At 47.6% G+C, this 141,465-nt stretch overlaps 8 protein-coding genes across 9 annotated transcripts; 6 read left to right on the top strand and 2 right to left on the bottom strand.

Annotated features, from left to right (window-relative positions):
* The first annotated feature begins 8,492 nt into the window (after nucleotides 1-8,492).
* Nucleotides 8,493-20,248, top strand: LOC142821337 (olfactory receptor 10A7-like). The gene is made up of 3 exons (XM_075912219.1): nucleotides 8,493-9,292; nucleotides 12,744-13,728; nucleotides 19,680-20,248. Exons 1-2 carry the CDS (start codon nucleotides 9,266-9,268, stop codon nucleotides 13,725-13,727), a joined length of 1,011 nt encoding a protein of 336 aa, XP_075768334.1. The 5' UTR covers nucleotides 8,493-9,265; the 3' UTR covers nucleotide 13,728; nucleotides 19,680-20,248.
* A 4,835-nt stretch (nucleotides 20,249-25,083) lies between these two features.
* LOC106732455 (cytosolic phospholipase A2 gamma-like) lies at nucleotides 25,084-57,966 on the top strand. Its single transcript, XM_075912040.1, has 15 exons — nucleotides 25,084-25,278; nucleotides 28,289-28,445; nucleotides 28,790-28,906; nucleotides 30,604-30,746; nucleotides 31,549-31,747; nucleotides 35,822-35,939; nucleotides 37,561-37,701; nucleotides 39,491-39,544; nucleotides 42,997-43,062; nucleotides 46,649-46,772; nucleotides 47,445-47,587; nucleotides 50,180-50,272; nucleotides 51,994-52,154; nucleotides 52,806-52,974; nucleotides 55,429-57,966. The coding sequence occupies exons 2-15, from the start codon at nucleotides 28,428-28,430 to the stop codon at nucleotides 55,578-55,580; spliced, it is 1,698 nt and encodes a 565-aa protein (XP_075768155.1). The 5' UTR covers nucleotides 25,084-25,278; nucleotides 28,289-28,427; the 3' UTR covers nucleotides 55,581-57,966.
* A 2,774-nt stretch (nucleotides 57,967-60,740) lies between these two features.
* On the bottom strand, nucleotides 60,741-61,697 carry LOC102447687 (olfactory receptor 1f45-like). Its single transcript, XM_006129557.1, has one exon. It carries the CDS (start codon nucleotides 61,695-61,697, stop codon nucleotides 60,741-60,743), a length of 957 nt encoding a protein of 318 aa, XP_006129619.1.
* A 13,322-nt stretch (nucleotides 61,698-75,019) lies between these two features.
* LOC102447942 (olfactory receptor 11L1-like) lies at nucleotides 75,020-75,964 on the top strand. The gene has a single exon (XM_006129558.2). The coding sequence runs from the start codon at nucleotides 75,020-75,022 to the stop codon at nucleotides 75,962-75,964; it is 945 nt and encodes a 314-aa protein (XP_006129620.2).
* Nucleotides 75,965-88,010: 12,046 nt separating this feature from the next.
* LOC102448192 (olfactory receptor 6B1-like) lies at nucleotides 88,011-89,065 on the top strand. Its single transcript, XM_006129559.2, has one exon. It carries the CDS (start codon nucleotides 88,103-88,105, stop codon nucleotides 89,063-89,065), a length of 963 nt encoding a protein of 320 aa, XP_006129621.2. The 5' UTR covers nucleotides 88,011-88,102.
* A 1,690-nt stretch (nucleotides 89,066-90,755) lies between these two features.
* On the bottom strand, nucleotides 90,756-116,882 carry LOC106732453 (cytosolic phospholipase A2 gamma-like). Of its 2 annotated transcripts, none has more exons than XM_075911979.1 (17): nucleotides 116,728-116,882; nucleotides 114,212-114,342; nucleotides 113,548-113,661; nucleotides 111,263-111,402; nucleotides 109,593-109,791; nucleotides 107,512-107,629; nucleotides 106,185-106,325; nucleotides 105,093-105,146; nucleotides 104,506-104,568; nucleotides 102,990-103,109; nucleotides 102,437-102,562; nucleotides 100,944-101,063; nucleotides 100,414-100,539; nucleotides 99,120-99,215; nucleotides 96,128-96,282; nucleotides 94,933-95,101; nucleotides 90,756-91,541 (listed from the first exon to the last, which is right to left on the bottom strand). In XM_075911979.1, the coding sequence occupies exons 2-17, from the start codon at nucleotides 114,227-114,229 to the stop codon at nucleotides 91,372-91,374; spliced, it is 1,929 nt and encodes a 642-aa protein (XP_075768094.1). In that variant the 5' UTR covers nucleotides 114,230-114,342; nucleotides 116,728-116,882; the 3' UTR covers nucleotides 90,756-91,371. The 2 variants fall into 2 exon arrangements, with proteins under 2 accessions (XP_075768094.1, XP_014432244.2); XM_014576758.3 differs by having other exon boundaries at nucleotides 111,263-111,405.
* A 14,196-nt stretch (nucleotides 116,883-131,078) lies between these two features.
* On the top strand, nucleotides 131,079-132,050 carry LOC102448423 (olfactory receptor 11A1-like). Its single transcript, XM_006129560.2, has one exon. The coding sequence runs from the start codon at nucleotides 131,082-131,084 to the stop codon at nucleotides 132,048-132,050; it is 969 nt and encodes a 322-aa protein (XP_006129622.2). The 5' UTR covers nucleotides 131,079-131,081.
* Nucleotides 132,051-139,825: 7,775 nt separating this feature from the next.
* Nucleotides 139,826-140,773, top strand: LOC102448664 (olfactory receptor 11A1-like). Its single transcript, XM_006129561.2, has one exon. It carries the CDS (start codon nucleotides 139,826-139,828, stop codon nucleotides 140,771-140,773), a length of 948 nt encoding a protein of 315 aa, XP_006129623.2.
* The last annotated feature ends 692 nt before the right edge of the window (nucleotides 140,774-141,465 follow it).

The raw sequence follows: 141,465 nt of genomic DNA on the forward strand, positions 1-141,465 counted from the left end.
AGTCTATAAGGTGCCACAGGACTCCTCGTCGCTTTTGCAGATTCAGACTAACACGGCTACCCCTCTGATACTTATCACAAGACAGGATACTTGGCTGGAAGGACCACAGGTCTAGGCCCTATGGCTGTTCTTATTAGGAGCACAAGTCACAGTCTCATGGGGAAGAACATGATCCTTCTGAACGGGGGGGAGGGGTAGCTGCCCGAAGACCTGGTGTTTCCCAGAGGTCTGGGACCAGGCAGCGGTCACCCCCGATGTATGATGGGGGCTAATTTGGCTACGACAAATCAGGAAAGAGATCTTGGAGTTATCGTGGACAGTTCTCTGAAAACTTCCACGCAGTGTGCAGCAGCAGTCAAAAAAGCAAATAGAATGCTAGGAATTATTAAGAAAGGGATAGAAAATAAGACCCAGAATATCTTACTGCCCCTGTATAAAACTATGGTACGCCCACATCTTGAATACTGTGTACAGATGTGGTCTCCTCACCTCAAAAAAGATATTTTGGCCTTAGAAAGGGTTCAGAAAAGGGCAACTAGAATGCTTAGGGGTCTGGAACGTGTCCCATATAAGGAGAGGCTAAAGAGACTGGGACTTTTCAGTTTAGAAAAGAGGAGACGGAGGGGGGATATGATATAGGTCTATAAAATCATGAGTGGTGTGGAGAGGGTGAATAAAGAAAAGTTACTTATTAGTTCCCATAATAGAAGAACTAGAGGACATCAAATGAAGTTCATGGGTAGCAGGTTTAAAATGACTTACTTGAAACAGACCGGCTTCTATCGAGGGCATTCCTGGGCTGGGCTGAAATTGTGAAATATGGTCTGAGTACAAGTCAGGGCCTGGCTGAACAATTACTTGGCTGGAAGATCAGTGTCCGGGATGTGAACTTGGCCTGGGTGGTGCTGGCATTGCTCAACCGCCCTGACTGTGTAAACACCTCCCAGCTGGCCAGCAAAAGAACCTCCAGCCAACCACACAGTGACATCGTTTGACAGGTGTGATGAACGGCCTCTGCAACACAATCACTGGAATGACGCCCACTTCCTCGAAGACACAGTTGCCAAGAAACAAGGGCGAATGCGGCCTTCACTCCAAACCACTGACTGTTTTAACGACAGGGCTTTTCCTCCAGGGAACGGCTATTTTATGAAACAAAACTGTGTCTTGGAAGTCTTCACAGTCATCCTGTGTGGTTTTTTTGCAACACAAGTCCGTTGTTTTCCTGCTTTACCATGTAAGAGGCACCACAGTCTTGTAATATTATATCTAATATAGTCCAGAGATGTAATATTTAATGGAGTCTAGGTAACCACCTTAATACCAATCATTTTGCAAACTTCACAAAGCCCTCGTTTATACAGCAGGGCTACATCTAGACTGGCATGATTTTCCGGAAATGCTTTTAACGGAAAAGTTTTCCGTTAAAAGCATTTTCGAAACAGAGCGTCTAGATTGGCATGGACACTTTTCCACAAAAGCACTTTTTGTGGAAAAGCATCCATGCCAATCTAGACGCGCTTTTCCGCAAAAAAGCCCCGATCGCCATTTTCACAATTGGGGCTTTTGTGTGGAAAACAAAGCTGAGCTGTCTACACTGGCCCTTTTGCACAAAAGTTTTGTGCAAAAGGACTTTTGCCCAAACAGGAGCAGCACAGTATTTCCACAAGAACACTGACAATCTTACATGAGATCGTCAGTGCTTTTGCGGAAATTCAAGTGGCCAGTGTAGACAGCTGGCAAGTTTTTCCAGAAAAGCGGCTGATTTTCCGGAAAAACTGGCCAGTCTAGACACAGCCCAGCTGTATATCTGAGACAGTTTGTACGTGACAGAGCTTGTCTGTCTGTCTGTCTGTCTGTCTGTTCAAGAACTCCTAAGCGGTAAGAGCTAAGATCGTCCAATTTGGAAGGCAGCTTCCTCTGGTCCTAATGGAAAGCAAGGTCCGGGTTGGGTTGTGCGGGGACGAGGGAAAGGTTGAAACCCCCCCTTCCTTCTGACTACTGGGATGCACAAAACCATAGAGAAAAGAGACAGTCACCAGGCCCAGCCAGGACTGAGCAATTCCTGAATCTCCCAACTCCAAGGTCCCTATTAGGAAGAAGGTAGAGACTGCGGCACCGGGATGAGTCTCTAGGGAGGGGGTGGAATCTCCATCCCTAGAGGTTTATTAATCTCGGCCTGAAAAAGCCCTGGCTGGGATGATTGAGTCGGGATTGGTCCTGCTTTGGGCAGGGGGCTGGACTCGATGACTCCTGAGATCTCTGCCCGCTCTGGGATTCTGTGGCTGTACCCCCTGGAGCCGTAGCATTCCCCAGAGCAATGATTTAAATGAAGAAAAACAAAAAAATAATTGAGTTAAAGACCCGAGCGATGCTGGGCCAATCTCCTAGTATATGCATGCGTCTTACTAAATCTTTTATTCATCATCTAGCTGGAGTGATCCGGCCTTGCTCGGGAAACCGGAGGAACACAATGTAGAAAAACAGTTGTCCATTATCTTTTTTGGAATGGCAGAAAAGTTGCACTGATTTCTATAGGGATCAAAATATAGGTCCGCGTCGTCCCCGGGGGTGAGGGGATGCGACCCCGGGTGGAAGGGAGGTTACACGCGGGAGGGGCGCCCCAGATTGTGCCCGGGGCTGCAGGTGCTGCGGGGTGCAGGGCGGGTGCCCAAGCTGTTGTGCGAGTGGGAGTCGGAGCATTGCGTGCCGGCACGGGAGCGGAGGGACGAGGGTCGCTTTTGTAACCTAGTAGGTGGGAGGGGCCAAGGGCAGCGGGTGGGTTACTTTTTGAGTTTTACAGCTTGAGCTCGGGCCCGATGGGGTCCAAAAGAACCGTAAAACCTTCTCCTGGATGAAAGGTTTTACCATGCAAAGTTGGGTTGCGGTAGCTCTTAAAGTGTCCAAGTTATTAGCTCCCAAACTTACAAAGATTCTCCGTTCTATATCAGGATTATGTGTACGCCACGGAGGAAATGTCTGTGTCACCCCCTGCATTAATGTAAAGGTAATGTTAGCAAACTATCCGTTTCTTATCTGCGTTTTCAATGTATTTGCATCTGTATTAAAGACTGAAATAGGGTTCTAGGCGCGCTATAGGAAAACGATCGGAACCGGAACCGTCTGCTTAGGTGGCACAAAGTGAGCGCTGACGGAGCAGCGTTCAGTGTCTGTCTCCCTGTGACGGGCTACAGGCCCCTCGAAGAGACAGGAGGGGTTAAAACCCTTATGGCAGAGGAAGTCCCGCCCCCTTCCCAGACTGGGCATGCTCCAAGTGCTGGGGTAGGATAAAAGGGACAGGCACAGTCTGGGCCGGACGCAGGGGAGGAAGGACGTGGTGCCGGAGACCCGGGAGGTGGCGTCGAGCCTCCGGAGCGGGTGGATCTTCGGGGGGAGAATGGTGCGGTGGAACCGGAGGACCTAGGAACGGCAGGGATCACCCCATGGCGGTATCTGGCAGCATGTGACCCAGGGAGGATACCCCAGGGGTATCGCCCACCCAGTGAGCTCACTGGGATTCCCTGCTGATCACTCCCCCACGGCCAGGGCCCTGGTGGAGTAGGGTGGAGCAGACGCTAACCATTGGACCATGCTGCCCTGCACTCCAGAGCTGTGCTACTGACTCTAGCCATTGGACCATGCTGCCCTGCACCCCAGAGCTGTGCTACTGACTCTAGCCATTGGACCATGCTGCCCTGCACCCCAGAGCTGTGCTACTGACTCTAGCCATTGGACCATGCTGCCCTGCACCCCAGAGCTGTGCTACTGACTATAACCATTGGACCATGCTGCCCTGCACCCCAGAGCTGTGCTACTGACTATAGCCATTGGACCATGCTGCCCTGCACCCCAGAGCTGTGCTACTGACTCTAGCCATTGGACCATGCTGCTCTGCACCCCAGAGCTGTGCTACTGACTATAACCATTGGCCCATGCTGCCCTGCACCCCAGGGCTGTGCTACTGACTCTAGCCATTGGCCCATGCTGCCCTGCACCCCAGAGCTGTGCTACTGACTCTAGCCATTGGACCGTGCTGCCCTGCACCCCAGGGCTCTGCTACCGACTCTAGCCATTGGGCCGTGCTGCCCTGCACCCCAGGGCTGTGCTACTGACTCTAGCCATTGGGCCATGCTGCCCTGCACCCCAGGGCTGTGCTACTGACTCTAGCCATTGGACCATGCTGCCCTGCACCCCAGGGCTCTGCTACTGACTCTAGCCATTGGGCCGTGCTGCCCTGCACCCCAGGGCTGTGCTACTGACTCTAGCCATTGGGCCGTGCTGCCCTGCACCCCAGGGCTGTGCTACTGACTCTAGCCATTGAACCGTGCTGCCCTGCACCCCAGGGCTGTGCTACTGACTCTAGCCATTGGACCGTGCTGCCCTGCATTCCAGGGCTATACTACCAACTCTAGCCATTGGACCATGCTGCCCTGCACCCCAGGGCTGTGCTACTGACTCTAGCCATTGGACCATGCTGCCCTGCACCCCAGGGCTGTGCTACTGACTCTAGCCATTGGACCGTGCTGCCCTGCATTCCAGGGCTATACTACCAACTCTAGCCATTGGACCATGCTGCCCTGCACCCCAGGGCTGTGCTACTGACTCTAGCCATTGAACCGTGCTGCCCTGCACCCCAGGGCTGTGCTACTGACTCTAGCCATTGGACCATGCTGCCCTGCATCCCAGGGCTCTGCTACTGACTCTAGCCATTGGACGTTGCTGCTCTGTGACCAAAAGGCTACACTACTGGTGCAGGCCAATAGCCCCAATCCTCGGAGCGCTGGACTGACGTAGGTTGCCGACATTCTGAAAGCCGAGGAGGTGGCATTCACACCACCGTGGTACCCACAGCCCCTGGGATGATATGCCTGACGTGTGTATAGCAACTTGCCTTAAAGGTTCCATTCGGTTTCATTTGTATCCTTTTTATTTTATGCTATCTTTGGGGAAAACAGTGCTTGCTAGAACATCTGCTTGCAAGTCGTTAACAAAATAGAGTCGCACCCACAAGCAAGTTAACTCGAAAATGCCTGGGCGAGGACTCTGCTAGGAACCCTATTGCTCATATGCAGGGCTGGGCGTGGGAGCATAATGCACAGGCTCACAGACGATTGTGTGCCTCTCACTCAGCCATTACACACTACACTTACTGTGGAACAACGAGTCATGCATCTGTTCTGTGACAGAGTGTGTGCTACAACCGCAAACATCCGTGGGACAGGTCAGGATCTGCCACCGATTCAGGGGACTCCGAACATAATTAAACCATTAAATATGGTACGCCCAATGTCTGTGACTCTGTAAGGGTATGTCTACACTACCCTCCTAGTTCGAACTAGGAGGGTAATGTATGCATACCGCACTTGCTAATGAAGCCCGGGATTTGAATTTCCCGGGCTTCATTAGCATAAGCGGGGAGCCGCCATTTTTAAATCCCCGCTGCTTCGAACCCCGTGTAGCGCGGCTACACGGGGCTCGAACTAGGTAGTTCGGACTAGGGTCCTATTCCGAACTACCGGTACTCCTCGTGAAACGAGGTGTACCGGTAGTTCGGAATAGGCACCCTAGTCCGAACTACCTAGTTCGAGCCCCGTGTAGCCGCGCTACACGGGGTTCGAAGCAGCGGGGATTTAAAAATGGCGGCTCCCCGCTTATGCTAATGAAGCCCGGGAAATTCAAATCCCGGGCTTCATTAGCAAGTGCGGTATGCATACATTACCCTCCTAGTTCGAACTAGGAGGGTAGTGTAGACATACCCTAATACTGAAACGCTGGCTGTTCCCTCTGGGCAACTCTGTTGCCTGAGTCATGTTCTTCGTCTCCCGCCGTGGCGCTCGGCTGACTTCTGCCCCACTCTGCTGGGCTGTCGCAGGGGAGCAAGCGGTACATGTGACCGTTTGGGTGCTGCGGTCCCCATGCAGCACCCCCACTTGTGCTGTTTGCTCCCCCGCGGCGGCCCGGCTGAGCAATGCAGAAGTCAGCCGAGCGCCATGGTGGGAGGGGAAGGCGGCAGGGCGGTGACTGTACATGGCCAGGGAGCAGGGCCTGGGCATGTATGTCACTGCCCCATCTCCCTTTGTACCCCCCTTGACCTCCTGCCTTGGCACTCGGCTGACTTCTGCGCCACTCAGCCGGGCCGCCGCGGGGGAGCACAAATGGCCGCTTGCTCTGCATGCTCCCCTGCGGCGGCCTGGCTGAGCGGTGCAGAAGTCAGCCGAGCGCCATGGCAGGAGGAGAAGGGGGGCGGGGCAATGAGGTACACGGCCAGGGGGCGGGGCCTGGATGAGCCAGAGACAGAAGAGAGCGGAGAGAGAGTGAGAGGCAGGAGGGGGAGAAGAGAGATGGAGAGAGGCAGAAGGCAGAGGAGAGCTGAGAAAGAGAGAGGGAGGCAGTAGGAGGAGGAGAGAGAGAGAGAGAGAAAGAGACACAGGACGAGAGACCATGGGCTCAGGAGAGAAGACCAACAGGAGAGAGACGGAGCTTGGTCCTGCCTTGAGGGCGGGGGGCTGGACTCGATGACCTCTTGAGGTCCCTTCCAGTCCTATTATTCTATGATTCTATGAACATGGAGGAGAGACCTGAAAATCCCGTCTTATGATGGGCTAATTGGCTAGTCATATAGATAGTAGCCCAATGTCTGCGACTCTGTAACCTTGAAATGGTTGGTGTTGCCTCTGGGCGGCGCTGTTGCCTCTGTAACGTCCTTCACCTCCTACCGTGGTGCTTGGCTGACTTCTGCACCGCTCAGCCAGGCCACCGCATGGGAGGAAGTGGTGTAAGCGACCGTTTGGGCTCCACACTCCCCATGCAGCATGGGGAGCACGGAGTCCAAATGGCCATTTGGGCTCCGTGGTCCCCCGAGTGAGAGGAAGGAGGGGGAGGAGAAGAGAAAGAGAGAGACGGAGAGAGAGGCAGGAGGCAGAGGAGAGCTGAGAGAGAGAGGGGGGGAGTAGGAGGATGAGAGAGATGGAGCGAGAGACCGGAGGCTCAGGAGAGAAGACCAACATGGAGGAGAGACCTGAAAATCCCGTTTTATGATGGGCTAATTGGCTAGTATTGTTATAAAAGACTTGGTTCCTATAACCTTGTGCACCAATTAAGTTAATCAATGTACTAAATGTGAGTGAGGCAAAACAAAAGAAACGTAAAACAAGCAAGCAAAAACATTATGGGTATGTCTACACTTGCACCCTCTTTTGAGAGAGGCATGCAAATGAAGATATTCAAAATTGCAAATGAAGCTGGGATTTAAATATCCCGTGCTTCATTTACATATTCACATTCATATTCTTTCGAAATAACTGGTACACCTCATTGAATGAGGAATAGTTTGCAATTTCGAATATTTTCATATCCTCCCTCTCTCGAAAGAGGGTGCAAGTCTAGACGTACCTTTTATGATGGTGCATTAGAATGGCCAAGTTGGATCAGACCAATGGTCCATTTAGCCCAATCCCTGTCTTCTGACAGTGGTCAATGCCTCAGTGGGAGTGAACAGAACAGGGAATCCCTCCCCTGTCATCCATTTCCAGACAAACAGAGGCTAGGAACACCTTTTCTACCCTTCCTGGCTAATAAACATTGATGGACTGATCCTCCATGAATCCATCTAGCTTTTTTTAAAAATCCTCTTCTCAACATCCCCTGGCAAGGAGTTCCACAAGTTGAGTGGGCACTGTATGAAGAAAAACTTCTTTTGTTTGTTTTAAACCTCCTGCCTAGTCATTATATTTGGTGACCCCCCTAGTTCTTATGTTAAAGGAACAGGTAAATAACTTTTCCTTATTTTTCCACACCAGTCATGATTTTACAGAACTCTATCAGATGTCCCTTAGGCTCCTCTTTGCTAAGATGAAAAATCCCACTCTTTTTAATCTCTCTGCATATGGCAGCTATTCCAACCCCATCATCATTTTTGGTGACCTTTTTAGAACCTTAGGGTGTGTCTAGATTACATGCCTCTGCCAACTGAGGCATGTAGAAAATAGGCTACCCGACATAGTCAGTGAAGTGGGGATTTAAATATCCCCAGCATCATTACAATAAAAATGGCCACCGTGCTGTGATCATCGGCACAGTGGGGCAATCTACACACGGAGCGGTCAACAAGGGAACCCTTTGTCGACCGCTACGTTATGCCCGGCTAGCTCCCCACTGAATCTGGCCCTGGCCAGACGGCTACCCCCCTTTTTTCTGAGCTGTGATTTTATCCTCTTCAGCCACACACCAATGAAATATTTTTAAAACCATTGTAAGGGAAGTTCCTGCCGACTAACACTGTAAATTCAGAAAGGGACAGGATGTCCTTGGGGCTGTCCAATGCCTGCAAAATGACTTTGTGGCCACTTGTGCGGCTCTTTCCCAGGGTCTGCTAATAGGCCTGGCACAGGCTTTGTCACTGACGTGAACTAGATCCTCACCAGCGGAAGAAGAGCTACAGACCAGGGATAGGAAGAGGCAGATGCATTGGAGAGGTTCGGGTGGATGGCTACACAAATGACGAAGGGGCTGGAGCACATGACCTACAAGGACACACTTAGGGATTTAGGCTTATTTAGTCTGCAGAAGATTGAGGGGGGATTTGAGAGCAGCCTTCAGCTACCTGACCGGGGTGGGAGGCTGGAGAGAGGCTGTTCTGAGCGGTGACTGATGACAGAATAAGGAGCAATGGTCTTGAATTACAGTGGGGGAGGTCTAGGTTGGATATTAGGAAAAACGATTTCCCTAGGTGGGTGGGGAAGCACTGGGCTGGGTTCCCTAGGGAGGGGATGGAATCTCCATCCCTAGAGGTGTTTAAGTCCCGGCTTCACCAAGCCCTGGCTGAGATGATTAAGTTGGGTTGGTCCTGCTTTGGGCAGGGGGCTGGACTCCATGACTCCTGAGGTCTCTGACAGCCCTGGGATTCTATGCATTTCCCTGGAGGTTGGTTGAGTCTCTTTCCACTGATGTTGATTTGTCTAAAAATAAAACCCACTGTTCTACACACTCTCTTCTAGCTAGTTGAAGATGCTCGTTAGCAGAGGTGCCACGGGAAAATTCCTTCCTTGCATGTTGGATACATAATGAACCCAGAAAGAGATTCATCCTCCGCTAAGCGAGAAAAGGCGACGTGCACCCAGAATGTCAGTGACCCAGAGCGTCAACAAGGAACAGGCAGGTCTCGTTACGGAGACTCTTGGAAGCCCATGAAGTAGGTGGGAATAGAAGATTGCAGGCCCTGAATCTTTGGCTTTGTATCAATGGATGGAGCCATCACAACTGAGATATGGATTTATTTTGCACCGGTGAGAAGGTAAACCTGCTTTCCCACTCTTGTAGCTCATCATAAAATTATGCCATATAGAAAAATATTTTCGACCGCACCTCCCTACCTGCTCTGTAGCCCAATGTAAGCCGTAGGGTTGTGTAAAGATTGAATTAGTTTGGTCATGTTTTACCTCTTATGTATGTAAGTCCTGTTGAAATCAACAGGACATAGACAAATGAAAAAAAATGTGTCATGCGTCTTGTGAAGACAAACTATGCCAACAAGTCAGTGTTCTCCCATCAGCATAATTACTCCACGTAAATGAGAGGCGGAAGTTATGTTAGTGGGACACCAAATTCCAGGGTGGCGAGCATGGTGTAGACACCTCTCTAAGCTGATGTAACTCGCATTGCTAGGGAATTTTTTTTCTCAACTCTCAGCAACGTGAATTGATTAAGTTTAAGTGGTAACAGACAAACTGCAGGGTTAACCATTGTGCGGGAAAAGGTTCATTACGTTTTCAATATATCCTTCTCAAAGGCAAGGTTTCTATAGTAAGGACTGTTAATATTTTATCATGATTTATTCATAATAAGCCAACTGGGAAATATCACGTAGTGTTTGACAGGAAATTTCAATTCCTTCCCCTACATTTTTTCCTAAATTTCCAAAGCATGTTTTTGGAAACCAGTTTTAGTTAGAAATAATCAGGTTTTGGTATATCTGGTTTCCAAAACATAATTTTTTCACTGAAAACTGACCTGAGAAATTGCATTTTACTGACAAGAGAAATAATTAGCCCGGCAAAATTTTTTTTCCAGCAAAACGATTTTTAACAAAAATGAACATTTTCCATTGCAAGAGTTCCTTTAAAAATTATTATTTATATGGTTTAGTATATAAAAAATATTGATCAATAAAGGAATAGACTTTGTGAAGATTCTTTATATGGAACATTTATTATTATTATTATTATCACAAACCCAGATAATTGTAATGCAGTTGAAGCTCGATATTTGTCTTCTAGATCTTCTAGTGGTGACTAGAAGCCTCAGCTGTGATGAACACGTTATATCTTCACTTGGCAGGAGATATCCTACTGTCTAGCCCCTGAATTTCACACATTTCTGTGCTCTACTTCATATCAGGGATGTGAGCAATTAGACTATGTAGCCATGAACACCAGCATTCATGGTATCCCCTATAATAGCTCATAAATCCATAAGAAAAGCCACTCTGGGCCAGAACAATGGTCCATATACCTCAGTTTTTTGTCTTTCGCCAGTGACTAGACCCAGAGCTTCAGAGAGCTGGAGCACATGACCTACGAGGAGAGGCTGAGGGATTTGGGCTTGTGTAGTCTGCAGAAAAGAAGAGTGAGGGGGGATTTGAGAGCAGCCTTCAACTACCTCAAAGGGGGTTCCAAAGACAATGGAGAGAGGCTGTTCTCAGTAGTGACGGATGCAGAACAAGGAGCAATAGTCTCACATTGCAGTGAGGGAGGTCTAGGTTGGAGATTAAGAAACACTGTTTCCCTAGGAGGTTGGAGAAGCACTGGGACGGGTTCCCTAGGGATGTGGTGGAATCTCCCTCCCTAGAAGTTTTGAAATCCCGGGTTGACACAGCTCTGGCTGGGTTGATTGAGTTTGGTCTGGTCCTGCTTTGGGCAGGGGGCTGGGTTTGGTGACTCCTGAGGTCTCTGCCAGCCCTGGGGTTCTGTGATTATAACAGGAGCATAAGAACATAAGAACATAAGAACGGCCGTACTGGGTCAGACCAAAGGTCCATCTAGCCCAGTATCCTGTCTGCTGACAGTGGCCAGCACCAGGTGCCCCAGAGAGGGTGGACCGAAGACAATGATCAAGCGATTTGTCTCCTGCCATCCCTCTCCCGCCTCTGACAAACAGAGGCCAGGGACACCATTTCTATCATTCTTAGGGAGTGAACAAAAAAAAATGTCTTGGTTACATAATGAAACCAGAGAGAGATTCATCCTTTGCTAGGCGAGAGAAGACAATGCTCACCCAGGATGTCAGTGATGCAGAGCCTCCAGCGAGGAGCAGGTGGGTCTCATTACGGGGAGACTGGAAGCCCGTGAAGTCGTGCGGGAAAGGGAAGTGAACAAACCTCCCACTTTCTGGCACTCTGAGGGGTAGAGTCACCCAGGGTATGTCTACACTACCCCGCTAGTTCAAACTAGCGGGGTAATGTATGCATACCGCACTTGCTAATGAAGCCCGGGATTTGAATTTCCCGGGCTTCATTAGCATAAGCGGGGAGCCGCCATTTTTAAATCCCCGCTGCTTCGAACCCCGTGTAGCGCGGCTACACGGGGCTCGAACTAGGTAGTTCGGACTAGGGTCCTATTCCGAACTACCGTTACTCCCCGTTTCACGAGGAGTAACGGTAGTTCGGAATAGGACCCTAGTCCGAACTACCTAGTTCGAGCCCCGTGTAGCCGCGCTACACGGGGTTCGAAGCAGCGGGGATTTAAAAATGGCGGCTCCCCGCTTATGCTAATGAAGCCCGGGAAATTCAAATCCCGGGCTTCATTAGCAAGTGCGGTATGCATACATTACCCCGCTAGTTCGAACTAGTGGGGTAGTGTAGACATACCCCCAGAGTGTAGCGCAGAACCCTGAATAATCTTGCCTTACAGACTTCACTTCCTTTTATTCATGGAACCTTCTGGACTCTCCTCACACTAGATAAATTCAAAGCAGAAAGTGTAAATATAACAGAATAATTCTTCATTCAAGCAACTAACCAAGGGTTGTGGTAGAGTCTCCCAACACTGGCCATTCTGAAATCAAGTCTCAATTTCCCTATCTACCCCCCCATGAGATCTAGTTCAAACAGGAGTTATTTTATAACACTCCCATGTTGCACATCAGGTCAGACTAGATGATCATAATGGTCTCTTTGGATAAAGAATCTCAGGAGCTATAAAATCCATCAGGACCACTGGCGCTGACGGGGATGCCCTCTGAGTTCAACTAAACCTGCTAAATTGAATGCTAGAAGATCGGCCTCTGGACAAATCGATCTTCTCCATAGTCTAGACAAGTCCTTAAGGTTTCTTCTACTTTTACAATTCAATGAGTTCATATTAGGTAAACTCAAGATTGGAATCTGTATGAAAATCACATTTCTTCCCCCATTTGTCAGGGAGGGCTTCAGGAGAGCATACAAAGATGTCTCTCATTTGTTAAGTTTCGGGATGGATTTTTTAACTTATTTTTAAGAGTGATTATTTTCTAAGGAGTGGAAGAAAGTATGATACATAAACACCATTTAAAGGCAACGGTCGTTGTATGTTTAACAACCTTAGATGCCTTTAAAAATTCCAGCCCACGATTCTAGAAACATTTGCACGCAAACACAAATCTTCTGACCCTGAATCTGACTTAGAGCCAACTGACATGAATTATTTATGTTTACATGAAAATGTAAGATAATCATGAAATAATATCAGAGTGTCATTTAATTCTCCTAGATACCGTTCATGGCAAAAGCAGAAGTGGGAAATCAAACAGCCATCATGGAATTCCTTCTCCTGGGCTTTGGAAATGGACACAAAATGCAAATTCTCCTCTTCCTGCTGTTCCTGGTGATCTACATGGCAACCATGGCTGGGAACCTCCTCATCGTTGTGCTGGTGGTGACCGATCGGCACCTTCACACCCCCATGTACTTCTTCTTGGGCAACTTGGCCTGCTTGGAGACCTGCTACAGCTCCATCATCCTGCCCCGGCTGCTGGCCGGGCTCCTAACAAGTCGATATGTAGTGTCACTTAATGGCTGTTTCTTGCAATATTATTTCTTTACCTGGCTAGCGGGATCTGAGTGTTGCCTCTTGTCCGTCATGTCTTACGACAGATACGTTGCAATATGCAAGCCACTGCATTACACCACTCTTATGAATGGCAGGTTTTGCCTCCAACTAGCAGCAGGGTCTTGGATTAATGGGATGGTTGCTAGTGCTATAGTAACATCTTTGATGTCCCATCTAAGCTTCTGCGGCCCCCATGCAGTTGACCATTTCTTCTGCGATTTCACCCCTGTGACTAAACTCTCCTGCAGTGACACCCGCCCAATTGAACTCGTCACTTTCGCCCTGGCCTCCGTATTCACCCTGCCTCCCTTTCTACTCACCCTCATCTCCTACGTCTGCATCATCCTCACAGTTCCGCGGATCCCGTCCACCACCGGGAGGCAAAAGGTCTTCTCCACCTGCTCCTCCCACCTCCTCGTGGTGACTATTTTCTATGGGGCCCTGATCGTTGTATACTTGTCTCCAAAAACCCACACCCTGAGAGATCTGAACAAAATTTTCTCCATCTTCTACACCGTGCTGACTCCCCTGGTCAACCCCCTCATCTACAGCCTGAGAAACAAACATGTCAAGGAGGCCGTGGGGCACTTCAGGATTAAGTGTGCAGCCTTTGCAAGAGATCGGAGAATTCAAGTGAATTTTTAAGGTAAACTGAAACTGGAAATGTGCGTAGCTGGAGGAATACGCCAGCTCAGGGGATCTCTCTGGCCTGAGAGACACAGAATCCCAGAGCTGGAGGAGACCTCAGGAAATCCTCGAGTCCAACCCCCTGCCCAAAGCAGGGCCAGTGATCTGTGGTACACACCTCACCTATCATCTGACACGTCAGTGTTGGTTACCTCCCCTTGTACTTCCCTCCTGATATTTCAGACGCAGCATGCCTATTCCCCACCCGTTATTGTGCTTTCGTTTTTTCTGTTTATGTCAAACTAATTGTGTGCTGGGTGGGGTGTCCTTGTCCTGGAATGGATTTACGTCGTCCGTGTGTTTTAGCAGGGCTGTACTAGTGGCCAACTTCATGTCCCAGACACTGACTGGCAAGCAAACATCTGCTTTTGGCAGTAACTCTTGCTCACTTATAGCAGGCTGTGGCTTAAGGCTCATTCTTTCTCCTACAAGCCTTCCAGCTCATAGAATCTCAGGGCTGGCAGAGACCGCAGGAGTCATAGGGTATGTCTACACTACAGCACTAATTCGAACTACTTAATTCGAACTAGGCGTTAGTCCTCGTAGAATGAGGTTTACCTAGTTTGAATTAAGCGCTCCGCTAGTTCGAATTAAGTTCGAACTCGTGGTTTGTATATGTAGCGCCTATCAAAGTTAATTCGAACTAACGTTTGTTAGTTTGAATTAACTTTGTAGTGTAGACATACCCATAGGGACCAACCCCCTGCCCAAAGCAGGACCAACCCCAACTCAATCATCCCATCTGGGACTTAAAAAACTCTAGGGATGGAGATTCCATCATCTTCCTGGGATGGCTATTCCACCACCACCCATTGCAGTGCTTCACCGCCCTTCTAGAGAAAGTGTTTTTCCTAATATCCAACCTAGACCCCCCCCCCCACTGCAACTTGAGCCCATTGCTCCTTGTTCTGCCATCTGCCCCCAGTGAGAACAGCCTCTCTCCAGCCTCTTAGGAACCTCCCTTCAGGTAGCTGAAGGCTGCTCTCAACTCCCCCCTCACTCTTCTCTTCTGCCGACTATGTTGATACTTACAGGATGCAGTTCCATTGTTGTGTTGATTATATGGAGACGCTGGGCAGGTGGCCAGGGTGTGACATGAAGCCTGCACAGCTTGCCAGGAGAAATTTCCAAGAACTGTGAGTGAAAATGAATCTTCTCTCCAATGGGTGGGGAGTGGAGACCGGCCAGAAATGCTGGCCAAGCAGTTCTTAGGAACTGGAACTTTCCCATTGTATGAATCAGCAACTCAAAGTGTACAAGCCCCAGAACACATGAACACTTGGCTTCAGAGTTTTGTAGACAGATCCATTCCTCAAAGAGCTTGCAAATGAGGTCTTCATCCTACAAAACACCAATAATCACACCTAGTGCTTGCTATTCCTGACTACTGGTCCTTTCCAAGGCCAGAAAGACAAGCGTATTTTCTCTTGGACTCCCCTTAGGGTAGGCCAGAATCTTGGCTACCAGTTTAGATCAATTGGAAAATAAGATTTAAAAATAAAAAAAAATAAAAGCATTATTTTAGATTGCATCATTGGTATAATTGAACCTAAAACTTATGGTAACCACAGAAGTGGGAGACTTCTAATTTGTATCTCAAATTGCCCCAATGAAACCCAAGCAGGTCTGAGATGAAAGAATGAAGAGTTCATAGAATCACAGAATAATAGAATATTAGAACTGGAAGGGACCTCTAAAGGTCATCGATTCCAGTCCCCTGCCCTCACAACAGGACCAATCACCATCTAGATCATCCCTGAGAGGTGTCTGTCCAACCTGCTCTTAAATATCTCCAGTGATGGAGATTCCACAACATCCCTAAGCAATTTATTCCAGTGTTTAACCACCCTGACAGGACATTTTTATTAATGTCCAACCTAACCCTCCCTTGCTGCAGTTTAAGCCCATTGCTTCTTGTCCTGTCTTCAGAGGCCAAAGAGAACAATTTTTCTCCCCCCTCCTTGTGACACCCTTTTGGATACCTGAAAACCGCTCTCATGTCCCCTCTCAGTCTTCTCTTTTCTAAACCAAACAAGCCCAATTCTTTCAGTCTTTCCTTATAGCTCATATTCTCTAGACCTTTAATCTTATCGGGGGCTCTTCTCTGGACCTTTTCCAGTTTTCCGATATCTTTCCTGCAATGTGGCAACCAGAACTGGACTCAATACTCCAACTGAGGCCTAATACGTGCAGAGTAGAGCAGAAGAATGACTTCTCATATCTTGCTCACCACACACCTCATGCAGCCTGGAATCATGCTTGCTTTTTTTTTTGCAACGGTGTCCCAGTGTGGATTCCTATTTAGCTTGTTTATGTATTTATAGTCATACTTGCATATGTAACATATTTTGTTCTGTTTATAGTCCTCTGGCAGGTGATTGAGAGGCGCTTGACAGCAGGTTTTCCTTGGCTGAGACAGATGATTATTATAGCTACCAAGTAAAACCTTCAGTTGCCTAAGTAATGCCAATAATTAGCAGCATGGAGGAGTACAGGTCGAACAGACACAACATTACAACATTCATGGTTCATCTCACTGTTAACATCTCTTTTGGATCCCTTCATTAACGCAGTTCAGTGAGGTTGTGTCTAGACTACAGGGTTTTGTTGACAAAACTGTACCTGTGTCTACACTGCCTCTGAGTTTTGTCGACATAATGTCGACAGAACTCGGCAGTTCTGCGGATGGCAGTAAACCTCATTCTATGAAGAATAACGCCTTTTGTCGACAGAGTTCTGTCGACAGAAGGCGTTATTGCATCTACAATGTCCTTTGCATCTACACTTTCATGTCGACAGTGGCTTGCTTTGTCGACAGAACTGGATGTCGTCTAGATGCTCTTTGTCGACAGAAGCTTTGTCGATAGATTCTGTCAACAAAACTTCTGTCGACAAAAGCCTGTAGTTTAGACGTACCCTGAGAGACAGGAACCTTTCTACATGTCAACCTCTAAGGCGCACAAAACATAATCTTTAACGTTTGAAACTGTGTCAGGTGTATAGTCCCTTCTGGCTCAGCATCCCAAACACGTCTTTGCATTTTATTTTGTTATTTAAAAGCTCCTCTCTGATAAGGATTTTGTATCATTTTCCATTCCCGAGGAACGTGTTTCTTCACAGTTTGCATTCCTGTAAGCAGGGGCTTTCTGACTGGGCACATCCTTTCGATGGAAACATTTGAGTCTCAGAGAGGGTAATTTGTTAAGGATGGAAATTCAGTACCTGTGGCAAATTTTCAGGCTTGCATGATTCAGTTTGAAGTCTCTGCACTCGCTGGAGCTGTTAAAAAGCTTGTGGCTTCAAACAGATCTCGCTGCATATGAAACACTCGTAAAAGGACCTTTGTTATGTTACAGCCCCGATGGCCAGTTTCGTTATCGGGGCTTTTTCTCGGAAAACAGTACTGTGCTGTTTTCACTGGCCCTTTTGCGCAAACGTCTTTTGGAAAAAGACTTTTGCCTGAACGGGAGCAGCATAGTATTTCCGGAAAAGCACTGATGATTTTACATGAGATCGTCAGTGCTTTTCCAGAAATTCAAGCGGACAGTGTAGACAGCTGGCAAGTTTTTCCGCAAAAGCAGATGATTTTGCGGAAAAACTTGCCAGTCTAGACACAGCCTGTGCGTTTAGCAAAAGCACTAAAGGCAGAGGAAAAAAATCAGGGGTGGTTTATTTGAATAACAAGAATGAAGGGTCAGTTTTTATCCATTTCCTTCACATCCTTTTCTGCTAGGAAAAATGAAGGGACATCCTTGTGGGTTAGACGTCACCGGTGTGGTGTCCTAACAAGTATCTTGCTCTGTCCAGTGATGAGAACTGTTCGGCTGGGGACACAGGCTCCCCTGGGCTTTGTGAAGGTTGACAGCACAGCAGAGTCTGAGAGAAGCCCCAAAGACCACAAAATCAGAGAAGGGGAGAAGGCTACAGGCTAGGTTTCTGTAGACAAAGAACAGTAATTACACTTGGTTCGGCTCGGGGGACAAGGGACAGCCCCTCAAAGGGTATGTCTACACTAAGCACTAATTCGAACTAACTTAATTCGAATTAGTTAATTCGAACTAAGCTAATTCGAACTAGTGCATCTAGACCTAAAAACTAGTTTGAATTAGCTAATTCGAACTAGCATGTCCACATTGAGTGGACCCTGAACCGAAGTTGAGGATGGCTGGACGTAGTGCCGGCAGAGCATCAGGTCAGGACTTAGAGCGTGGAGCTGCTGTCTCAGGCTAGCCGAGGGCTGTGCTTAAAGGGACCCGACTCCCACCCCGGACAGACAGTTCTCAGGATTTCCTGCTTGCTTGTCTACCTCAATGAGGGACAGCATAGCAGTCCTGGCTTGGAGTGCCCTGAGTGCCCACACTCGGCACATCACAGCACTCAGCCATCAGCCCGGCTGCACTTGCCGCAGGCTGCCATCTGGGGGGGTCAATCGGGGGGCTGCAGGAGAGCTTCCACCCCGAGGAGCCCGCAGAGCCACCCCAGTCCTGCCCAGCAGGGCTTGTACCCCATTCCTCCCTCACCTCCTTCCACTTACCCCTCCCTAGCCCCCTTCCTGATGTATAAAAAAAGGACACGTGTGTTCAAAAATAGAAACTCTCTTTATTTAACAATAAAGAGACGCCAGCCTGGTCCCAGGAAGAGGGGGAGGGCAGGGTGGCAGTGGGTGGCTGGCTCGTGCCGTGCCAGGTGCAGGGTCTGCTGGCTGGGTGCTGGCAGGCTTGCACCTGGCACGGGCACCGTAGCCAGCCTGTGCCCCTTTAAGGGCTCCGGGGCCGGGAGGGGGGCAGACGAGTTTCCCTGGTGGTGCCCAGAGTGGCCCACTAGTTCGAATTAAGTGTCTACACAGCCCTTAATTCGAACTTGTTAATTCGAACTAGGCTTAGTCTTTGTAGAATGAGGTTTACCTAGTTTGAATGAAGAGCTCTGCTAGTTCGAATTAAATTCAAACTAGCGGTTTGTATGTGTAGCGCCTATTAAAGTTAATTCAAACTAACGGCTGTTAGTTTGAATTAACTTTGTAGTGTAGACATACCCTAAGATACATCAGTATTATGCACATCTGTGCTGAGGTAGAAGGTTGCCATTCTCTCATGTTACCCATTACCTCGTACACAATGGTTTGGTCCAAACGACTATAGCCATCAAGGTGTTCTCCTGACCCTCTCCTGAGCCTGGGTCATTAGGTCCCTGCTATCTGTGGGGAGTCTTGAGATGTTTCCTAACGAGGTGTTACCACTCTCAAAACTGTGCTTACAGCTGGTACCTAGTATTTATTAATACTAATTAGTACTTCTCTACTTTCAGGGGCTTGCCTCTTGCGCATTGCTTATATTAGCGAAGTCTTGACCCTTGTGGCCTAGGCCTTAGGCCTCATCCTGGGTCTGTGATACATGCGTTTATGCTTCAGGCCCTTGTCCTACTACAGAGCCATGGCTACCTCATTCCTCGCCTTTAAACTGAGTGAAAAATAGAATGTTTTCAACACATTACAAAGAGTTATGTGGTTCTTTCTTGACAAGGGATGTTCTTATGCACAAGGCCTGCCCGCTAAGTCTTTGTGTCACAGAGCTGATAATTCTGTAATGGTGGAAGCTGGGAGGGAAGATAGAACAAACACTACAAGCCAATTATATGCTTGGCCTTGGCCAGTACAGCTGCTACCCTCACTCCCTACCCTTCCCATGAGGTGGGAGTGAAAACTTGTTACCGTCCAAAGCACAGCATGACCATAAGTTGTAAGGGGTGGGACCAGAAACCTTCACCACAGGCGAAATTGAGCCTGAATAACAAAGAGAAGGGGAGGAAAAGCTCTCCTGGTGTACAGAGCTGTGAACGATGCTTGTTCCATAATGCCGAGGAACTTCACACTGCCTGCTCTAGTGACCCCGGTCTTCTGCTTTCTGTCTGCAGAGCAAGAACCAAGAGACAGTGAGGGGAATGCCGTAACCATAAGAAAGTCACCAAACATGAACCAAAGCTACAAGGTTCCAGGAAAAGCTCTACCGATGAGTGAAACTGCAAAAAATCAAACAGAAAGTCATTTTTGCCAGCCAGATTCCCAGTAATCACATTGTGCAAATACATCCCCTAATCGCGCAGCGAATACTAATGAGAATCACATTGTAAAAAGAGGGTGCCTGGATCAATAAAATTGAGCTCCCTTTGGAAGCTGAAAACATCCCTCTACCGATGATCAATCCATGAGAGACCCATCAGCCATCTGAAGAAGTGGGTTGCGCCCACGAAAGCTCATGATCCCATCTACATGTTTTGTTAGTCTTTAAGATGCTACTAGACTATTTGTTGTTTTTGAAGCACCACCTGGGAGGACGTGAGTATAACTGTGTGTGTAATTTGTGCATAGGTCTGCATGGAATTTCTATATGCTTAGGTAACTAAGATCAATTGTAACTTTGCTAAAGTATCAGAGGGGTAGTCGTGTTAGTCTGAATCTGCAAAAGCGGTGAGGAGCCCTGTGGCACCTTATAGACTAACCGAAGTGTTGGAGCATAAGCTTTCGTGGGCAAAGACCCACTTCGTCAGACACATGTCAAAGTGGGTGCATGCATGCATCTGACAGTGGGTCTTTGCCCATGAAAGCTTATGCTCCAACACTTCGGTTAGTCTATAAGGTGCCACAGGACTCCTCGCAACTTTACTAAAGCTTGTAAAGCAGATAGAACTTGTACTTGAAAATAGGGGTGTGGTCTCTACCCTGGGTCTTTATCTGTTCCTAGAGACTCTAACCATGAAGCAAGTAGCCAAGGTGACTTGCACTCCGCTAAGGCCGTGTCTACACTCTGGGGAAGATTGATGCTGCTGTGATTAATCTTCCAGAGTTTGATTTAGGGGGTCTAGTTAAGACCCACTAAATCAAATTTGGAGGTTGCTCCAATCAGCAGCCAGTACTCTTGCTCCTGCGAGGGGGTAAGGGAAGCCGATGGGAGTGTTTTCTCCGGATGGCCTCCCATTGTGGGGACGAAAATCAAATCAAAATACATCAATTCCAGGTACATAAGTAACATAGCTGGACTTGCGTATCTTGATTCGACCTTCCCCTTTCGTGTTGACCTGATCTCGGATTGAAACCGAAGCCACAGCAGAGCCAAACCCAAGAGGAGAAACACCCCATTACAAAATTCACTTTAAATAAAATAAAAGGCTACAGATGGCATTTAGCAGGTGGCTCTAGAGAACATACAAAGGACGACAGAAAGGACGAAGCCTTTAGACCTTACGGGTGGAAGGAAATGAAGATCAAGTACCTCATGTAGGTAACAAGGACTGTGGGATGCGTGCTGTGACTGAGAAATTCCTGCGTTCAGTTATGCTTGCTAATGAGTTTTTGTGTGGTTTTGCTTGTCTGTGTATGTGATGTTGTAATCACCCAGCTGAGAAAGAAAAATAAAGGGGAAGTGTCTTCCCATTCATGCTGAGGGGGTTGAAAATAAGGAAGGTGTCTTCTTGGTGGGTAAAATGGAAAGGGAAGCATCTCGTACAGTGGGATCAAATATAGAAATAGCTGCTGTGGGAAAAGAACTCAGCAGTATGGGAGGAAGGAGTCACACCATTACCTATCATTAATAAACTCCAGAGCTACGTCTACACTGGCATGATTTTCCAGAAATACTTTTAATGGAAAGTTTTCCGTTAAAAGCGTTTTCGGAAAAACGCGTCTAGTTTGGCAGGATGCTTTTCTGCAAAAGCACTTTTTGCCGCAAAGCGTCCGTGCCAATCTAGACGCGCTTTTGCGCAAAAAAGCCCCGATCACCATTTTCGCCATCAGGGCTTTTTTGCGCAAAACAGTCCTGGGCTGTCTACACTGGCCCTCTTGTGCAAATGATTTGTGCAAGAGGGCTTTTGCCCAAACGGGAGCAGCACAGTATTTCCGCAAGAACACTGATAATCTTACATGAGATCGTCAGTGTTCTTGTAGAAATTCAAGCGGCCAGTGTAGACAGCTGGCAAGTTTTTCCGGAAAAGCAGATGATTTTGCGGAAAAACTTCCCAGTCTAGACACAGCCCAGAAGCTTTATTCCTAAGTCCCTGCCCCCAAACGTTGACCTCTTCAGGACTGCACCACTGAAGGAAAACTGTGCGGGGTCATTGCCCTGGTTTTCGGTGATGGGAAGGAAGCCCCATAGAGAAGTGGATTCCAAACTAGGGGTCGTGACCCAGCGCTGGGTGTCAGGATGTCGGGTGCTGGAGCTCGGTGCTGCAGGTAGATCAGGTGAGCAGAAAGGGGGCTAAGGGAGCTCCCTAGCTGTCCTGGCACCACAGGCTGCATTGCGCCCCAGAAGTGGTCGGCACCAGGCCCGGCTCATTGGTGGGAGGGGTGAGCACTCAAGTCTCCATGCACTGCCCCACTAGCTCCGCACTCCCATTGGCTGGGAACCTGCTGCTGGCTGCCTCTGGGGGGGGGGGGAGGCAGCATGGTCTGTGGGGCTGGGAGAGGCAGGAAGCTGCCTTAGGCTCCCCTCCCTTCCCCCTTCCCCCGCTGCACCGTTGACCATTAGCTGCTCAAGATCAGCCCTCCTCTGTCCCAACCCTGATCCCCCTAAAGCCGGAGCCCCCTCTGCACCCCAAAGCTCCCCTCCTCAGCCCTGCCCCAGAGCCCACACTCTTGTCAAACTATGTTGGGTTGCGTCATCAATGATTTTCAATTGGGTCATGAGACAAAGCATTTGAAAATGGCTGGCCTGGACTATTTGTTGACATTAAGGGTGTGTCTAGACTACGGAGTTTTTTCTTAAATGGGTCGGGTCTGGGGTATGTAGACAGCTGTCGCAGTCTTTCAAAATTAAATCGAAAGAACACGGTGGTTTTTTCAATATTGGTAAACCTACTTTTACAAGAAAGAATGGCTTTTTTCAAAAGAGCTCTCCCGAAAAATGGCGTTCTTGAACGCAAACAGGGCTTTTTCGAAAGAGAGCATCCAGATTGCCTGGGTGCGCTCTTTTGAAAAAGCGGATCGCTTTTTCGAAAGTCTTGTGGCTGTCTAGACGATCTCTTTTGAAAGAGGCTTGTAGTCTAGACGTACCCTAAGAGGCAGTAGGTTGAAGGCCACCTCCAAAGAGAGAGCTCCTAGCATAGGCATCGAACAAGGCAAGGCCATTCAGGTAGTGGACAAAAGGTCCCTCCAGAGATTTGTGGGGGGCCAGCAGAGATGCTGAACAGTCCCACCAGCCATGGCCCTCCAGGTGGATCTGGTTTCGAGAAAGACACATTAGAGCAGCGACCTTGGCAGGTGAAGGGAGCTGATAGATGGCCTGCCGCCCTTCGGAGAGCCCGTTGAGAAGGAAAACGGAGCCGCTGAATCAGGCCAGGCCTTCCCTCAGGGATGAGGGAGAAGCTAAGACGCCTGCGTGTTCCGACACCGGCAACGGTCTCTGTGCCTATTTCCCGGTCCTCGAATCGCAGCCACCGGCTCTTGGCCAATGTCAAGACATCGAACGACACCGGGGCAAGGACCACTCATTTGGGGGAGAAGAAGGAGCAGCAGGACTCCAGAGGGCTCCGGGGTGAGCTCAAATGTGTGACGTTTCAGAAAACATGAATTGCCAGGAAGGAGATTGAGACTGGGCAGAAGACTTCGCCAGGCCTTGGGAAAACGTGAGGGAGGGTCCACTGGTTCCTGAAAGGGGCAGCACTTCAGGTAGAAGGAGCCACCTAGCACGTGCCATCTGAGGCTGTCTGGTCCCTGGTGTCTCCGCCTCTCACCCCCCATTTCTCCCTCTCTGTCAGCATGACTGTTCAGCAGCAGAGCCCTGGCTGGGAGGATTGAGTTGGGTTGGTCCTGCTTTGGGCAGGGGTCTGGACTCGATGACTCCTGAGGTCGCAGCCAGCCCTGAGATTCTATGACATCCAAATCCCGAAGAGAGTGCGGGAGAAAGATGCACGTAGAGATGCAACTTCACCTGCAAATGTTCTTTACTATAATTTCACTTCTCATATCCCATGGGAACAAACAGGCAGAATGGGACAACATGGGCCCTCAGCCCCACTTCCCTGGTGGAGAGGTAGATACATTGGAGGGCAGGGATAGGGCCCAGAGTGACTTAGACAGCTTAGAAGATTGGGCCGAAAGAAATCTGATGAGGTTCAGTAAGGACAAGTGCAGAGTCCTGCACTTGGGACAGAAGAATCCCAAGTATGGTTACAGGCTGGGGGCCGACTGGCTAAGTAGCAGTTCTGCAGAAAAGGACCTGGGGATACAGTGGATGAGCAGCTGGAGATGAGTCAACAGGGCGCCCTCGTAGCCAAGAAGGCAAATGGCATCTTAGGTTGTATTAAGAGGAGCATTTCCAGTATGTCTAGATAAGTGATTACTCCCCTTTATTTGGCACGGGTGAGGCAACATCTGGAGTATTGTGTCCAGTTCTGGGCCCCCCACTACAGAAAGGACGTGGACACATTGGAGAGGGTCCAGTAGAGAGCAACACAAATGATGAGGGGGCTGGAGCACATGACCTATGAGGAGAGGCTGAGGGATTTGGACTTGGGGTAAGTCTACACTAGCCACCCTAGTTCAAACTAGAGTGGCTAATGTAATCATTTGCATGTTCCCAGGCACTGCCATTTTTAAATGCCCATAGTTCAAACTACTTGCCTGCCTGCGGCTACACGCAGCACGGGCTAGGTAGTTCGAACTAAAGCTCCTAATTCGAACTACAGTTACACCTCATTGCAGGAGGAATAACGGTAGTTCAAATTAGGAGCTTCAGTTCAAACTACCTAGCCCGTGTGATGTGTAGCCGCGGACAGGTAGTTCGAACTACCGGGCATTTAAAAACGGTGGCTCCCGGGAACATGCACATGAAGCCGGGAATATTTAAATCCCAGGCTTTATTTGCAAGTTCGAATGACTGCATTAGCCACCCTAGTCCGAACTACAGTGGCTAGTGTAGACATGCCCTTGTTTAGTCTGCAGAAGAGAAGAGTGAGGGGGGCTTTGAGAGCAGCCTTCAACTCCCTGAATTAGAGTCCCAAAGAGGATGGAGAGAGGCTGTTCTCAGTGGTGGCAGATGGCAGAACGAGGAGCAATGGGCTCAACATGCAGTGGGGGAGGTCTAGGTTGTATATTAGGAAAAGCACAGGGATGTGTTCCCTAGGGAGGGGTGGAATCTCCATCCCCAGACGTGTTTAAGTCCTGGTGTGAAAAAGCCCTGGCTGGGATGATTGAGTTGGGGTTGGTCCTGCTTTGGGCAGGGGGCTGGACTCAATGACTCCTGAGGACTCTTCCAGCCCTGGGATTCGGTGATTCTATGAGAGGTAGCAGCAGACAGGGAAAAGCAAAACAAACCCTCTAGCAGGTTAAAAAAGGGGAAGTGTCAGACACAGACTGTCACGACGGGGGAAGCAGCGGGGAGGCACGAGGAGGCTGTCAGCCGAGACGAAGAGGAAGGTCTGCAACGAATTTTACTGAGCAGGAAAAAGACGGGACAGACTTCAGTTCCATTCACGACTGCGCTGCATGGCCCACGAACGCCAGAGAACCACACATCTTCCTGTGAGTACATGCAAGGAGACAAGTGAAGCTACAAGTGCCTGGCATGGGAGATGAAAGTCTCTGCTAACTTTATCGTCCAGGGGTTGGGATCTTCCAGTAGCAACAGGGGCTGGGAGCCGGGTCCCCTTAAGAATCGCTGGGCCCTTGGGGGAATAGCAGGTCACCCATGATGCCCAAAATAGGCCATAGGGCTCTCAAAGTCGACCAAAATATTATTTTAAACCAAGTATTGACTTAAATCGATGTGGGGTCATTCATGTGCCCATTATACAGTATAGCTGCCCCTTTCCCACCCCACCCTCTGCTGCCCCCTAGTGCCCATTATTCAGTATAGCTGCCCCTTTCCCACCCACCCTCTGCTGCCCCCTAGTGCCCATTATACAGTATAGCCGCCCCTTCCCCACCCACCCTCTGCTGCCCCCTAGTGCCCATTATACAGTATAGCCGCCCCTTCCCCACCCACCCTCTGCTGTCCCTTTTCTGCTCCTTCCCTTCTGCTCTCTGCAGTGGGCAGAAGATGTCTAGCTGCCCTGTTCTGGGATATTTTTTTAGATTAACACACTCATTCTCCAGGAAATCTACTTTCTCTGTAACTCGCCTCTCAATAATCATTCTTCCGAGGGGTAGCCGAGTTAGTCTGTAACAGGAAAAACTTAAAAAACAAAAATTAGTCAGGTAGCACTTTACAGACAACATGTAGGTGGTAACAGGAGCTTTCGTGGGCACAGCCCACATTTTCAGATGACCAGAGTGTTAGAAGGCCAGATCCAAGAATAAATAAGAGAAGGACTGGGGATGAAGGTGGAGGGAAGAGAAAAAAAAGGATGGGAGGAAGAAAAAAAAAGAAAGACAGTGAGTAGATAGTTCAAATAGTTACAAGAGGTTGATAAGAACCATTAGCACCTTCATTTGATGGTTGGTTGGTTAATTATCTACTCACTGTGTCTCTTTTTTTTCTTCCTCTCCTCCTTTTTTTTTCTCTTTCTCTTTTTTTCCTTCTCCCCCTCTCCCTCCTTCTCTTATTTATTCTTGGATCTGGACTTCTAACACTCCCGTCATCTGAAGAAGTGGGCTGTGCCCATGAAAGCTCATGATACCATCTCCATTGGCTGCGTCTAGATTGGCATGATTTTCCGGAAATGGTTTTAATGGAAAAGTTTTCCATTAAAAGCATTTTTGGAAAAGCACATGTAGATTGGCACGGACGCTTTTCCGAAAAAGCTCCTTTTGCGGAAAAGCGTCTGTGCCAATCTAGATGCGCTTTTCCGCAAAAAAGCCCCGATTGCCATTTTCGCCTGGGACTTTTGCCTGAACGGGAGCAGCATAGTATTTCTGCAAGAAGCACTGATTTCTTACAGTAGATCGTCAGTGCTTTTGTGGAAATTCAAGCGGCCAGTGTAGACAGCTGGCAAGTTTTTCCGGAAAAGTGGCTGATTTTGCGGAAAAACTGGCCAGTCTAGACACAGCCATTCTGTGTTAGTCTTTAAGATGCTACCAGACCCATTTGTTGTTTTTTAAGTTTTTCCCAGTCCTAATTCTGACAGGCCCATTTCTATTTGTCTGGTCAGTATGCTCCGTGAGGCCAATCTGCCTGCTCTGAGGACTGCTAGCGCAGGCGTGGGGAAGTTCACAATTTCACTGTGATTTGTGTGTGTGTGTGTGTGTGTGATCCAGGGCTGCAGGTATTGGGCAGATCTGGGCTGAATGCTATGTGGGGATGGAGCTGACTAGGGGTGTTTTCAATGGGGTGGAGGTTTGGCGTCTTAGTAGCTACAATGCTACCCGGAGCCCTCCAGGGCCAGAACTGATATCTATATAACCAGTCTGCTGTCTGGCTTCCGGTGACTCTGCCCTCCGCTAACTTTACCCAGGACAGTAACGTTGAAACTGAATGTCGGGTTTCCCCCTTGGCCGCTGAGTTACAGGCTCCACACCGGGTCCTGGGACTGCATCTATCTTCCTAGCTCTTTGCTCTCACTTGAAGCTTTTAATCAAGCCTTTTCTTCTTTGGGTCACAATAACACACACCACACCGATCAATACATCTCTCTGGTCATCTGGCGCTCTGCATACACCCCCATCTCCCTCTCCCGCCATAAATGCACTTGATCGGAAGGGCAGGTTTGGGAACCCAGACCGTCAGCACTTTGTGGTGCAGCAGGAGAGAAATGTTGTTCCTGTTTTTTGTTTGTTCGTTTTAAATCTGAACCTAATTCGACACCAACATTTTTTTCTCTCTCATCTATTTGTGGAAAGAACATAAAAAGATAAGAACGGCCAGACGGGGTCAGACCAAAGGTCCATCTATCCCAGTGTCCTCTCTGCCCACAGTGGCCAATGCCAGGTGCCCCAGAGGGCGTGAACAGAACAGGGAATCCTCACGTGATCCCTCCCCTGTCGCCCATTTCCAACCTCTGACACACAGAGGTTAGGGACGACATCGCTGCCCATCCTGGCTATCAGCCATTGATGGACCTAACCTCCATGAATTTATCTAGCTCTTTTTTGACTCCTGCTAGGGTGCATCTATGCTGCACAGCTGAACCCGAAATAAGCTATGCAAATTGAGCTACGTTAATTGCATATTTTACGTCGAAAATAGCTTATTTCAAAATCGGGAGTGTCTACACAGCACTTATTTCGAAATAGAGCACTCTTCCTCTGACTTCCCTTATTCCTCATACAATGAGGGTTATAGGAGTCAGAGTAAGAAGTCCTCTAGCTTGACAGTGTTTTGACACTATTTCGAAATAGCTGCCTGCTGTGTAGACACAGACTATGTTATTTCAAAATAGTGTTGCAGTATAGACATATCCTTAAAGTCCTGGTCTTCGCAACATCCTCTGGCAAGGAGTTCCAAAGGTTGCCTGTGGAAGTGGAACCTCTAAACCAACCAAGCTGCATGTTAACTTGTTTTCTTTTACATTTCCAGGACGAGATTCACTAGGATTTCAGCTCCTAACTAGATTCCTTTAGACATCGCACTTCCTACTGAACATAGAGAAGAAAGGCACATAGAGAAGAAAGCAGCTGTTAGAAATTGACCTGGTCCTCCTGGCTAAGCACTCTCTGAAAAGTTTATTTGCCACCCAAGAAAGAATTCCATATCACCAAGAGCTCTACAGGGATATCTGGAAAAAGCTTTGAAAATGCCTCAGATGAGCAAGGTATGATATTTCTCTTACAGAAACTTGTTTAGTTTTACCAAAAGGAGATTTATTTCAATTTGAGGGACCTTTTCTGGAATTTTTGGAGTGGCTTTGGCCCGAATCCATTCTAATTTCCCAATTTCTTAGCACGTCCAGTGAACCAAAGTATCGGTCATTTGCCCAGATTTACCTGTGACCTTGGCTGAGATTTCTAGATACGGTCATGCTGCAAATACAAAAAGTGAATTCTGGAAAACCTCAGAGGAACTGGTGTTCGCTGCACACAGTCCCCACCTGTCCAGTCTATGGCAAGTTTTGGAGAGATGAGATAGATAACTGACATTTTACTTTATTTTTGGCAGGATGACACAAGTGTCCGACTTTCCCATGAGCTCTCGGAGGGGGAGAAAGAAGCCACCAGGAACAGAAAGGCAAAAGTCCTGGAGTGCCTGAAGAGACTTGGTATTACCTGTGATAAGGTAGTGGTCCATCATGTCCTGGCTGGAGGATAGACACACAAGGAAGCAGACAAAATCTCTCATATACAGAATAGATAGCTGCTCCTTTCTCCATTCCTCCCCCATCTCTAGCCCCCTGTGGTCATTCTGCAGTAAAACTGTCCTTCCTGTCAGACCCCTCCTTTTTCATTTTATAAGACACAATCCCATTCCAGGCACATCCCATTGTCCTGGCACAACCAAACCTTGGCCTTGCTTTCAGTTATGATAAGAGGGAGCTGCCTACCAAATTCGGTGGCCCTAGCTCCTACCGTGTAGGAAGAGTTCTTGAACAAACAGACTAACAGACGGACGGATGGAAGGACACGCATTTCTAAAATATACAGTAAGATATCAGTGACAGATCACTTCCTACATGTATCATATCCCCCTCTGCTGATGGAGCTGCACAGGGGATAAAAGCCAACTACTGCTGCTTAGCACCATTCCCTGACATGGTGGTGACAGAGGAGGAAAGTTCTAGAATCCTGACTCATCCTCAAAAAGGAAGGGATATGAGCTCTTGTCGACCTGACATACCGGGGAACATCTTCCCCTTCACAGTATTCATCCTTCAGTTCAAGGGAGGGAGTCTCAGCATGTTTCGGTGTTCAAGGTTCATGGGCCTGGACAATCCCCCTTCATTTTTTTAGGCCCTCCAAAAACAAAACCAAATGTTGATGGGAAAAAAATGTTATTTCTTAAGCAATTGTATGTCATGAGTTTTTGGAAACAAATGATCATGCTTGCATGCTACACGTTTGTTCAAACAACACTGCTCCTGTGAACCTTGGAGACCTAGGGATAAAAATATGGAGGGCAATAAAAAGATCTAATAAGTTTGAACTAAATTTCAAGTCCAGTGAAAATCAATGGGAGTCAGGCACTGCTTAGGTTCCTTTGAAATATCTTCTAAGTATTTTTCTGCACCCCTTTTGAACATGCTGATCTTGGTTTGTTGGTTGGTGCGACCAATTTTAAAGGCCCCAAGTTCCAAAGAGCCCCATGGATACTTGGCTCCCACAGTGCGATTGTGGTTGAAAATGCAGGATACGCTGCATTTACGTTTGACTTCACATGGGAAACTGATGATTACACGCCCGATAAGGAATGCTTCTGAGCATAAGGCAAACAAGTCTTGGGCGTCTATAAAATCACGACTGGTGTGGGGAAAGTGAATAAGGAAAAGTTATTTACTTGTTCCCCTAACATAAGAACTAGGGGAAATTAATAGGTAGCAGGTTTCAAATGAAGAAAAAATTACGTTTTTCTTCATGCAACACACATGTGGAGCAACATGCCATAGGATGCTACAAAAGCCAAGGCTTTTAACAGGGTTCAACAAAAGAGCTAGAAAAAGTTATGGAGGTTAGGTCCATCAATGGCTATTAGCCAGGATGGGTAGAAAAGGTATCCCCAGCATCCCTTTGTCAGAAGCTGGCAACAGGGGTTGGATCACTTAATGATTCCCTGTTCCGTTCATTCCCTCTGGGGCATCCGGTATTGGCCACTGTTGGCAGACAGGACACTGGGCTAGCTGGACCTTTCATCTGACCCAATGTGGCCATTCTGATGTTCTTAACTTGAGAGTCTCTCTGTGAATGTCTTGAATGGATCTGTCCAAAAGGCTGAATAGCCCAGAAGCCTCAGCAATTCTATTCCGTTTTTCTCTCCCCCAGGCTCACATGCCCAATATCGCCATCCTAGGATCGGGCGGGGGCCTACGAGCCACGATCGCCCTTATGGGCACCTTGGTGGAGATGAAGAAACAGGGTCTGCTGGATGCCGTCATGTATCTGTGCGGGGTGTCGGGTTCCACTTGGTAGGTGCTCACCAATTGACGTGAGAATGAGCCAGTTTTCTTGCACAGAGTTGGGGGTCTCCTGTCCAGCTCTGGACATTTTCAGTGCCTGATGGGTGAGATTTCAAAAGCCCGTAGGGGTGTGTCCACACTGTGACGGGGGGACAGAGTGATGGAGCATGCATTGACGTACCAGAGCAAACGGTAACCTCCCTCACTCGGGATCTGATGGCAGTGATGCTCGGGGGCAATAGCGTGGACTGTAGGAGATTGCCAACACCCCTCCACCCCCCTCATTGAGATCAGGACTGCAATGGTCACTTGTGGTAGCTTGGTGTAAGCTATCGTGGCCGTGTCTACACAGGCTGCAGCCACACCTGTGATTCCACGCCAGATGAGCCCGACGTGACTGGTCCTTTGACTTCCATTGCAATCACTGTCTTAAGTCACTGTGAAGTAAACAGGACAGGAAAAGGAAGCAAAGTGATGCAAAGCCAAAGTTGACTCATACTTAGCTTGTGGTCCACTCTGACCCCTAAATCCCTTTCTTCAGGACTCCTTCCTAGACAGTCGTTTCCCGTTTTGGATGTGTGAAATGGATTGTTACTTCCTAAGTAGAGTTTCTCTCTTGATCAGTGTGGCAGGGTCTTAGCTTTCAGCAGAGGCTCTTAGGGGATAAGCACATGGTCGTTGATTTGTTACAAGGGCAGGACAATCAGGAGAATTCCCTCTATTAAAAATAAAAGGTAAGAAGACTAGGAGGATGGGAATTCCCCATTCTAGTCCCTTAACTCAGCCATGTGTCTTCTGGTTCATTAACTAGGTGCATGTCCACCCTCTACAAAGAGAAGGACTGGAGTGAGAACGTGCAGGACTTGGAAAAACGCCTGTGTGAGACACTTTCCAGTACTTCATGGGATCTTCAACAGGCATTGGCTGATGTGAGCCGGGCAGCGGAAGATGAACTATTCTCTCTGACAGATGTCTGGGCCTCTTTCTGTGTCTCTAAAGAACTGGAGCAGGTGGGTTGGTGGATGTATCAAGTGGCCTCACTTTTCTTTCTTTCTTTCTTTCTTTCTTTCTTTCTTTCTTTCTTTCTTTCTTTCTTTCTTTCTTTCTTTCTTTCTTTCTTTCTTTCTTTCTGTTCGTCTAGACTACATGCCTCTGTCGCCAGAGGCACGTAGATTAGGCTACCAGACATAGGAAAATGAAGCGGCGATTTAAATAATCGCCGCTTTATTTAAATTTACATGGCTGCTGCGCTGAGCCGACAAACAGCTGATCAGCTGTTTGTTGGCTCAGCGCGATAGTCTGGATGCGCGGGTGGCGACATCAAAGGTATTTGTTGACCACCCAGGTAAACCTCATCACAGGAGGGATACCTGGGTGGTCGACAAATACCTTTGATGTCGCCACCTGCACGTCCAGACTATCGCGCTGAGCCGACAAACAGCTGTTTGTCGGCTCAGCGCAGCAGCCATGTAAATTTAAATGAAGCGGCGATTATTTAAATTGGGCCCATACTTTACGTATGATTGGCTAGTGTGGCTGTCCACGAAACTATATATTCACCATCTGGGGGCAAATGCCCTCAGGGACATCCCTGGTTGTGGAAAGTTCTCCCTCTCTGACAATTTTTAAATCACCGGTGTTTTTCCTCCAATTTTATTCTGCCCAAAACTATTATTTTTCTCTTTTTTAAAATTGGTTTCAGGTCATTTTTGGACTTCTAAAAAACTTCTTTGTTTTAAATTAGTGAATTTTTGAAACAGAATGCCCTTTCAAAATGAAAACACAATGGAAATTTGTCATTGCCAAGTTTACAAAATTAGCCCTTGGAACTTCTTGTTTTCCGTTTGTTCTCAAATGGCCATTTGTTCTCGCCAATTTTGACCTGAATTCCCAAATATTTTCAACTAGCCAATTAGACCGTCATAAAATGGGATTTTCAGGTCTCTCCTCCATGTCCTATTCCCTTTCTATTTTGGTCTTCTCTCCTGAGCCTTGGTGTCTCGCTCCGTCTCACTCTCTCTCCCCTCATCCTACTGTCTCTCCCCCTCTCTCTCAGTTCTCTGTCTCCTGCCTCTCACTTAGGCTGTGTCCAGACTCAGGGGTTTTTTCGGGAAAAGTAGCCTTTTCCCGAAAAAACGTCCCCTGCGTCCAGACTCAAGCCGCGTTCTTTCGAAATTAATTCGAAAGAACGCGGCTTTTCTTTCGATGGCGGTAAACCTCAATTTACGAGGAAGAACGCCTTCTTTCGAAAGTTCCTCTTTCGAAAGAAGGCGTTCTTCAATGTAAATAGGGCTTCTTCAAAAGAGAGCATCCAGACTCACTGGATGCTTCTTTCGAAAAAGCAAGCCGCTTTTTCGAAATTTCTCCATGCAGTCTAGACGCTCTCTTTCGAAAGAGGCTCTTTCGAAAGAGGCTTGCAGTCTAGACATAGCCTTAGTCTCTCTTTCTCTTCTCCCCCTCCTGTCCCTCCTTTTCTTTCTCTTCTCCCCCTCCTGCATGGGGAGCACGGAGCCCAAACGGCCGCTTGCACCACTTGCTCTACCGTGGCGGCCCAGCTGAGTGGCGCAGAAGTCAGCCGAGCTCCATGGCAGGAGGCAACAGTGCCTCCCAGAGGCAACACGTAATACTACAGCGTTACAGAGTCACAAACATTGGGCTACTATATGTGATACTCTGAAAATGAATTTTCAGTTGGATTAATATTTGCCCCCAAATTACCTGGCTGTGCTGCTCCCTAGATCCTGTTAATTTTGAGGGTGCTCAGAAGATGTCTCCACTGCAGCTGTAAATGTAATTCCTAGCTGGAACAGATAAACCTGCTCTGATTTAGACCCATGGGATGTACAAAAAGCTGCTTAGGCCCATTTGAAAGTCTCCACCATGGACTGCAAATACTTAGGGTTTTAGTCTGCAGATGAGAAGAGTGAGGGGGGATTTGAGAGCAGCCTTCAACTTCCTGCAGGGGGGTTCCAGAGAGGATGGACAGAGGTTAGAACATAAGAACATAAGAATGGCCATACTAGGTGAGGCCAAAGGTCCATCCAGCCCAACACCCCGTCTGCTGATAGCGGCCAACACCAAGTGCCCCAGAGGGAGTGAACTGAACAGGAAATGATCAAGTGATCTCTCTCCTGCCATCCATCTCCACCCTCTGACAAACAGAGGCTGGGGACACCACTCCTTACCCATCTTGGCTAATAGCCATTAATGGACTCCATGAATCTATCCAGTTCTTCTATATACCCTGTTATAGTCCTAGCCTTCACAATCTCCTCAGGCAAGGAGTTCCACAGGTTGACAGTGCACTGTGTGAAGAACTTCCCTTTATTTGTTCCAAACTTGCTGCCCATTTGGTGGCCCCTAGTAAAGGTTGCCACCCCACAGACTTTTAATTTACGGACAAAATGGAAAAAGTTTACAGACAGACACATTTTTTTACAGACATAATTTTTATACTATATTAAGATGACATAAATGACCAAAAGTGAAAAATAATTGTTGTCATTCATACATCACAAGAACAATATGCTATTTAACTCACTTTCATTTAGTTAGTCATGGTCCTAGAAGTTTTCCATTTTGTGATCTTACATCCAAACACTGACAACCAAACAACAAAAACATCCAATTTCTGCTGTTCCGCAGTAAAATGGCTGAAGCAGCACAGAAGAAATGTAATTGCTATAGAATAATTACTGTTTTTTGAAATTTTATTGAACTTTTATGAAATTTACGGGCACCTAAATTATTTACAGACTTTATGGACATGCCCAATTTCAACTAATTTATTACGGAGTGTCCATAAATTTACTGATGGTTGGCAACCATCCTAGTTTTTATATTATGGGAACAAATAAATAACCTTTCCTTATTCACTTTCTCCACACTACTCATGATTTCATAGACCTCTATCCTATCCCACTTTGTCTCCTCTTTTCCAAGCTAAAAAGTCCTAGTCTCTTTAATCTCAGTTGTGACAGATGGCAGAACAAGGAGCAATGGGCTCAAGTTGCAGTGGGGGAGGTCTAGGTAGGAGACCTATTAGGAGAACCTATTTCACTAGGGGTATGTCTAGACTACATGCCTCTGCCGAAGGAAGCATGTAAAATAGGCTACCCGACATAGTCAATGAAGCAAGGATTTAAATATCCCCGGCTTCATTAAAATAAACACGGCCGCTGCGCTGTGCCGGCTCAACTGATCGTCAGCACAGCGCGCGAGTCAAGACACGGATCAGTCGACAAGGGAAACCTTTGACACCCACTCCCTTATGCCTTGTGAAATGAGGTTAACAGGGGCAGTCAACAAAGGCTTCCCTTGTCAACTGATCCACATCTTGATTCATGCGCTGTGCCGACGATCAGCTGAGCCAGCAAAGCGCGGCGGCCATGTTTATTTTAATGAAGCCGGAGCTATTTAAATCCCCACTTCATTGACTATGTTGGGTAGCCTATTTTACGTGCCTCTTTCGACAGAGGCATGTAGTCTAGACATACCCCAGGAGGGTGGGAAAGCACTGGGATGGGTTCCCTAGGGAGGTGGTGGAATCTCCATCCCTAGAGGTGTTTAAGTTCTGGCTTGGCAAAGCCCTGGCTGGGTTGATTGAGTTGGGGTTGGTCCTGCTTTGGGCAGAGGGCTGGACTCGATGGCTCCTGAGGTCTCCTCCAGCCCTAGGATTCAATGACTCTGTTTTTGTGTCCATATTAGAATGAGGGAATAATCACAAAGGTGATGATGGTCTCAGGAGAAAAGAATCAGAGGGGTAGCCGTGTTAGTCTGAATCTGCAAAAGCGACGAGGAGTCCTGTGGCACCTTATAGACTAACTGAAGTGTAGGAGCATAAGCTTTCGTGGGCAAAGACCCACTTCGTCAGATGCATGTGCACATGCATCTGACGAAGTGGGTCTTTGCCCACGAAAGCTTATGCTCCTACACTTCAGTTAGTCTATAAGGTGCCACAGGACTCCTCGTCGCTTCAGGAGAAAAGAGTCTTTCTAATTCCTTGCGTGAACTAATTAGTCAGGGACAAATTGCTGGGAACTTCGCCAAAACACGTCTTTCCACCCTAACCGTTACCTTCCCAGCATGATCAGACGAAGTTATCTGACCACAAGGACGCCGCCACATGTGGGACAAATCCGTATCCCATCTATGCTGCAGTTGAAGAGAACAAATTGCATAAGGAAGGTGAAAACAGCCCAGGTAAAAAAAATAAGACAACAGTGTTATTAGTTTGAATGGGTTCCCTAGGGAGGGGGTGGAATCTCCATACCTAGAGGTTTTGAAGACCCCTCTTGACAAAGCCCTGGTTGGGTTGCTTGATTTGGGGTTGGTCCTGCTTTGGGCAGGGAGCTGAATTCGATTCCTTCTGACGTTGTTTCCTGTCCTAGTATTCTATGAAAAAAAAAATGTCTGAAATTTCCTGTTCTATATGGAAGAATAAATACTTGTGATTCTATTTCTCCTATAATAAGCGCTTCTTGGTGGAGATTTAATAGAGTGGAATGAAATGTAACTAAGTAATTTTTAGTCTAAAAATGTTCTCTCTCTCTCTCTCTCTCTCTTTTTTCTCTTTTCTCTAATATGATTTTATGATTTTCAGTCACATCTTTTTATTGATACTCTTTTTGTTAATCCCTTAACATTCTCCATTTTCCAAAAAAAGGCTTTTTGTCAGTAAGGGTACATCTAGATATCGGGGCTATTTCGGGATGCTGGAAGTATCCCAAAATAGCTACTCCGCGTCCTTTAAACATGCCCGTCATTTCGAAATATTTTTCAAAATATCAGGTGTGCTATTTTGGCATTCCTGTAGCCCTCATTCCATGAGGGTAATGGATGACTCAAAATAACACATTATTTTTAAATTTGGTGCTGTGTAGATGCACCAAATTTCGAAATAAGCTATTTTGAAATATAATTGAAATAACATACACCATTTGCACACAGCAAATTGTCTATTTTAATTTAAGTTTAGGGTGTGGTGTAAACACACCCTAAATAAATAATTTTCCTAATTGTTGCAATAATCACCTTGAAAACATTTTCAATACAAATGTCTATCCAAGTACACTTGTGAGAAATTGCGCAGTTGGAAAAAGGAAAAAGAAGTTGGGGTTCTACACTGCAGGGCGTAACTCAAAATAAGTTACACAAATTGCGCTACATCAATGGCATAGCTTATTTTGAAATAACTCATTTTGAAATAGGGAGCATCTACATAGCACTTACTTCAAAATAGAGCACACTTCCTCCGACTTCCCTTGTTCCTCATACAATGAGGGTTACAGGAGTCGGAGTAAGAAGTCTCCAGCTTGACAGTATTTCAGAATAACTGCCTGCTGTGTAGACAAGGACTAAGTTAATTTGGAATAGTGCTAGGCATTTTAAAACAGTGTTGTGGCATAGACGTACCCTTTGAAAACTTTGGAAAATGGTGCAAAATTGATGTTTGCGTTTCTTAGCTCTGTAATTAAATGTATCCCTTTTAGATTTGACTTATGTCATGTTTTGTATCCACCTTGGTGTCCGAGTTAGGGGTGGGTGATTGGAGGGTGGGTCGAGAGCCGTTGTGATTGTCATAAGAATTCTGGGCTATCGAAGGATGCTGTCTTGGGAAGGAAACATCAGATGGAGATGGTTACCATAGACAACAGCATGACAATGACCATGGGTGAAGGAACAGGCTTAAAAATGAGGTGGGATTCGTCAGTGGAGCAAACAGATTGCACCAGTGGGGGGTTGAAAAATTATTGCCATCAGCCAAGAAGGGGCCAACAAGAAACTGCCACTGGACAGAGTCCTTTTTATCTCGATTTCACAGAGACCTGGTTTGAATTCACCCCACATGAGTCTGGTTTTCCCGGCCTGGGGGCATTTGTGAGCACCAAGTTCTTGGGAAGTGAATTCATGGATGGGCATTTGAAAGTAGAGAGGAAGGCGAAAGACATCTGCTACCTGCAAGGTAAGCACGGCAACCCCTCATCGTTAGCCATTAGGTCTTCTGCTGCAGGCCCTCTGTGGTATACCACACATCATAGACCTGTTTGGAAAGTTTCCAGTCAACCGACCCTGTTGGTCTGTTGCCCGTTACAAAGTCTCTTGCCTGCTGCTTCTATCTATCCAGATTTTCTCCCTTCCTCCACTCAACCTCTCTTCTATACACTCAGCCCTATTTCACTTCCCTCAGGATATCGACTCATATGTCCCTCTGCTCCACCTTCTTCCACTAGTCCATCCTTTCCATGACCCACTTAGCTCCTCCTGAGGCAGGGTTAACCTTTAGATAATGTCCCATCCCCAGTTCTCAGTAGGCTTTGCAAAAATTCATGCACATCAACATGCCCATTTTACAGAGCAGGCAACTGAGTCACAAAGAAGGGAAGTGAATTCTGCGGGGTCGTGAAAGCTGGAAATGGGAAGTGAAGGAATAAGTCAGGTGACCTCAAGTCTAAGCGACTGCACTAGAGTTGGGATGCTCTAAGGAGCCATGGGACCTTATGGAGTTTACCTTACATCAAATTCAAGTGTGATGGGGACACCTACTTCCTATGGTCTCCTTTGAAAATCCCAGCCAGGAACGTTCATATTGTTCTGAGTTAGTATCCCATGTTTGCGCTTCTTAGTCTTTTTTTTAAAAATTTACTAGGAGATTTACCCAGCATTGCCCAGGTTGGCAATGTCCCCATAAATTGGGGAGGTGGGTAATTCAGTCCTCTCACCCACCTTAAAAGGCATTTGGGGAGATGGGAGGGTTGGGCAGGGCTGGAGGTGAGGGGCTCAGGATGCAGGCTGTCTGGGGGAGAGAGAACAACCCCAGCCCTCTCTCACTGCAACAGCTTGCGACCAGGTGAGAAATGCCTCTCCATGGCTGCTGCAGCTGCAGCAGGTATGTCCATGAAAGGGGGGAGGGCAGCTGGAGACAGACAGACAGACAGACTCTTTCTAATGTATAGCAGATAGTTCTTCCCTTCTCCATCATTGCCCCCTGCTGTCCCAATGGGGTTAGAGCTGCACCAGTCCCCATTTCTGGCCCCCTGCTGCCTCCTGTGGGTGACACCTGGATATGGGCGCCCCGTAGCCAAGAAGGCTAATGGCATATTAGGGTGCATTAGGAAGAGCATTGCCAGCAGATCCAGAGAAGTGATTATTCCCCTTTATTCGGCTCTGGTGAGGCCACATCTGGAGGATTGTGTCCAGTTCTGGGCCCCCCACTACAGAAAGGATGTGGACGCATTGGAGAGGGTCCAGCGGAGGGCAACAAACACGATAAGGAGTCTGGAGCACGTGACCTATGAGAAGAGGCTGAGGGAGTTGGGCTTGTTTAGTCTGCAGCAGAGAAGAGTGAGGGGGGATTTGGGAGCAGCCTTTAACTCCCTGAAGGGGGTTCCAAAGAGGATGGAGAGAGGCTGTTCTCAGTGGTGGCAAATGACAGAACAAGGAGCAATGGGCTCAAGTTGCAGTGGGGAGGTTTAGGTTGGATATTAGGAAAAACTATTTCCCTAGAAGGGTGGGGAAGCACTGGGATGGGTCCCTAGGGAGGGGGTGGAATCTCCATCCCTAGAGGTGTTTGAGCCTCGGCTTGACAAACCCTTGGCTGGGATGATTGAGTTGGGCTTGGTCCTGCTTTGGGCAGGGGGCTGGACCTGATGACCTCCTGAGGTCTCGTCTAGCTCTAGGTTTCTAGGAGTCTAAAGGGAAAGGCGCCTTTATGTGCTATGCTATAAGTAAAGTCTTTTCCTTCTCGTTTTCAGGTTTATGGGGAAGCATCTTTGGATACATGAAGGAGAATGTGAAATTTCTAATAGGTACTGAAATATCTGTGTGTTGAAGGGTGGGCCAGCTCATCTATTGAATTGGAAGAGGCCCCCAATAGAAGAACTAACACAATATTCTGTAGCAATTATTCCATAGGGATCCTGTGATGCAGCAGATAGTCACTGTATTAGCGATAGCGTAAGGTAGTACCTGGGGATCTGCCAGTTGTGGATGGATTAGATTTTCAAGGCTGCCAAAAACAGACGGAGCACCCAAATCTCATTTATTTTTTTGACTTTCAAAATTCCCAGTCATCCAAATCATTCCCAAATTAGTGTAGGTAAGGCTGAGAGTTTCAAATCTGTCCTGAGGGTTTGATCCTCACTTCCATGAACATTAGAAAGAGTTGCGTATAATCTAATATCACACTTCAGGGCTTGGCTAGTCACCTTGAGGAACAAGGAAGTAATTTCCTCCCCTGCTTGTAATTTAACTCAAATTGCCTTTCTTTGCAATGTAGAGGTGGGACGCCAGATGAAGTGGGCTGATGCTAGGAGGTGGTACTGAGAATCCTCCTTCTAGGTGTCTTGTTAGTAAGCTGTGTACAAGTTCCAGCTGATCACCGGATAAGGGGTCAGGAAGGAATTTTCCTTCAGGTCACAAAGGCAGGAACCAGCATATTTTCCCCCCCGCCCCCCGTTTCTCAGCACACATTGAAGTTGTATTGCCAGGTCTCACCTCATCATCTGATCATTCGGTGTCATTGGCGGGAACTTGGTCACAGGTGTACTTCATTCTCTCAGATTCTCTGCAACAGCTCAATCTATAGACAACTGTATTCGTTTCACTGAGGTCACTGGGGAAGGCCTGGGGCATCTGTGAGAAATTCAGGGCTGGTCTCCCCCATACGCAGAATACATAGCAGAGTGGGGCACCTGGAAATTTCGGGCCCACTGGGTCTTAATGTCTAGACTTACCGGGAGATCAGCTCCGTGGGGATCAATTGCCTAGAGGTTGATTTAGAGTGTCTAGTAAAGACCTGCTAAATCAACCACTGATTGTGCTCCCCAAACTCTGGTACTCTACCGCTGCGGTAACTCGACTCCAGCGATGCTAGTCATGTGATGAAATGGGTTAACTCTGGAGATGGTGGAATCTCCATCCCTAAAGTTTTTACGTTCCAGCTTGACAAAGTCCTGGATGGGATACTTGAGTTGGGGTTGTTCTTGCTTTGGGCAGGGGGCTGGACTCGATGACTCGTGAGGTCTCTCCCTGCCCTATGATTCTATGATGAGTTCAACAGTAGTGCAGACCTGGCCTTAAAAGTGTGTGTGTGGAGGTGTGGGGGGAGGGGGAAACCTTTCTAGACCTATTTTATTAGCAGAACACTGAACCTGTGAAAGAGCCATTCAAGTGGCAATGAAGCCATGTAACAGACATTTGCCAACCCCAGTTTCTGAATTTACTATGGTAGTCGACAGGACCTTACCTTAATATTTGTTTTAAAAATATTTCATTAGCGTGTCGCTGAAGATTATAAAATCTAACCCCCTTTCCCCCCCCCCCAAAAAATGGTCCCCTCCTGGCTGCCAATGAACACAGGGGCACTAATTTTATAGGACAATGTAAGGCCCCATAAATATTAGGGAGAAATTTAATAGTCTTCTGGTCTCAAACTCTATGAATCTGAGCAACTATGAAATTCATATCCGTTAGGTGGTTTTGCAATAGTCAGTTTAGAAGAGTGTTTCTCAACCAGTAGTACAAATATGCTTAGGGGTACTCAAGAGAAGTCTGGGGGGGAGGGGTACGTCAACACAACTGAAATTTGGAGAAAACTGAATTTTTGTTTTAAGTTTTACAGCACTTCATTATTTTTGTACTTTTTACGCCCAAAAATTTCATCCCTCACCCAGCCACAATTAAGTTGTTTAAGCAAATGTTTTGCAATAGTAGAAAAAAAATTTAGCGTGTCTGAAAACTTTGGGTACTTTAGGTATATTTTATAAAAAAAAAGGTTGAGAAACACTGGGTTAGAGGAAATCCCAAATTAGAACTTCATTCTCATTTCGCAAAGATTTAGCCTTTGGGGACATTCTGCCCCCACTTAATTTACATACATCAGGAGCAAATGCTCAGCAAACTGAGGAATTACCCCTCCTTCACACCAGTCTTCCTGACATCAGGCCCATTGTATGGACATCTCAGGGAAATCCCAAACCAGATGGCTGGGTCCTGATGATTTTAAATGGAAATAAACATTCAAGATGTGTACTGGGTTTTTTGGAAACAATAATGATCAGACCTAAGCTCTAGATAATGATGAGATGGAAGGGTTGATTCTGCTTTCAGGTTAGTTTTATGCTGGTGAAATCACAGGGGGCAAACTGGGTCTTCATCTGCAGTATTGTGAATCAGGAACGATTCCTGTGAAGTTAGTGGAATTACTTGAAAAGGAGGCAACCAAGAGTCCAGTAGCATCATAAAGATGAACACATTTATTTGGACACAAGTTTTCCTGGGCTGGAAGCCATCTCTTCAGTGGATTCCAAACCACAAAAACTTCTGCTCATATAAATTTGTTAGTTGTTGACAGCTTGACTACACTACGGAGAAAATCAACCCTCCGGAGGCCAATCTTCTAGTGTTCAAATTATTGGATCTAGTAAAGAACCACTAATTTGAACTGTGAGGGTTCCTCCATCTGCACCCATAATTCTGCTTGTTATGAGGAATAAGGGAAAACTATGGGAGTATTCGCTCCTGTCGACGTCCTGCTATGTGAATGGCCCGGAAACACTTTTTAAGATACTCCAATTCCCGGTGCATAATTAATGGAGCTGGAGTTGCATATCTTTAGTCAACTTTCCCCTTTGGTGTAGACCGGGCCTAAGATGTGACAGGATCCTTGTTGTGTTTGCTGAAACAGTCTAGAACCCTCTGAAATTCTAAATTTCACACATTTTAGCTCAACAGTTTTGCACTAGGAAATGCTGTTTTGTCATAATCAAGAAGTTTTGAGGGAATATGTCCATCCTGATATAATTTCTTATGGGAATTTTTTTTAACTGCTGCAAAATCAAAATGGAGTATTTTATTTTATCTTTATCATTTCATTTTGTTTAAATTTGTTTTATTTATTTTACCTATCAAAAATATCGCCTTTTATTTTATATTGTTTATATTTCATATAATATTTTCTGTTACCTTATAATGTTTCAAAATTGTTGGGATAGGACATTTCACAGAAGTCTTTTAGATCATTCCAAAGAGAAATATCACACAATTTTCAGTTCTGCAAGTTATTTTGAAGTTTTGACTTTTAGAACCAATTTGAGACCGTACGATATTTCAGAATAATTCTGAGTTACAACAGTGCATATTCAATCACAGTCAGTTCCCTGAATGTAGGTCTAAAAGAACGACCTTATGACTCAAGGTGTGAAATGACTTTAGTTGTGTGAAATGACTCAAAGCATATTTTTTGTTTTTCCTTGTTGAGAATTGATTTGGAACAAAATTCATAGAAGGCTGGGAGAAGAAAAGAAAAATACAATGGGTAAAACAGGTGAGTCACTGTATTTTGGGAACCAGAGGTCTGGTTTTCTTAAAACTTACAAGTCCTAAGAAGTTCAGAGTCATAGCTGAGTTAGCTTGTAACAGGAAAAACTTAAAAAACAACAAATAGTCTAGTAGCCCCTTAAAGATTAACAAAACATGTAGGGCTCATCTACACTGGCCCCTTTTCCGAAAGGGGCATGCTAATTTCACAGGTCGTAATAGGGAAATCCGCGGGGGATTTAAATATCCCCCGCGGCATTTAAATAAAAATGTCCGCCGCTTTTTTCCAGCTTTTAGAAAAGCCGGAAAAGAACGTCTACACAGGCCCCGATCCTCCGGAAAAAAGCCCTTTTCCGGAGGATCTCTTATTCCTACTTCAAAGGAAAAGCCGGAAAAGAACGTCTACACAGGCCCCGATCCTCCGGAAAAAAGCCCTTTTCCGGAGGATCTCTTATTCCTACTTCAAAGTAGGAATAAGAGATCCTCCGGAAAAGGGCTTTTTTCCGGAGGATCGGGGCCAGTGTAGACGTTCTTTTCCGGCTTTTCTAAAAGCCGGAAAAAAGCAGCGGACATTTTTATTTAAATGCCGCGGGGGATATTTAAATCCCCCGCGGATTTCCCTATTACGACCTGTGAAATTAGCATGCCCCTTTTGGAAAAGGGGCCAGTGTAGATGTAGCCGTAGGGTGGGTCATGTGTCTAGACTACAGGGTTTTTTCGAATAAAGTGGCCTTTTTTTGAAAAAAAGGTCCCCTACATCCAGACTGCCACTGCCTTCTTTCAAAATTAAATCAAAGGAACGCGGCAGTTTTTTCGACCACGGTAAACCTCATTTTACGAGGAAGAACGCCTTTTTTCAAAAGTGCTCTTTCGAAAAAAGGCATTCTTGAATGCAAACAGGGCTTTTTCAAAAGAAAGCATCCAGACTACCTGGGTGCTCTCTTTCGAAATAGCGGCTCACTTTTTCGAAAGATGTGGTTGAATTCTAGACGTTGTCTTTCGAAAGAAGCTTGTAGTCTACATGTACCCTCAGGGGCTACTACACTTTTTGTTGTTTTTTAAGTCCCAAGAGGCTACATTTAAACTACTGCCCCCTAGTGTAGATGCAGCATATACCAACAGAAAGCGTTTTTCAGACACTGTATGGACACCACTTCTCCCAACAAAGTCAATGGATACACAGTTCTGTCTTAATCACCTCTTTGCAATGTAGATGTGGGTGGTTTTTGTCACAGGAAGTGTGGGGTTATTTTCCCACTCTTGACTTACTCATAAGTGCAATACAAATGTAGAATAAGACTGAGGGGAATCAATTTATTAATTACATATGTGACTATATGGCTCTCATTCCCCCTTGTTTACAGATGTCAAAGTCTCTGTTTGACCCATGCTTGCCTAGAAAAAAATCACCCTGAAAGCTCATATGTGATCTTCTATACATGGGAAATTTTACCAGCCTTAGTTATATTAGAATAACCTTCATGTGGAAACTCTTGTTCTGGTAGGAGAGACACTTCCTTGCATTAGTGCAAACCACTACCAATGAGAGAGATGGTAACACAACCTCTTCCCAAAATAAGGCAGAAATTACTATCGGCATCACAGTCAAGAAGGAACCTTATGACCACCTAATCCAACCTCCCGTATAACTAAGGTCAGAGAACTGCCCTCAAAAAGTTCTTAATTTTTTTTTTAAGAAAAAACCCCAAACCCCTCCAAAGCAATGGAAAAATTGCTAGCGATGGGAAATCCTCTATAATCTGAAGTAAGTTTTTTTCCAGTGGCTAGTTCCTCTCTCTGTCAAAAAATTGACACCTTGTTTCAAGTCTGAATTTGTCTAACTTCTCCCTCCACCCATAAGAATGGCCATACTGGCTCAGACTAAAGGTCCATCTAGCCCAGTAGCCTGTCTGCCAACAGTGGCCAGCACCAGGTATCGCAGAGAGGGTGGACTGAAGACAATGATCAAGAGATTTGTCTCCTGCTATCCCTCTCCAGCCTCTGACAAACAGAGGCCAGAGACACCATTTCTATCCCCTGGCTAACAGCCTTTCATGGACCTAACCTCCACAAAATTATCTAGCTTCTCTTTAAATTACCACTCACTGGGTAATGTTATGCCTTTAGAAGTACCTCAATCAGGAGTGTATCCCAGATGAGTACCGTTCCTTTAGGTGTTATCCAGGAGGTCAGAATAGATTGTCACAAAGGGCACTTCATCAGAACATAAGAACGGCCATACCAGGTCAGACCAAAGGTCTATCTAGCCCAATGTCCTGTCTTCTGACAGTAGACAACGCCAGATGCCTCAGAGGAAGTGAACAGAAAAAGTGATCCTTCCCCTGTCGCCCATTTCCAGACAAACAGAGACTAGGGACACCATTTCTACTCATCCTGCCTAAGAATCATTGATGGACCTAACCTCCATGAATTTATCTAGTTACGTTAGGCTATGTCTACACAGCAGCATTATTTTAGAATAACTGAGGTTATTCTGAAATAACATACTCCGCATCTACACTACAATGAGTTATTTTGACATAATGTCAAAATAATGTTGAGCTGGAGGATTTCTTACTCCAACTCCTGTAACCTCATTGTATGAGGAGTAAGGGAAGTTGGGGGAAGAGGGCTCTATCTCAAAACAAAAACGGTAGAAACTTAAAAACTTTCTAAAGTTTTTCCAGTTACACATTAACACTGCTAGCCCTCTCACTCTTTTGATATAGACAACTTTTGTATAGACAGTGCCAAAAGTGGAAATAAAGCTATTCAGTTAGTATTTTTCAGGGTAAGTACCTTATTTCGAGTTTAGCCCTGCTGTGTAGCCACGCCTTTAAAGTCCTAGTCTTCACAACATCCTCTGGCAAGGAGTTCCACAGGTTGACTGTGCGCTCCTATATCTAGTTGTTTTTCTTAAGAAAGAAACACATCAGACAAATAAATAATGTACAAAACCTGACCAGATGTCCAAGTCCAATTAGCGCCTTTGAAAATCTTTACCTTAAATCATGTGGCTCTGAATTCCAAAAGAGAGCAGGGAAGTACTCAAATGCCATTGACATGCATGGGCACCTATATAAGCACATAAGAGTGGCCATACTGCGACAGAACAAAACTCCATCTAGCCCAGTATCCTGTCTGCCGACACTGGCCAATGCCAGATGCCCCAGAGGGAGGGAACACAACAGGGAATCATCAAGAGATCCCTTTCCTGTGACCCATTTCCAGACAAAAAGAGACTAGGGACATCTTTCCTATCCATCCTGGCTAATAGCCATTGATGGATCTAACCTCCATGAATCTATCTAGCTCTTTTTTGAACCCTGTTATAGTTCTAGCCTTCACAACATCCTCTGGCAAGGAGTTCCACAGGTTGACTGTGCGCTGAACACCTAACTTCCCTAATCATCATTGTAAATCTCATCCAACTTCTGCCAAAGAGTGGCCTGGTATTGCAAGTACAAAGTGATTCACTGTGTGTTGAATCCCTGCACCTGAGGGACTCTGGCCACTAGAAACATGACTCTTTCCTGGGGACTCACAGAATGGACAGCTGCCTCAGGGTCACATCATGGTCTCTTTCCTCCCAGGTACCCATTGCACGTGTTCCCGGTGTCAGGCCGTCCTCCTTGTCCTGGATCTTCACGTTCTCACCTCAGCAGGGAAAGACCATGAGGGAGTCTTCATGCAGCTGAAGGAAGTTCTGAAAGGCAAGTGGATCAGCTGGACTACATTTGCCTTAGGAAATCATGGTTCTTAGGTGGAAGAGGAAGAGTGAGGGGGGATTTGATAACAGCCTTATACCTGACAGGGGGGTTGCAAAGCGGATGGAGAGAGGCTGTTCTCAGTGGGGGCCGATGGCAGAACAAGGAGCAATGGGCTCAAGTTGCATTGGGGGAGATCTCGGTTAGATAGTAGGACAAACTATTTCCCAAGGAGGGTGGGGAAGCGCTGGGCTGGGTTCCCTAGGGATGTGGTGGAATCTCCATCCCTAGAAGTTTTGAAATCCCGGCTTGACCAAGCCCTGGCTGGGATGACTGAGTTGGGTTGGTCCTGCTTTGGGCAGGAGGTTGGACTCAATGACCTCTTGAGGGCTCTTCCTACCCATATCTTCTAAGAATTGCTACATGGTTGTTTCCATGACAACATCCCCGTATTTGGCAATATTTTCACCCATCCCCAGGCCTGTTCCAATACACAGAGGCTGAGGTTTCAGAAAAGGCCGAATGGAAATGGAACCCCAATCCTATAACTTTTCAATGGAAACTCAACCTTGAACCTGCCTTTGACTCCCTCGGAGCATCCACGTAGCCCTGAACTCCTCCATACCTTTTCCGTTGACTGCTGCAGCTCTAACCTCATTTCATCCCTCCTGTAAGCAGGCAGGAACAGCGAGGAGTCCTACCAGAAGTGCTGTGAAATGAGCAGGATGTGGGGTTTAAAGACGGTGGAAGAAAGAATAGCAGATTGTGCTGAACTCCTTGAAGCGGAGTTTGGAGAGGAGCGTTTTGTCTCGCTCGCCATGCAAGGCAAGGAAAACATTTTGCATCTTCTGGGAAATGATTAGTTAATGCATTTATTTTTTTCATATTTCTCAAAAAAATTGATTTGTTATTGATTTATTTGGGTTTTGGTCGGACGAAGAGGTATGGGCACCCTTGACAATTCTTTAAAATGTAGTAATCTGTTCAACACGCAACCTCTAATGGCTTTGTAATAATGAGCTATGGACAATGTCCCAGTTTTGGGCGATTGGATGCTAAACCTCAAAGACCCCTCAAAGGATGCTGTCAAATTCAGTAGGGTTCAGAAAATAGATACAAGAATTACAGGAGGCCTGGGGAAAAGTCAGGCCCTTCATAAGGGACTAAGGACATTTAATCGATTTAGCATAACAAAGAGACAGCAAAAGGAGACTTTAACCATCTCATAGAACTGGAAGGGAGCTTGAGAAGTCAAGTCTAGTCCTCTGCCCTCACAGCAAGACTAAGTACCATCCCTGACAGATTTGCCCCAGATCCCTAAATGACCCCCCTAGAAGACTGAACTCACAACCCCACATTTAGCAGACAAATGGTCAAACCACTGAGCTATCCCTCCCCGCTGGACTTGATCCGACTCCATGAGCATCTATCTGGGGAGGAGATTTCTCAAAGCAGATGGCTCTTTGATTTAGCAGATAACAGCACAGCCAAGTCCAATGGCAGGAAGCGGAAGCTAGACAAACTCAGGTTAGATGTGAAATGTTATCGAACGCAGAATTCACTGCTGGAAAATGTGGTGTATTCTCCATTCATTAGAGTCTTTAAATACAGATTGGAGGTTGCTTTTGAAGTGATCTGCTCTAGATGAATCAGAAATTATGAGACAGTAGCAGAAGTTATGGAGGGCATGTCTACACTATGAAATTATTTTGAAATAACTAAATTCGGCTTAACAACTCCCGATTTTGCAAAATCGAATTAGCGGGTGCATACTACGATGAAGCTTTGAAATTAGTCTGAGGCAGGCTCCATTAATGTGGATGTGCTACCTCAACTAAAAGCCCCAGGAAGTAATTAGGAGTAATTAGTAATTAGTTTGAATTACTCTGGGGAGTAGTTATTTTGGCATGTACACACGACCGCTATTTCCTATAACCTATAGGCTTAAATTGCAGAAAGGGAGGTTTAGGTTGGACAGTGGGAAAAACTTCTTACCTCTCAGGGTGGTTAAACACAGGAATAAGTTGCCTAGGGAGGTTGTGGAATCTCCACCACTGGAGATTTTTAAGAGCAGGTTGGACAAATGACTCTCAGGGATGATCTAGATCAGGAATTGCCAAACCGTAGCTCGCGAGCCTTCTTCGAAGGAAAAATTTCAGCTCCTGCACCCGCGGCTCGGCTGCTGACCCCTCAGCTGTTCTGCGTTCCCCTGCTCTGACCTTTTTTCCTTGTCTGGTCAGGGCACTGCTTAGGGCAGCGAGATCTGATGCTGCGGCCGATGGAACTCTGCCTGGGCCAGATGTGGTTCTTAAAGGGGCAGCATGGTTTTTTTTTTTTTTTGCTCAACACCTTCTTTCCCTGGGCTCTTTGCGCTGTGTCCACCTCTATCTTGGCTCTTTGTCTATAACAGGTTGGCCACCCCTGATCTAGATGGGGCTCAGTCCTGCCGTGAAGGCAGGAGACTGGATCTGATGACCTCTCGAGGTCCCTTCCAGTTCAAGTGTTCTGTGATTCTGATTCGATGGTCCACCCGTACCCATTCTTTCCGTACCTGCCTTACTCCATGCACCGACGCTGCTTTCTCTTTCCACCCAACCCGATTCTCTGAGCTGCCATGCCAGAGCTGAACTGAGTGATGCCCGTGTAAATGTCAAGCAATATCCATTACCCGGGGGGGGGGGGGGGACTTCATCGCCTCCTACTGGCCCAGCACAGTCAGCGAGATCGTCATCATGACGTTTTAGCAGCACTCTCTGGGTCAATGTGTCAGGGAGCTAGAAACCCTGATAGGTACGGCCCATGTGTCCGAATCCAGATTCCCCAGATGCCAAATCACCTCTGTTTTCCTTGCAGTTACTCCATCAGTAACACTAATTGGGTGCTTTTGGTTCAACCAAGCCCCTTCTCTGTCCCCACTCCCACCTAGGCTGTGTCCAGACTCAGGGTTTTTTTCGGGAAAAGTAGCCTTTTCCCGAAAAAACTTCCCCTGCGTCCAGACTCAAGCCGCGTTCTTTCGAAATTAATTCGAAAGAACGCGGCTTTTCTTTCGATGGCGGTAAACCTCAATTTACGAGGAAGAACGCCTTCTTTCGAAAGTTCCTCTTTCGAAAGAAGGCGTTCTTCGATGTAAATAGGGCGTCTCCGAAAGAGAGCATCCAGACTCACTGGATGCTTTCTTTCGAAAAAGCAAGCCGCTTTTTCGAAATTTCTCCGTGCAGTCTAGACTCTCTCTTTCGAAAGAGGCTCTTTCGAAAGATGCTTTCGAAAGAGCCTCTTTCGAAAGAAGCCTGCAGTCTAGACATAGCCCTAGTAGCAACCAAGAGGAAAACGGGAGGGAAAATCGACCGATTTCCCCTCACCATTGGTGTTACCTTCTGTTCAGCTCTGATGTGTATTCTGATTTTTTTCTCCGGGTAGGAGAAGTAATAAGCATCTGTACCTTGATATGGAAAATCTGGAAGTGTATCTGCCATTGGACGTGGGGGAGAACTCATAACTTTCTGTACAATTGTAAGTAAAAATGCATATGGGTGGCACTTCTCACATCTGGATGTTACATCCCTGGTGGGAACAGTCCTGTTTTTCACGGGTCTGCTTTGACAGGGACTAGGTTAAAGAGAAAGGAATGAGGAAAAGGCAGCTTTGTGTTACAGGGGGTAGCAGAGGCCAGGAAATATGAATCGGGGCAGCTATCCAGGAAAAGGGACACTAGGGGTAGCGGAGAGTGAGGGGTGGGAATGGTTTGCTGTACCATAGCCCCCAAAGAGCTTTAAAAATGGTCCAACACAAGAATGAATGGTCACCAAATGAAATTAATAGGTAGCAGGTTTGAAGCAAAGAAAAGGAGGATGGGGAAGCACTGGGATGGGTTCCCTAGGGAGGGGGTGGGGTCTCCATCCCTAAAGGTGTTAAAGTTCCAGCTTGACCAAATCCTGGCTGGGATGACTGAGTTGGGTTGGTCCTGCTTTGGGCTGGACTCGATGACTCCTGAGGTCTCTGCCAGCCCTGGGATTCTGTGCTTCTTAACAAGGCACCTGGGATTCTCCTAGAACGGAAACTTACCAAACGCTGGTTGAATTAGGTGCAGAAGCTAATTTCTCAACATTAAAGGTGATTTTCCCCCCAAAGACTGTAAGTGTAATGAATTGGTTTCTGAAGAGGTATCTGTATCTGAGGTTAGACATTTACCCCCTGTTTTTAAAGGTAGTTAAGCAGTGCTGTAAAGCCAAGTTGATTGAGGACTCTGAACTGTGAGATGGCTCCAGCACATCTAAATCCCTTTTGAAAAATGAGATGTAGGCTCCTAAACCAGTTAGGCACATTGCACAGCAGTGTTCAATAGCTGTGACCCTCTGGGCTCTAGGCACTGTGGAACCGCCCACTGGGCATCACCTTTGCAAGTCTGGCCTCTGGTGGTAATGACAAAAAAAAACTTAGGCTCCTAACTCCCATTATTTGCAAATATAATTTGATGCCTGCCAGTGACCAGGAAGGGGGTGGTCATGCCTTGTGGTTAGAGCAGGAGTCAGGCCTATGGTTCCAGTAGGAATCAGTAGCCAGGAAGTGGTGCTGACATTGGAAGTCAGGGACCAGGATGAAACAGGAGCTCTCATGGACAGTGGCGAATGTTTTGAGCACCTGGTCATAAAAGCAGGTCTGCATATCCTGGCAGCCAGGCTGGTGGTGGGTAATCATCTGTCTCAGATGGGGCCTGCTGTTACTCGTTAGCCTGCCAGAGGATTCAGCTATCGAGTAAGCAAGCTAGCTGCCAGTCCTTAGTGCTGCCAGTCCCTCACCTGCTTAGGTGCCTCAAGAAAATCCAATTCAGGCCATATCTGCCCTACATGGAAGATCGACATTGCTATGGTTAATCTTCCAGGGTTTGATTTAGCAGGTCTAGAGAAGACCTGCTCAATCAAACTCAGAGGGTGCCCCCATTAGCACTAGTAGTCCTGCTTCTCATGACTGACCTCCTGGTAACCTCTTGCTGTGTGGATGGGGTGGAAATGCCTCTTAAGATACATCAACTCCAACTCTGTCATTTACGGAGCTGGAGTTGCGTATCTTAAGTTGACTTTCTGCTGTCATGTGGACCTGGCCTAGGAGTGTATCTGCTATCTGAGCAGCCTTTGAAAATTCTCATGGCTTTCAGATGGATTTGGGCCCCTCACTCAATGGGACCCCTGGGAAAGATAACAGCCTAAACCAATCCTTGGATGCCTTTTGGGCAGGTGACACCATCGCCCAAACCAGTGACTTGGCCAAGCACAAGTTCCTCAACTTGATTGACGCCGGCCTTGCTATCAATTCTGCCTACCCTCTGATGCTGCTCCCAGCGAGGCGAGTGACTCTAATCCTCTCCTTCGACTTTAGCTCTGGGGATCCCTTCAAGGTAACTTCTCTTATGTATTGGGATGTTGCTCAAAGCCCCTGTTGGGATCGGGCACTGCCCAAACACCCGGCACTTGGCCTAAGACACTATTGTTTACACCCGCAATCTGGATTCCCTGATGGTGCTGTTTGAGACAGATGATGGTAGGAAATCCACTGGAACTAATGACATGTTGAACCTCTCTGGTCCTGCAACATCCATGTTCCGTGGTTAGTTAGCCGGATGTCCACTGATCACGGGTGTGCCCAAGTTTCCCACAGTCCCATAAAGTTTGTTTACAGACTCCAGCCCTAGATGTCAGTGTTGTGTGCTGTTGTTTAGCTTTAAATCACCCTTAAATGTCTTTGAAGAGCCCACTGAGCAGTAGAAGTGTTGATAGACAACATTGACCTTCCATGGTTTGGCAAATTCTCTGGTTTATCATTGTTTGGGTCCCAAGGGGGCCAGATTACAGTGGGTGAACCTGGAATATACTCTGTGCAAGGTCACTTCTATTGGGATTAGGGGTATGTGACTGATGATGAACTTTTCTTAGGCTACGTGTATTTTTAATTTCCCAATGTATCATATTGGTGTCATTGTATTTAGTTAGTGGGTGGAGTGACCTTTTTTCATTCCTTTATTTTTAAATCACATTTCTCTTCTTCCCAGACCATCAGAAAAACAGCCAAGTACTGTGAGACCAATCACATCCCATTTCCTAAGATAGATCCAGAAGAGATTAAGGACCGAGATAACCCCTCTGACTGCTACATCTTCAAAGGAAAGGATCTGCCCACGGTCATGCACTTCCCGCTCTTCAACAAGAAGAATTGTCCCGGTAACTGAATTGTGCACTACTCTTCTAAAACTCTTTGGGCCAGATTCCCAAAGGGTATGTCTACACAGCGCAGCTATTTGGGGATGCCAGACGTCTCCCAAAATAGCAACCCCATGTCTTAACGAGCCACCTGTTATTTCGAAATATTTTTTGAAATACCGACCGTGCTATTTTGGCATCCCTGTAACCTTTGTTCCAGGAGGGTTAAGGGGTGACTCAAAACAGTGCATTATTTCAAAATTTGGTGCAGTATAGGCATGCCAAATTCCAGAATAACCTATTCTGAAATACAATTGAAATAAGATACGCAATTTGCATAGCACAAATTTTGTGTCTTATTTCAAGTGTAGGGTGCTGTGTAGACACACCCAAAGGACTTAAGTGGCTACAATGTCAAGAATTATGCTGGGAATTGCAAAATCCCTGTTCCACTGTGTCCAGGCTCTGTGGTCAACTAAAGCTGTTCCATGCCAATGTTTTTGTAGCAAATGCTCCCATCAGCTTCCTTTACTCCTTGTAAGGAGCAGGAGAACCGACACCAATGAAGGCAACCTCTGAGTTTGACTTAGTGGGTCTTCACTAGATCTGCTAAATCAAACCCTGGAAGATCGACCACGGCATTGTTGATCTTCCTGGTGCCTGCATTTCTGTCTTTGGTAGGCCTGCCAATGGCTGGGAGAAGCAGTTGCCCCAAGTCCTAGTAATTTAGAGGGACCCGGACCCTTCAAATTACCACAGGAGCACCACGTCGGCTGCTCCAAATGGCTCTAAGCGTTGGGGGGAAAACTGTGCTCTGGAGGGCTGACCTCACCCCTTCCACCTGAGGCTCCACCCCTTCTGAGAGTGCAGAGCTACCCCGCTTACCTTTCCCGAGGAAGCGCGGCGGCTGTTGGCCCCCCGTTCTCTGAACATGTCTGCTGTATCCCAGGAGTCCAGATTGCACAAATGTATGGGCAGAGGAGACCTTTACTCATAGCTAATAGTTTAAGGGTGAGAGCCACTATGGAGGATGTGGTAGTCCCTGAATCAAGCCCCCCTCTGCCTGAGAAGGGATTTGATCCCCTCCTTGTTATGCCAGTGCCCTATCACTGATCCATGAGCTATTCAGATGTAAGTCTGACTCAACCTCCCCTCTGGAAGCTTTTCCACATTAGAGTAATAACTGCAGGGTCACCATAGACTTCTGTAATGGACGGACTAAGGAGTCTCTGTCCTCGCAGCTGGGAGCAGGCATCTCCCTCCAGCCTGGACTGTGGGTAGAAAATTACCTCAGCCTTCTCCCATGCGCTAACCTCAGGCCCTGGCGTTTGTGGATCGTTTTCCGAGGAGCCCGACTCTCTTTGTTTATAGCACAGGGAGGGTGGACACCTAACGGCCTTTGGTAATCCCAGGGGGTCTAAATTAGTTACCGGGACTCTTATAATGACACCAAAGTTTTGCTGCAAGTCAAGCCCAGCGATGGGCCACCTAGGTCAATGAGTTGGAATACAAGCAGACCTCCTTCCTCTCAGTGGGCTGCAAGATCCCTCTCCTGCGCTTGCTAAGGTTTGTTCACTGCGCTTCTGTGCCTAGAATGTGTGGGGTGTGTCAACATAGTTCAGAGGGAGCACTCGGCTCTCACAGTCAATGCTGTGTGCAACCCATACATCCCACATCTACCCTGATGGGCTGAGTGCGACCCTGGGGCCTCACTCATCTAGCCCCATGTGTCTGGTATATTTTGAGGTTAAAAAAAATAGGAAAAACTTTCTAACTCTAAAATTAGTTATGCTCTGGAGTAGATGGCCAAGGGATGTAGGGGGATCCCCCTGAGAAGATTTTTAGGAACAGCTTGGACAAACTCCTGTCAGGGATGGCCTAGGGCATCATGAGGCCGCAGGTTGCATGCGGCCCGCAGCCCGTTGGTTTGCAGCCCGCGCTGCGGTTTGAATTTATGCAGGGCTCAACACGTGGCCTGCAGGTAGGATCCTTTGAACATGGCCTCCACTGGGAACACACTCCACAACGATGAGGAATCTCCCAGGTGGGGTGAGAATTGAAAGATGCAAGGGGGTGGACTGGCTGGAACAGATGGGTAGAGTCTGTCAGCGTTTCTAGCCCCCAGGGACACGGTGCCGGGAGTACCAGGGTATTGTGGGAAGTGCTTTGTAGTCATGTGTGAAAGAAGTGATTTGCATATATTTGCATATGTATTTGCATGTATATGCAATCACACTTAAGTTGTGGCCCTCGGCATGTGCTGTAAGTATCATTGTGACCCTGGGGCTTTCAAAGTTGAGTAGCCCTAGCGTAGGATCACTTTTGAGATCCCTTTGCAGCCCAACAAGAGTTAGCCTTGTTGTTCTCCTGCCTCTTTAAGTTCCTAGATGCCATGATTCTGGGAACAATCAAAGTGTAAAAGCGAAACCCCCTGCTTTCCTTCCTTGGGGACTAACCCACTTCTCTTATTCCTAGGGGAGGTGGAGCATTTCAGAAAACGGTTCTCCACCTTTACAGTCTCCTATACAAAGGGCGATGTCCAGGAACTCCTTAAGACAGCGAAAATGAACGTCGCCAACAACCACGAGAGGATAGTGAAGGAGATCCAGCAGCTCACGTCCTCCTAGACCACCCAGGGGATTTAAAACCGTGTCTATGGCTCATGTTCAGGAAGGGCAGAAAATCTGGCTTCGCCCTTCACAATTCCTGGGAGGCTACTCAGGCTGTGTCTCCGCTGTGTTCTTTTTCCAGAAAAAGATACGCAATTTGTGAACTGCGATTTGCATAGTTTTTACCTTTTTTTTTTTGAAGAGGCTTTTCCCACATTTGGCCTGTGTACATGGGGCCAAATGTGGGAAAAACCTCTTTTGGAAGATTCCTTATTCCTCATAAAATGCAGTGCGCCCACTTTTTTGGAAACTGTGCAGATGCGTTCCCTGGATGCGGCAGAGTTTTTCCGGATCCCAGAAAAACTCTGTAGTGTCGACATAATCCCTCTGTAACCATTAAGAACCTAAGGCAGGGAGGAGTTAATTAGTCCAATTTACATTCCAAAAGGGATTTAGGCACCTATCTGCCCCTCTGCAGCTTGGGTTTCATTAAACTCTTGCTCAGTTTCTGTGGATCCCTGTAACACTTCTACTCCTTATCTCCCAGAGAGATTCCCAGCCTCGGAAAGACAGACCTCTTCCTCACTTGGGCTGTGTCCAGACTCAGGGGTTTTTTCGGGAAAAGTAGTCTTTTCCCGAAAAAACTTCCCCTGCGTCCAGACTCAAGAAATTAATTCGAAAGAACGCGGCTTTTCTTTCGATGGCGGTAAACCTCAATTTACGAGGAAGAACGCCTTCTTTCGAAAGTTCCTCTTTCGAAAGAAGGCGTTCTTCAATGTAAATAGGGCTTCTTCGAAAGAGAGCATCCAGACTCACTGGATGCTTTCTTTCGAAAAAGCAAGCCGCTTTTTCGAAATTTCTCCGTGCAGTCTAGACGCTCTCTTTCGAAAGAGGCTCTTTCGAAAGATGCTTTCGAAAGAGCCTCTTTCGAAAGAAGCTTGCAGTCTAGACATAGCCTTGTAGGGCCTGAGTCATGGGGTAAGAAGGAGGATGCTGGACTCCTCGAGCTCTGCTAGTCCAGGAATTAGTGTACTCACCTGGAACAGAGAAGACTTCAGGTCAAGTTGCAATGAGGGAGGTCTAGGTTAATGGAGATTGCCTATCTTCTACAACTGGAAGGGACCTTGAAGATCATTGAGTCCAGTCCTCTGCCTTCACAGCAGGACCAAGTACCATCCCTGACAAACTTTTGCCCCAAAACAGCCTCCACAAGGATTAAACTTACAACCCTGAGTTTAGGAGACCAATGCTCAAACCACCGAGCTATCCCTCCCCCAGGGTTGGTCCTGCTTTGGGCAGGGGGCTGGACTCGATGACTCCTGAGGTCTCTGCCATCCCTAGGACTCTAGGACTACATCTACACTACCCAGTCTTGTCTTCAACCCCCCTGTTGAAGCTGCTCCACTGTGGATTGTAGAGCCTGAAACTCTTTCGGCTCCCCTCAGCCCAAACAGCTACGCTGGTGTTTTTAGCCCTGCAGCTGAAGCCCCACAAGCCCAGCTGATCTGGGACAGCCAAGGCCGTGCTGTGCCTCCTTTTCTACAATGGGCATGCACCCTGTGGCATCTCAAGCTTGGCTGTGGGTTCCACTGTCAAGAAGGGCCCTAGAAACGAGGTGTAGCAATACCTCAGCCTTTTCACAGAGCCATCGCTTAGCCATTATTCTGCCTGCTGGCTTTGTTTTACTCAGTGGAATTCACCACCATTGTATCTGCCCACCATCCACATGGAAAACAGAGCTCGGTTTGATTCCGAACACACAGATCCTGGTTCTGATTGATCTGGCAGAGGCATTTCGACCCAGGGTTTAACACCAATTCTCAAAGGAATCTTACACCTGGGAGTTGGGGGGCTAAGCCTGTCACATAAAAACTAATATGTGGGGCCTGCAGCTTAGCAAGCTGGAATGGAAGTTTCCATCCTTAGAGTACATAGCCTGGGACCCTGTAAGCGCATACAGCAGCTGGCCCTCATCAGCTTTAACCCATGCATGGGAAACTACTAAGCAGTAAACAAGTTTGACCTTGGTCTCAGCTCATAAGAGTGGTAAGAATGGTGTAGAGCCAGTACGTGTTCACTCGGTAAACAACTGTCATATAACTAGTGTAGGGAGTCCTGTGACTGGTGAGTCTCACCAGGGACCTAGACCTTGGAGGGTGCCCTGGCTTCCCTCATCTGGAGCCATGTCCACTGCGGCCTGGTGCGAAGTGACAGGAACAAGACTCCCTGCAGACTGAAGCGTCAGAAGCATTTCTAAGTGCCTGTTACTCTTTTATGTATTGCTCTGCCTGTGCTTATTGATGTGTCACTCTGCAGTAACTGTATAACCATTTGGCAGTATTAACTCAGTGATGTATGGAGATTAATAAAAGCATCTATTCCTAATCAACTCCGCGTTGAAGCAAATTCATAATCCTGTTTGGCCATGGTCCTGTGAGTTGACAATTGGCATCACAAACAGGATTTGCTGTGTGCGAGAAGAGGGATAGCAGGTAATGTGGAGTAAACAGGGAGCGGGGGTTGTTTTGCCAGTTGGGATAAAGGGATGGCCAGCTACCTCTCAGTGGGAATCCTGTTGCAAGGGCACTGTGCCGGGTAGCTCCCCCCATAGGGTGGGATAAGGGGCAGCTCCTGCAGTCACCACAAAGGATTATGGGACACAGGAAGGCGGCAGTAACCACCTGTTCAGCCTGCAAATCCTATAGGGATTGGGGCTAAGGATGGCTGTTCCTCAGCCTCTTGGAAGCTGTTGTAGTGAAGATGCTAAGAGGAAAAGTATTATTGGAAAAGAATTCTTGGTTTCTTTGCAGCCTTTTGAGGAAAAAAAATTGGCCCTCTGAGTTGACAAAGCCCATCTCTAACAACTGGAGAGCAGGATGAGACCTGTGGTGGGGAGCAGATTATTCTACAGTTGTTAGTGTGGTATCCTCACTGATCGGGTTATTCAAAACAAAGTGGAGCAGACACGAATAAACGCACAACGGCGGCCAGGCCTGGCAGAGATTGGCCTGGGCAGGAGAGAACTTTTCTTTTCGACTCTAGAGTCTATAATTCTCCGCCAATGATGGTGGGTCATAGCAAGACATTCCCTCCCTCTCTGTCTCAGTTCCCCCGTCGGTTACATGGTGATATTAAGAAGCAATGGGCTAAAATGTCAGCAAGGGAGGTTTAGGTTGGACATTCGGAAAAACTTCCCAACTGTCAGGGAGGTGAAACACTGGAACAAATTGCCTGGGGAGGTTGGGGCGATATCCCTGGAGATATTTAGGAGCAGGTTGGACAGACATCTGTCAGGGATGGTCTAGATGGTGCTTGGTTCTGCCGTGAGGGCAGGGGACCGGACTCGATGACCTCTCCAGGTCCCTTCCGGTTCTAGTGTTCCATGATTCTAAGATTCAGAGATAAACTATTAGGATGCATATGAATATGACTAAAAGTGTGAGAAGCACCAAGCTGTGAAACTGCCTTGCTTGGAAACCAGTTCCCAGACAACGTTCTCATTACCACAGCAAGATTTTTCAGCCCAGCACATAAGAAGATTAACAAAAAAAATTCAATTTACTATTTACGTGAAAAACAGGATTTTTTTATTGAAAGCAAAATGCCTACAGGAGATCAGATATCAGTCTGGAAATATGTGAAGGGCTGTTCTAAGGTAGAATTGCTCTCCATGGTCACTGGAGGTAGCACAAGAAGCACGAGCTTGCTTTGCAGCAAGGGAAATGCAGGTGAGACATCTGGAAAGACATTTCAGTCCCTAAGGGTCGTTCAACATAGGGGCAATAACTGGAGGAAGCTGCAAGGTCCCTATCCCGTCACGATTTTAAAACAGGCTGAACAAACACCTGTCGGCGTTGGCTCCATCACGGCACTGGGGGACAGTGTGGGTGCCCTCTCAGGGCCCTTTGAAGCCTGGCATGTCTGGCTCAATCTAAGGTTTAACACCCATTCTCGAAGGGATCTCAGTCCAGAGACCTGGGTCCCCCTGACGTGATGAGTAGATTGCCAGGACCTCACTTGGGCCATGTTCTCATCCTGCAATGACAGAGTGTGGGCACATCCTCAGAGAATCATAGAAATGTAGGGATGGGAGAGATCTCTGTCACTGAAGTCCAGCCCCTGAGGCTGAGAGGATGGAGAAACATAAACCCGTCCTGAGAGGCGTTGGTCTAACCTAAAAAGCCTCTGAAGATCCAGATTCCACAGCCTCCCTTGGTCATCGGTGGCAGGGCTGAACTTCCCTTGGAGTCACACAGCTTTTCTGGATCTCTAACCATGGTGCTCTCTGAATCGATTCTTTCTGGTTCTAGCATCTGTTCCCTCTTTGTATCTTTTCAGGAGACGGTGGTGTCTCCTGGGGCTATGTCAACCCGGCAGGGAAACGTCGGAAAAAGATATGCAAATTGTGAGCCACAATTTGTGTGTCTTTTTCCACTTTTCTTCTGAAAGAGGCTTTTCTGACATTTGGCCTTTCCACACAGGGCCAAACGTCAGAGAAAACTTTCTTTTGGAACATCCCTTCTTCCTCGTAGAACTAGGTTTACAGGGATGCCGAAAAAAACACGTCTACTTTTCTGATTTTTTTTTCTGAAAAGCAGACATGTTCTTTGCATGCGACAGAGCTTTTCTGGGATACTGGAGGTATCCCATAAAAGCTTTGCAGTGTAGCCATAGCCTGGGACCCCAACTCCGAGGGCGTTTTCCATTGGCCGACTCTGGGCAGTTACTACTATATTTGCAACATTGATGGCAGGAACACCCGTCCTGAGGTGACCCACCTGTGGGATTGCAAGGTCCTGTTGTGTCTATCGAGGACCTCATCCTGCTACCCCAAAGCAGATGAATAACCCCTTCCTATGTGAGCAATCATGGCTCCATCAGTGTTGCGGGTCAGGTCTGATGGGTTGGGCTCTAAAAGTGAAGCACTGTGGACTTGGTCCAGAATTTCCCAATTAGACATTGCATCTACCCACCTTCGGCAGGGAAAATAAACTAGATTGATTTGATTCTGCACACAAAAGATCTGGATCTGATTGATCTGAGAGAGACATTTTTGTTCATCCTCTGAGATGAGAAGCTCACACTTCCAAGTCTCCAACATGAGCTAAGGGTCTATACAGCATCTGAGCACTAGACTCTACATCAGCTGCCCGCCATTTTTATTTTGTCTCCCAAAAATTACTGAATCCTGGAAAAACCTGCACATTTCCTGACAAGTTTTCTCAGAGCCCCTTTCACCTCTGTGTTTCTCAGGCTGTAGATGAGCGGATTGGCCAGAGGAGTCAGAAACGTGTAGCAGATGGAGAACACTTTGTCGAGGTCTCTGAGCATGTTGGATTTTGGCAGCAGATACACAACCATCAGGATGCCGTAGAAAATGGTCACCACAGTGAGGTGGGAGGAGCAGGTGGAAAAGGCCTTTTGCCGCCCAGTGGTGGACGGGATCCGCAGGACAGTGGAGATGATGCAGACGTAAGACGTCACTGTTAACACAAACGGGGGCAGAGTCAATAGAGCGGTTACTATGTTAATGACAAGATCCAAGTGGTACATGTCCTTGCAGAAGTGATTGATTAGTTGTGTAGCTTCACAGAAGAAATGATCGATTTCATCGGGGCCACAGAACGTTAATTGTGACATAAGAGAAACGATTATGGTAACGGCTAGAATCCCATTTATCCAAGACCCGGCTGCCAGCTGGAGGCAGAAATCGCCGCACATACGTGTAGCATAATGCAGGGGCTTGCATATGGCTAGATAACGGTCGTAGGACATCACGGCTAGAAGATAGCACTCGGTGGCTACAAAGAAGCCACTAAAGAAAAATTGTGTGATGCAGCCATCAACTGAAATGGTCCTGTCCCCCATCAGTAGCCCGGCCAGCAGCCGGGGCAAGATGCTGGAGCTATAGCAGATCTCCAAGCAGGACAAGTTCCCCAGGAAGAAGTACATGGGGGTGTGAAGGTGCCAATCGGCCACCACCAGCACAACGATGAGGAGGTTCCCAGCCATGGTCACAAGGTAGATCACTAGGAACAGCAGGAAGAGGAGGGGCTGCAGTTTGGGGAGGGTCCCGAATCCCAGGAGGATGAACTGGGTGAGGGAAGTTTGGTTTTCCTGCCTCGTGTCTGCCATGGGGAAAACGAAACCCACTCTGCAATGGAACAGGCATGGCCTTTGTTAAACGCAACATCACATTCCCCTTTTCATGGTCACAATATCACATTATCCCTCTCCTCCATGTGCCACGGAGGTCTCCTACTTTGTATGCTGCCTTGTGATCACTGAATACGAGCATCCAGATTTCTCTGCCAAAGGACATTGTGAATTATATAAGAATGGCCAGACGGGGTCATACCAAAGATCCATCCAGCCCCGTATCCTGTCTGCCCACGGTGATCAATGCCAGCTACCCCAGAGGGAGTGAACAGAACAGGGACCAGTGATCCCTCCCCTATCACCCATTCCCAGCCTCTGACAAACAGAAGCTAAGGACATCATCCCCGCCCATCCTGCTTAGTCACACTCTGAAAATGGAACGATCAAAATCTCTACTGACATTTATGCTAGTAAACCCGAACGTTCCCAAGAGCTATAAAGTAACAGGGCTCTGAAAATATTCCCCTTCATCACATCTGAAGTATTTAATTTACTTATTCCCACGTTCTGCTTTAGTTTTCATTTCTCACTCTGAATTTTGAACAATTTACTGCGCGGTAAATGGAAAAAAAGCAAAGTCTTTTGCTTCACGATTCAGTAATTTTTTTTAAAGACCCCGACAATTTCTTTTTAAAGTTACTTTATGGCAAGTAAAAAGGATAGGACTATTGGGGGAAATGAAACTATTATTTTTATGGCATGCAGTGGAAAACAGGGACAGAAATCATGGTAAGTTTGAAAAAATGTAAACTGATAAATGGAAATAACTTTAAATGACTAGTGATAGAAATGAGGAAGTGGGTCTGGCCCACGAAAGCTCATCATCTAATAAACCATCTTGTTAGTCTTTAAAGTGCTACATTGTCCTGCATTTTGCTTTAAATGACTACATTTTTAAAGAAATGACTACATTTTCCACCACTTCTAAGGACAAGTAAGCAGGGAGAGAAATCAGCATCAAATTTTGGGAAAGTATACATAGAAATGAGTTGACATGATTAAAACAGCAAATCCAGAAGTAAAGGGAGGAAATAAATAGAGGCCGTCTTTGCTGTAAGTCCAAGATGCATTCCAGAAAACTTGGTCTTACAGCAAAACAACTTAAAGCAGAGAGTTTTTTCCCATGGCTGACTTCCATTTCCACAAATTGGGTTGTTGGGCATTTTTTTAACATGACTTAAGTGGGGGAATGGGAGGACTTATAATGCATCATTTCCGACAAGTGTCAATGGCTTTAGTGTGGAATGGATGGATACCGGGGCAACTTCTAGCAGGGATGCCCTGCAAGGGGAAAAGTAAGACGGATATTAGAGGCTCCATCCTGGCACTGGGGGTTGGGGTCAACACCCTCTCAGGGTCCCTTAGGGTATGTCTACACAACAAAGTTATTTTGAAATAACTTTCCTAGCGTCTACACAAAAATTAATTTGAAATAGCGGAAGGCTTATTTAAAAATTGGTAAACCTCATTCCATGAGGAATAGTGCCAACTTTGAAATTGCTATTTTGAAATAAGCATTGTGTAGACACTTATTTCGAAATAGGGGGCCTCCAGTCCTTCCCAGGGTGGAGTGCTAGCCGCCCTAGCCACAAGGTAACTTCTGACCTGAAGCCTTGATTGAATCAGTTCTGGTTGGCCTTAAATGTGATTCAGCGTCCAATCAATGTTGACACACCATTTTGAAAGAGCAAAGAGCTATTTCAAAATGCATTTTGTGTGTAGATGCATTATTTTGAAATAAGATATTTCAAAATAACTCTTTCGAAATAACACTGTAGTGTAGACATACTCTGAGATCCTGGCATGTCTGATTCTCTCCTGGGTTTAACGCCAGTTCTTGAATGCGTCCTACACCTGGGAGTTGGGGGGCTAAGTTCATCTCTAACAAGTGGAGATCAGGACTCAACTGGAGTACTGTGTCCAGAAATTGCAGAAGGTCCAGAGAAGAATAACAAAAATGCTGAAAGTCTAGAAAACATGAGCTAGGAGGGAAGACCGAAAGAATTGGGCTTGTTTAGTTTAGAAAAGAGAGACTTAGAGAGGGCATGATAGCAGGTTCCGAGTATCTAAAATGGTTTTGCAAGTAGGAGGAAGAAAAATTGTTCTCTTTGGCCTCTGAGGATAGAGCAAGAAGCAATGGGCTTAAACTGCAGCAAGGAAGGTTTAGGTTGGACATTAGGAAAAACTTCCCAACTGTCAGGGTGGTGAAACACTGGAATAAATTTCCAGGGGAGGTTGTGGAACCTCCATCACTGGAGAGATTTAGGAGCAGGTTGGACAGACACCTGTCAGGGATGGTCTAGATGGTGCTGGGTCCTGCCATGAGAGCAGGGGACTGGACTCGATGACCTCTCAAGGTCCCTTCTGGTTCTAGTGTCCTATAATTCTAAGATTCAAAGATAAAAATCCCTACAGGAGATCGGATACCAGTCTGGAAATATGTGAAGGGCTGTTCTAAGACTCCATGGTCACTGGAGGCAGGACAAGACGGAGGAGCTTGCTTTGCAGCAACGGAAATGCAGATGAGACTTCTGGAAAAACATTTCAGTCCCTAAGGATCGTTCAACACCGGGGAAAGTGACTGCAAGAGGCTCCGAGGTCCCTGTCCTGTCACGATTTTAAAACAGGCTGGACAAACTGCTGTCAGCGTTGGCTCCATTGCAGCACTGGGGGATGGGGCGGATGCCCTCTCAGGGACCCTTACAACCTGGTGTGTCTGATTCTACCCAGTGTTTAACACCAGTTCTTGAAGGGATCTTACACCAGGGAGTGAGGAGGCTAAGAGCATCTCTAAGAATTGGAGACCAGGATGAGACCTGCTGGGTGGGGAGCAGATTATACTAAGAGCAGGTTAGATATATGTCTATCGGGGTGGTCTAGACAGTACTGGGTCCTGCCATGAGGGCAGGGGACTGGACTCGATGACCATTCGAGGTCCCTTCCAGTTCTCGTATTCTGTGATTCTATGATTCTACAGTCATTAGTGTCGTAACCTCACTGATCGGGTTATTTCAAAGCGAAGTGGAGGAGACATGAACAGATATGACTGGAGAAGGAGCGAACTTTTCCTTTCTTTGTCTCTAGAGTCAATAAGTCTCTTCCAAATTCTGCCATAACAGTGGGCCACAGCGAGATATTCCCTCTCTCTGCCTCAGAATCTCCTGTCAGTTACATGGCGATATTAACATGAACGGGGATCTAGAGGGGATGGTGAGACTGAATTTCCACCAATGGCACTGCCCTTTGTCAGGCAGCTGATGTTGGGTGAATGGAAAGTAAATAGGATAGAGACTAAACAATCATCACTCGTTAGCCTGGCTTTGAGTGCAAATAGGCCAACCAAACGAGCGAGCTAATGGAAGCATAAGGCTGGAAGGAAGGGAAAGGTCTAAGGAGCAGAGTCAAAGTGTGCAAAAAAGTATCCATGGCCAAGAGTAAGCTTGTGCGGCCATTCAAGAGAGAGTCAGATGCTGCCCAGATGATTAGCAGAGCGCTCTGAGCTCCATTTTTGGTTTGTACCAGTGGTGCACATTTGCACATGGTTTAGTGCACAGAAAATTATTCTGCACTTGGGTGGGAAAAAATGCACTCATGGCTGGAAAAGATTAGAGGGAACATTGCTCCTGACCCCTCCCACTGGTAACAAAAGCCATCACCCTCTGCTCCAAGACCCCCCAAAATGGTTATTAAGGGCTGTTACCAGCACTAATTAAGCTTGCTAAGAAAATAGAAGGGAATGAGGGAGATTTGTTGCCGTCAAGACGTAAGGCTGAGGAGAAGAAGGGGGCTCTATCGGGCTCTTCCATGGTAGTTAGGGGAAGGGGAGAGGAAAACTATTGACGGATAGGGACCAGCCCAGCTGGCGTGTAGGGCTTGGAACATACACGCTCGTGAAGCCCGAATCTGCCCCTCAAATTTCCTGCAGATTGGACTGCTATGTTCCAGTTAAATGTGCTTGGGAAATGAGAGGGAGGAGGGAGCCAGATTCCTGCTAGTAGGTGATAGCCGCCGGAAAGGGGTAACACTCACCTTCACCCACGGTTCTTCAGCTGCCCATCCTAGCTTGGATTTCTTGGGGTTTGCTGACCAGGAGTCAGGTCTTTTCTCTTGTTTCTCCCCAGAAATTCTCTCGATCCAGAGCCCTGGGTCCCCCGACACGATGAGTAGATTGTCAAGACCTCGCTTGGGCCATGTTCTCCTCCTGCAGTGACGGGGATTCTCAGAGAATCATAGAAATGTAGGGCTGGGGGCAGGATGGTCACTGAAGTCCAGCCCCTGAGGCCGAGACAGGAGACACGTAAACCCGCCCTGAGAGGGGTAGGTCTAACCTGTTCTTTAACTTCTCTGACGATACGGGTTGGTCATCAGTGGCAGGGCTGAATGCCCCTTGGAGTTTCACAGCTTGTCCGTATCTCTAACCTTGGTGCTCTCTGACCTGACTCCTGTTGCTCCCAGCTTCTGTTCCCTATTTGTATCTTTTGCAGGAGACGTCCGTGTCTCCTGGGAAGCCGAGGGCGCATTCCATTGGCTGCATCTGGGAAGTTCCTACTCTGTTTGTGACACTAATGGCAGAAATACCCGTCCTGAGGCAATCCACCCGTGGGATTGCACGCTCCTGCTGTGTCTAACCAGGCCGTCATCCTGCTAGCCCAAAGCAGGTGAATAATCCATTATAGCCAAGAAGGCTAATGCCATATTGGATATTAGGAGGAGCATTGCCAGCAGATCCAGAGATGTCATTATTCCCCTTTATTCGGCTCTGGTGTGGTCACATCTAGAGTACTGTGTCCAGTTCTGGGCCCCCCACTACATAAAGGATGTGAACGCATTGGAGAGGGTTCAGTGGAGGGCAACCAAAAGGATGAGGGGGCTGGAGCATATGATCTACAAGGAGAGGCTGAGGGACTTGGGTCTGTTCAGTCTGCAGAAGCGAAGAGCGAGGGGGGCTTTGAGAGCAGCCTTCAACTTCCTGAAGGGAGGTTCCAAAGAGGATGGAGAGAGGCTGTTCTCAGTAGTGACAGATGGCAGAACAAGGAGCGATGGTCTCAAGCTGTGGTGGGAGAGGTTCAGGTTGGATATTAGGAAAAACTATTTCACTAGGGCTACGTCTACAATGGCCCCTTCTTCGGAAGGGGCATGCTAATTTTGAACTTGAGAATAGGGAAATCTGCGGGGGATTTAAATATCCCCCGCGGGATTTAAATAAACATGGCCACCACTTTTTTTCCGGCTTGGGGAAAAGCCGGAAAAAAGCGTCTAGACTGGCGCGATCCTCCGGAATAAAGCCCTTTTCCGGAGGATCTCTTATTCCTACTTCACAGTACATCAAAAGAACACAGCAGTTTTGTCAACAGCCGTAAACCTCATTTTACGAGGAAGAATGCCTTTTTTGACAGTGTTTTGTTGAAAAAAGGTGTGTGTGGATGCAGGGGTGGGGGGTGTCGAAAAAACAGACCTCCAGGGAAAATTCCCTGGTGGACAGTCCTTCTTCAGGGAAAATCTCTATTGTTCCTGCCTGTAGCCATGTTTTAAAGGCACAGACATGCTGGGCAGGCATTCTGACAAGAAGCTGGCCACAGACCAAGCCTGTCTTCTACCCAGCTCTTCCTGCCTCCCTGCCAAATGGGTCATGTCTCCACTCCCAGGCCCCCGAGACCCCCAAGGACCTGCCAAGGAGCCACCCCAGCTGCCCTCCAATGGAAAGAAGAGAGCTCTAGCCTAGTCAGGGCCAGAGGTCCTGACCCTGCTTGAACTTTGGGGAGAGAAGGAAGTGCTCCAGGGTCTGCACGCCTGGTACAGAAACTCAGACATGTAGGCTGTGTCTAGACTACATGCCTCTGTCGGCAGAGGCATGTAGATTAGACACATAGGCAAAGGCAAATGAAGCCGCGATTTAAATGATCGCGGCTTCATTTACATTTACATGGCTGCCGCGCTGAGCCGACAAACAGCTGATCAGCTGTTTGTCCGCTCAGCGCGCTAATCTGGACGCTCCCCTGCCGACATCAAAGCCCTTTGTCGGCAGCCCCGTTATTCCTCGTGGAATGAGGTTTACCGGGGCTGCCGACAAAGGCCTTTGATGTCGGCAGGGGAGCGTCCAGACTAGCGGCGAGCCGACAAACAGCTGATCAGCTGTTTGTCGGCTCAGCGCGGAAGCCATGTAAATGTAAATGAAGCCGCGATCATTTAAATCGCGGCTTCATTTACCTTTGCCAAAACAACAAATCTACATGGCTCCGTCGACGGAGCCATGTAGTTTAGATGTACCCATACTGGTGCATGGCTGAGGGGCTGGCGAAAAAAGGCCACCACCCCAGGACTGTCGATCAAGTGAGGGTGAAGGTGAAAGAGCTCAGGCAGGGCAGCACAAAGACCCGAGAGCGCAGCTCTGCCTCGGGGGCAGCCCCACACCATTGCACCTACTACCAGGAGTTGCATCACGTCCTGGGTGGTCCGGAACCCCTGTCTGCCCCTGTGCTAGTGCAGACACCTGTGCAGTACTGCCAGAAGGGCACACAGGAGACAGAGGAGCAGGTTCCAGGAGACGAGGAGGAGGAGGACATCAATGACACAGAGATGACCCAGGAGGCCTCACAGGCACCTTCGGATGCTGGCGAGGGAAGATCAGGTGAGTGCAGCCAGGGTCACACACAGAAGCAGGGAGGTGGGAGCACAGGGGATGTGGAGCAATCTGCGCATGTTATGCTCTTCCTGGACTGCTTTCATCTCTGTGCATGTGCAAGCAGGTGGGCAGGCTGTGGGTGGGGATCATGGGAGACTCAAGCTGCTCCAGGCCCCTGTCCTACGTCTTGTGACCCACTGTGGCTTCACACTTCCCTGGGCTGCATGGCCACAGTGTGGGAGGGGTGGCTGTTGTGTGTGGTGGACGTTACCTTAGCCACCTCGGGGCCCCATATGTGGGCTTGCAGTGACAACATTCCCAGGATTGATTCACTGAGCACAAGCAGGGACAGTGTGTGAATTCCTAACACTGATCACTTCTCCCTCTTCTCCTCCACACCGGGATCTGCCACTGCTGACCACTGGGCAACACCTGGGCCACCGCCCACCCGGTCCCACGGAAGCCACAGGCATTGGCAGGTCTACAACGACCTGATGAGACGGCATGTGGAGGACCTGGAGCAAATTGAGGAGACCATGGTGAAAAGGGCAAGGGAGGAGGCTCACTGACACACTCGTCTGCTGGAGGATCAGATGCGTGTGAGTGTCCGAGAGTCTCTTGCTGTGTCAGGTCCTGTTCCCATTGCTGCTCCTCCTGCTCAACCTGCTCCAGCCTCCTCTGCCCCCTTCCTTTCCCTCAGCCCCTGCCATCCCTCCACCTCTGCCACCTCCCTCCCCCCTGCTAGGGAAGAATCAGCTGCAGCCTCCTGCCCCCACTGTCACAGGCCCACCTCAACCCCGAGGATGGGTGGGTCCACCAAGGTGGCAAAGTTTTGTGGCCCAGGTGAGACCATTATCATCCCTAAATTGCCTGCCCTCCCCTTCTCCTCCAGGTTAACATCCTCCCTCCCTCCCCACTCTGGGCTGACATCCCTCCTCCTCCCCCAGTTTTAAAAACAGTTGGAGCATTTAAAGACAAGTTTATTATTGAGTACATGTTGCACAGTTCTATTTTTTTACAGTTATTTATTTGACCGTTGAACGTTAAATATATTTTTGAGATTTAATGTGCTGTGCGTATCTTCACTGTCCAAAGGCTGGTGCAGGGATGGGTTGTGGGAGGAAAGGTTTTGGGCCGGGGGCCCACGCCTACGGGCCCCATTGCAGACACCCTAGGAAAGTCATTGGGCTCCTGCTGAGAATGTCTCATGCAGAACCTCCCGGATGCGGACTCCCACCTGATGGGCTTGGCAAATGGCAGCTGTCCCAGGCTGTGTGAACTGCCTCCCCTCCACTTCAGCCATTGCCCCCCAGCCTCGGAGGAAGGCCTCCCCTTTGCTCTCCACCAGGTTGTGGAGGATGCAATATGCAGCCACCATGTCTGGGATTTTGCGCTCCTCCATGTCGAGGCGAGTGAGCGAGCACCAAAACCTTCCCTTCCGCCGGCCAAACGCGCATTCCACCTGCAAACACGTCTGTGTCAGGTGTGCGTTAAAGAGTTCCCTGATTGGGTTCAGATGCCTAGTGTACGGCTTCATGAGCCAGGGCATGAGAGAGTTCGCTGCATTGGCCACAATGTGGACCAGCATCTCTACGTCCCCCACAGCAAAATTTCGCTGGGGGAAGGAGGATCCAACCTGCAGCCTTTCGTAAAGGTGCGAATTGCGGAAGATCCGAGCATCATGTGCCCGGCCCGACCATCCCACCCAAATGTCCGTGAATAGTCTAAGGTGGTCAACCAGGGCCTGCAGCACCATGGAGAAGTACCCCTTTCTGTTGATCTACCGGGCTGCTCGATGGGGCAGTACACGGATGGGAATGTGCGTTCCATCCAGCGCTCCTCCACAGTTTGGGAATCCCAGACCAGCAAAACCGGCCGCATCCCACTCTTTGTTTCCTGCTGTGAGCCCTGCGAGAAGGGTTGCCCCCTCCCCATGCAAGCCCTCTTGTCCTTTTTCTTGGGTCCTTATTCCGCACCCCCCCCCCCCCCCAACATTCTCCATCCCTGGACTCCCAGCCGGCTGCAGGAACTGCAGCTGGTCTTTTTCTGAACAGTGCCTAGGGAACACCTGTACATATTCGTGCTCCGCACTCTGCATTTCCTCACCCTCATGTCCCTCCCCGATGCCAAGTGGCGGGACTCTCTGGGTATGTCTAGACTACATGCCTCTGGCAACAGAGACATGTAGATTAGGCTACCCGGCATAAGCAAAGAAGCAGGGATTTAAATAATCCCAGCTTCATTAAAATAAACATGGCCGCTGCGCTATGCCAATGATCAGCTTGGCGCCGTGAGCACAGGCGTGTACCTGGTGCGGTTCACCCCCATCCTGGACACCTGCCCCTTCTGCGGTGTGAGGGAGAACCTAGCGCATGTGTATCTGGAATGCACCAGGTTACAGTCCCTTTTCCAGCTCCTCCAGAAGCTCCTATTGAGGTTCCGGCTGCACTTTTCCCCACACCTTTTTATTTATGCACACCCCATCCATGGTCCCACAAAGTCACGAGACCTCCTCGTCCACCTCCTCCTGGCTCTGGTGAAAGACTCCGTCTACAACACCAGGAGGAGGATGCTGGACAAGGGGTGCTCTGTGACTGTGGGGCCTACTTCCCTTCCTCCCTGGTCTCACACATCCGGGCAGAGTTCCTCCGGGAGTTCCTCCACTGGCTCCATCAACAGCTTCCAGGAGCAGTAGGCGCTGTCCGGGGCGCTCTGCTCGGTGTCCCCATCTGGGTCCCTCATTGTAAACTTCTGACCCACACCCCCTGGCCATGTTTTTCATTATTTCTCCCCCGGAAGCAGTTGGCCCCTAGTTCCAGTCGTCCCTCCCGCAAGGCAGGGGGAAGGGCTTTTAGAAGTGGGTGGGCTGGCTGCCACCCACTCCTGGGGTTTTCAGATGGTGCCATGCACTGAGCAATGCCCCGGGCAGGTCCTGATGCCCTGCTGGCTCCACTGGACTCTCTGATGCCAGCCCTTCACTGGAAAACTCTGGACCTACCACATGCGTGCGCTTAGGCAACCATCGAAATGGCGTCGGAGCCAAAGTGCTTTAGACTTTCAGCCGGACCCAGGCTGCGAAGTCTCAGTAATGAGGACACATTGGAAAATGAGGCTAAGGTATCTCAATCAGTAAAAGGTTACCAGAGCGGATTAGGGAGTAGGGGGTCTGGCCAGCATGTGTGCTTGCTACACAGAGCCACAGGAAGTTTGTTTAGAAAAAGTAGTAGAGTTGGTCCTAGTCCACCAAGGCTGCAGCTACACGGCAGGGCTTAACTGGACATAAGCAACGCAAATAGAGCTGCGTCCATTTCATAGCTTATTTCTAAATAGTTTATTTTGAAATAGGGAGCCTCTACACATCACTTATTTCGAAGTAGAGCACTCTTCCTCCAATTTCCCTTGTTCCTCGTACAAGGAGGGTTACAGCAATCGGAGTAAGAAGTCCTCCAGCTTGATAGTATTTTGACACTGTTTCGAAATAACTGCCTGCTGTGTGGACTGAGTTATTTCGGAATAGCGCTAGTTAATTTGAAATCGTGTTGCAGCGTAGACGTACCCCAAGGGTGCTAAGCAGGAATATTTTGGGGACTATTTGGGGAATATTTTGCCCGTAATTGCATTCAACAGGTCGGAGCTCTAAGCCACAGCTTAGCCCATATGTGCTTAACCCCAGCTTTAACTATGGTGTGACTTTCAAAGTCGCCTAAGGGAGCTGAAAGAGATCCTAGTGTCTAAATCACTTGGGCAGCCCTGAAAATTTCAGCCGTAAATTTACTCCTAGAATGAGTGATTCCTTCACAATGCCAGTAGGGTTCACCCAATGAAAAGAGATTTTCTGGAGGATGAAATGCTTTTTTCTCTCGCTCTGACTTTCCCTTGGGTACTAGAAGTTTGACACTGCTGGTGTTGTCTAAGAATGAATCTGACACTAACGTTTCCTTGCTCATTAGGTTCTCCAGACAGACGAGCCTCAAGAGACTGCCCCTTCCCTTGGAAGGAGATATAATGATCTAGAAAAGACTCTCCCATTTATCAGTGCCTGAGGGATGTAACCAGACAGGGTGATGGAGACGCAATCGCTGTTCTGCCTGAGGACATGCTGTGTGCTGGGAACAAAGAGGCAGGTGGTGAGGAGCTGGACTGATTATCGCATCTCCTGGTCCTTGAAATCCTCGGTGAGGAGAAGACATCAGAGACTCCAGCTTCTGACAGATCCACTACAGAGGTAAATCAACCTTCCCTCCCCTGGTTCCTGGAAGCGTGTGGTTTTTGAAGCGATGTAAGTTGGTCAAATAAATCCTGCCCTTGGAATCCAAGGGGAATTTGGCAGGGATCTCTCTCAGACTCCCCACTCAATGCAAACTGCCGGAATTGGGGGAAAAGGAAATGACCTTTCTGGTCACTTCTACCCTAGCTCCTAAACTGTCCTCCTATCACCGCCAGACCTGATTCGTTAGCAGTCCTCATAATGTGCATTATCCCACTCGCTGGGAGCTGTTGTTTTCTCTGCTTCACAGACGGACCCCATCACACAGTGGGACGGGTTTCTAGAGGTGTTTTGGGCACCGAGTCACAGAGGTTTGATATCCGGGACTGCCCCCACCAATGCACAGGAGTTGTACACTTGGATCATCCGGCCGGAATGTCACACAGAGATTCAGAGGGGGAGACGATTTAATCTGTAACTGGAAAAACATATAGTCTAGCAGCACCGTAAAGACTAACAAGGCATAGAGCTGGTATCATGAGGTTTCGTGGATGCAACCCACTTCTTCAGATGACTGGAGTGTTAAAAGTCCAAATCCAATAACTAAGGGAAGGGAGGAAGGGATTTAGAGTGGATAGAGATGGTGCAAATTGTTCCAAAGCACTGATTGTTTTGGAATTGGAACTTTAACAACTCCAGTCATCTGAAGAAGTGGACTGTGTGCACAGAAGGTCATGATCCCATATGTATGTTTGGTTAGTGTCTAAAGTGCCCGCAAGATTATTAGCTGCTTTTTAAGTCTTTCCAGTCATACAAAGAGCTGGTGACAAAGGCAGTATTTGAATCAACATCTCCAAAGTCACAAGCAAGTGGAACAACCAGTGGAACAGGCTGGCTTCCTCTTTCATCTTCCCTCAGTGCCTTTTCTGCTGGACAGGAAGAGGTTAATGAGATGCAATGGGGAGAAGCAAAGCTGGCATGCTGAGAGCTAGAAGACTGGCATTGACTATGGAACAAGCTGGGATTCCCTTCCTCCAATTTTGCTAACTATTATTCAGGTTTGCCCAATTTTTAGCTATTTCAATTATTAACATCCCGGCTACGTCTACACTGGCATGATTTTCCGAAAATGCTTTTAACAGAAAAGTTTTCTGTTAAAAGCATTTTCGGAAAAGCACGTCTAGATTGGCAGGATGCTTTTCCACAAAAGCACTTTTTGAGGAAAAGCGTCCGTGGCCAATCTAGACGCGGTTTTCCGCAAAAAAGCCCCGATCGCCATTTTCGCGATCGGGGCTTTTTTGCGGAAAACAATACTATGCTGTCTACACTGGCCCTTTTGCGCAAAAGTCTTTTGTAAAAAGACTTTTGCCCGAACGGGAGCAGCGTAGTATTTCTGGAAAAGCACTGATGATTTTACAGTAGATCGTCAGTGCTTTTCTGGAAATTCAAGCGGCCAGTATAGACAGCTGGCAAGTTTTTGCGGAAAAGCGGCTGATTTTCCGGAAAAACTTGCCAGTCTAGACACAGCCTAGGCGTGTGGATTACAGTGACACTGGGATTCCCAGCAGTGAACAATGGGATCCCTGCAAGGCCATGGGGTCCAAGAACTGGGAGTACTAGGGGAAGGGCGCAAGATTCTCTGAGAACCAAGAGGGCAGAGATGCACAGTGAGGATGGAGAGGTGGAGGAGGATGACACGCCCCTGGCTACAGGGAATATCACCCCATAAGTGCAGGGCTCCATCCATGGGCAGAAGCCATTGCGCAATTGGGCGGTTTCCCCCACAGCTAGGTGCTCTCCCTCCCCTTGTGGTCCAGACTAAAGATTTCCTTTCTGGGCAGCCTTTATGGCAACTTCTACCTGTAGGAATGTCTCCAGCCCCACAGCCATGTAGGGAGCTGTCAGGGTCCCGCTTGCCTAAGCCTGTGATAGCTGGGTGCAGAGGACTCCCCGTTGAGCTGTGGGGCCGGTGACCCCATCCCCACAGACACAAGTGGGACGGGAGGCTGTCCAATCTGTGAATGATTCTTTGTTCATTTCAACATGTTGGCCCCCATTGACATGCACCAACACGGATCCTCTGAAATCAACTCTTGCCAAGCACTGTTGGAAATTCCAAGGAAGGCTCCTGGAAGGAGCTGATCCCAACCCCACAAAATCAAAATGGCCCATTCTTCACGTCAATGGAAATTGTATGTCTAACGGACGCGATGGGAGTCTGGCAGAAAAGAGTATTATTCCTGGTCTGTAAAATTATCTCTGCAGAATCAGGTCTTCGTGAGCGATTCATAAGCATTGGTAAATTGGTCAAGTAAAAGATATTCCCTAATGCATCTTATCTCTCTAAGGCTGCTTCAATACTGCACTCAAAATAAGTTACACAATTTGCGCTACGCTCTTGCGCAATAAGCCCAGAGTGTAGACCTACCCTATATCTGAGAATCAATTCCTTTCCCATAGACACACGCCATGAGGAACCCAGAACATGGAAACAAAACGTCCATCACAGAATTCAACCTCCGGGGATTTGGGATGCTGCCTGAGCTGCAGATTTTTCTCTTCCTGCTGTTTCTAGTCATCTACATTGTAACAGTGGCCGGGAACCTCCTCATCGTGGTGCTGGTGGTGGCTGATCGGCACCTTCACACCCCCATGTACTTCTTCCTGGGGAACTTGTCCTGCATGGAGACCTGCTACAGCTCTACCCTCCTGCCTGAGATGCTGGCTGTTCTCTTGACTGGAGACCAGATCATTTCCGTCAGTGGTTGCCTCATACAGTTGTATTTCTTTGGTTCTCTGGTGGGCACCGAATGCTTTCTCTTATTGGTGATGTCTTATGACCGGTATGTTGCAATATGCAACCCACTGCGTTACACAGCCCATATGGGTGTAAAGGCCTGCTTACAGCTTGCAGGTAGCTCGTGGCTATGGGGCTTCCTAGGTAATGGCATAACAACATTGGCAGTATCCCAGTTAACTTTCTGCGGCCCAAATGGTATCGACCATTTCTTTTGTGACCCTGTCCCCTTGATACGTCTCTCCTGCGATGACCCTCAGATGATGGAAATGCTGGCTTTCACCCTCACCTTGATTTTCTTGCTGGTCCCCTTCCTGCTCACCCTGACGTCCTATATCTGCATCATCGCCACCATCCTGAGGATCCCTTCCACCAGCGGGCGGCAAAAGGCCTTTTCTACCTGCTCCTCCCACCTCACCGTGGTGACCATTTACTATGGAACTCTGCTCATTTCCTATATGTTCCCAACAACTGACCTTCTGGGGGACTTCAACAAAGTGCTCTCTGTCGTCTACACGGTCCTGACTCCTCTGGTCAATCCCCTCCTCTACAGCCTGAGAAACAAAGAGGTGAAGGAAGCCCTGAGGAAGGTTAGGAAGAAATTCATTTTTGGATGATTCCAAACTAAAATTGATACAAAAAGAAAAAGAAAATGGAAAAAAGAAAAAAGATATAACATTAGCTAGGATAGGATATAAGCCAAAGTGCAACAAAGTCCAAGAATCTGTTTTCATTAGATTAATTCGGTTTCTTGTCATGCCCTTATAGGGTCACAGCCATGGCAGGTGTCTCCCAGTTTTTAAGACCCATCATGTTTTCCACAGTGGCAGCAGGGGACTTCCAGAATAATGCCCCTTCCCATATAACGAATCACAAAATACGTTCCTAGATTCACATAGAGCACAATGCTCAGGGTGTGTTACCAACATGGCGATGAAGCCTTGGCAGCTGTCCTAGAATACAACGTTTTATTTACAGGGAACGTGAAAGAACATGACAGTGGTGGGGAGGGAAAACGGAGTGTCACACCTCGATCCTGGGCCCTGAAATGCTGCATGAGGAAAATGGTACAGAGGCTCCAGTGGCTGAGAGACCTGCTCTAGAGGTAAATCAATGTTAACATCTCTGCTCCTTGAAGCTTGAGGAATTTGTTGCTATGTAAATTGGATGCCCTACTTATCCCATGGGAATCCAAGGGGAATTTGGTAATGAGCCTTCTAAAACTCGCTACTCAGCGCGAAAGGACTGAATTTGGAAAGAGAAAAGAACTATCAGCTGGTTCCTGGACTGTGGAAGAGGTGACCTTTCCCATAAAACATAGAATCCTAGAACTGGAAGGAACTTCGAGAGGTCATTGAATCCAATCCCCTTTAAGTTAAGTCCATAAATGGCTATTAGCCAGTATGGGTAAGGAATGTTGTCGCAGGCCTCTGTTTGTCAGAGGGTGGAGATGGATGGAAGAAGAGAGATTTCTTGATCATTACCTGTTGGATTCACTCCCTCTGGGACACCTGGTATTGGCCACTGTCGGCAGGCAGGGTACGGGTCTGGATGGACCTTTCGTTTGACCCAGTATGGCCAATCTAATGTTCTTATATTCTTATGACTGATTATATCATGGATCAGGATGAAAAACTGCTGATTTAGATCCTATCCACCTACTACATCAGGCTTAGTTTTCATTTTTATTTATTGGGTAGATAATTTGCTTTGACCTGTTTGCTGCTCCTTAGCATCACTTTTTCTCTGTTTTTCTGTAGTTACTAAACATGCTGGCTGTGTCTACACTGGGTCACTTATTTCGGAAAAGCAGCCTCTTTTCCAGAATAAGCTGCGAGCTGTCTACACTGGCCCCTTGAATTTCTGGAAAAGCAGTGACGATTTACTGTAAGAAATCAGCTGCTTTTCCAGAAAAACTATGCTGTTCCCGCTCGGGCAAAAGTCCTTTTTCCGGAAAACTGTTCCGGAAAAGGGCCAGTGTAGACAGCACAGTAGTCTTTTCCGGAAAAAAGCCCCGATCGCGAAAATGATCATCGGGGCTTTTTTCCAGAAAAGCGCGTCTATATTGGCCACAGACGCTTTTCCAGAAACAGGGTTTTTCTGGAAAAGCAGCCTGCCAGTGTAGACGCTCTTTTTCCGGAAATACTTATAACGGAAAACTGTTCCATTTTAAGCATTTCCGGAAATTCATGCCAGTGTAGACACAGCCGCTTTGTCTTAAACAGTGTGTTTTGAGTGAAGCATTGGGAAAATCCCAGCTTGGATAGCACAAGCTAGTCATGCAGATCTTCCTCACTTTGAGGGAGAGGCAAACAATATTAGTGAGCATACATTGTACACATCCCTGTGAAGCATGAAATGGCATAACTCTGGGGGTATACTCCCGACTGGGGAGCTGGGAAATTGGGTTTGACATCTATCTTTCCTGGAGTGGCTTAGGTAAAGCACTCAGGTAGCTCAGCTGGGTGGGTGATGCCGTCAGCTGTCATGTTGGGTGCTAACAGGACCTGGAAAATCTGGCTGTGTCTCATCAGCAGAGCAGTGTGAGAAAGGCCAGCACTGCTGGAGAGGGGTGGTGAGATGTTACAGGCATTCCCGCGGCTCTCAGCCTGCACTCCAGGTTGAAAACGCATCACATAAAGTACCAACTTCTAAGCCATCTGAACAAGCAAGATGTGTCCGTGGCAACCAGCTACGCTTGGGGCTGAACATTACATTGCGGGCAGCAGAGAGGGAAGGATGGGAAAAGGGGCAGCTTTATGGTATAAGGGGTGGTCAGGAGAGTACAGGATGAAGGCTGGGAAAGGGTGGCTCTGCTGTACGGTTGCACATGGGGGAAGTCAAGGTTAATAAGGCCATTGTTTGGTTAATCCTTTCCAATGGTCACTAGATGGCAGCTGATCCCAGGGAAGGCCGAAAACACAGTCCTAGTGTTTGTTACTGGCATTTCAGTAAAAACAACAATTGCTAATTAAGAGTTATATTTGGATTAAAAATATAAGCCATGTGTTATAGCCATTTTGAAATTAGAGCCACGTCCTTCAAAGAGCCCCTTGATTGTGTCCAGAACAAAGGCCCAAGGGACAGAGCTGCCTACGTCTTTGCTTGTCTGCCACCAGGCTTGAGGGCTTCAGATTCATAGACTGCAGACCAGAGCCGTTAGCCATCTACTGCCCTGCCCTGACCGTGGTCTTGGAGCACACGCAGGGCTTTTACTGCTCCTCCCCCACCCGAGGGCCTGAATACGAGGACAGCTCGTTCTCCCTCTCTGAAGTCATTGAGGGAACAGAAGTCTGACACCTTCCATGTTCAAGCACAAGGCCTTTCTTACACACAACTGGTGGAGTCCCACTTTGCTTCTTAGGCTCATGAGACTGACAGAATTGATTACCCTACATTCTATCGGGCGCTGTTGGGCAGAAAGAAGTGATGGGGTCGGATTTCCCGAGCCCCTGGATAGGTTCTAGCAGCAAGACATAATGAGCGCAATAAGCCAGTAGTGTAAGGGTGTGTCTAGACTACACGGGCTTTTTTTTTTAAAGTGGCCTTTTTTCGAAAAAAAAAAAAAACTTCCCCTGTGTCTAGACTGCTGCCGCGTTCTTTCGAAAGTACTGGTCTAGATGCTATTTTTTGAAAGAGGCTTTTTCGAAAGTATCTTTCAAAAAAGCCTCTTTCGAAAGAGGCTTGCAGTCTAGACGTAACCAAAAAGATTATATGAATGCTCCGCCCATTGCTCAGAGTGACATGTTTGTTAGTAAACAGGTGCTATTCCTCAAGTTTTCCTCTTGCAGTAAGTAGGTTAAATCCTGATTTCCGGTCCTTAGAAATGAAGGGTGGCACCTCCCAGGTGGGTTTGCCCGCAGGCACATTCCTAGATGGTCTTAAAGCAAAGAGAATAGTAAAGAGCTCACAGCAATGGCAATTGCGTAGTTTATCAATGTATCCCTCTGAACTTGGATTGGCATTTGTGAGGGGGGATATCGTCACTCACGCCAACATGAACCCTGGCTGGTTTTCGGGGAGGATGCACTGTTATCTCTTCCTAACTCAGGGAACAGACTTTGAGATCCCTCTCAGTGAGTTATGTGCCTATAACTCACATTAAGCCCCCAATTACTGCTCTTCACCTGGGGTGGTGCTGTCTCAGCTTGTTTTATGACTAGTTAAACAAACAAGGCTGTTTCCTGCTTATCTTTTGTCTTTACCCATGTTTTGTCCATTGTTAGCTAGGTCTCAGGCTTCAGACCAAGCCCTTCCTGTTTGGGCAAATGTGAAAGCTTCTTAACAAAGCCTGTGGCCAGAATCTAACATACATATTAGGAGGATCTGGGCCCTCCAGTCATCCACATGGTAGCGCAGAGGCAAGACCACCCCTCAGAGACCAAGGCCTACTGAAAGGAAATAAATATGTTTCAACCAAAGAAAAAGAAGAAACTCTAAAGTAGATTAATAATTGTCCAATGCAATTTTTTCCATCAGCAAATGCCAAATCTGCTTAGCTCAGAATGTTGTAGAGGCAATTTCTACCTCATGTTGTTTAGGGGAAAACGCATGCAGAAAACATTTCCAGATCAAATAAAATGTGTGGAGTTTTTGGGGTTTGTTTTTAATGAGTCAGCTCAGCGTCGCTCACCCCCACCTTGATGAAGGGTGAGTAGAGGTTATCATCCCCTTCTCTTGCCCTTGCAAATGCAGATGAAATGAACTGTACATTCCATTTCCAGTATGTTGGTGAAAGCACAGAGGTTTGGCGGACAGTCCAGGCAGGCCTGCATTGCGTTAGTCATTTTTATTCTTGGAATTGTGTCTTTGAAGGGAATGGGTCAGCTTACATGAGTAAAGATCACTTAGTAGAGTAGGTCTCGGCAGAGCCATGCACTCCAAAGGTGCGGCGTTATAGGCCAGCTATGCAGAGCAGTGAACTCCTACAGTGAGAGAAGGAAATGCAATTCTTTTGGGGATCGGAAACTGGCTGCATCAGGGTAGTTGTTTGCATGGAAACCATGGCACTGACTCCCTCAGCTCAGCCCCTTCTCAGGAGGACCCAAGGGAGACCCAACCTGCCATGGAGAAGGACACAAGTAGGAGACGAACTCTGGACTGTGTAACCAGAGTGAAGGAGAACTTGTTATAAGACAGAACACAGCAGCTGCTCCTCCATTCAGGTAGATCCAAGTTTCTCTTCACTGAGAAGAACCAGTTTCTGCAAAAAGATGAGCTCCAAGAACTTCCGTGGGACCCGAGACCTGCCCATCAAACCCTGAGATATCAGAGCACGTCGCTTGAAGTTTAAGCATCCAATAGTTACAGGTGAGCGCCTTCTTCCCACTGCATTTCTATGCCGCCATTCAGGCAGGGACACACATGTGCTTTGTGAACACTGAAGGCAGTATTATCTCAGCTGTGCTGGTCCCAGGAAATTAGAGAAACCATGAGGGGGAGGTAATAACTTTTATTGGACCAATTTCTGTTGGGGTGAGTCTACGCAGCATCCTAACCTTGAAATAAGAACAAATTGCATATCTTATTTCGATTCTATTTCAAAATAGGTTATTTCGAAATTTGGTGAATCTACATGGCACCAAATTTTGAAATAAAGCACTATTTCGAGACATCCCTTAACACTGGTGGAATGAGGGTTACCAGGCTGCCAAAATAGCACGCCCATTATTTTGAAAAATATTTCGAAATAATGGGTGGCTTTTTAAGACGCAGGGTAGCTCTTTCGGGATAGCTCTGGTATCCTTATCATAGAATCATAGAATCATAGGACTGGAAGGGACCTCGAGAGGTCATCGAGTCCAGCCCCCCGCCCTCAAGGCAGGACCAAGCTCCGTCTACACCATCCCTGATAGATGTCTATCTAACCTGTTCTTAAATATCTCCAGAGAGGGAGATTCCACCACCTCCCTTGGCAATTTATTCCAATATTTGACCACCCTGACAGTTAGGAATTTTTTCCTAATGTCCAATCTAAACCTCCCCTGCTGCACTTTAAGCCCATTACTCCTTGTCCTGTCCTCAGAAACCAAGAGGAACAAATTTTCTCCTTCCTCCTTGTGACACCCTTTTAGATATTTGAAAACCACTATCATGTCCCCCCTTAATCTTCTTTTTTCCAAACTAAACAAGCCCAGTTCATGAAGCCTGGCTTCATAGGTCATGTTCTCTAAACCTTTAATTATTCTTGTCGCTCTTCTCTGCACCCTTTCCAATTTCTCCACATCTTTCTTGAAATGTGGCGCCCAGAACTGGACACAGTACTCCAGCTGAGGCCTAACTAGTGCAGAGTAGAGCGGCAGAATGACTTCACGAGTTTTGCTTACAACACACCTGTTGATACAACCTAGAATCATATTTGCTTTTTTTGCAACAGCATCACACTGTTGACTCATATTCAACTTGTGGTCCACTATGACCCCTAGATCCCTTTCCGCCATGCTCCTTCCTAGACAGTCGCTTCCCATCTTGTATGTATGGAACTGATTGTTCCTTCCTAAGTGGAGCACTTTGCATTTCTCTTTATTAAACCTCATCCTGTTTACCTCTGACCATTTCTCTAACCTTAAATAGCTGCACAGTGTAGATGTGCCCCTGGTGAAAGAGAGAAGCTATTCAGCTCCCACAGAGCTCAGGTTGAATACATGTCTCTCACTCGCAGAAGTTGGTTCAATGAAAGATGTTACCTCGTCCGCCTTTACGGTGTGAATATTAGCCGTTTCAGCCTCTCCTTCCACAGCCTTGCCAGTCAGTGTTGAAAGCATCATTTAACAATGGGGAAATGGAGTTACATGTTTTGTAACAGGTCCTCTAATGGGAATCTTGCCCACAGAATCCATTGGAGCTATGGCCAATTTACATCACCTGGCGACCTACTAGAATCATAGAATCATAGAACCACAGAACACTAGAACTGGAAGGGACCTCCAGAGGTCATCAAGTCCAATCCCCTGCCCTCATGGCATGACCAAGCACCATCTAGATCATCCCTGACAGGTGTCTGTCTAACTTGCTCTTAAATATCTCCAGTAATAGAGATTCCACAACCTCCCTAGGCAATTTATTCCAGGGCTTAACTATCCTGGCAGTTAGGAAGATTTTCCTAATGTCCAACCTAAACCTTTCCTGCTGCAGTTTAAGCCCATTGCTTCTTGCCCTATGATCAGAGTTGAAGGAGAACAATTTTTCTCCCTCCTCCTTGTAAATACCCTTTTGGGTACTTAAAAGACGATATTATCGGCCAAAACTTAGTTGTAAAAGAGAGGAAAACCCATTTCTAACAGCACAGACATCAGATCCAAATTCTCAAACCCGAAAACAATAAAACATGATGGATTTATCTAGATTTTACCCTACTTCCACATTATGAAGAGTCTTTTTCTTGGAAAGAGACATGTCTTCGGTCTCCCTCAGTATCTAGAGAGCCAACTGGCCAGAGACAAAGGATGGAAAACCCCAAAATTCCTTTGTCCCAGTTTGAAATCCCTACCTGCATTTCTATTGGCTGACCGCTACCCGGCTAGGTACAGGGGACTTAGTTAACCCCTTATTCCCCAGGCTGCTGGTCATCCCTCATGACCATGACAGCATCACAGAACCATGTTTGCTTTTTTTGGTGAATCAAATCTAAGTTAAAATGATAGAAAGGAATGTTGAAAAGGCATGTAACGAGAGCGAAGCATAAAAATGAAATTAGGGAAATGACAGGGAATTTAAAGATGACAAGATCTTAATTAAAATAAGTAGGGAGGTTGTGGAATCTCCATCTCTGGTGATAATTAAGAGCAGGTTGGACAGACATCTGTCAGGGATGGTCTAGATGGTGCTTGGTCCTGCCATGAGGACAGGGGACTGGACTTGACCTCTCAAGGTCCCTTCCAGTTCTAATGTTCTGTGACAGGTGTCTGTCTAATCTGCTCCAGTGATGGAGATTCCACAATCTCCCTATTTATTTTAATGAAGACCTTGTAATCTTCAAATGCCCTCTCATCCCCCTAATTTCATTTTTAAAATTCAACCTCCTTACATGCCTTTTAATCTAGAGGGTGCTTAATCCTGCTGTGAGGGCAGGGGACTGGACTTGATGACTTTTTGGGATCCCTTCCAGTATTCTGTGACAGTATGACTCCATAAGTGTTCAGTCGGAATAGAGACTCCTAGTACCTTTGGTTTGGGGTTTCTATCCCCCTCCAGCCATCTGCTCTGAGCTGCAAACTCAGTCCAGTCCCACAATTCATCTTCCCGGGGAAGTAAGCAGAACAAGAAGAGTCGTGAGTCCGTTTGTTGAGAGTTTTTCTATCCACACCCACTGGGAGTTTCCATTCGTAAAATCTTTCCTTACTCGCTCTGGAAATGCCCGGTCACCTTTTTCAGGAGAGGCTTAACCAGGTCTGTGAAAGAGCCGCTCTTCTCACTCATTAATGTCACTCCCCTGCCAGGTGATCCATATTCCCCAAAACCGTCTATCGTTCAGTGACCATACGGAACAGAAACGCCAAGTGAGATTGACGCTGGAAGCCAGGGACTAGCGTTCCATAGAGTCCAACCATGACACCCATCCTTCTCCGATTTACCGATGCTGACCCACAAGTGAGCATGACTCATTCTAGCTGGGAATCTGGGAGTGTCTAACAGAGAGGGGCAGGGCACCAGCTTTGCCAACACCACAGTTTAATTAAAAGCAGCATGGGGTCTGGAGGCGCCTTAAGGAAGTACAATTTTATTTGGGCATATGCTGTTTTAGGCTGGAAACCACAGGGACAGATGTATGATATGGCAGCTTCAGTTTGGCAGATACTCACACGAACTGCTAACAACTCCAGAGAGAAATCTTGCCGTCACTGGCTAATTCTCAGAAAACATCTGCTACATGCGCAGCAGCAGTCAAAACCCAAACAGAATTTTAGGAATGATTAAATAAGGGATAGAGAATAAGACAGAAAATATCTTATTGTCTCTGTATAAATCCATGGTACGCCCGCATCTTGAATACTGTGTACGGATGTGGTCGCTTCATCTCCAAAGAAAATCTTGGCATTGGAAAAGGTTTGGAAAAGGGCAACAAAAATAATTAGGGGTTTGGACTGGTCCCATATGACGATAGATTAAAAAGTCTGGGACTTTTCAGCTTAGAAAAGAGGAGACCGAGGGGGGATAGGATAGAGGTCTGTAAAATCATGACAGGTGCAGAGAAAACGAATGAGGAAAAGCTATTTACTTTGTTCCCTTAACATAAGAACTAGGGATCATTGCATGAAATTAATTGATAGCAGGTTTAAAACAAACAAAAGGAAGGTTTTTTTTTCATTCAGCACACAGTCACCTTGTGGAACTCCTTGCCAGAGGATGTTGTGAAGACCAGGACTTTAACAGGGGTAAAAAAGAACTAGATAAATTCATGGAGGTCCATCCATATTCATTAGCCAGAATGGGCAGGCATGGTCTCCCAAGCCTCTGTTTGTCAGAGGCTGGGAATGGGTGACAAGGGAGGGATCACTTGATGGTTACCAGTTCTGTTCACTTCCTCTGGCGCACCTGGCGTTGGCCACTGTCAGAAGACAGGACACTGGGTTAGATGATACTTTGGTCTGACTCAGTCTGGCTGTTCTTAGGTTCAAAGATGGGCAAGTTACACTACTGTTTGGAGGACCATGCTAATGAGCTCAGTTCAGTCAAGGTGGATCCCATCACGTGAGCAGGTGAGAAAACCAAAAGGGTACAAATCCCTTTTGCACGGAGCCAGCCGCTCCCAGTCTTCATTCAGACCATGCCGGGTGGTGCAAGTTTGCTCGTGAATCCCAGCGAGGCAGTTTCCCGCTGCTGTCTGTTTTGTCAAGGTTTTGGCTGAAGGATGGCAACTTCCATGTCTGTCACTCAGTGGCCAGGGAGACTGACGTGTTCTCCCACCGTTCTTGAGGTCGGATTTGTGTCCATTTTTTCTTTCACGTAGCGGCCGTCCAACTTGGGCAATGTACATGGCAGAGGGGCATTGCTGGCTCATCCATTTCATTGCTCATTGTATGAACAAAGCGTTTCATTGTATAGATTTAAGTGTCACACCTTTGAATTTCATCACATGTTCCCCTGTCTCTTGTAGAATGGGGCAGAGAAAACAGCCGTTCCCCATTCTACCTTCTCCAGATCATTTTACTATTGACTTTTATTATGTTCCCTCCAATCCTTCTCCCCTCCAAGGCAACGCTCCTCACCACTCCAATCCCCTTTTACAGGGTAGTTTTTTCTAGCTCCATTATTCTCCCCTGCACCTGCCCTCAAGAAAGTCTTTAGTAGGTAGAGAACATTGAGGGTCTTCGGTGGGAACCGCTAGTTTTCATGGAACTCAAGAGCAAGTCCCCATTGGGTGGGGAGAAAACGACACTACCCTAGGTGACAGGTAGTACATGGCAGATTGCGTCTAGCACAGGGGCAGCATCTTCCTTCACCCGTCCTTCTCGTTCTTGACCCATTAACCCACACGCATGAGGCAGTGGGGAGCTGCTCCACAGTTAAGGGGTAAAACTAGGCAGATTTCCAACCTCCCTACAACCGACCCACAAAACGAGTTGCGGTGGAATGGCGTGGCACAGTTAACACGAGTTCTCATCTGAAACACAAACACAATGGCCATTTCCTCAGCATGTCCTGCTCCCCGTTACGCGAGCTGCTCCATAATTGGTGGCATTAATGACTCTCTTTCGATGGGTGAAAATCATCTCTTCCCCTACCAAGCACTGAAATGCTGAATCTATCAGGGTAGATGGAGAAAGTCCAGCTGAGGGCAACAAAAATGATGAGTATCAGAGGGGTAGCCGTGTTAGTCTGAATCTGCAAAAGCGGCGAGGAGTCCTGTGGCAACTCATAGACTAACTCAAGTGTTGGAGCATAAGCTTTCATGGGCAAAGACCCACTTCGTCAGATGCATGTGATATGGGGCGCTGGAGCACATGACGTACAAAGACAGGGTTAAGGACTTGGGCTTGTTTAGTCTGCAGAAGAGAAGAGTGAGGGGGGATTTGAGAGCAGCCTTCAACTCCCTGAAGGGAGGTTCCAAAGAGGATGGAGAGAGGCTGTTCTCAGTGGTGTCAGATGGCAGAACAAGGAGCAATGGTCTCAAGTTACAGTGGGGGAGGTCTAGGTTGGATATTAGGAAAAACGATTTCCCTAGGAGGGTGGGGAAGCACTGGGCTGGGTTCCCTAGGGAGGGGGTGGAATCTCCATCCCTAGAGGTGTTTCACTCCTGGTTTGACAAAGCCCTGGCTGGGATGATTGAGTTGGGGTTGGTCCTGCTTTGGGCAGGGGGTTGGACTTGATGACTCCTGAGGTCTCTGCCAGCCCTGGGATTCAGTGATTCTATGAAATGGTTAGAACACATTCCTATCATTCTAACAGTGTCAGTGCCTGTGGACACTAAACCGCACTGAAAAGTCTTCTGCCAAGATTTTACGGGATGTGTATACTCGATGTGATTTGTTAGCATTGGTCCTCTGCGTAGTGAAGTAACTCAGACAGCTTTGCAGTGTGCTTATCCTAGCCCACGATACCTTACAGGCACAGTAATTTTGTTAGTCATTGAGGGTGTGTCTAGACTACCTAGTTTTGTCGACAAAAGTGGACTTTTGTCGACAAAACAATACCAGCGTCTACACTACCGCGGAGTTCTGTCGACATAACGTCGACAGAACTCCGTGGTTTTGTCGACGCTGGTGTACCTCATTTTACGAGGCAAAACACCTTCTGTCGACAGAACTCTGTCGACAGAAGGTGTTATTGCCTGTAACGTTGCGTCCAGACTATGGAGTTCTGTCGACAAAGCGGCTTGCTTTGTCGACAGAACTCCATGTGTCTGGACGCAAATTGTCGACGGAAGTTTTGTCGACAGTATCTGTCGACAAAACTTCCGTTGACAAAACGCGGTAGTCTAGACGTACCCTGAGGTGCCAGTCGACCCCTTGGTTTGCTGAACCAGATGAGCACAACTACCCCCATACGCTTGGACTCCAGAGACCTGGCCAGCTTTCCGCCATGTCCAGAAGTGAAGAGCAGCATTGAAGCATCATTATTCAGTTCCATTTTGTCACTAGATGGGATAAAGAAGTGGATTGACTTGTCGTGTCAATAGCTGGCTACCAGAGGAATGGGTGGTAGTGGTAGTCATTACTCCAGTATGGTAGCTGGTGACCATTATTCTGTCCCCAAACCAAGATTTCTTGCACTTTCCTCTGAAGTCTACACTTAGCCTTAAATTCCCTTGATCTATCCAGGAGAGGAAAGAGATTTTCATAGAACTCTAGAATCAAAGCATTGAAAAAGACCTTGGAAGGTCATTGAGTCCAGTCCCTGGCCCAAAGCAGGACCAACCCCAACTCAATCACCTCAAACAAGGATTTGTCCAGCCAGACTTAAAAACCTCTAGGGGTGGAGATTCCACCCCCTCGCTAGGGAACCCATCCAAGTACTCCCCCACCTTCCTAGTGAAATAGTTTTTCCTAATGTCCAACCTAGCCCTGTCCCACTGTAACTTGTGCCCATTCCTCCTCATTCTGGCACCTGCCCCCACTGAGAACAACCTCTCTCCATCCTCTTTGCAACCCCCCTTCAGGGAGTTGAAGGCTGCTCTCAAATCTCCCTCCCTCCCTCCCCCCCACTCTTCTGCAGACTAAGTTAATTTGACTTTGAAATTAATTCACTGGACCTTTTAAATTTACCTCCATGCTCCTCTGATTAGGTTGCAGCACTACTGTGCCTACACTCAGCCCATGGCCGACACAGACTGGAGAAATCAAACGTCCGTCACGGAATTCATCCTGCTGGGATTTGGGGATCTCGCTGACCTGCAAATTCTTCTCTTCCTGCTGCTCCTAGTGATCTACATCTCAACCCTGGTGGGAAACACGCTCCTCGTGGTGCTAGTGGTGGCCGATCAGCACCTCCAGACCCCCATGTACTTCTTCCTGGGGAACTTGTCCTGCTTGGAGACCTGCTACAGCTCCTCCATCCTGCCCTGGATGCTGGCCAGGATCCTGACGGGGGACAGAAGCGTCTCAGTCTGTGGCTGCCTCACACAACTGTATTTCTCTGGTTCTCTGGCATGTGTAGAATGCTACCTCCTGGCGGCCATGTCTTACGATCGGTATTTGGCCATATGCACACCCCTGCTCTATTCAACGCTTATGAACCCCAGGTTCTGCCTCCAGTTGGCTGTGGGGTCCTGGTTAAATGGTTTTTTGGCTATTGCTCTCTTGGTCTTCTTCATGTCACAGTTAATATTCTGCGGCCCCAAAGAAATTGACCATTTCTACTGCGATGTCACCCCCTTGATCCAACTCTCCTGCGGGGACACCCGCCTGATCATATTGTTGGATTTCATCCTGGCCTTTTTATTCACTTTGCCTCCATTCCTACTGACTCTGACATCCTACGCATGCATCATTGCCACCATCCTAAGGATCCCATCCACCACCGGGAGGCAAAAGGCCTTTTCCACCTGCTCCTCCCACCTCATCATGGTGACCATTTTCTACGGGACCCTAATCATTGTATACATGCTCCCGAACCATGACACACTACAAGCCCTGAACAAAGTGCTCTCCCTTTGCTACACGGTCTTGACACCACTGGTGAACCCCCTGATCTACAGCCTGAGAAATAGAGAGGTCAAGGATGCATTGTGCAAAGCTCACAGAAAATCGATTATTTTCACGACACACAGAGTCTCCTAGACCTGGGGTAGCCAACCCATGACTCGCAAAGCAAGCGGCTCTTCACCCCTGAAAGTACGGCTCACAAAGTCCTCCAACTCCCATGAAGCCGGGGAGCTGTCTGGCGTGGCAAAATGGTGCCCTCAAGATGGTGGCAGCTGACGAGAGCCCGACGTGACCAAAAAGCCTGCCCACGGTTTTTAAAGGGGTAGAATCCTCTTTTTTTTATAGACTATTTCAAAATTGACTTGTAATAAGTGACGCAATTTTTTTTCGATCTACGGGTGCAGTGTCTTCTCTCTCACTCTCTCGGTTCTTCCTTAGATCTGGCTTCTCTTAGCCACTGTACACAAAGTAGCTAGAGTTGACATACCATAAACAGAGCTTCACAGTGGTTGGGGGGAGCAAACACTTTCATCAGCTGTTTAGATTCAGGAGATATTCTTTTCTTTATTCTTCCTTTCGGATTTTTCGTTGCAACTTACGACTGGTGTTCCCCTTTCAGAGCTTATGTGAGGCAGCGAGATTCAGCGCATGGAAGGGAGCCACTTGGTTGATCAGACCTGGCTTTTTGGATTCGCAACCCTTCCATCCGAATCTGATTCTGTTCAACCTTGTATACATTTTTCCACTTGCCTGACTATGCTGATATCGGTCTATTTTTGCCCTTTAGACTTTTGTCTGTTCCATTTGGGGTTATCAGCACTTTGCTACATATTGCAGTCTGTGTTAGTTAACTTCCCTAAAAGCGGGGTTATTATTGATCATCCAATCAAATTCTGTTTTTTTGCTCATGTCTCCTGTATCCTAACAATGCTTCCTTTCCTTTACTTACCCCTAACTTAGTGCTCTTTTGACATCCTGGGTAGGCTTTACCCAGGCTTTACCACATCCTTTCAGACAGAAAAGAGTGAGGGGGGATTTGCGAGCAGCCCTCAACTCCCTGCAGGAGGGTTGCAAAGAGGATGGAGAGAGGCTGTTCTCAGTGGGGGCAGAATGAGGACCAATGGTCTCAAGTTGCAGTGGGGGAGGTCTAGGTTGGATTTTAGGAAAAACTATTTCCTGAGGAGGGTGGGGAAGCGCTGGGATGGGTTCCCTAGGGAGGGGGTGGAATCTCCATCCCTAGAGGTGTTGAAGTCCCGGCTTGACCAAGCCCTGGCTGGGATGATTGAGTTGAGGTTGGTCCTGCCTTGGGCAGGGGGTTGAATTCAATGACTCTTGAGGTTTCTGCCAGCCCTGGGATTCTAGGATTCTAAGAAGACCCTGGTACAAGGTTCTGGTCCTGCTTTGGGCAGGGGGCTGGACTCGATAACAAACCTGCATTCTTACAAAACCCTCTGCTGGAGGATCATTTTAACTCACAAGAACCAATGTCTCTGTGGCGGTGTCAAACCCCGCATAGCTGGAGAACAACTCAGGATACAGTTATTGACCAAAGCTGAGCCCTCTTTCTGTCCCATGTCCATCTCTTTCCACAGCAGCCTAAGTATTTCACTGCCCTGTAGCAACTACCCCAGGGTTCCTCCCTGTTTGTTGCAACTCCCACCGACTTCCGACCCTCGTGCTGTCATCGAGTAACAGCGCCACTGAAAGGCCTTGTGGTATAAAGCAGCAAGTCCGTATGAGCAAGGGGATCCGAAATGGAGTCCTTTGTGCTCTTAATTACTGGGCAATCCTCCGAAGCTATTGACGAGGCTCATGGAGTGAAAAATAACGGGGAATTCTAGTTTATTTATTTAATATTCATCACGTGGAAGGAAAGAGGGTTGCCGAGGATTATTGTCACACATGGCACACGTACTTGTTAGGCAGCTGCAATGTTAACATTTTGCACAGCGTCAATGTCTGCGTGAAAAGGATGTAGGGTGACCAGATAGCAAGCGTGAAAGAGCTGAACTCTTTTTTGGGTGTGGGGGGAGGGTACATTTGAAGAAAAAGCCCTTCATATCTGAATGGTCTCGGCAGTATCAAGATGTGTCGTCAACCCAGGAGGATGGCGTGTATGTGTAAGTGTCTTAAAAATTCTATCTACTTTTCATAACTTTTGCATATGAATTTATCTATTTAATAACAGGTAATCCTGTGGCACCTTAGAGACTAACAAATTCATGTATGTATATATATAGTATCATGACCTTTCCTGGGCAAAACCTACTTCTTCAAGTGGGATGATCTTGAGATGATCCATCTGTGTTACCATTAACTACTATTGATCTATTTATTCATCTAATAATCAACATGTACTATCTATCCCCACACACCCCCTCTATCTATCTATCTATCTATCTATCTATCTATCTTGAACAAAAAGAGACGTGGTTTTAAAATTATTTGGGGGCAAGCGAGGACACAATCTCATTGATTTCCTTCAGTATCTTCTCCTGGTTGTTGGATACGTTCTTCTTTGCTTTGGTGAGTAGTTCTTCGATATCTTTCTTTGCGTAAGACATGTTTATGGTGGCAAACTTGCTTCTGAACAGCTGTATCTCGTTTGCTTCTAAAAGAGGTGGGGAAGTGCAGAAGAGAGAAGAACAGTGGTTATGTTTATGCACTTCTCCGGCGCCCAAAAGAACAGAACCACGCACCCAAAGAGGTGGGGGAACAACATTGCATTTTCATAGACTCATAGAAACATGGGGCTGAAAAGCAGCTTGGGAGACATCTCTTCCAGCATCCTCTGCTGAAGCAGGACCAACTGAATCTAGCCCAACCCTGAAAAGTGGTTGTCTAACCTGTTCCTAAACCATCTCCTGGGGATTCCCCTACATCCCTTGGAAGGCATTCCAGAGCAAAACCACCCGTGATGTTAAAAAGATTTTCTTAGTTTTTCCCCCCACAAAAAAAACCCCCCAAACATGTGACTGGAGAACTAGTGACATTATCATCTCTCTCTCTATATTTTAGAGCAGTGGTCCCCAACTTTTTGGGGCTGCCGGCTGCCCGGGGGTGGGGCCACTCATGCTCCAGGTGCCTGGGCGCGAGGGCGGGGCCACGCATGTGCCGCGCTCCCAGGGCCAGCGCTGCTCCTGTGCTGCACGCCAAGGGGTGGGGCTGCCCATACACCAGGCGCCCGGGGCTGGCACTGCTCCTGTCCCACACGCCCAGGGGCGGGGATGCCCATACACCGTGTGCCCGGGGCTGGCACAGCCCATGCACCATGCACCCAGGTTCGGGGCCGCCCATGTACTGCGCGCCATGGGGCAGGGCCGGCCCCAATCACTCGGTGTGTGCACAGAAATGACCCAGTGGGTGCCATGGCACCCGCGGGCACTGAATTGGGGATCACTGTTTTAGAGAGTGTGTATATTTGTATATTTGACCTCAAGAGTCATTGTATATTTGTCTCTCTGTCTGTGTGTGAGTCCATCCAGCTGTCTGTGTGTTCAGGAATTCCATCCAAATGATAAGTTAGGATCCCCAAATTTGGAAGGCAGCAGCCTCTCATCCTAACGTATAGCAAGGGCAGGGTTTGGTTGTGCCAGGACAATGGGAAGTGCCTGGAATGGGGTTGTGTTCCCTAACACGGAAAGGGAGGGGCCTGAGAGCAGTGACAGATTTTGACCACAGGGGGCAGCGAGTGCAGGGGAGAGCTACACTGCAGAGTGACCACGGGCAGCAGCCGCACCAGGCAGTGATGGGTAAGTGGCCCCCTGCCTCCCAAATCCCTCCCCCAGCTTTCGGCCACTGTGCCAGAAATGGGGAGGCCACTGGCCAACAGCTCCTTCAAGTATCAGTCCTGCCCCCCATCCCACCATGAGGAGTCACCCGGGGGGACCATCCAGCCCCACCCAACCCTGCATCTAGCCTCCATTGGAGTAGCACCACCCTCAGTGCCATGGGCAGCCCCGGTAACCCTCCCCCGTGACCTGTGAGCCACCCGACATGAGATCTCCCTTCCCCATCCTGAATCTTGCCCTCAGCCCTCCCCCCACTTCCCACCCCCTGCCCAGATTCCTGCACCCCCGGCCTCTGCCCTGAGCCCCCCAAACCTTCTAGACACCTGCCCTGATTCCTGCCCTGAGCCCACTGTGGAAGAATACATTGTCTTTTCTTGCTTCTACACCACCCACCCATGTCTTGATTCCTGCACCCCCACAGCCCTAGCCCCCTAGCCCTGAAGGACCCAGCAATGCCAGGAAATCTGACCTAGAACAACGTTTCCTCAACTCCCGTCCCCTTTCACCCCTCCTCTACCTACGGTACATCGATGACATCTTTATGATCTGGACACATGGCCAAGAAACACTGGAGATATTCCACAGAGATTTCAACAACCTACACCCCATCATCAACCTCAGCCTGGACCATTCTACACGAGAGATCCACTTCCTGGACACCACCGTACAAATCAACAATGGAAAATTAGACACCACTCTCTACAGAAAACCCACTGACTCATACAGTTACCTACATGCATCCAGCTCCCATCCAGAACACACCACACGATCCATCGTCTATAGCCAAGCCCTTCGATACAACCGCATCTGCTCTAACCCCACTGACAGAGACCAGAAGCTTCAGGATCTCTACCAAGCATTTATAAATCTCAACTACCCACCCAGAGAAACAAAAAAGCAAATTGAAAGAGCCAGACGAATACCTAGAAACCATCTACTTCAAGACAGACCCAAGAAAACCAACAATAGAACACCACTTGTCATCACCTACAACCCCCAACTAAAACCTGTCCAACACATTATCAATAAACTACAGCCAATATTGGAACAGGATACCATACTCAAAGAGGCTCTGGGAGACAGACCCATAGTCTCCTATAGACAACCACCTAACCTCAAGATGATTCTTAGCAACCACCACAGGACATACCACACTAATACCAACCCTGGTACCTTCCCTTGCAACAAACCCCGTTGCCAGCTTTGTCCACATATTCATTCTGCTGATACCATTATTGGACCTAACCAAGTGAGTTATAAGATCAAGAACACATATTCCTGCGCATCCAGAAATATAATCTACGCTATCATGTGCCGAAAGTGTCCGTCTGCTATGTACATTGGACAAACATCTCAGACACTTCGCCAAAGGATTAATGCCCACAAAACAGATATCAGACAAGATCACAAAGAGAAAACGGTTTCTTGCCACTTTAACCAGAAAGGACACTCTCTAAATGACTTAGCCACCTGCATTCTGCTACAAAGACCTTTTACATCTGCACTTGAAAGGGAATCCTCTGAACTATCATTCATGTTAAAATTCGACACTTACCACCAGGGACTTAACAAGACTTTGAACTTTCTCACCCATTACCAAGACAGTTTCCCCAATTATCACCTGTAATACCATTAACTCACAAACATCCCACTCTCCCTACCTTTAATATCAGCAATTCACAGACACTTACCTTCCTTCCTCCCCCTTCCCACCCCCCCCCGCATCCCCCTTCTGTTCTGCAATGTGATTTGTCCTTTTCATATTTGTTCATTTTTTTTAATTGTATCCTTTGGTATATATGGTTGTGACTATTTTCTTCCACTATTTGATCTGAGGAAGTGGGTCTGGCCCACGAAAGCTCATCATCTAATAAACCATCTTGTTAGTCTTTAAAGTGCTACATTGTCCTGCATTTTGCAGGAAATCTTCTAGCATTTGTCAGAGCACAAGCACGGGGCCTGATTCCACAAGCCTCTGCTCAGCACATCCTCCTGCAGCCAGGGAAGGCAGAGGAATGTCTCTCTTCCCCCGGTCACACCTCTGGAAGCCTGGGAAGGGACAGCAGTGTCTAGTGGCCCCTCTGAGCAGGGATTTTGTGATTCCCAGAGAGATTCTGTCATGGCAGTGGCTAACCCAGCAATGAGCCACCTAAGTACCTTGGGGAATCCAGTTGGCAGAGTTGCAGCAGAACGGGTGCACGACTCACTTACCGGGACAGTTTTCCGTGTTGAAGAGCGGGAAGTGCATGACAGTGGGCGTATCCTTTCCCTTGAAGATGTAGCAACCGGAGGGCTTGTCTTTGTCCTTAATCACCTGGGGATCTACCAGGGGAAATGGGATCTGATTTGCCTGACAATACTCGGACGTGCTCCTGATGGTCTGGGGAGGAGGGAAAATGGATTATAAAATAAATCATCAGAATTGCCACTAGTACCATAAGATATCGCTAATATGGCCAGGCTAGAGCCTTAGACGTGCACCTAACCTGAGAGACACAAGCATTCCAAGGAACCTCTATGGAACTGCTTGACAGGACCTCATCTGGAGGCCAGGCACAACCTAATTGGCACATCTGTGCAGCCAGAATTGTTCTATAACAGCACTTATACTATCGCTGTGATGTCACAAGGAGGAGGGAGAAAAATTGTTCTCCTTGGCCTCCGAGGATAGGACAAGAAGCAATGGGCTTAAACTGCAGCAAGGGAGGTTTGGGTTTGACATTAGCAAAAAGTTCCTAACTGTTCCTAAAAGTTCCAGTGGTGAAACACTGGAATAAATTGCCTAGGGGGGTTGTGGAATCTCTATCCCTGGAGATATCGAAGAGCAAGTTTGATAGACACCTGTCAGGGATGGTCTAGATGGTGCTTGGTCCTGTCCCTTCCAGTTCTAGTGTTCTAGGACTCTAGGGCTACATCTACATTGGCATGATTTTGCACAAAAGTGGTCACTTTTGCGCAAAAACATGCTGCCTGTCTACACTGGCGGGGAGTTCTTGGACAAGAACAACTGACATTCTAATGTAGAAAATCAGTGCTTCTTGCACAAGAATTATGATGCTCCCGCTCAGGAAGCCAGTGTAGACCGGCAATGTTAATTTCTTGTGCAAGAAAGCCCAATGGCTAAAATGGCCATCGGAGCTTTCTTGCGCATGAGAGCGTCTACATTGGCATGGATGCTTTTGTGCAAAAGCACATCTCTTGAGCAAAGGCACATGCTAGTGTAGACGCTCTCTTGTGCAAATACTTTAATGCAAAAAGTCTTGCATTAAAAGTATTTGCCCAAAAACTTGCCAATATAGACGTAGCCTATGATTCTATGAGTTTATGATTCTACAATTCTGTGCTTTGTACCCTGCTCAATCCCAGTTCAGGCTTTCGACAACATCACATAAATTACAGATGTTACCTCGAAAGGATCTCCCGAGCTGAAGTCGAAGGAGAGGATCAGTTTCACGTTCCTCGCTGAGCGCAGCACCAGGGGGTAGGCGGAATTGATAGCAAGGCCGGCGTCGATCAAGTAGATTAATTCTTTGTTGGTCAAGCAAGTGGCTTGGGCCACACCTGCAAAAATGCATCCAGGTCTTGGTTTTTGGGTGAGGATCAAACTCCCTTCATACCCCCTTCAAAGCTCTGGGAAGTGTCTGGCAGCTGAGTGAGCTGCTCCCTTTGGGGAACAAACAAAGAGTGAATCATTAGGATGCTCCTGTTCTGCCTAGCTAGGAACCCAGCGGCAGGCTGGCTGTTGCTGCCAGGGGAGGGCTGGAGAGACAGCTGGGCTGCCTTGACATTCCCAGCACTGAGAGCTCGCAGAGCTAGGAGGGAATCCCTAGAAGCACAGGGTTGAGCTCTGCCTTCCTTCCACACTGCCCTGTGGGATGCGGACCCAAAATGCTTTGCTCTGTCACCAGGGGAGCTAGCCACTTGGCCAGGAAATTCCAAGAATGGGAGGCAGGAAAACCAGTTTGACCAGTTTGTCTGTGGACAGCATCATTGTCTCCAAACGTTCTCCATGTCGATACAGCCTTAGATCCACAGTCTGGCAGTCATCCTGCCTGGCTCCAGGTCACGGGCTCTGATTCCTGGCCTCTGACTCTGCTTTCAACCCTCAACACCGGCTTTTCACACCAGCTCAGACTAGGCATGACTCCTGCTCCAACCACTAGACATTAGGGTTGTCAGATGGTTTAAGAAAACATACCAACCCCCCCCCCCCCAAAAAAAAACCACATCGGGAAATCTGTTGAGTAAAGAAAAAAAAGTCACTGCGCCTTTAAATTACCAAACCGTCCAGGTAAAAACCAGAACCTAGCAACCCTACGAAGGCATGGCTGCCCCATCCTGGTCACCGACAGGCCGCTCATTCCAAATGAAATGAGTGGGAGTTAGGCGCTGCACCTGCTTGGATGCAGCGCCTAAATGCCTTTAACAAGCTGGGCCTAGGTGTCTAACTCCCATTAACCCTCTGTGTCTATTGATATTTTTAGGCACCAGAATCGTGCCCGGAGGTTCCTTGAAAATCCTCAGTTCCAAAATTGAGAAATTAGCCTCCAAACTGGCTCAGTGGCTTATGGACATCGTGCATAAATACGAATTTGAACAAGGGGTTGGTCAGTTTCCATTCTTGCAGAACTCGGCTGCCTTATTAGTAAGATGTGACCCAGGGCAAATTCCGACTCATTCTAACACACGGCGTTGACCCTGGCTCCCAGCTGCCAACCACCTGAACAACTAAAAACTCCACGTTCCTTTCAGTTTCCACGCGGAGTTCCTTTTATTTATGTCTCAGGTTAAGTCTAGAATACAGACTTTTGCCAACAGAAGTTTTGTTGACAGAAACTGACAACAAAGCTTCTGTTGACAAACAGCATCTAGACGACATCCAGTTCTGTTGACAAAGCAAGCCGCTTTGTCAACATGAAAATGTAGACGCGATAATGTAGACGCAACATGATAATGTAGACATGATAAAGGACAGTGTAGATGCAATAACGCCTTCTGTCGACAGAACTCTGTTGACAAAAGGTGTTATTCCTCATAGAATGAGGTTTACTGCCATTGACAAAACTGCTGAGTTCTGTCGATGTTATGTCGACAGAACTCAGCTGCAGTGTAGATGCAGGTATAGTTTTGTTGACAAAAGTCCACTTTTGTCAACAAAACTCTGTAGTCTAGACACACTCTCAGAAACACTCAAAAAGGTAACAGGAGCAGGTCAAAAAAAGAAAAATATCTTCTCCACCACCAAAAAATGAGTTGAGATTTCAAAGTTGTTTCAATTCCACCGTTCATTTCCTGTTTCTTGTGAGCGAGATTTCATTGCAAGACTTTGCTGGAAAATCATGATAGAGTTTTGGTTTTGGGTTTTGGTTTTTTTTGTGTGAGAACGTTCATTTTACAAAACAATCTTTTCCCACTCAGAATAAAACTATTATCTTTGAGAAACATGGACCAGCACTCTCCTGCCTTAAAGAGGATGGGGGATGCTTTGAAATTTCATTCTAATAAAACCAGGCAAATAACATTTCCACCCCAGATCCCTAGCTCTCAGGAAAATACAAAACAAACAAAACCAAATACAGGCAGTCCCCGGTTACGTACAAGATAGGGACTGTAGGTTTGTTCTTAAGTTGAATTTGTATGTAAGTCGGAACTGGTACATATTGTAGGGGAAACTCTAGCCAAACATTAGGCCAGAGCTCAGTTTTATTCTTCCACACCTCACTTCCCTCAGTCCTTTATTCTCAAGCTGAGGTGTCTGCTGAGAAAAGCCGCTCCTCGTCTCCCTAGTCTGCTGGAGGAGGGGGGGGGGGGCGCTAGCTTCGCGTCTCCCTGATCTGCTGGGGGGAAGCAGCTAGTGCGGGGTTGCCTCACCCCGTTTGTAAGTAGGGATCCGATGTAAGTCGGATCCATGTAACCCGGGGACTGCCTGTATTCAGAAAATTTCGTTGGCACCAAAAGCAGAAATTCCTTTTTTACCACCCTTCTCTTCTCTCTCTGGAGCGCAGGAGCATTCAGACAGCTGTGATCCCTGCTGTAGCCCTCACCAAGCTTGCTCTGTGACCTAGACACGATTGTTTTGTGGTTTGGCACCTCAGCTCACCTTCAGTTACATGGAAAGAAAAACATTTCTCGGCCTTGCCGGCTGTTCATAGCTGTCAACAGGCACTCGGGTCATACGGCAACAGAAATGGGGCAATAGGTAGGTTATGAGAGAGAGAATTTGAGAGACGTTTCATGACCTTATCTTCACAGAGCTTTCGGGGCTACAAGAATGCTACCCCTCCCCCTCGCCTTCCCTAGAGCACTTCCCCCGCACTCCACCTTCTGTTGGCCACAGTGATGGTGCCACGGGGGTAGGGCCTCACGTGGAAAGGGCCAGTCCAAAGGAGGCTGCTCACCGCTTTGGTACAGAAAGTTGTGGGTGCTGCCCCACGTCCAGGTGCAGAGGCAGACGGCCATTTTCCACAAGAGCTTCGCCACGCTCCATGCGAAACCTGGGGAGGCAAGAGCAAAGGGAAGACGACCCGAAGGGGAACGCCAATTCAAACAAAAGGCTGGGAGGAATCTGTGGACACGTCTGGCCTTTCCCAGGGCTGGCAGAGACCTCAGGAGCCATCGAGTCCAGCCCCCTGCCCAAAGCAGGACCAATCCCAACTAAACTATCCCAGCCAGGGCTTTGTCAAGCTAGGACTTAGACACCTCTAGGGATGGAGTTTCCACCCCTTCCCTAAGGAGCCCATCCCAGTGCTTCCCCACCCTCCTCGGGAAATAGCTTTTCCTAAGGGATATAATAGAGGTCTGTAAAATCATGACATGCATGGAGAAAATGAGTATGGAAAAGTGATTTCCTTGTTTCCATAACATAAGAACTAGGGATCACAAATTGAAAATAATAGGTAGTCGGTTTAAAGCAACTAAAAAGAAGTTTTTATTCATGCACGGTCATGCAGAGTTGCAGAGTTGCACAGTCAACCTGTGGAACTCCTTGCCCGAATAAATTGCCTAGGGCGGTTGTGGAATTTCCATAATTCCAGATATTTAAGAGCAGGTTAAATAAACATCTGTCAGGAATGATCTAGACCAGGGGTGGCCAACCCACAGCTCACGAGCCACATGAAGCTCTTCTCCCCCAAAAGTGTGACTTGTGAAGCTTCTCCTGTGCCCCCCGCCATTGCCCCTGCTCCTCCCGCCCCTGGTTCTCCTGTGCTCACTGGGGAGGCGATTCAAAATGGTGCCCAATATGGCGCCTGTTTGTCTCTTAAAGGGGCAGCCTCCTTTTTTTTTTTTTTTTTTGCTTTACAATTGTGCTGAGGCTCTTTGCATTTTTTCCACTGCTGTTTCAGCTCTCTTTCTTAAATGGGTTGTCCACCTCTGATCTAGATAGTGCTGTGAGTGCAGGAGACTAGACTTGATGATCTCTCAAGATCCCTTCCAGTGATTCTATGAATCTTTGTTTCCTACCTGTTAACCAGGTAGTGGTGATGATACCTTTTTATTTTTACCTCTTAATATGAGGAGGAAACTAGTGGAAGACAGAACTAAAACATCTGAAATGCTGAATTACACAGGGAAAGAGTGAAATGATTAATTTTCTCCCTTTTAGGCACATCTGGTTCTTTGCTCCCGCATCTGAAGCAGGAATTTGGAGATTTGGAAGCCCGTCGAGGTGACCAATGTTTCTAAAAGACTTGCCTGCAGCTTCCCGTTCACATTCCCAGATGAATTTGGCTATCTCCCAAAATCCTTCTGCCACGATCTTCCAGTAAGGGAACAAAGCCATGTCACAGCTCCTCAGGTATGAATTTCTGATATCTTCTTCTGCATAAATAATGAGTGAAGTGAAATTAGATGTGAAATAAGTCATAGAAGGCTCATTGGATCTGTTTCGGGGCACAGGGATATTCAAAGGGGGCTAAGGCAGGTATGGCAGCCACTAGAAAGCAATAGGTTTTAGGGTTATAATTTCCTCGGGTCCTTTTGAAAACCTAAGCGTGTGTGTACTGGAACAGCCATAGGAATTTGTGGAAATACTGGCAAACACACAGATATTGTCAGCATGCAGCAATTCATTCATTCATTCATTCATTCAGCAATTCAGCAATTCAGCAATTCATGACATCGGACATCACCTACGCCACCACAGGCAGTAGGCTTTGAAAATCCTGGTTTACCTGATTAGACAAAGGAACAGGCAGTAAATCTAGTCCCAGCGATCCACTTGCCTCTCTGGATTTCCATTAGCTTCCTGAAGACGGCCTCACATTCTTTCCCGGCTGAGCCTTGCATGTGAAGCTCCAGGAAGAGGATGATACCCAAGCAGTGGCCACAACAGCAGTGAATAGCTGGAAGGAAAGAGGACATGATGTGGCCAGAAGGCTGCTGTTGATCCTGGTAGCCCCATGGGCACAGAGGGGAAAGTCTGATGTCCCCAGACCCCAAAGTCCCTTGGGTACCGGGATGCAAAAGCCTGTGTAGAGTCAGAGCCCTGGTTGCTGAATGTGTCTTTACGTGGTGTCCTGGAGCATCAGGCACACCAGTGGAAGGAGGAGTGTAATGGTTAGAGCTCACCTCCCCTGACACCTGGCTTACGGCACCAGCCGCCTGAGGCAGACTAGGGCAGTAGGTCAGAACAGCAATGTAGTAAGTTCAGGATAACCCTGCTCCGTCAGGGATGATAAACATTTGGCTGCGTGCATTTTCGTAGGCTCCCTCGGTATCTCATGCCCGCTCTGCGTAGGGAGCTAGCGCAATGGACATCACCAGATCCCTCAAAGGCCACAGACTCCAATAAAATACTGAGTTCGGTTTATTGTGGAACAAAGTGCATTAATAGTTGTCGGTAGCCAGACGGCCTCCAAGTCCCGACGTGTTTGAACCCATGACCGTGGACTTCGCTCGGTCACTAGTATGGATTTCACTATCACCCCCCAGGCCGGACAAAGAGCTAAGCTGAATGTCCCCCACATGGATAGATGATTGCAAAGGTGCTCAGACTCCTTTTTCCTAACAGGACTCAAAATAAAGAAATGAAGAAGAAATGCATTTTAAAAACGTTTTCCGAGAAGATGCAAAATGATTTACTTTCCTGGCATTCCCCTTCATGCATGGGAACAATGTTGAGCATAACTTTTTGCTTTTACCTCTTTAAGTGGGGGTAGGGGAGAGAAGAAGAAAGAACAGAAACACTCAAAGGGTATGTCTAGACGACAGGGTTTTGTCGACAGAAGTTTTGTCAACAGATACTGTCGACAAAGCTTCTGTCGACAAAGAGCGTCTAGACTACAGCCAGTTCTGTCGACAAAGCAAGCCACTTTGTCGACATAATAGTGTGGACGCAAAGGACAGTGTAGATGCAATAATGCCTTCTATTGACAGAACTCTGTCGATAAAAGGCGTTCTTCCTCGTAGAATGAGGTTTACATACATCGACAAAACTGCTGAGTTTTGTCGACGTTATGTCGACATAACTCAAAGGCAGTATGGACGCAGGTATAGTTTTGTTGACAAAAGTCCACTTTTGTCGACAAAGCCCTGTAGTCTAGACACACCCAAAATGATGAATTATACAGGGAAATAGTGAAATGCCCATTTTTTTTCTCCGTGGGACACATCTGGTGCTTTGGCTCCCACATCTGGAGGAATAATTTGGAAAGTCCAGACACTGTCTGTCTTTGGAACGCCCTGTCTAAGAGACAGCAGAGTCTGTAAGACTCACCTTGAAGTTCAGTTTTAAAAACCATGATGAGTTCAGCGAACGCTGCCTTTCTTTCTTCCCATGTCTTTGAACTCCAGGCCACATGCACCTCACTGCACTTCAGGAAGGAAATCTTGCTTTTCTCACCTGCTCAGCGAACAGGAAAAATTAGGTTAGATTTGAGACAAGGAATGGGAGGGTCATTCAACATGCCCTGGAGCACAGGGACGTTCAACGGGTGAAAATGCAGTTTTGGTGGCCACTAAAAAGCAATAGGATTTAGGGGTCAAATTTTCTCAGGACCTTTTGGAAACCTGAGCCCATGTGCATCAGAATGGTCATGGGAATTTGTGGAAATACTGGCAAACACAGGGATACTGTCAGTATGCAGCAATTCATTCATTCATTCATTCATTCATTCAGCAATTCTTTCAGACATTCATTCAGTAATTCATGCTTACTGACATTACCTAAGGCACCAAAGGAAGGAGACTTTGGACGCCGTTTGAAAATCCTATCTTACATGATTAGACACAGGGACAGAGGATAAATCTAGCCCCACTGATCCGCTTGCCTTGCAGCACTTCCTTTAGTTTCCTGAAGACTTCCTCACAGTCTTTCCCAGCTGAGCCTTGCATGTAAAGCTCCAGGAAGAGGCCAGTCCTCCGGCAATGGTCAGAAGAACAGTGAATAGCTGGAAGGAATGAGGACATGATGTGGCCACTAGGCTGCTGTTGATCCTAGTAGCCCCTCAGGTCTGATGTCCCCAGATCCCAAAGTCTCTTGGGCGCCAGGATGCAACACCCTGTGTAGGGTCACAGCCCTAGCTGCTGAGTGTGTCTGTACATGGTATATCAGGCATACCCGTGGGAGGAGGCGTGTAATGGTTAGAGCTCCCAGTTGCATTTATTTTACTAAAACTGGGAGTTTGGCCGGAGCTGGGTCGGTGCTGCTTGATGGAGGCTAAGCTTTGAAGAGGTCATGTGGGCTGCCTGCAGTAAATGCAGCCACCACAACTAGCCACACCCTCCCGCACACTCCCCATCTGGTCCTGGATCCACAGCTCTACTGGAAATGTCTCCTCCCTCAGTCCGGCAGTGGTGGGCGACACGTAACCACAGCCAAGCTGCCCGATCTGCAGCTGCTGGGTTTCCCAGAGTTTCCAGCAGTGCCAGGAAGGGAGGGATTCCCCACACAGTCTCAGCTGTGAGCCCGGTTGGGTTTGGTGGCTGAGCACATTCTAGGGAGGGAATCTGTGCACGGTGGGATAAATCCACCTACCGCCGAGAACCACAGAATCTCAGAGACCTCGCTGGCCCCCTGGAAGACGCAAACAGCCCATTCGAGCCATCTAATTGCCCCTGCCCTGAGGCTCACCCTGCCTGCCAAAATGTTCAGTCCTCCTCACCTGTCCGCCTCTTTATTCAGCACCCTGTTGGGTTTGCCCCTCAGCTCTCAAGTTTAAATTTCTCTTCCTCACCCATAACTCCACCCCCGGCAGATGCTCAGTGTCCCAGTGTCCGAAACTCCACCTGGCATCGGACGGCAACGGTGGGTAGATAACCCGCAGCTCACTCTACCCTGCCAATGCTGCAGCGGCTGGATCTCCCCAGGGAAAGGTTCTTCCCCTTTTGGACACTCGGTGCGTCTCAGGAATTCTCTTCTATCGGATACAAGTTGTGTGGTGGGCAGGCGATAATAAGTGAACTTTGGGATTAGGGCTGCTCATGACTTCCCAGTAGGCCTGGCGATACTTTCCTAATAGCACTTTCTGCATTAAAAGCTGCCAGCTGGTCACCATTTCAACTTTCCACAAGAAACTGTTAATTTTGACAAGCTTTTGGAATGGATGAATTTTGGTGGCAATTTGGGACATGCTGATTTTGAGGACATTTAGCTAATCTGCCCTCAAATATCTCTTATGATGGAGACTTCACAACTCTCAAAGGCCAGCCGCTAGTAAGATTTGAACTCACAAGCCCTAGCTTGACAGGGTTATGGAGTCTACCTCAGCATAGCACCCTAGAACTGGAAAGGACCTTGAGAAGTCTTCAAGATAAAAAAAACCAGCCAGAGACACAATGACCCACCTGCTGCAAAATGTGCATATCGCCGTTCTCTTCTCAGTCTTTTGAATTTTTCCTTAATAAGATCTGAGAAAAGAAAAACAAAACACATGCGTTAGGAGTCATTTCTCATAGCTAATGTGAGTTAATGAACCGTGTAATCTAGGAAATCTCGTTCGGGATTTGAAATGTGACGCGGAGTCCTTTTGTCATTAGGAGTCAGGGTTGTGTTTGATCTAGGTGTCAAGGACCTTATTTTGCTCTGGCTTTCGCTGGTGTAACTTGGGAGGAGAGAGGGCAAGAAAGCAGAATTTCTACCTTGTGGGAAATTTTGGACATTCTGAAACTTGTTTTCATCTGAAACAGCAGTTCAACAAAAGTCAAAATTTCAAAAGATCTTGACGAACTGAAATGGAAATATTTCAGCTCCGAATGCTCAGAATCGTGCTGCTGCCAATGCAGTGACTGGTGGCAGGGGACGGTGTCACTGGGATGAATAGTAAGGAACTGGGACCGTTGCTACAGAATGGTAGGGTAGCTCTTCCATGAGGAGCCTGTTCCAACTCAACAGATGGCCCAACCCTACCTTCAATAGGCAGAAATGTTAGTACCTATTAAAAAACGTATGTTTTCCTTCATGCTGCCAGGGGCACTTCCCCAGAGACCTGAAAATAAAAAGGAAAAGACCTGATTTGCCTCGGTGGAGTTACGATAGCACCAACGCCGTCTCCAGATGGTGGACCATTGGTAGAAAAGTCCAGGGGGAACTCCAATGGGCTATGTACTTTTGCAACTTGGTTCACTCATTGGTTCATGTCTGAAATCGGTTATTTTAAGCAGAGGTGGTCAAAAGTTTTCCTGTGTAGTGACGGATGGCAGAGGAAGGAGCAATGGTCTCGAGTTGCAGTGGGGGAGGTCTAGGTTGGAGATTAGGAAAAACTATTTCCCTAGGAGGGTGGGGAAGCCCTGGGATGGGTTCCCTAGGGAAGGGGTGGAATCTCCATCCCTACAGGAGTTGAAGTCCCGGCTTGACCAAACCCTGTCTGGGATGATCGAGTTGGGGTTGGTCTTGCATTGAGCAGGGGGCTGGACTCGATGACTCCAGAGGTCTCTGCCAGCCCTGGGATTCTCCGATTCTTTGCATCAGCAAATACTAATTTTTTCTCAGAATTGATTCTATGAAAAGGACCATTGGAAACAGAGGAGACAACAGTGCGATGGGGTGAACATGGCTTGGCGTTTTCCTCCTGACCCTTCTCAAGGGGAGGGGAACTCGTGCGGATGTGCCTCTGAACTCTGGGTCTCCGCTGGCTACGGGCAGGAGCAGTGAGCGGGGTGCGGAGGAAGAGGAGGGAAGGGTGAGTTAGAGGGATGTCAGTCTGTGGGACAGGGTGGGGAATGGTGGTCAAGGACACTCCATGGTCTTTGGAGGGAGAGTTTCGCTTGTGCTCAGATGTGCTCGAATCTCGACAGTGGGGCTCTCTCTACTCTACACCAGCTGGGTGCATGGGAGAGGGGACGTTTTGCCTTTGAGCTGCACCCAGGGGTGCTGTGTAATGTTCAGGGTAAAGACTCAAACCTGTTCTCTGTCATGCTGTGAAACAGGATCCCCAGGTATTATACCGAGCCCTTCTACTGCCAACCCCACCTGGAAGGACGGTTACATCTCGCTCAGCTGGGAAACAAGGGACTTCGCGGCTCACCTTGCAAGTAGCCAATGTGTCTCTCTTCCCTCTGTTCTGTCGAAGTCCCACCCTGGAATTTGCTTCCCAAGGCTTTAGTGCTCACGAATGCCCCAAGGCCAGGGAAACCAGACTCATGGGGGGTGAATTCAAACCAGGTCCCTAGGAAATATAGACAGGGCAAGAACATGAGAAAGTAAGAACGGCCAGATGGGGTCAGACCAAAGGTCCATCCAGCCCAATGTCCTGTCTGCCAACAGTGGCCATACCAGGTGCCCCAGAGGGAGGGAAGAGAACAAGGAATCATCATGTGACCCCTACCCATCACCCATTCCCAGCTTCTGACAAACAAAAGCCAAGGACACCAGCCCTACCCATCCTGGCTAATAGCCATTGATGGATCCAACCTCCATGAATCTATCTAGCTCTTTATTTGAACCCTGGTCTTCACAATCTCCTCTGGCAAGGAGTTCCACAGATTGGCTATGTGCTGCATGAAGAAAAACTGCCTTTGGTTTGTTTTAAACCTGCTATTAATTTCATTTGGTGACCCCTACTTCTTGTATTACGGGAACAAGTAAATAATTATTCACTTTTCTCCACACCAGTCATGATTTTATAGACCTGTATCCTATCTTTTTAATTTCTCTTCATATGGCTCCCGTTCCAAATTCCTAACCATTTTGGTTGACCTTTTTTGTAACTTCTCCAAAGTGGCATGTAAAATGGTCCCTTTGAAATGCCAATTTTTTGTTCCCTTTTTGTCTGAGGGCAATAAGTTCTCAGTTACCCCTCCCCTCCAATCTATTTGCTCCACTCAATTTTTCAGTCTCTTCTTCCCTCCAGGGTCATTTTCTCCTGTGACCTCTTCCTCCTAGTGTTTCTCTGCTAAGCCATCATGTCCTGTCCTTGCACATCCCAGAATCCTTCTTGCCATGGCGCCCCTTCACATCCCATCCCTCACTCCAAAGAAAGGTGGAAAGGGAAAATGCATCATAACGAGTCAAATCTAAAAATGATACATTTAACGGTAGAGCCGATCGAAAAGGGGAAAACAATGTCATATTTTCGGAAGTTTCCCAGCTTCTTTTCCTTTTCAAAAAGGATTCTTTTCTTAAATACATCGGGTCATTTATCAAAAATGTATGTAATAGACATTTGCTTTGTTTTCAAAGTCACTGTTGAAATAATCATGGGAAATTTTCATCTTTTTGACAAACCTTTTTTTTTTTTTTGGACAATGAAGAACATCAATAACCATTTTGGTAACAAGGGTCATAAAAATGTGATTGAAATGTAGGGAGAGAGATTGGAGAGGTGTATGAAAAAAAAAAACATATTTCTTTACCTGGATTTGTTTTACCTTCTTTACTCAATTTGCTATATTCTATTGCTGCATAGATGGGGTACGGATTAGTCCCTTTTTTGGAGGCATCCGTTTGTTCAGATAACTTGGTCCAATCATGCTGGAAAGGTGAGAACTGATTAGTGCCGAAAGAGAAACGTTTTGGTGCTGTTCCCAGAAATTCTGTCCCTTGTTATAGGTTGAACCTCTCTAGTCCGGCACACTTGTTTCTGAACCAGAGAATTTTCCAGACCAGGGAGGTCAATATTTTCTAGAAGCATGACCAGCACTTCCTCTGCTTGCTGGGGTGTTAGAAGACATTTTGGGGTAAATTAGAGCTAAATAACAGCACAGAACACTGAGCCAGGCCTGGTGGCTGTAAACAAAGTTGATAAGACCGTTGGAAACTTAGCCTCACCCATGATAAGTGGACATCCAGCTAGGGGTTCTGGATTAGAGAGGTTCAACCTGTAATTAGTTCAGGGTACCAATTAAACCCTTTTCACCAAGACGACTCTTGTCTTCATCATTTTTTCCTCCTTCTAGCATGCACTGTGCAGACAAACAAGCAAGTCTGTATGGGACATGCTGGAGATTTTCAAGTGGGCCTAAAGGAATTGGACCCAGAGTTTCAAAAATATTTGGCACCTAACAAGGCAAAGCAGCATCTAAAGGGCTTTTCAAAAGTCGCTAAGCAAGGTCAGTGCCTTAGGAAAGTGTTTTTCAACTTTTTTTTTATAAAGTACCCTTTTTAAAAAAAAAAAGAGAAAAGAAGTACCCCCTGTACCTACAGTTTTCAGACACACACACACACATTTCTCCATTACAACACATTTGTTTAAACAACTTAATCATAGCCAGGCAGGTAATGAAATCTTTGGGTGTAAAAAGTACAAAAATAATAAAGCGCTGTAAAACTGAAAACAAAAATTCAGTTTTCTCCAAATTTCAGTTGTGTTTATGTACCGCCCCCCAGACTTCTCTGAAGTACCCATAGAGGTACTCATATCACTGGTTGAGATACACTGCCTTAGGACATGTCTATGCTGGAGAAAAATGGTTTGCTTATGGGTTTGAGAGAAATACCATGTGTTAAGACGATAAGAATATCGGTGTAGCTGGAGTGGCAGAGGGGAGGGACTCAAACCTCACATAAGTGAGTCTCCTTCATGTAAGAACTACACTTCCAGCTCAGTTACTTCAGTTCCATTCAAATTAATAGGAATTAGGGAGTGGTAAATCCCGGCGAAACATTTTTTGTGAGTAGTAAATTCAACCAAAACCAAATATTTTTGGAGTTCTGAAATTACTTGTGAATTCAGGTCGAATGTGATGAGAAAAAAATGCAAATAAAAAGTCGAAATGCTTTGTTTGGGCCTGTTTGAAATGAAACATTTCAACTTGTTGTCTTGAAATGGAATTTTGTTGGAAAGTTTAGCTAATGGGGAAAAAATATCCCATTTCCAAAAAGTGACCTGAAATCTATCAAAATAATTTTAGGTTAAATAATCTTTCAGAAAAAATTCAATAATGGTTTTAAAATGGTCAGTGCTGAAGAATCCACTATACAACTTGATAAATTGTTCTAATGGTCAATTACTCTCACTATCAAAAATAAACCTTTTAGAGTCTGAATTTCTCTAACTTCAACTCCCAGTCTCTGGACCATGTTAAGCCTTTTTTTCCCTGTGAGACTGAAGAGCCCATTGTTAAAAATTCAAGACTATGACTGAGAATTTCATTCCTTCTAGCTCTTTTTTACATCAATTTACATTCCAGAAAGCCAAGAATTTTGGGATAAGATGCTAGGGTGAGATTCTTACAAACAACCAAAGGGCCAAATTCCCAATAGTTTTAATGGGAAATAGGTCTGCACTTTAGAAATGTTCAAATACCTCAGTGATCTTTGGGAGTTCCAGGGAAAAGACTGAGACCTACAAAGTTACCTTGAGGGGTCAGAAAGCATTAAAATGTGAGCAGGAGTTATTCATCCTTCCACTCTTTTATTCCTGAATCTCAAGTACTGCCGAGAGAGAGAGAGAGAGAGAGAGAGAGAGAGACTCTGGATTTACATGCAAACCCACCAGTTTCAATACACTATAGACAAAGAAAGCATCCCAGACATCGGTCAGAGAAAAGAGTTCATCTTCAGCTGCCTGTATCACCAAATTAAACTCTTCTATAATATCACAGGAAGTCTCAGAAAGTTGGTCACGCAGGCGTCTTTCCAAGTCCTCTATTTTCTCTGCCCAATCCTTCTCGTGGTAGAGGGTGGACATGCACCTTGGAATGAACCAGAGAGAGCTGCGGCTGAGACTATGGACGTAGAATAGGGCATCTCCCTCCCCGTTTTAATTTTCAACCTTCTCTTTCCCATGCAGAACGATCGTCCTGGCAAGTTCTAACACCGCTGTGAATTCACAAGAAATTCATCCGTGATTGCCCGTCACCATGGCCGCTGGGAAATTCATGCCAGTCACAGGGAAAGAGCCAAGCCCCTCTTCTGAAAGCCAAGGCTAGGGGGAGAGGTAAATAGGCTGGAGGATAGGGATCAAAGTGACCTAGACACATTGGAAGGTTGGGCCGAAAGAAATCTGATGAGCTTCAACAAGGACACGTGCAGAGTCCTGCCCTTGGGACGGAAGAATCCCAAGTATTGTTACAGGCTGGGGACCGACTGGCTAAGCAGCAGTTTGACAGAAAAAGGACCTGGGGGTTACAGTGGATGAGAAGCTGAGGATGAGTCAACAAGGTGCCCTTGCAGCCAAGAAGGCTAATGGCAGATTGGGCTCCATTAGGAGGAGCATTGCCAGCAGATCTAGAGAAGTGATTATTCCCTTTTATTCAGCTCCAGATTCGGCCACATCTGGAGTATTGTGTCCAGTTCTGGGGCCCCCACTACAGAAAGGATGTGGAGGCGTTGGAGAGGGTCCAGTGAAGGGCAACCAAAATGATTGCTGCTGTTGATGACCAAGCTACTAAGGGTAAAGCTTGCTCAGATGGAGTATCATAGAATCACAGAATCCCAGGGCGGACAGAGACCTCAGGAGTCATCGAGTCCTGCCCCCTGCCCAAAGCAGGACCAATCCCACTCAATCATCCCAGCCAGGGCTTGGTCAAGATGGGATTTAAACACCTCTAGGGATGGAGATTCCACCCCCTCCCTAGGGAACCCATCCCAGTGCTTCCCCACTCCTCTCAGGAAATAGTTTTTCCTAATATCCAACCTAACCTCCCCCATTGCAACTTCAGACCATTGCTCCTCATTCTGCCCTTTGTTCTCACCAAGAACAGCCTCTCTCCATCCTCTTTGGAGCTCCCCTTCTCAAAGTTGCAGGCTGCTCTCAAATCCCCCCTCACTCTTCTCTTCTGCAGACTAAACAAGCCCAGATCCTTCAGCCTCTCCTCATAGGTCATGTGCTCCAGTCCCAGAATCATTTCTGCTGTCCTCCGTTGGACCCACTCCAATGTGCCCACATCCTTTCTGCGATGAGGAACTCAGAACTCAACACAATACTCCAGATGTGGCCTCACCACATCCTTTCTGTAGGGGGGTGGCCGGAATTGGATGCATTACCCCATGTTCCCTGAGTGTGATGCAGACACACCCCTACCTGCTCCTAAAAATTTCTCTTTCAATGCTTGGAAAATGTTCAGGGCTGAATCTTCATAAGAATGTTCCAACTCTTCAGCAAAAGTGCCTCCTTCTCCCTTCTGCAGCGGCTCATTCTCCCTTTTACAGACGTGCACCTACCAGGTGGAACCTGACACCCCGCACAGGTACATGGCGGCATCCAGCAGGCGCTGTTTCTTCATCTCCACCAAAGTTCCCAGAAGGGCGATCATGGCCCGCAGACCCCCGCCCGATCCTAGCACGGCGATATTGGGCATGGTCTTCTGGGAAAGGGGAAGAGAAAACGACAAATGAAGGAAGAACGCTGAGGCCTCTCTGATATTCAGCTCTGGTTACAGACCCGTTCGAGAAAGGGATGCATGTGAGGTCCTAGAGGGCACTTGAAAACCACCTAAGCAATGCAGGTTCCTAATTCCCTTTGGTTTCCATTGGACTTGGAATCTGGCTCAGATTTACTAGAACTTTTTACTGTCCACCATGTCTACGACCCTTGGTCCCCATGATTTATGGGAGTCTGTCAGTTTGTTTGGAACAAATGTGTCATGAAGAAGGACGCGTCTCTATGCCCTCAAAATGTAGGAAGGGCAGCTCAGGAAATTATTTTTATCCCTTTAAAATTTGGCTCTTTCTTTCTTGGAGGAACCAACCCATTCATCAAAGCCCCCACAAAGACCCCTGCATTGCCTGCCTACCCCCTCAATTTCAAAATATTAAGGTTGAAACTTTAATTTTTTTGTCCGTCATGGACATTTTTTTCACAAATTAGCAGCTTTTCAACCAAGCAGTTTTGAATGCAAACAGCCAGCCTGTTGTGGCACTAATGCACCAACAGGGTCAGTGAGAACTAGAGAGACTGACTCTTGAGCCCCAAAAAAAATTCCCCCGAGAAGACGGCTGTGAGGAGGAAGCAGGGAAAGTTTCTTAAGCTGGATCTGCAAGGCCCAAAGAGAGGAGACGTCCCACAGGTATGTCAGCTGTGTTGAGCTCCCCTCCCTCCAGGACCACTGCTTTTTAATGCTAGGTAACTCTCTTGGGCTATGTCTAGACTGCAAGCCTCTTTCGAAAGAGCGCGTCTAGACGGCACGTGGAATTTCGAAAAAGCAAGCTGCTTTTTCGAAAGAAAGCACCCAGTGAGTCTGGATGCTCTCTTTCTAAAAAGCCTGTTTGCTTTCAAGAACGCCTTCTTTTGAAAGAGCACGTTTGAAAGAAGGCGTTCTTCCTCGTGGAATTAGGTTTACCGCCGTCGAAAGAAAAGCCGCATTCTTTCGATTTAATTTCGAAAGAACGCGGCTGCAGTCTAGACGCAGGTGAAGTTTTTTCGAAAAAAGGCTACTTTTTTGAAAAAACCCCTGAGTCTGGACACAGCCTTGGGGGGTTCTCCACATTTCCACCATGCCAGTAAAAGAATCACCACAGCAGGTAGGCAGCAGTAGTTGGCTTTATCCACTGTGCAGTTCAACCAGCAGAGGGCGCTGTGATGCATGCAGGAAGGAAGTTACATAGCCCCCATTCATTAATGATTCTAGCAATCTGTCAGTCCAGGATCAATAGCGCACTCAACCCAAATCTCTCTCCCTCTATGCTCCCCCATGATGGCTCTAATGGCCCCTTTCCATCTGCCCTCTGCTGCAGGCATGGTCTAGCTTCACAATCACAGGGCAGGGAGTCTCTAACGAGCACTGACTGAATTCATGTGCACTTGGAGCCCTCTAGAGGTCAGCCCCAGACAGGCCTGTGAGGCAAAGGGGGAAATTTCCCTGGGGCCTGGTGATTCCAAGGGACCCAGTGTTCCTGGCTGCTGCCACTGATACTGAGGCAGCAGGGTGGCCGGAGCCTTGGGACCTTTAAAGCACCACGGGAGCCCTGCACACAGTGCTCTGGGAGGCTCTTAGGGTTGCCTGGAGAGATGGAGCTGCTGAGAGCTGCAGAGTGGGGGGGGGGGGGGAGGCATGAACAGCACTCTGGGTGGAACAATGCATTCTGGGAGGTCCTGAGTGCTGGTTGTATCTGCCCCTTCAGCCCGAAGCTGCACCCCTTCTGAGGGGTCAGAGCCAGCCCCTCCCCCTCCCAGCTCACCGAGGGCCCTGCAGAGGCTGTTGTCTCCCCCAAAAGCCCCATCCGGCACTTCTAAGCATGTTACTCCTTTAGCAGCATCTGTCAGGGTTTGTGCCTCTAGCACTGAAGGCCCCAAGTTTGAGCCCAACCAAAGGATGGAAGTGATTTCTGTCTGTGGCCCTGAGCTGCCCCCCTGCTGTTTGGGAGTGTCATGGTAGACAGGGAGCACCTCCCTGGGGCCTGATTTTTGAGGGATTTCTGCCCACTGGGCCAGGCACCTCAATCACCGCACCCCTGCCTGAGGAGCTAGAGTGTTCTCCTTAGCGCTGGAGGGCATGACGGAGGCCTACCTCATCACAGGCAACTCCTTGGCTCTGGAGACACTTCAGGACTTTCCCCTTTCTGGTCCCAGTGGCTTCCTTCTCACCCGCTGAGAGCTCCTGGGAGAGCCGGATAGTTTCATCCTGCCAAAAATAAAAAGCCAAAAAAATCCCTCAACTGACCTCTTGAAAGGCTGCCAGGAAGTGGAGATACGGGGGATGGCTGCAGCTAGCACAGGTTCCACACAAATTCCCTCTTAATACTCGCATCATAAATTAAATTTATTTAGTTTATAAATTAATGGAGATTGTCTATCTCCTACAACTGGAAGGGATCTTGAAAGGTTACTGAGTCCAGTCCCCTGCCTTCTCAGCAGGGCCAAGTACCATCCCTGACAAATTTTTGCCCAAAATGGCCTCCAGAAGGATTGAACTCACAACCCTGGGTTTAGCAGGCCCATGCTCAAACTGCTGAGCTATCCCCCCCCGCGAGACTTCAGCCAAGATCCCAGGCAGAGCTGGGCAAAGGATCGATTTTTCCATTCACTGGACGTTCTGAGAAACTGGGGGGAGGAGGGGAGATGGGACCAGTTTGAGTTGAACCCAATCCAAACATGGTAAAAAGTTTGGTCAAATGGAAAGAAAGCGACTCTGGGCTGAACACAACACATTTCTCGTCAGACAAATAATTTACCGTCCTTGATTCAGACATTTTCAGCGCTTCTTCCAGGTTTCCCTGCAGAGCTCGTGGGGAGATGGAATTCTTCCTGCAGCGGTAAACGGGCTCTTTAAGGAGCGTCTAGATGGGTTTTCTTCTTTCTGTAACTATTTCAAAGAAAAGGAACGCTGAATATAGCAACATAGGGATATTGAGCGGGAATTGAAAAGGCAAATAAAGTAGGTAGGAGCCCGTATCCTACTGAACCTCAAGCTTGAAATGTCAAAGAAAACAAACTAACATGGAGCTTGGATAGTTTAGAGGTTCCACTTTCCAAATATAAAGGGAAGAAGAAAGGGAGATTTAAAATATTTTATGAAGTGGAGATTGTTTAGAAAACACATGATAGAAATCTTCATAGGGGAGTCTTGTGTCAAAACAGGTTAAGAGAGAAACACGTCGAAAATTTTCACTAGTCCATATTGTCAGTCCCCGTAATACACGAGGTTCGAAGGGATGCCGGAAAGGATGAGACCACAACTGGGGGTTTCAAAAAGCACAAACTGATTTTATTTTGATGACACCAGACAATCATCAGAACAAAAATTAAACAGATTGCCAGACAACACAAAACAATTCCCTGAGGCTTTTCTAAATCACAATAATTCCCAATAACTGCCCAGGGGTTAGGAACAGTTGAATTAACACTGGTATTGTCCATAGGGCTGATTATTTACACAACTTTATACAAGGAAACAGTAAAAAACCTAAACCACAACTATTTATAAACTAACTTAGTAACTTTTTAGCCACTGTCACTTGACAAGCAATAAGGACAACTAAAAAATCAATTAGGATAGGGATGATGGCGGGGGGGGGGGGGGTTATACCAGTTCTGGAGACAGCAGGAACACAAGTATCGGTCACACGCTCATAAACTATCTCCACTCGGGTCGACCAACTCGGAGTACGCTCAGTAAGACTCGAGAGCGGGGGGTGCAAGGCGTCTGGGTGATCAGGCCAGGCGTTCACTCGATGCGAATCCCCAGGGAGAGAGGGGCTGCCTGTCTGTTTTATTGCCTGTGAACTTATCACCCCATAGGTTGGTTTTTGCTGCAGTGGGTGGAGCAGCAGGCCTGAGCACAAGTCAGCCCATTGGCTGATCTTTCACTGCAATGGGTGGAGCGAGCAGGGGAAGATTATTAATTGACATGCCCTTATATGGAAAACACTCCACCTCACAGACAGAGCCCCATATACCAGCCTTAGCGGTATTACAGGCTATGGCTCCCTGCGACGGGCAGCCATTGTTGTAGTTCTGACTCGGACACATATGAGGGAAGGTAAAGAAAAGAGTTCTTTTGAAATATTAAAGTACACGTGAAATTTAAAAACGGCCTCAAAAGAGAGGAAAGGCCAGATGGTAAAGAGGGATAGTGGGGGTGTGTCTAAACTACATGGCTCCATTGATGGAGCCATGTAGAATAGGCTGATCGGCAAAGGGAAATGAAGCCGCGATTTAAATAATCGCGGCTTCATTTAAATTTACATGGCTGCCGCGCTGAGCCGACAAACACCTGATCAGCTGTTTGTCGGCTCAGTGCGCTAGTCTGGACGCTCCCGCGCTGACCTGAAAGCCCTTTATCGACCTCCCCGTTATGCCTCGTAGGATGAGGTTTACTGGGGAGGTCGATAAAGGGCTTTCATGTCGACAGGGGAGCGTCCAGACTGCCCCGATCTGCCGACAAACAGCTGATCGGCAGAGCGGGGCAGCCATTTAAATTTAAATGAAGCGGAGATTATTTAAATCGCGGCTTCATTTCCCTTTGCCGAACCAACAAATCTACATGGCTCCCCCAATGGATCCCCATTATCCACATGTCTGTTGACCCCCTCAATGATCTCTATCAGATGAACTGTGCAGAAACCACATTGATTTTCCCCCAACAAATTAGATTTATCTATGTGTCTGACAATTTTATTCTTTATTATAGTTTCAAAGAATTTGCCTGGCTCTGACTTCAGATTTACCGGTCTGTAATTGCCAGGATCACCTCCACAGCCTTTTTTAAAATATTGGCATCACATTAGCTATCTTCCAGTCCTTAGGTATGGAAGCTGATTTAAAGGATCAGTTACAAACCACAGTTAATAGTTTCTCAATTTCCCAGTGGAGTTCTTTCAAAACTCTTGGGTTAATCCAGTCTCAAAGACTTGAAGCTGTTAAGTTTAAAAATTTATTCCAACACCTCTGCTAATGACACCTCAATCTGGGACAATTCCTCAGATTTGGCACCTATCAAGAATTTGTTCAGGTTTGGGAATCACCCCAATATGCTTAGCCATTAAGACTGATGCAATAATTCATTTAGCTTCTTCGCAATGACTTTATCATCTCTAAGTGCTGCTTTAGCATCTCAATCGTCCAAGTGCCCCACTGCTTGTTTAGCTTCTGATGTACTTAAACATTTTACTATTACTTTCTGAGTTTTCGGCTAGCTGCTCTTCCAACAGGCATTTGTAGCTATGATTGTTTCCTTGAATGTACTCACAGAAAGTTGTGTTGTTCCCTGCAGTTCGTGGGACATGCAGCGCAGATGCAAATGGAAGTATTTCACGTCCTGTCTTTTTTCCTTCTGAGTAATATTCGTTGCAGACCTTAAATAATATTTGGCTGACAGCCTCCTCATGCCCCTCCTCTGCTCCCCTCACAATGACAGAGTTTGTGTCTGACACTTCCTCTTTTCCTAATTTGCCAGACGGTTGGTTTTGCCAGTTTCTATCTGCTTGTACCTCTCTACCAGGGAAGTGGGGTGGAAGGACCATGTTGTCCCGATTCTGCCTGTTTGTTCCCATGGCTACCGGGGTATGAGAAGTGGAGCTCTTTTGGATTGGAATTTCATAGAATCCTAGGGCTGGAAGAGACGTCAGGAGTCGTCCAGTCCAGCCCCCTGCCCAAAGCAGGACCAACCCAACTCAATCATCCCAGCCAGGGCTTTGCTGCTGAATAGGCCCAGTGACGGGGAGAGGGAGAAATGGGGGGTAAAGAAGGGGAGAAACCAGGGACCGGATAGCCCCAGAAGGCACATGCCAGGTGGTTCTGATGGATGGGCTAAGAAAAGCTAGCCCAAACTCCTACCACCTCCACCTGAAGCTCCACCCCTTCTAGGAACACATGGCCCCTCCCTCACGTTTTCCCAAGGCCTGGCGAATTCTGCTGCCTGATTCACGTTTTCTGAAACGTCACACGTTTGAGCTCACCCCCGTTCTGCTGCTGCTCCTTCTTCTTCCCCAAATCAGTGGTCCCGGCACCAGGGTTACTCAATGTCTCCACACTGGCCAAGAGCAGGGGGCTGTGATTCGAGGATCGGGAAATAGGCACAGAGACCGTTTCCGGTGTCGGAACATGCAGGAGTCTTAGCTTCTCCTTCACCCCTTTTTCCCGCGGGTAGGCCTGGCCTGATTCAGCGGCTCCGTTTTCCTTCTCACTGGGCTCTCCGAAGGGTGGCAGGCCATCTATCAGCCCGCCGGGCTGAGTCCCTTCACCTCCCGAAGGTCGCTCTAATGTGCCTTTCTCGAAACAAGTCCCACCTGGAGGGCCATGGACTGGGGTGCCCCAGGCTGGTGGGACCGTTCAGCATCTCTGCTGGCCCCCCACAAAGCTCGGAGGGACTTTCTGTCCACTACCTGAATGGCCTTGCCTTGTTCAACACCTATGCTAGGAGCTCTCTGTTTGAGGGAGACCTTCTCACTGCTTCCTAATGTCAGCCAATAGTCCAGGGCAGCGGTTTTCAAACACTTTGTCTCATGAGCCAGTCGAAAATTGTTGATTTAACAAGAGTATGGGCTCCGGGGCAGGGCTGGGGAGGGGAGCTTTGAGGTTCTGGCTTTGGGGGGATCAGGGTTGGGGCAGAGGGGGACTGCGCTCGAGCGGCTCCCAATCAGCAGTGCAGTGGGGGGGGGAGGCTAAGGCAGCTTCCTGCCTCTCCTGGCCCCACAGACATGCTGCCCCCCAGAGGCAGCCAGCAGCAGGTTCCTGGCCAATGGGAGTGCGGCGCTAGTGGGGCAGTGCATGGAGACTTGAGCACTCCCCGCTCCCACCGAGGAGCCGGGCTTGGTGCCGGCCACTTCTGGGGTGCAGCACAGCCTGGGGTACCAGGACAGATAGGGAGCTGCCTTAGCCACTCTCCCCTATGCTCACCCGATCCCCTGCAGCCACAAACCCCAGCGCCCGACATCCTGCCGCCCAACGCTGGGTCACGACCCCTAGTTTGGAAACCACTTCTCTATGGGGCTTCCTTCCCATCACCGAGAACCAGGGCAATGACCCCGCACAGTTTTCCTTCAGTGGTGCAGTCCTGAAGAGTCCAGAGTTTGGGGGCAGGGACTTAGGAATAAAGCTTCTGGAGTTTATTAACGACAGCTAGTGCTGTGACTCGCTTCTCCCATACTGCCCAGTTCTTTACCCACAGCGGCTATTTCTTTATTTCATCCCACTGTACGAGATGCTTCCCTTTACATTTCGCTCACCAAGAAGACACCGTCCTTATTTTCAACACCCTCAGCATGAATGGGAAGACACTTCCCCTTTAATTTTTTCATCAGCTCACATACATGGGCACGCAAAACCACACAAAAACTCATTAGCAAAGATACGTGAAAGCAGGAATGTCTCAGTCACAGCGAGCATGCCGAGGTCCTGGTTACCTACATTAATTTCTTGATTTTCAATTCCTTCCACTCATAGGCTGTGTCTACACTGGCGAAAATGGCGATCAGGGCTTTTTTGCGGAAAAGCGCATCTAGATTGGCCACGGACGCTTTTCCACAAAAAGTGCTTTTGCAGAAAAGCGTCCTGCCAATCTAGACATGCTTTTCCGAAAATGCTTTTAACGGAAAAGTTTTCCATTAAAAGCATTTCTGGAAAATCATGCCAGTGTAGACGTAGCCACCAGGTCTAAAGGTTTCTTCCTTTTTGTCGTCCTTGGTATGTTCTCTAGAGCCACTCGCTGGATACCATCTGTAGCCTTTTATTTTTTCTTAAAGTGAATTTGTCAAGGGGGTGTGGCCGGTTGGGGCTAAGCCAACTTAGCACTTCCTGGTGGGGTTTCCTTTGTGCGCCTCAGTGGCTCGCGGTGTCCCTATCACTGCTGAGAAGGCAACGGTACTCCACTGTCCAAGCCCTTTTTATCATAGCAAGTCCAGGCTATGGGAAGTCAGGCCCTCCTCTAGTCCCTGTTTCTTGCTGGAACCCCATCCCACCCACTTACTCCGGGTTCTGGCCCAGTGCCCTGTGGGGAGGTAAACCCGAGTGGGCCGCGAGGCTGGGCCCCTGCTCCACTGAATAGCAGCCCCTCCCTGGGCCACTCCCGCAACCCTTCCTATCTCCTCCCGACACCCTGGGTCAGGTCTCTCTGCGGGCTGCCTAGGGTCGGCCTCTTGTGCAGGACTGCTCTGTTCTCCTTTACCTCTCCTTTGGTCCGTCCCTCCACTCCTTCCCCTGCCTTGCTTGAGGGAGGGGTTTTATGGTGCCTTAACTGGCCACAGGTGTTCTGCTTAGCCTTCCCTTCACGATGATGACAGAGGAGCTTCAGGTGTTGAACTGGCTAGGCCGCATTCTCTGGTGGCCCATACCAAGAACATAAAACCGCATACACTGCTCCCCACGCATCTGCTTTCTACTTGGCTTCTACAGCCCCCTGCTCTCAGTCTGCCACCAGTATTTCCCCTCTTGGGTTTGACTCTGCCGTGGCTACAGTTTCAATCTGAGGCCAGGTCTACATGAAAGGGGAAGGTCAAATCAAGATATGCAAGTCCAGCTTTGCTTCTTATGTAGCTGGAATCAAGATACTTTGATTTGATTTTTCCTGTTGTCCTGGAACGGGAGGCCAACGGGAGTAAACACTCTCATTGGCTTCCCTTAGCCCCTTGCAGGAGCAGAAGTACTGGCCACTGATTGGAGCAGCCTCTGAATTTGATTTAGGAGGTCTTAACTAGACCCGTTAAATCAAACTCCGGAACATCAATCACAGCAGTGTCGATCTTCCCCAGAGTGTAGACATGGCCTTAGAAGAATGCAGGTCACCTTAGCTACTTCCTTCATGGCTAGAGTCTCAAGGAACAGATAAAGACACAGGGTAGGGACTGCATCCCTATTTTCAATACAAGTTCTCTCTGTTTTATAAGCTTTAGTAAAGTTACAATTGATATTATAGTTACCGAGGCATATAGAAATTCCGATGCACGTGTTACAAACATTCTCATGTCCTCCCAGCTAGTGTTAGGGGCTGATGGGTCTCTCATGGGTTGATTGTCGGCAGAAGGATGTTTCCAGCTTCCAAAGGGAGCTCAGTTTTACTGGTCTGGGCACCCTCTTTTTACAATGTGGTTCTCATTAGCATTCAGCATGCACTTAGGGGATGTGTTCGCACAATGTGATTTCTGGGAATCTGGCTGGCAAAAATTACTTTTACTGTTTGGGTGTGTGTGTGTGTGTGTGTGTGTGTGTGTGTGTGTGTGTGCAGTTTCACTCATCGGTACAGCTTTTCCCAGCATCTTGTAGCATCGGTTCATGTTCGGTCACTTCCTCATGGTTATGGCATTCCCCTCACTGACTCTTGGTTGTTGTTCTGCAGACAGAAAGCAGAAGGTTGGAGACACAAGAGCAGTCAGTGTGAGGTTCCTTGAGGTTACTGAACAAGCATCGGTCACAGCTCTATACGGTAGTGGAGTTTTTCCTGTCCCTTCCCTTCCTATTTTTGTTATTCAGGCTTGATTTTGCTATGGTGTGACAGACCCTCCTCCTCCCATGGACATGAGCAAATGTAACTGAAAGGTGCTTTGAGCAAATTATTTCATGGAACCCATCCATCTTCACGTCACGATGCGCTGGGTCTGTAGATCTCATTTTGATTTGTGTATCATTCTTGTGTGCAGAATTAGACTTATGAAATAGGGCAGGGCTACTCAACGTGTGGCCTGCAGCCTGTTTATTTGCAGCCCACTGTGCAGTTTGGATTTACACAGGGCTCAACACACAGTCCACGGGTGGCGGCCAAAACAAAACAGTAGTCAATATAGCGGTCCGCTGTTGAGATGCGGTTTAGTACAGGCAGTCCCCGGGTTATGTACAAGATAGGGACTGTAGGTTTGTTCTTAAGTTGAATCTCTATGTAAGTTGGAACTGGCGTCCAGATTCAGCCGCTGCTGAAACTGACCGCCAGTTCTGACTTACATACAGATTCAACTTAAGAACCCCAAGCTTCCCCAAGTCAGCTGCTGCTGAAACTGATGAGCGATTCCAGGAAGCCTGGGGCAGAGCAACTCTGCCTCGGGCTTCCTGTAGTCAGCGCTGGTCAGTTTCATCAGCGGCTGACTTGGGGACGCCTGGGGTAGAGCAGCTGGGGTGCTGCTGGGTTGCTCCAGTAGCACCGCTCCTCGGCGCTACTGGACCAACCCAGCAGCACCCCATCTGCTCTGCCCCAGGCGTCCTGATTCAGCCACTGCTGAAACTGACCAGCGCTGACTACAGGAAGCCCGAGGCAGACCAGCAGACCAGGGGCACCGGAGCAGACCAGGTCTCCAGCAGACCAGGGGCACCGGAGCAGACCAGGTCTCCAGCAGACCAGGGGCACCGGAGCAGCTTACGAACGGGGCTTTCTCGCCCCGGAGCTCACAGGTAGCAATCCGCTACCTCGACCTCCGGGGCGAGAAAGCCCCGTTCGTAAGTGCGGATCCGACGTAAGTCGGGGACTGCCTGTAGTTAAATTCCTGGACAGTCATTGCTCATTACAAGTGCAGTCTTGTGGGTGGAAATCAGGAAAACGTTGCCTTTTATTCATATCCGCAGAATTGACTTAAATGGGGCCTGTGTGTTGTGTAGTCTTGCCTTCGTCTTTGTATTCATGCACGTCCATGTGAAAGAAGCTATTTGCATAGATATTTGCATGTATATGCACCCACACTTAAGTTGTGGCCCTCGGCATGTGCAGTGGTGTGAAAAAGAATAGGAAAGGCGGAGGGTTTTTTGTCTTTTGGCTGGGTTGCACCTGACAGAAGGATCCTGACACCCCAGGGTGGGGAGACAGCCCTGGTTTGTAGGCACAGCCCGAAAAGAGGTTTTAGGGTGAGTTTGGAAAGTTTGTACTGAGGCGTCCGTGTAGAATTAGCCCAACGTTTTTGTTTCTTTTGATTTGTAACCTATTTCGCTCTGCCTGGTCTCACTTATTACCACTTCAATCCTACTGCTCGTACTTAATAAATCACTTTTATTTTCTATCGAACTCAGTGTGACTAATTGTTACCGGGGGGGGGAGGGGCGACCAGCGTGCGCATCCCCCCTTTCATTGTTAAAGGGGGTTTGCCTAATTCTTTGAGTCTGAGCCCATTTGGGGAGTGGGATCCTGGGAAGCTGGGCCCAAAACTGCACTCGCCTTGGACGTGAAGAGGTTCGGTGTCTGTGCTGCTGTTCGTGGGGGCGGGGATCTCAGCCTTGGCTGGGGAAGACCAGTGGAGTTGGCCCAGCAGGGCCAGGTGGTAAGGATCCCCGGAGAGCAGGAAGGCGAGTTGCCGTGGTCTCATCAGAGCCCCAGGAGGCACCCCTGAGGTGAACGTACCCTGTCACATCTGGTCTCACCCCTTACAATTTATGGTCATGTTCCTCTTGGGAAGGTCACAAGTTTTCACTCCCATGGAAAGGGGAGGGCGTGAAGGCCTGTACCGGCCAAGGCCGGGCGTATATTTGGCTTGTGGTGTTTGTTCTATCTTCCCTCCCAGCTTCCACCATTGCAGAATTATCAGCTTAATTAGCAGTTTTATGTTGCCGGGCCGAATGATGGACGAAACCGGGTAGAGTGGTGAGAGGCGATTTATTCGGTTCCAGCATCCAGACTGCTTGTTCCCCTCTGCCTCGCGACCAATGAAGTGAGCCTTCGTTATGGTTACAGCATCTTTTATCCCTACCCTTCCCTTGGTACCCACCCTATCCCTTTCTTTCCGAATCACCCTTTTGTTTCCTAATAAGATCACCCTTTCCCGGACCCAACCTCCTTGCTTCCTAATATGGAGAGGTTACCTTTTCCTGGACCCTACCTATTGATTCCTTGTATGGTGCATTTTGAAGCCTTATTTTACTTGCAGCAGCTTGGGTAACTGGACGGCTTAACTTATGGTAAGGCCCTAAATTAGGGAACTTTGTGGCTTAATTTGGCCTAACTTATGGTAAGGCCACAAATTAGGGAACTTTGTGGTTTAATTTACAAGAGGACGCTACTCCTGAGCAATCCTTGTATTGCCCTCTTTCCTGTTACACAGGGGCCCCCATGCAGCTGAGGGTCGTCTTGCTTCCAAGGTGGGTTTCTGCGGAGTATTATGAGGGCAGGCTCTTATGCCTGGATCCTGCCTTCAGCTCCTGTAGGCCAGATCTAGCGCTAAGACCCCCTTTATTCTTGCACCCACAGCTGTTTCTTGACTTTTTTGCTTATCAGAAACAGGATGTCCCAATACTAGGTTGCTTCTGGTCTTCTTGCCATGGTCTCGCGCTGCCATGTGGTATTTGTGTGATTGTGCAAAACATTCCTGGCACTCAAAGCTCCCCACCCCTCGGGCAGGCCTCCATGCTACGTGCACCAGACTTGAGACAGGCCTAGGTTCTGCTTTGTTGAAGATCTGTGCTTTGGGCAATTCCAGGACAAGACGTGACAATGCAGACATGGTTGTTTTGGTTAAGACTCCCCTACACCAAACGAAGACACAGGCCCAGACCGCTGTTGGTATGGCAAGGCACTACCAGACATTCGTACCCACTTTTAGGTCCTTTTCAAAATTCTTGAAGAAGGACAAGAAGGACAAGGGGGTCTGGTCTGAGCAGGGCCAGAAGGCAGTCTCTGAGCAGAGGGGGGCTCTAAGACAGGGCCTGTACTGGTAGACACTTCCTGGTGGTCACAAAGGCCTCAGTTATAGGGTTGGGTACAACATAGATGTAAATTACTGCGAAAGAGGATGAGAAACCCAGGTGTGAATCTAAGCAAGAACTACCACCCCAGGAGAAAAATCATGCTGCTGTAGGGAAGGACTGCATGGCCATGGGGTGAGCACTGAAAAAGCTGCAGTCCTAGCTATTTGGGAGGTCTACGGGCCAGTCTCCGCTCACATGGCTACATCAACACAAGGAGTTAACGGCAAACTTCTGCGACGGAGTCCGGTTCTGCAGGAGTGTGACAGAGGTGATTCATGTTAATGGCAGTGAAAAATGTTCTAAGAGATGCTTTGTCCTGAACTTGGGTACCCGAACTTCCCCGGGTCACTGTCTGGAAATGGACAACAGGAGAGGGATCACGATAGGATTCCCTGTTGTGTTCCCTCTCTCTGGAGCATCTGGTATTGGGCACTGTCAGCAGATGGGACACTGGGCTAGAAGGACCTTTGGTCTGACCCAGCATGGCCGTTCTTATGTTATTATTAAATATAGTCTCCAGTGAGGAAGAGACGAGAAGCTGGAGATGAGTCGACAGGGCGCCCTTGTAGCCAAGAAAGCGAATGGCATATTAGGTAGTATTAGGAGGAGCATTACCAGCAGAGACAGAGAAGTGATTATTCCCCTTTATTCGGCTCTGGTGAGGCCACATCTGGAGTATTGTGTCCAGTTCTGGGCCCCCCATTTTGAAAAGGATGTGGAAATTTCTTCTTCACACAGCGTGTAGCCAACCTGTGGAACTCCTTGCCAGAGGAGGCTGTGAAGGCTAGGACTATATTAGAGTTTAAAGAGAAGCTAGATAATTTCATGAAGGTTAAGTCCATAAGGGTATGTCTACACTACAAAGTTAATTTGAACTAACGGACATTAGTTCGAATTAACTTTCATAGGCGCTCCGCTAGCGCTCCGCTAGTTCGAACTTAATTCAAACTAGTGGAGCACTTAGTTCGAACTAGGTAAACCTCATTGCACAAGGACTAAGCCTAGTTCGAACTTACTAGTTCGAATTAAGGGCTGTGTAGCCCCTTAATTTGAACTAGTGGGAGGCTAGCCCTCCCCAGCTTTCCCTGGTGGCCACTCTGGGCACCACCAGGGAAACTCTTCTGCCCCCCTCCCGGCCCCGGACCCCTTAAAGGGGCACGGGCTGGCTACGGTTCCCGTGCCAGGTGCAAGCCTGCCAGCACTCAGCCAGCAGACCCTACACCTGGCACGCCAAGAGCCAGCCACACGATGCCCCCCAGCCATCCGCCGCTTCCCGAGACCAGGCTGGCAGCTCTCGGGAGCCTGGCCAGGACCGCAAGAGGCGGGCACCCGCCTGGTCTAGTGCAGACATCGTGGACCTCGTCCACGAACTCCGCACTAGGCACAGGAAAGTGGCCGTCTAGGGCAGGAGAGCTGCCAGCCTGGCCACCCAGGAGCAGGTGTGCATAAAAATCAGGGTGGTCCACTGAGACCCCCGACCCTGAGCCCTGAGCTTAGAATGGCCGTCCTGGGTCAGACCAAAGGTCCATCTAGTCCAGTAGCCTGTCTGCTGACAGCAGCCAACCCTAGGTACCCTGGAGGGGATGGACCAAAGACAGTGACCAAGCCATTTGTCTCATGCCATCCATCTCCAGGCTTCCACAAACTTTGGGCAGGGACACCACTCCTACCCCCTGGCTAATACCACTCCATGGACCCAACCTCCATGACTTGATCTCACTTCCCTTTAAACTCTGTTCTAGTTCTAGCCTTCACAGCCTCCTGCAGCAAGGAGTTCCACAGGCTGACTCTTTGCTTTGTGAAGAAGAACTTTCTGTTACTGGTTTGAAGCCTGCTACCCATTCCTTTCCTTTGGTGTCCTCTAGTCCTTCTATTATGGGAACTAATGGAGAACTTTTCTTTATGCACCCTCTCCACACCACTCCTGCTTTTATAGACCTCTATCATATCCCCCCTCCGTCTCCCCTTCTCTAAGCTGAAAAGTCCCAGTCTCTTTAGCCTCTCTTCATATGGGACCTGTTCCAAACCCCTGATCATTTTAGTTGCCCTCCCCTCTCCCAGCCTCTCTCTTCCCCTCTCCCACCTCTTTTTCCCAGTCTCCCCCAGTTTTGTTCAATAAAGAAAGATTCTATTTTTGAACACATGTTTTCTTTATTTTGTACATCAGGAAGGGGGGCTAGGGAGGGGTAAGTAGAAGGAGGTGAGGGAGGAATGGGGTACACACCCCAGATGGGGAGGACTGGGCTGGCTCTGAGGGCTTCTCGGGGAGGAAGCTCTCCTGCAGCCCCCCAATTGCCCCCTCTCCCCAGATGGCAGCCTGCGGCAAGTGCAGCCGGGCTGATGGCCGAGTGGTGTGATGTGCCCAGTGTGGGCACTCAGGGCACTCCAAGCCAGGACTGCTTTGCAAGCGGGGAACCCCTGAGAACTGTCTGTCTGGGGTGGCGGTTGGGACCCTTTAAGCGCAGCCCTCGTCTAGCCTGAGACAGCATCTCCACGCTCTAAGTCCTCTTCTGATGCCCTGCCGGCACTGCTTCCAGCCATCCTTAACCCCGGTTCAGGGTCCACTCTGTGTGGACATGCTAGTTCAATTAGCAAAATGCTAATTCGAACTAGTTTTTAAGTCTAGCTGCGCTAATTCGAATTAGCGCTGTAGTGTAGACATACCCTAAAAGACTATTAGCCAGGGGATAAAATGGTGTCCTTGGCCTCTGTTTGTCAGAGGCTGGAGATGGATGGCAGGAGACAAATCGCTTGATCATTGTCTTCGGTCCACCCTCTCTGGGACACCTGGTGCTGGCCACTGTCAGCAGACAGGATACTGGGCTAGATGGACCTTTGGTCTGACCCAGTACGGCCGTTCTTATGACTCATTGGAGAGGGTTCAGCAGAGGGCGACCAAAATGATTCAGGGGCTGGAGCACATGACCTATGAGGAGAGGCTGAGGGATTTGGGTTTGTTTAGTCTGCAGAAGAGAAGAGTGAGGGGGGTTTGAGAGGAGCCTTCAACTCCCTGAAGGGGGGGTTCGAAAGAGGATGGAGAAAAGCTGTTCTCAGTAGTAATGGATGGCAGAACGAGGAGCAATGGTCTCAAGTTACAATGGGAGAGGTCTAGGTTGGATATTCGGAAAAACTATTTTACCTGGAGGGTAGTGAAGTACTGGAATGGTTTATCTAGGGAGGCATTGGAATCTCCAGCCCTAGAGGTTTTTAAGTCTCATGTTGACAAAGCCCTGGCTGGGATGACTGAGTTGGGATTGGTCCTGCTTTGGGCAGGGGGCTGGACTTGATGACTCCTGAGGTCTCTTCCAGCTCTATGATTCTTTGTTTCTATCAGATGTGACAAAGTGGGATTTTTTCATAATGATTTGTTGAATGGCGTATGTGCCTCAGTTTCCTTATGTTTTTCATATTTAAGTAGGTGGGAGAAGGATTGTTTACTCTGTCCAATGACTCAGAGAGACAAGTGTGACAGGCATTTGCCAAAACTCCAAGGTGGCATTTTACCAAGATCTAAAATAGTTTCTGTGTCGGTTCATTTGACTTTACAGGACACACAATTATTGAGGTTGCATTGTTCCAGTCCCAATGGGCATTGTTAGCGACAAATCTTTGGAGCCATCAAATGAACCAAGTGGGAGAAAGGTTTAAACAGGTGAAGGCCAAATATAAACATGAATAAATAAATAAAAACAAAAAAAGTGAACTCAAGATAGTTAAGACCAAAGCAGACTGTGAACAGCTTCAAAAAGATCTCACCGAACTGAGTGATTGGGCAACAAAGCGGCAAATGAAATATAATGATGATAAATATAAAGTAATACACATGGGGAAATGAATCCCGACTCTACATACACTGTGATGGGGACTAATTTAGCTACAACTACTCAAGAGAGAGTTCTTGGTGTCACTGTGGAGAGTTTTCTGAAAACATCCACTCATTCTGCCATCGCAGCCAAAAAAGCAAACAGAATGTTAGGAATCATTAAAAAAGTGATAGCGAATAAGACAGAGAATATCTTATTGTCCTTGGAAAGAAGGGCATTGCCAATATATTGGCATTTGAAAAGGTTCAGAAAAGGACCACAAAAATGATTAGGAGTATAGATGAATTAAACTAATTTCAACAGAAGATGGGTGACTACAGATGTGAGGTGCCTACTCTTAGTCCATGGATTTAGTTGATTCATGTGATGATTTTGACTCTAAAGACATATCATGATTCTGGTTATTTCTTGATATGAAAAGCAGCTTCATTACACTCCAGTATGTTACTGTATGGGATAGGACACCAAAAAAAAAGAACTGGTGTGGCCAGTTAGACCACCGCCTGGCTATTTGAGGAATGGACTTGCCTATGAGGCATGCCTATTCTAAGAGAGGATGGTCTATGAACTCTTCTCAAGGTGAGACTCTTGTCCTGTGTTCCCTGTAAGCTGAGTGCCTGTGTGGTCAGTCAGGAGAAACATCAAAAGCTTTGCACCTGATCAGTGGAGTGCTCAAAGCTAGATTTTGTGTTTCTGTTGCTGGTGCACATTGACACATGCCTCGGTGCACATAATAATTTTATTCTGCACAGGGATGGAAAAATTCCGTACATGGATGGAAAAGATGAGAGAACGTTACTCTTGGCCCTTAGCTTGGGAGATTATATGTAGCCTTAAAAATTCAGCAAGAAGCCAGAAGAGAAAGGGCAGATTCTGAATCTCGATGGAATTAATTTCATAAGGATTGATTAAATGTTAACTCTAGTGTCATCTCATTCAATGTAGAATAGTGATAGAGATGTAGCCGTGTTAGTCTGGTGTAGCTGAAACAAAATACAGGACTATGTAGCACTTTAAAGACTAACAAGATGGTTTATTAGATGATGAGCTTTCGTGGGCCAGACCCACTTCCTCAGATCAAATAATGGAAGAAAATAGTCACAACCATATATACCAAAGGATACAATTTAAAAAAAATGAACACACATGAAAAGGACAAATCACATTACAGAACAGAAGGGAGATGTAGGGGGGGGGGGGGGGGAAGGAAGGTGAATGCCAGTGAGTTAATGATATTAGAGGTGGGGAAGGGGAAATGTCTGTGAGTTAATAGTATTAGAGGTGATAATTGGGGAAGCTATCTTTGTAATGGGTAAGATAGCTGGGGTCTTTGTTAAGTCCGGTGCGGAGAGTGTCGAATTTTAGCATGAATGCCAGTTCAGAGGATTCCCTTTCAAGTGCAGATTTGAATGTCTTCAGTGTCCGTCTGCTATGTACATTGGACAAACATCTCAGACACTTCGCCAAAGGATTAATGCCCACAAAACAGATATCAGACAAGATCACAAAGAGAAAACAGTTTCTTGCCACTTTAACCAGAAAGGACACTCTCTAAATGACTTAGCCACCTGCATTCTGCTACAAAGACCTTTTACATCTGCACTTGAAAGGGAATCCTCTGAACTGTCATTCATGTTAAAATTCGACACTTGCCAACAAGGACTTAACAAGAATTTGAACTATCTCACCCATTACCAAGACAGTTTCCCCAATTATCACCTGTAATACCATTAACTCACAAACATCCCACTCTCCCTACCTTTAATATCAGCAATTCACAGACACTTACCTTCCTTCCTCTTCCTCCCCCCCCCCCCCCGCATCCCCCTTCTGTTCTGCAATGTGATTTGTCCTTTTCATATTTGTTCATTTTTTTAATTGTATCCTTTGGTATATATGGTTGTGACTACTTTCTTCCACTATTTGATCTGAGGAAGTGGGTCTGGCCCACGAAAGCTCATCACCTAATAAACCATCTTGTTAGTCTTTAAAGTGCTACATTGTCTTGCATTCGTGCCAATCTAGACGCTCTGTTCCAAAAATGCTTTTAACGGAAAACTTTTCTGTTAAAAGCATTTCCGGAAAATCATGCCAATCTAGATGTAGTGTTGGAGCATGGTGTCCCCACTCTCTACATGGGTGCGCTGACCAGGGGATTACAGGATAATTGCAAGTCTCGCTGTCTTTGGCAGGGCAGATTTTTAATGAGTCAATACAAGAATGTCATCAGGCCAAAGTGAGTGTGACCCGTACCAGGGACCATCTTTTTGTTTTGTGTTTGCTCAGCCTCTAGTATGGAGAGTCCCAGTCCATGTCTAGGACTTCTAATAATAAAGTTGTTTGAGTCCTGAAGCTTTCTCCTGCTCTACTCCATCCCCGTTTTGGCCCAAAGTACAATTCTATTCACCTGTGGCCCACGCTCACAAAGGAACAAAACATTGGATTGATTATTCCTTTCCTCTAATTTAAAATGCTCATTAGTGGAGTCTCAAGGGATCATTCGCTTGTGGAGTCTGCAGGATACATATTGACTCAGGAGAGTCGTCCGTTTTCTGGTGAGAGGTACATGGTGAAGCTGTTGAAAAGTCTCAGCACAACTAGGGATGTCGAGCCAGGACTATGCAGGTATCATTACTGCTTTTCACTGTGGTGTGTAGCTACACATACCCACTAACTTGTGACAACTAAAACAGGGTGTGTAGATAAAAGAGCAACGACAGAGTCAAGAACCTGCTCTCTGAAACACACCTGCTTCTTCTATGCCGCCCGTAAGGTAAGCCAATCTTTCAAATGCAACTGCGTTAAAAAGAGATCATGCAAGACAGGGAGGCAAATGTCACCTTATGCATCCCACCGCCCCCATGTAGTTTCCTTTTGGATGACTCTACATCATTTACCCCATCACGGAAGGAATTCGGGTGATGGTGGAAGCTCAAAGATCCAAGGAGGGGGTGAGATACCAGAAAATTTGCCTCCAATGTCTTGGTTCTTCACTGAACCTACAGGATGAGGGGCCTTGTGGAATATTTACGGGGCTAAATTGTGACCGACGCTAATGCTTGATGAAAAAATGTATCATCTCCGCATTCTCTTGCGGACTTTGTTTTCTTTCCCCTAGTTGCATCTCATGGCCAACCCAGAGTCGGGGAATCAAACAGTGGTCACAGAGTTCATCCTGCTGGGATTTGGGAATCTCCCTGAGCTGAGATTTTTTCTCTTCTTGCTGTTTCTTTTCATCTACGTTGTGACTGTGGCCGGGAACCTCCTCATCATTGCGCTAGTGGTGGTTGATCGGCACCTTCACACCCCCATGTACTTCTTCCTGGGGAACTTGTCCTGCTTGGAGATTTGCTATAGCTCCACCATCCTGCCCCGGCTGCTGGCTGGTCTCCTGACCAGGGACAGGACCATCTCCATCCCTGGATGCCTCACGCAATATTATTTCTTTGGTTTCCTGGCAGCTGCAGAGTGTTATCTTCTGGCAGCCATGTCTTATGACCGGTACTTAGCGATCTGCAAACCGCTGCGCTATGCCACCCTTATGAATGGCAGGTCTTGCCTTCAGCTCTCCGTTGCCACGTGGCTAAGTAGTTCTCTGGCTATTGACATTACTATATTTTTAATGCAACGGTTAGATTTTTGCGGCCCCAATGAAATTGACCATTTCTTCTGCGACTTCCTCCCCATCATAAAACTCACCTGCGATGACACGCGCATGATGGAGCTGGTCACGACCGCCCTAGCTGCTGTGTGCACCCTCCCGCCCTTTCTCATAACGCTGGCAACATACGTCTGCATCATCACCACCATCCTGAGGATCCCGTCCACCACGGGGAAGAGAAAGGCCTTTTCCACCTGCTCCTCCCACCTCATCGTGGTGTCAGTTTTCTATGGGGCCATAATGATTGTCTACCTGCTCCCCAAAACGGACACCCTGCGAGACCTGAACAAAGTGTTCTCCATCTTCTACACAGTCCTGACTCCCCTGGTCAACCCCCTCGTCTACAGCCTGAGGAACAGAGAGGTCAAAGCGGCCTGGGGAAAAGTTGCCCCTAAATTCTCTGTTGTCAAAAGGATTCAGACCTTCCTGTGGTAATTTTTTGTTCAGGGCATCTGAAATGGGAATAAGTTGATGTGTTGTAATGCCTCGCAGGCTCTCTGGCTTTGTGGGCAAGCAGTGATGTTGTGAAGGCCAGGGTTGGAAAAAGAGCTAGATAAATTCATGGAGGTTAGGTCCATCAATGGCCACTAGCCAGATGGGCAGGAAAGGTGTCCCTAGCCTCTGTTTGTCACAAGCTGGCAATGGGTGGAATTGCTTGATGATTCTCTGTTCTGTTCACTCCCTCTGGGGCACCTGGTGTTGGCCACTGTTGGCAGACAGGACACTAGGTGGACCTTGGGTATGACCCAGTCTGGCCGTTCTTAAGTTCTTATGTTCAGTGGCCACCATAGCTTACACTCAATATTGGGGCTGATATTTCTGTTGGCTGGGCTTGGTGCTGCGGGTCTTTGTGGTTTGATGTATTGGATATGTATCACTGCTTTAAAACACTTGTCAGTGAGGCAGAGAACTTTCATCTCATGAGTCTCCATCATTTTACACTATGTAATTCCATGGGGATACATAGTCTTCTGTGCTGGGCTTTTGCATGGATTGCCACAGATGCTCAATATTTCCTAGGGTCTGTCTTCTTCAATGTGCATAGGCACTGTGAGATGAAACTCACCTCCCGGTGCCCAATAGCAGTGTAAGAAATGGAGTAGATAGCTGGGATAGGAAGGAAAATATGTGAGAACTGTGATAATGGCATGGAGAGACGTAGCTTCTCTTCCATGTTTTTTTCACTAGGATCCAGGGAAGGTTGACTTCATTTCTCTGGACCTAAGTTTCCCCATTTGTCCAATGGAGGTTCTGGAGACCTTGTGTGACTAGCTGCCTTGAGTCCTTCCCGCTGCAGAGATCCGTACTTTGCCGATATCCAAACGGCATCGCTCTGCAATCGGATCTCACGATTATACGGTAGAGAAAGCACATGGGCTGTGTCTACACTGGCCACTTATTCCGGAAAATCAGCCGCTTTTCTGGAATAACTTGCCAGCTGTCTACACTGGCCCCTTGAATTTCTGGAAAAGCAGTGACGATCTACTGTAAGAAATCAGCCATTTTTCCGGAAATACTATGCTGCTCCCGTTCGGGCAAAAGTCCTTTTTCCGGAAAACTGTTTTGGAAAAGGGCCAGTGTAGACAGCACAGTAGTGTTTTCCGCAAAAAAGCCCAATCGCGAAAATGACAATCGGGGCTTTTTTGCGGAAAAGCGCGTCTAGATTGGCTACGGACGCTTTTCCGGAAAGCATCCTGACACTGTAGACACGCTTTTTCCAAAAATACTTATAACGGAAAACTGTTCCGTTTTAAGCATTTCCGGAAAAGGGTGCCAGTGTAGACATAGCCCATGGTGTCCATGCATCCCAAGGATTGGTTCTTATGCAATACAGACCACCCAGAGCTCTCCATACACTCAGTGGAAACTGAGGGCACTCCCTGTCCTGTTAGGTCAAGGTCAAGATAAGCACAACTATGGGGAACACTGCCTAGTCTGGGATAGTCCCTGGCAGCTGCATCTTATTTCCCCAGAATGCCATCAGGTTCTGTATTCGTTTGATTCATCCCTCCCCCCCATAATTAGCTAATGTTGTTGTGATAGCAAACTATGCTACAGTTAGGGTTGGAAGGATTTGATTTTTATTGATGTCGGTAAATACTGATTTCCCCATTCACGCCCAAACCCACAAACATGAGGCCTGGGAGCGGGTTGCAGTTTGTTTTTAAGAAGTTTACGGTGTGTAGTTTGACACGTGAAAGGGCCGTTTGTGGCATAACGGTTATACAATCCCAAGCTCGGCTGTCATTGGTCAATGATTGTCTAATCTCCACCCCATTATCTGACTTGCTCATAACTTTGCACTATTGTGACCATAATAAAACCTTACTATATGATTTTGGAATGTGAGTGTCTCTCTATGTGTCTGTCTGTCTGTGAGTCCGATGGTTCAAGAACTCCTTCTAAACGGTAAGAGCCAGGACCAACAAATGCGAATGGGAAGGGTCCGGCAGTAGGGACAGTTGTACTGCAGAATGGACACAAGAGGGCAGCAAGAGGCCAGAGATAGGGACCGGGGCAAGTATAATCCCATTGGGCTAGCAGGGGCAGAGGTGCAGTAAAGGACAGCTATCTACAATATATTTGGAGAGTTTTGTCTGCCTTTGTGTCTGTCTGTCCCCCAGCCAGAGGACAGACATCCTTCCCCCGGCTGTGCCCACTGCAGCCATGGAGAGGCTCTTCTCACCTGACCCCAAGCTGCTGGGCTGAGAGCAGGCCGGGGTAGTCCTTTCTCCCCAGGGCAGCCTGATTCTCGAACCTCTCCTCTCCAGCCCCACCCCAGAGCAATGATTTAAATGAAGAGAAACAAAACGTATTCGATGTAGGGACTTGAGCAACGCCGGGTAAATCTTCTGCTAGAAAACAACATTCACATTTGCTTAACAATGAACATCAGAATTATCCACCACATTATTTTAAATGAATCCTGCCCAGCCAAGCTTCCTGTATTCCAAGGGCTTAAAAATGTGCCCTACCTCCTGGGGCAGGTAGGTAACATTCGTGTTCCAAATCTGAACCGGGGGTTTGGAGGCAGCATTTGCAAAAACAAGTTGCTCTTCAAAGGATTTTTTTAATACCACCTATGCCACGGATCTGCCCCAAACTTGCACCGGTCAACCAGGATCCATCTCAGCTCGTGCACGACACACGCTGCCCCTTTCGGGTGATATTGAAGGAGCTGCTTGTGGTGTGATCTGTTAAAGGGCTCAGGGGGTCTATAGCCTTAATCAGGGATCACAGACACTGATGGGGACATTAAAGGGGCAGTTCCCCCAGGCCTGGATATTCAAAGGGACCCAGAGCTCCTGTACTGTGGCAGCTGCGGTGGATGGAGCCCTGAGCACCTTAGTATTGCCACTGGAGCGCTGTTCCACTGCTCCATGAGGTGGTGAGGGCTTGGGGTGGGGCATGATGTGAGGTAACTGGCTCTGTGGACATGGGGAAGTCAGTGGATGTGATACACCTTGACTTTACCAAGGCTTTTGATACGGTCTCCCACAATATTCTTGCCAGCAAGTTAAGGGATTGTGGATTGGATAATGGACGGTAAGATGGATAGAAAGATGGCTAGAAGGCCGGGCCCAGCGGGTAGTGATCAACGGCTCGATGTCAGGATGGCGGTCGGTTTCTAGCGGCGTGCCCCAAGGTTCGGTTCTAGGACCGGTTTTGTTCAATATCTTTATTAATGACCTGGATGAGGGGATGGATTGCACCCTCAGCAAGTTTGCGGATGACACTAAGCTGGGGGGAGAGGTAGATACACTTAAGGGCAGAGATAGGGTCCAGAGTGACTTAGACAAATTGGAGGATTGGGCCACAAGAAATCTGATGAGGTTCAACAAGGACAAGTGTAGAGTCCTGCACTTGGGACAGAAGAATACCAAGCATAGTTACAAGCTGGGGACCAACCGGTTAAGTAGTAGTTCTGCAGAAAAGGACCTGGGGGATTTGAGTCTGTTTAGTCTGCAGAAGGGAAGAGTGAGGGGGGATTTGATAACAGCCTTCAACTTCCTGAACGGAGGTTCCAAAGAGGATGGAGAGCGGCTGTTCTCAGTAGTGACAGATGGCAGAACAAGGAGCAATGGTCTCAAGTTGTGGTGGGAGAGGTCTAGGTTGGATATTAGGAAAAACTATTTCATTAGGAGGGTGGTGAAGCACTGGGATGGGTTACCTAGGGAAGTAGTGGAGTCTCCATCCCTAGAGGTGTTTAAGTCTCGGCTTGACAAAGCCCTGGCTGGGCTGATTTAGTTGGAATTGGTCCTGCCTAGAGCAGGGGGCTGGACTTGATGACCTTCTGTGGTCTCTTCCAGTTCTATGATTCTATGATTCTATGATCTGGGAGATGCTAATGGCTGATTGCCCTCCTCTCCGCCACTTCCACTGGAGGCCCCGCCCATCCACCTGAGGCCCTACCCCTTCCTCCTGATTTCCCACCCATCCACCTGAGGACCCGCCCCTTCCTCCTGATTTCCCACCCATCCACCTGAGGGTCTACCCCTTCCTCCTGAGGCCCTACCCATCTACCTGAGACCCCAGCCGTCCACCTGAGGCTCCTCCCCTACCTCCCGAGGCTTCATCCATCCACCTGAGGACCCGCCCTTTCCTGTGCATGGAGCCACCCCCCCACACACACTTTGCCCCAGGGCCTGAGATGGCTGTTAACAGGGATCCTCTGCGTTGGTTTTAGGCATATGAGTTCACCAACGGGTGGCATATGAGGCCTCTCCCAAGAGACATTAGCCCACTGGGCCGCCATTGTTATGACAAGATGTTTGTCCAGGAAGTCGTTTACAGGACGTGCTAAAGCGGAGGTTCTAACAGGTCAGCGGAATCAAAGTAAGCATCAGAGCTCCCTCAGTCAACACACCAGTCGATGAACGCCTAGAGAGACAGGCCAGGTTTACAGTGGGTGAGGAGTGTTCCTACAAGGACACAAGGGTCTGGGTTAACATTTTGAGGCCACATGGTAAGTTTTCCATAAAAAACACCCCAAAATGTTTGAATGACATATCCCACCACCTACCATAGTTGTCACAAAGTAAAGCAATTTGATCAAGTGTTCATTGTGCAACATAGCGGTGCCAATCTCAGCTGCAGACCCAAGCTGACTCTTAGGTCCCTTTCTGCAGGATTCCTTCCTAGACAGTCACTTCCCATTCTGTGTGTGTAAAACGGCTTGTTCCTTCCGAAGTGGAGCACTTTGCATTTGCCTTTATTGAACATGAGACATGAGAGTATCTTGTTAATTAAGTGTTGGTCGGAGGTGGGCAATAAAAAAAACACAGCCCACAGGGTCACATTTACTTGTGGCTCAGCAGGTATCATAGGATCGCAGTTCTGGTTAGCCATAAATCACTGTTCTCAGCCAGGATGCTAACTGGAATGAGCGAATGGCTATTTTTGGCCAACCATAATGCGATCCTCCAATACATGCGGAGGTGAAGGTAAACATGGAGGTGCGGGCCCGGCAGGGATTAACCCTGTGGGCTGGATCTGGACTGGGAGCTGGAATTTGCCCACCCCTGGTCTAGGTTCTAGGATGGTGTGGCATCCCCCATGGTATAATCTGGACAGATGGATAGCTGTGTCCCCTCAATTCTTGAAAATGGGGTGTCTTTTACATTACTTTGCTGGGAGACCAACCACCCCTGGTCTGACCAAGCCTCCAACATGTAAATCAGTGGTCCCCAACACGGTGCCTTCAAGTGCCATGGTGCCCGCGGGGGCATTTGTGTGTGCCTGCCAAGTGCTCGGAGCTGGCCTGGTCCCGGGCACGTGGCGCGTGCATGGCACACAGTGAGCGCCGGCCCCGGGAGAGGCATGAATTGGCCACCCATGCTCTGGGCGCGCAGCGCAAGGGGGGGGCACTGGCCCCGGGCACGCGGCGCATGGGGGGGCTCTGCCCCCAGGTATGCGGTTATGAGGGGGGCCACCCCCGGGTGCACAAGTGTCCCCACCCTCTGGCGCCTGGCAGGCAAACAGCCATGCCCCCTGGCGCCCGGTAGCCTCAAATGGTTGGGGACCACTGATGTAAATCATCCCAACTCTACAGAATGAGCATTATAGTCAGTTGTGAATTATACACAAGGCAACACCAGCAAACTCTATGTCCCTGACTTTTCCGGTCATCTGAAGAAGTGGGCTGTGCCCATGGAAGCTCATGAGACTATCTACATGTTTTGTTTGTCTATAAAGTGCTACCAGACAACTGGAGAAAGTCACTGGTTGCTTTTCCACTGAATCTCTTTGACTAAAGCATTGTCCAGTCTTCATTTGGAGACATCAAGAAATCCACCATTTCCTTTGGAGGTGCAATCCCTACACACTCATCTGATGCAGTGGACGACGTGGGGTTTTGCCCACGAAAGCTGATGCCTAAATCAATCTGTTAGTCTCCAAGGCAACACAGGACTTCTCATTGTTTTTGCAGACACAGACAAACACTCCTCTGTCAGGTGTGATGGCTATTGTAATCTCCAGCAATCGGTGTTACATCTGTGTTGTCACAACTCAAGTGTCCTTTACTCTTTGTGCCCTTCAGACGTTTAAGTTTAATGACTTTCCTCATTCTGGAAGGATAAGAGGAACATCTGGGCAACATGAATTCACATAGTTTGGAGAACATTCAATAAAGATGGTAAGCAGAAGAGTTTTCTTTCCCTTTGAGGCTAGACGTTCTACACTCACCAGTTATCCCTCTAGGGATTAAGAATCTGATTCTCTTGACTATGACTCTGGTTTCCTGCACATTAATTCAAAACTCCATCTGTGGAGATGTCCTGGGAGATTTCACCTTTTTGCGTGAAGGATAAATAACGAGACACCAGAGACAGCCACTTTTATACACGGCACCGTGTGCTCCACACAGGCAGTTGAAGTGAGCCCTCCAGACTACAAGCTTCTTGTTGAAAGACATTCAACACATGGGGAGGCTGTGTTAGAAGATGGACAGTTGAACCTGATTCTGGGCCCAGAAAATGCCGAACAAAGTGGTCCCATCCAAGGATTCCAGCTTGAAATAGCCCCATGTTAGAGGTGAATCAACCTTCCTGCCGCATCACAGAATTGCCGATGGACAAGAGAGTGAGGCTGATTTTACACTACCGCTGTACTTTGCATTTCCAGTGGGCATCTGCCTCACTGGGTTGTGGAGATGCTAAGGCTATTTTTGCTGTGTGGGCTAAGCTTTTTCTCACCTCATCACTGAGCATTCTGCTCCTGTAGGCAGGTTTGGGAAGAGGCGTATTTTGGAACTGTCGGAATGGTTAGATGAGACCCAATCACTGATTTAACCAAAGCTGTAGCAACTTCAGAGGTAGGTGCTCAGAACAGCTTTCTCCCAACCCACCCAATTCCTTAGCCACTCTCCTAGGCCTTGACTTACGACCCTTTTCAAACCTCTCCCTTTGATCCTGGGTTTGTTTCTGAATTCGCAGTCATGTGACACTGGCCACTCTGGTTTGCTGTGTCGTTGCTTGGTCCTCTTACATAATGGTTTGGTGAGCAGGGAGTGCATTCTGCAGATCCGTGCTGTACGGGGTGTGGCCAGACAGAATGCCCTTGCCAGAAACATAAGGGGTGGGCTTTTCCAATATTTTAATGTTCTAAAACACGACCGATTCTTGCGGATCCATAAAGCTGACCAACTTCTTTCTAAAAGCGAACACAAACACAAAATAAAAGATAGTTGTTGTGCATTGCACACAGCATCCAGGGAGTTCTTTGCACTGCTATAAACTGTATTCCCGTAGCATATAAATGCCTCACCCGATATTACATGTCATCAGTTCTGTGTTTATATAGAATGACTGTTTCTTTAAGCTGCTGGTCAAAAAGATCAATAATCTGTCATAGAAATTGAGTTGTCTGTCAATTACCAGTTTAGGTTGCCTTTCCCATCTGACCCTTCATCTAGCAATCATCAGGAAAAGCCCAATGTGGATAATGGTCTGTGTTGCTCTTCGGGGAAGGGGGAGGTGATCTCCACTCTGTGCCGTGGCTGGGGGAGACCTGGAGATCTGGCCCAGCAGGACCGGGTGGTGAGAAGCCCCAGAGAGCCAAGGTGCGAGTATCCACTGGTTTGCCAGCTCTCCAAGAAGCACCCCCTAAAGGGTCATCTGTGACCGCCCCCCATCACAGATGTATTAATCTTTCCATAAGTTTTCCATGTTCTCTTCCAGGGTATGTTGGGTCTTGTCTAGTTCCTACCCATGGATGCCGACTGGAGCAATACAACAGCCATACAATTCATTCTCCTGGGATTCGGGAGTCTGTCGGAACTGAAAATTCTTCTCTTCCTGCTCTTCTCAGTGATCTACATTGTGACCATGGCTGGGAACACCCTCATCATAGTGCTGGTTGTAATCGATCGGCGCCTTCACACCCCTATGTACTACTTCCTGGGGAACCTGTCCTGCCTGGAGATCTGCTACAGCTCGACCATCCTGCCCCGGCTGCTGGCCGGGCTCCTGACGGGGGACAGAAGCATCTCCTTCAGAGGCTGCATGGTGCAATTTTACAGTTTTGGAGCCCTTGTCACTACGGAGTGTTTTCTCTTATCTGTGATGTCCTACGATCGGTACTTAGCGATATGCCAATCCCTGCACTACGCAGCCCGCATGAACGGACGATTCTGCACCCAGCTGGTGGCCGGGTCTTGGATCAATGGCTTTTTGGCTATTAGCATGACCACCTCTTTAATGTCACAATTGACTTTCTGTAGCTCCGGGAACATTGACCACTTCTTCTGTGATTTCGCCCCCATGGTAAAACTCTCCTGCAGCGACACCCGCCTGATAGAATTTTGGGTGGCTTTCCTGTCAGCTGTTTGCTCCCTGCCTCCATTTCTACTCACTGTAACGTCCTACGTGTGTATCATCAGCACCATCCTGAGAATCCCTTCCAGCACGGGGAGGCAAAAGGCCTTTTCCACCTGCTCCTCCCACCTCACTGTGGTGACCGTTTTCTATGGGACCCTGATCGTTGTTTATCTTCTGCCCAAAACAATGCTACTCCGAGACCTGAACAAAGTGTTCTCTCTCTTCTACACAGTCCTGACACCTCTGGTCAACCCCCTCGTCTACAGCCTGAGAAACACAGAGGTCAAAAAGGCCCTAAGAAAAGCAATCAGTAAATGCATGGATTTCACAGCGATTTAGAGAATACAAGAGTTAGCTGTCAGTTGAATACACGGAGCAGATTGACGGGAATGCAGGAGACTGATTTTTGTTTTGGTCATTTCCTGTGGCAATGAATAATGGAGTTGCTCACCCATTATTCATTGGGAGAGAGAGAGAATCCAGATTTCTCCAGGGTCGTAATCATTGTGTATGAGCCCAACACTGCTGAAATTAATGGCAAAACCCCCATGGACATCAATTGAGCAGGGTTTCAATAACATGGCATTCAAATGCAATGTATCCATGGTAGCTGCTTTGCACAGTACTTAGCATCTATCTATCTATCTATCTATCTATCTATCTATCTATCTATCTATCTATCTATCTATCTATCTATCCCCCCACACCCCCTCTATCTATCTATCTATCTATCTATCTATCTATCTATCTATCTATCTATCTATCTATCTATCTATCTATCTATCTATCTATCCCCACACACACCCCTATCTATCTATCTATCTATCTATCTATCTATCTATCTATCTATCTATCTATCTATCTATCTATCTATCCCCACACACCCCCTCTATCTATCTATCTATCTATCTATCTATCTATCTATCTATCTATCTATCTATCTATCTATCTATCTATCCTCTTCAACGCACTTGTTGATTTAGACCTACACACACAACCTGATACACACCCAAAAAAGATTTCTATTGAAC

The sequence above is a fragment of the Pelodiscus sinensis genome, chromosome 30, assembly GCF_049634645.1.
Source record: "Pelodiscus sinensis isolate JC-2024 chromosome 30, ASM4963464v1, whole genome shotgun sequence".
Taxonomy (NCBI): domain Eukaryota; kingdom Metazoa; phylum Chordata; order Testudines; family Trionychidae; genus Pelodiscus; species Pelodiscus sinensis.

Excerpts from the sequence above, each read along its gene's own strand:
- LOC106732455 (XM_075912040.1), top strand. Across the intron at positions 37,702-39,490 it reads AGACATCTGCTACCTGCAAG|GTTTATGGGGAAGCATCTTT; the intron begins GTAAGCACGGCA and ends TCTCGTTTTCAG. Across the intron at positions 52,975-55,428 it reads CAACAAGAAGAATTGTCCCG|GGGAGGTGGAGCATTTCAGA; the intron begins GTAACTGAATTG and ends TCTTATTCCTAG.
- LOC142821337 (XM_075912219.1), top strand. The coding sequence starts at position 9,266 with ATGGATTTATTTTGCACCGGTGAGAAG. Across the intron at positions 9,293-12,743 it reads TATTTTGCACCGGTGAGAAG|ATACCGTTCATGGCAAAAGC; the intron begins GTAAACCTGCTT and ends TAATTCTCCTAG.
- LOC102448664 (XM_006129561.2), top strand. The coding sequence starts at position 139,826 with ATGGATGCCGACTGGAGCAATACAACAGCCATACAATTCATTCTCCTG.
- LOC102448192 (XM_006129559.2), top strand. The coding sequence starts at position 88,103 with ATGGCCGACACAGACTGGAGAAATCAAACGTCCGTCACGGAATTCATC.
- LOC102448423 (XM_006129560.2), top strand. The coding sequence starts at position 131,082 with ATGGCCAACCCAGAGTCGGGGAATCAAACAGTGGTCACAGAGTTCATC.
- LOC102447942 (XM_006129558.2), top strand. The coding sequence starts at position 75,020 with ATGAGGAACCCAGAACATGGAAACAAAACGTCCATCACAGAATTCAAC.
- LOC106732453 (XM_014576758.3), bottom strand. Across the intron at positions 107,630-109,592 it reads TCTATAGTGTATTGAAACTG|CATGATTGGACCAAGTTATC; the intron begins GTGGGTTTGCAT and ends TCACCTTTCCAG. Across the intron at positions 103,110-104,505 it reads ATATGCACATTTTGCAGCAG|CTATTCACTGTTCTTCTGAC; the intron begins GTGGGTCATTGT and ends CATTCCTTCCAG.
- LOC102447687 (XM_006129557.1), bottom strand. The coding sequence starts at position 61,697 with ATGGCAGACACGAGGCAGGAAAACCAAACTTCCCTCACCCAGTTCATC.